The sequence below is a fragment of the Dasypus novemcinctus genome, chromosome 21 (assembly GCF_030445035.2).
Source record: "Dasypus novemcinctus isolate mDasNov1 chromosome 21, mDasNov1.1.hap2, whole genome shotgun sequence".
NCBI lineage: Eukaryota > Metazoa > Chordata > Mammalia > Cingulata > Dasypodidae > Dasypus > Dasypus novemcinctus.
In genome coordinates this window covers 61,500,209-61,640,405 of record NC_080693.1, presented here as the reverse complement: position 1 = coordinate 61,640,405, position 140,197 = coordinate 61,500,209, and the positions used below count along the sequence as shown (strand labels likewise).

The window sequence follows — 140,197 nt, the reverse complement described above, 5'->3', positions numbered from 1 at the left end:
TTTGCATTTCTCTAATGGCTGATAATGTTAACTGTCTACTCAGGTGCTTTTTTACCATCCTTATCTTCCTTAATGAAGTGACTGTTCAAATTTGTTGCCAATTTTTAATAGGATACCTTGTCTTACTATTGAGTTGTAAAGGGGCTTTATATATTCTATATATAAGTTCTTTCTCTCAGATATGTGTTTTGTAAATATTTTCTCCCAAGCTGTGGCTCCTCTTGTCACTTTCATTCTCTTAAAAGTATTTTTGAAGAATATACATTTTAAATTTTTATTAACTCTAATTTAGCTTTTTTTCTTATACAGTTTGTGCTTTTTTGGTGTCTTATCTAGTAAATCTTTGTCTAATCCAAGGTTACAAAGATTTTTCTCCTATATTTTCTTCAGAATTTATATAGCTGTATAGCTCTTTGTCCCAATAATATAATTTATATTATAACACCTTTTTAGGGATAACTGACCTACAAGAGTTGATTTTGACATATGTGTACAGCTTGAAGCATCATCAAAATAAAAATGACATATCCATCACCTTAAAAGTGTACTCAAATCACTTTTTAATTCCTCCCTCCAGCCCCTCTTTGTGCCTCGCATTCCTCATGAAACCACAGATCTGCTTTCCATTACTGTAAATTGGTTTGTGTTTTCTAGAATTTTACATAATTCCTCTTTTTTTTGACTGACTTTTTTTACTCAGCATGACTTTTGGAAGTCATCCGTGTGGTTGTGTGAATCAATAGTTCATTTATTTTTATTGCTGAATAGTATTCCATTGTATAGATATACCAAACTTCATCTGTTTACCTGTTGATAGGCATTTGGGTTGTTTCCAGTTCTTGTCTATTACAAATAAAGTTTCTATGAACCTTTCTCTCAGGTAAATACCCAGAAGTGGAATGGCTAGATCACATGGTAGGAGTATGTTTGACTTTTTAAGAAACTGTCAAACTATTTTCCAAAGAGGTTGTACCATTTTACATCCCCATTGGCAGTATATAAGCTCCATTTTCTTAATTTTAGATAATCTAATAGGTGTAGAATTGTATCACATTGTAACTAATTTGCAACTCCCTAAAAGATTGATGGTTTTGAGCATCTTTTCATGTGCTTACTTGCCAATTTTTGTCTTCAAATCTTTTGCCTATGTTTTAATTTGAGTTTTTTTTAAGATTTATTTTTTATTTATTTCTCTCCCCTTCTCCCACCCCCCGTTGTCTGCTCTCTTGTGTCCATTTGCTGTGTGTTCTTCTGTGTCTGCTTGCATTCTCGGTGGCACAAGGAATCTATGCCTCTTTTTGTTGCATCATCTTGCTGTGTCAGCTCTCTGTGTGTGGCGCCACTCCTGAGCGGGCTGCGCTTTTTTTTTTCATGCAGGGCGGCTCAGTGTGGGGCACACTCCTTGAGCGTGGGGCTCCCCTATGTGGGGGACACCCCTGCATGGCACAGCACTCCTTGAGCACTGCAGTGCCGCGCATGGGCCAGCTCACCACATGGGCCAGAAGGCCCTAGGTTCAAACCCAGGACCTCCTATATGGTAGACGGATGCTCTATCAGTTGAGCCACATCCGCTTCCCAATAATTGTTTTATTAAGAATATGTTCAAACCATTCTAAGGTTCACAGGATGGAGGAATAGAGTATGGATTAGAGTGGACTTACTGATATTCTATTCATGAACTATTGTGATTAGTAATCGAAGAAAATATGGCATTGGTGTGGAGAAAGTGGCCATGGTGGCTGCTGGGGGTAAGGAGTGGGAGGAAGAGATGTGATGTGGGGGCGTTTTCGGGACTTGGAGTTGTCTTGGGTGGTGCTACAGGGACAGTTACCAGACATTGTATGTCCTCCCATGGCCCACTGGGTGGACTGTGGGAGAGTGTGGGCTATGATGTGGACCATTGACCATGAGGTGCAGCGGTGCTCAGAGATGTATTCACCAAGTGCAATGAATGTCTCATGATGATGGAGGAGGTTGTTGTTATGGGGGGAGGAGTGGGGGTGACCCTCACCCCCACTCTTCCCCCCATAACAACAAAGACAAAAAAAAAAAAGAATATGTTCACAGTTCAATCAGAATACAGTGAAATAGGTAGTGTGATAGCTTGGAGGTATGTACCCCAGAAAAACATGTTCTTAATCTTAATTATTCCAGTGGGTAACCCATTGTAAATGGGTTCTTTTGATACCTCAATTAGGGCCCAACTGTGACAGGATGGGTCTTAATCCTAGTGGAGGCCTTACATAGAGAGGGCCACAGAGAGAGAAGCCACAGGGAGCAGCCAGAAGTTGCAAGTTAATGGAACTCAGAAGAGAAAGGAGAAGAGACTCCTTTGTGCCTTGCTATGTGACGGAAAAGCCAAAGAACCCCAACAATCTAGGCAGCCAGCCCCAGAATATCACAGTTCCAGGGAGAAAGCATCACCTTGCTGAAGCTTTGATTTTGAACCTCTTCTAGTCACAAAATCATGAGCCAATAAATTCCCATTGTTTAACTAAAAAAACAAACAAAAACAAAAAACAAACAACTGGGTCCTTGCCCCAGTTATTATTATTATTATCTTTTTTTTAAAGGTACATAAATCACACAAAATGTTACATTAAAAAATATAAGAGGGGGGAAGCGGACTTGGTCCAGTGGTTAGGGCGTCTGTCTACCACATGGGAGGTCCGCGGTTCAAACCCCAGGCCTCCTTGACCCGTGCGGAGCTGGCCCACGTGCAGTGCTGATGTGCACAAGGAGTGCCATGCCATGCAGAGGTGTCCCCGTGCAGGGGAGCACCACGCGCAAGGAGTGTATCCCGTAAGGAGAGCTGCCCTGCGTGAAAGAAAGTGCAGCCTTCCTAGGAATGGTGCCACACACACAGAGAGATGACACCACAAGATGATGCAACAAAAAGAGACACAAATTCCCATGCCGCTGACAACAACAGAAGTGGACAAAGAAGACGACGCAGCAAATAGACACAGAGAACAGACAACTGGGGTGGGGGGGGAAGGGGAGAAAAATAAATAAATCTTTAAAATATTTACATATAAGAGGTTCCCATATACCCCACTCCCCACACACACACCCACTCTTCCCACATCAACAGCTTCTTTCAGTAGTGTGGTACACTTACTGCATTTGATGAATACATTTTGGAGCACTACTACACCATGTGGATTATAGTTTACATTGTTGTTTACACTCTCTCCCTGTCCATTCAGTGGGTTAAGACAGGATATATAATGTTCTGCACCTGTCCCTGCAATATCATTAAGGACAACTCCAAGTCCTGAAAATGCCACCATATCACACCCCTTTTTCCTTCTCCCTACCTTCAGCAACTCCTGTGGTCACTGTCTCCATAACAATGATACTATTTTTTCCATTGCTAGAGTCACAATAATTCTATAGTAGAATACCAGTAAGTCCACTCTAATCCATAATTTATTCCTCCATCCTGAGGACACTGGGATGGCGATGCCTACACCACCTCTAAATTGAGAGGGGGCTTAGATCCCACATGACTGATGGATGGGATTCTCTTGCTTGCAATTGTAGACTCTCTTGGTTCCTTGGTGTGGTATTTGACCATCTCACCTCTTTTTTAGCTGACCTGGGTAAGTCCAATGAACTGTAGAGTAGGTGTACTCTGCTGAGGCTCAGGGCCCATGGCACATGGACAGTCCAGAGAGTCAAGTCTCCTGTTTGCCCCAATGTTTACTGTTCTTCTATATGCTTGTTAGGGACTCTGCTGGCCAGAAACAGACTGCACAATTTCAGGTTTGTGGGCTTTTTTGCTCAGGCTGTTCCCTCTTTCCAGAATGACCTCCCCATCTCTACTCCCTTCTTGAACCAACCTCTTCTCCTGCTCCACCCCAGTCATACTCATCATTCCCTTCTCAGAACTCCCATAGAACCTTATGTTAATAAACACTTATTGAATAAACGAATGAATGACATGACATGACATAACATGACTCTTTCCATTGCAAGTGTCATAAAATCACCTCAAACTGGCTTTAGCAAGAACAAATAAACAACAAAAACCTCAAAGCTGAGAAGAAATGTAGAGGTTATGAATGTAGATGAAAAAGTCTCTGGTAGTAGATCTAGGAGTGGTTGGATCCAGGTTCTGATGTAATATCACCTATCTCCTATCTTCTTTTTCTTCTGTTTGTTTTCTTAATAGAAACTCCCCATGTGGTAGAAAAGATGGCCTTCAGTAGCTGAAGGCTTGTGGCCTAACAGCTGAGCAACCCCAGTGAAGAGAGTTTCTTTCCAGAGTCTTCTTTCCAGACTCTCCAACATACATGATACCCATTGCCCTGATATGTCACATGTCCAAATCACTGTGCCTCTGACCAAATCTAGATCACATGACCTCTCCTAGAACCCATCTGAAATGTAGAATTGGAAGTGAAGAAGGGCTGATTTCCCAAAGGAATATTGGGTTGCTGTTATCAATAGAAAGGGGAGAGGATGATGGACAAACAGAACAACAGATGTTCTTTCCAAATGATCTGTTTGTGATGCTCTGCTAAGCAACTAGAGACTAAAAAGGCAATCAGCTCTAGTCTTTTTTTTTAAAGATTTATTTTATTTATTTATTCCTCCCCACCTTGCTGCCTGGGCTCGCTATCTGCTCTCTGTGTCCATTCGCTGCGCATTCTTCTGTGTCTGCTTGTCTTCTCTTCTTGTCTTCTCCTTAGGAGACACCAGGAACCAATCCTGGGACCTTCCAACATGGGAGAGAGGCAATCGCTTGAGCTGCCTCAGCTCCCTGGTGTGTTGTGTCTCTCATTGTCTTTCCTCTGTGTCTCTTTTTTTTGTTGTTGTTGCTTCATCTTGTTGTGCCAACTCTCCATGTGGGCCAGCTCGCCTTCACCAGGAGGCCCTGAGAATAAAACCCTGGACCTCCCCATGGTAGATGGGAGCCCAATCGTTTGAGCCACATCCACTTCCCCAGATCAAGTCTTGATTTTAGAGTTTGCAGTTAGTGGGAGAGGCAGCTGTTCAAAATAGCACAGAGATGATTATAAAACTGAAAGCAAAGTGCAATGGGATTATGGTAGAGAGAGGTTAATCCTGCTTGAAGAATAGGAGAAAACTTCAAGGAGAAAGGGGCTTTTGAATTGCAATTCTGGCGGCGGACTTGGCCCAGTGGTTTGGGCATCCGTCTACCACATGGGAGGTCCACAGTTCAAACCCTGGGCCTCCTTGACCCGTGTGGAGCTGGCCCATGTGCTGTGCTGATGCATGCAAGGAGTGCCCTGCCACGCTGGGGTGTCCCCTGCGTAGGGGAGCCCCACGCGCAAGGAGTGCTCCCCTCAAGGAGAGATGCCCAGCATGAAAGAAAGCTCAGCCTGCCCAGGAATGGTGCCGCCTACATGGGGAGCTGACACAACAAGATGACGCAACAAAAAGAAACACAGATTCCCATGCCGCTGACAACAACAGAAGCGGACAAAGAAGACGCAGCAAATAGACACAGAGAACAGACAACTGGGGTGGGGGTGGGGGAAGAGGAGAGAAATAAATAAATAAGAAATAAGAATTGCAATTGTAAACAAAGGTAGAATTTCAATAGATGTTGCTTAAGGATAGAGGCAGTATTTTATTCCATTTTTGTGTCACCAGAGTCTAACAGTGTCTCAAATACAATTGTATTGGTTAATATTATTTACTTAAAAATATAAGAGAAGGAGATTGGCTGGTTTAAATGGGACCTTATATTGGAAGGCTGCTGAGATAGCCCATGGAACCCAAGGAGATGCTAAGCAGCCAAGCTAGGGAGAGTGGGAATCAGGGGGTCTCCAGGGACTTCGGCAGAGTGAGTTTACAGGCCACCCTCTCTAAAGTGCAAATATTAATTCAACTTAGCTCTAAGGTCTCCCAGGCTCTGTGCCTCTCAGTTTCAAATTCTGGCAGAGAGAATCTGATTAGGCCAGTTAACATCATCAATTTACTCATTGATGGTCAGGAAGGCAGGATCATAAAAACTATTTGATTTAATACTCCCCCTTTTGATCAAAGTCTTTCTTCAAATGCATCAAGGATTAACACTTGGTAATAATCCCTCTGTGCCAGGGAAGCTTATCCTTGGGAGTCATGTTCCATGCCAGGGGTAGGGGGCAAAGGTAATGTGTTGATTTACAGAGTTTGGCTTAGAGAGAGGTCACATTTGGGTAACAAGGAAGTTTTCAGGAGGCAACTCTTAGGCATTAATTATAATTCAGCTTAGTTTCATTGTTATGGAAATAAGGTCCGTAAGTATAACCATTAAGATCCAGGGTTGGCTTATTAGCCTGTTTTCCTTCATTAGGCAAGCCTTATGTATTCCATAGCTTTTGACCATCTGTTTTCATCAGCCAAAGGAGTGCTGATGTAAAGTACCATCAGCACTCCTTTGGCTATACTCTGTAAAGTATCTGTTAGTACTCTGTAAAGTACTCTGTTAGCTGTACTCTGTAAACACTACTTTGTTAGTGTTTATAAAGGGTGTTTATTTGGGGTAGAAGCTAAAGAGTCCAACTCAAGGTACCATAAGAGGTACTTGCTCACCCAAAGTCTGTTGCCCTGTGTTGACACAAGTTGGTGGGTGATGTCTGGAAGGGTGAAGCCTTTCTTCTTCCTCTTAAGGCTCCATGGTCCCAGCTCTGTGGTCCCAGCGTCTTCCAATCTCAACTGTAGGCTGGTATAAGGCTCATCTCTCTTCCTCTGGGCCTTGTTTCTTTCTGGGCTTAGCTGCTCTGGTCTCTTCACAAAGTCAACTGTAAACTATCAGGCTCATCTATCTTCCCCGTGCCGCAGGATCCTCAGTGTATCTTTTCTGTGTACTCCGGTGTCTCTACTTCCATAGAAGACTCTGTTTTATCAGTCTACCAAGGGGGGCAGGGACTCAGACCTCCATGCCCTAATCAAAATTTTTTTCTCTCCCTCCCCCACCATTGTCGGCTCTCTGTGTCCATTCGTTGCGTGTTCTTCTGTGTCTGCTTGCATTCTTGTCAGCAGCACCGGGAATCTGTGTCTCTTTTTGTTGCATTATCTTGCTGCATCAGCTCTCTGTGTGCACTGTGCCATTCCTGGGTGGGCTGTGCTTTTTTTGTGTGGGGTGGCTCTACTTGCAGGGTGCACTCCTTGCACATGGGGCACCCCTATATGGGGGGCACCTCTGTGTGGCATGGCACTACTTGCACGTGGCAGCACTGCACATGGGCCAGCTCACCATATGGGCCAGGAGGCCCTGGGTATCAAACCCTGTACTTCCTATATGGTAGGCAGATGCTCTATCAGTTGAGCCACATCTGCTTCCCTAAAATTTTTTAATTTTAAGGAGGTCCCATTTATTTTTTCTTTCATCGACTGTTCCTTGGGTATAAAGTTTATGAAACCATTACCTACCACAAGGTCTTGAAGATGTTTCCCTACATTCTCTTCTAGAAACTTTATGGTCCTGATTCTTATATTTAGGTCTTTGATCCATCTTAAATTAATTTTTGTATAAAGTATGAGATGGGAGTCCTCTTTCATTATTTTGGATATGGCTATCCAGTCCTTCCAGCACCATTTGTTGAAAAGACTATTCTGTCCCAGTTGAGTTGACTAGGCAGCTTTGTCAAATACCAGTTGGCTGTAGATGTGCAGGTCTATTTCTGAACTCTCAATTTGATTCCATTGGTCAATATGTCTAGCCCTGTGCCACTACCATACTGTTTTGACAACTTTGTAATACTCTTTAAAGTTAAGTGGTGTGAGTCCTCCAACTTCATTCTTCCTTCTTTAAGCTGTTTTTAGCTATTCAGAGTCCATTACCTTTCCAAATATATTTGATAATTGGCTTTCATTTCTGCAAAAAAAGGTGATGGGATTTTTGGGGGACTGCACTGAATCTATAAATCAATTTGGGTAGAATTGACATCTTAACAATGTTTAGTTTTCCAATCCATGAACATGGAATGTCCTTCCATTTATTTAGATCTGCTCTGATTTCTTTTAGCAATGTTGTGTGGTTTTCTGTGTGCAAGTCCTTTACATCCTTAGATAAATTTATTTCTAGATATTTGATTCTTTTAGTTGCTATTGTAAATGGATTTTTTCTCAACTTCCTCCTCAGCTTGTCCACTACTAGTGTATAGAAATGTTACTGATTTTTGCATGTTGATTTTATATCCTGCCACTTTGCTGAACTCATTTATTAGCTCTAGTATCTTTGTTATAGATTTTATGGGATGTTCTATATATAGGATCAGGTCATTTGCAATAGTGAAAGTTTTACTTCTTCCTTTCCAATTTGGATGTCTTTTATTTCTTTTTCTTGCCTAATTGCTTTAGCAAGAACTTCTAACACAATGTTGAGTAAGTGACAGTGGGCATCCTTATCTTGTTCCAGATCTTAGAGGGAAAGCCTTCAGTCTTACATCATTGAATGTGATGTTAGTCATGTGTTTTTCATATATGCCCTGTATAATATTGACAAAGATTCTTTCTATTCCTATCTTTGGAAGTGTTTTGATCAAGAAAGGATGCTGGATTTTGTCAAACACCTTTTCTTCATTGATAGAAATGATCGTGTGATTTTTCTCCTTTAATTTGTTAATGTGTTGTATTATATTAATAGATTTTCCTGTGTTGAACCACCCTTGCATACTTGGAATAAAACCCACTTGATCATAGTATATAATTTGTTTAATGTATTCTATTTGCCAGTTTGTTTTTTTGAGGATTTTTGCATTTAAATTCATTAGTGAGATTGGTCTATAATTTTCTTTTCTTGTAACATCTTTATCTGGTTTTGGTATTAGGGTGATGTTGGCTTCATAAAATGAGTCAACTAATGTTCTCCCTTTTCAATTTTTTGGAAGAGTTTGAACAAGATTGGATATTATTTCTTTTTGTGATGCTTCTTGGGATGCTTGGTAGAATTCACCTGTGAAGTTATCTGGTCCTAGACTTATTTGGGAGGTTTTGGATGACTGATTCAATCATTTATTTATTTATTTGTTTGTTTCTCTCCCCTTCTCCGTCCCCAGTTGTCTGCTCTCTGTGTCCATTCACTATGTGTTCTTCTGTGTCCGCTTCTATTCTTGTCAGCGGCACCCAGAATCTGTATCTTTTTTTGTTGCATCATCTTGCTGTGTCAGCTTTCTGTGTATGCAGTACCATTCCTGGGCAGCTGCACTTTTTTCACACTGGGCAGCTGTCCTTAGAGGGCGCGCTCCTTGTGCATAGAGCTCCCCTACACGTGCGTGGCATGGGACTCCTTGTGCACATCAGCACTGCAAGTGGGTCAGCTCATCACGTGGGTCAGAAGGCCCTGGATTTGAACCTTGGACTCCCCATGTGGTCAAAGGATGCCCTATCCATTGGACCAGATCCTCTTCCCCTGATTCAGTCTTTTTACTTGTGATTAGTCTATTGAAGTCTTCTATTTCTTCTAGAGTCAGTGTAGGTTGTGTGTTTCTAGGAACTTACCACTTCATCTAAGATGTCTAATTTATTGGCATACAGTAGTTTATACTATCCTCTTATGATACTTTTTATTTCTGTGGGGTCAGTGGTGGGTCCCTTATCTCATTTCTGATTTTATTTGCAACTTCTGTTTTTTTTTCTTTTTTGTCAGTAGAGCTAAGAGTTTGTCAATTTTATTAATCTTCTCAAAGAACAAACATTTGGTTTTGTTAATTCTCTCTGCTGTTTTTTTTTCTTTTAATTCTCAATTTCATTTTTTTCTGCTCTAATCCCTGGTGTTAATTGTTTTTGAAATGCTTGGTAGAATTCACCTGTGAATCTATCTGCTCCTGGACTTTTCTTTGTTAGTAGATTTTTGGTGACAGATTCAATCTTTTAAAATGTGATTGGTTTGTTGAGTTCTTGTATTTCTTGTAGCATCAGTGTAGGTAGTTTGTGCATTTCTAGGAATTTGTCTATTTCATCTAGGTTGTCTAGCTGGTTGGCATATAGTTTCTTATAATATCCTCTTATGATCCTTTTTATTTCTGTGGGGTCAGTCATAACTTCCCCCTTTCATTTCTGATTGTTTTTGCTTCTCTCTTTTTTTCTTTGTTAGTCTAGCTAAGGGTTTGCCAATTTTATTGATCTCAAAGAACCAGTTTTTGGTTTTGTTGATTTCTTTTTATTATTTTTTTGTTCTTAATTTCATTTATTTCTGCTCTTATCTTTATTATTTCTTTCCTTCTGCTTGCTCTGGGATTTATTTGCTGTTCTTTTTCTAGTTTCACCAGTTGTTCAGTTAAATCTTTGAGTTTGGCTCTTTCTTCTTTTTTAATACAAGGGTTAGGGTTAGGGTTAAGGTTTAGAGCTATAAATTTCCCCTCTCACAACTACCTTCACTGTATCCCATATATTTTGATAAGTTGTGATCTCATTTTCATTTTTCTCTATATATTTACTGATTTTACTTGCAAATTCTTCTTTGACCCACTGATTATTTGGTAGTGTATTGTTAGCCTCCACACATTTATTAATTTACCTCTTTCCTGTCTATTATTGATTTCCAGTTTCATTCCATTGTGATCTGAGAGGGTGCTTTTTATAATTTCAATCTTTTTAGTTTATTGAGAGCTGCATTATGTCCTAACATGTGGTCTATCCTGGAGAAAGATCCAGGGGCACTTGAGAAGAATGTATAGCCTGCTGAGTTTGGGCGCAACATTCTGTGTGTCTGTTATGTCTAACTTGTTTATCCTATTGTTCAAGTTCTGTTTCCACAATTGTTGAACTTCTGTCACGTTGCTCTATCTAGTGATGTGAAGGGTGTTTTGAGTTCTCCAATGCTTATTGTAGAGCTGTCTATTTTTCCCTTCAGTTTTGCCAGAGTTTGCATCATGTATTTTGGGGCATCCTGCTTAGGTGCATAGATATTTATGACTGTTGTATCTTCCTGGTGGACTGTCCCTTTTATTAATATATAATGACCTTCCATATCTCTTATAACTTTTTGCATTTAAAGTCAGTTTTGTCTGACATTAGTATAGCTACCCCTGTTCTCTTCTGATTACTATTTGTGTGGAATATCTTTTTCCAACCTTTCACTTCCAGCCAGTTGATATCCCTGGGTCAAATGTGAATTTCTTGTGAGCAGCATATGAATGGTTCATGTTTTCTTTATCCATTCTGTCAGCCTATATATATATATTTTAAAGATTCATTTATTTATTTCTCCCCCCTCCCTCCATTGTCTGCTCTCTGTGTCCATTTGCTGTGTGTTCTTCTGTATCTGCTTGTATCTCATTAGGCAGCTCTGGGAACTGATCCTGGGACCTTCTGAAGTGGGAGAGAAGTGATCATTCTCTTGCCCACCTCAGCTCCCTGATCTGCTGCATCTCTTATTGTCTATCTTCTGTGTCTCTTTTTGTTGCATCATCTTGCTGCACCAGCTGTCCACGTGGGCCGGCACTCCTGTGCATGGCAGCACTCCATGCAGGTCAGCACTCTGCATGGGCCAGCTTGCTACATGGGCCAGGTTGCCTTCACCAGGAGGCCCTGGGTATCAAGCCCTGGGCCTACTACATGGTAGATGGGAGTCCAATTGCTTGAGCCACATCCACTTCCCAGCCTGTATCTTTTGATTGGGGAATTTAATCCACTCATGTTCAATGATATTTCTGTAAGTGCATTATTTACTTCCACCATTTTATTCTTTGGTTTTCATATGTCATATCATATTTTTAACTGTCTTTTTACTCTTTTGCTTATCTTTACTGATATTCTTTCTTCTATACTCTCCTCCAACCCTCTCCTGTCTTTTTATTTCAGGCTCTAAGGATTCCTTTAATATTTCCTGCAAAGGTGGACTCTTTTCTATGAACTCTCTTAGTTTCTGTTTGTCAATAATTTATACTCACTTTCATATTTGAAGGACAATTTTGCTGGATAAAAAATTCTTGGCTGGCATTTTTTCTCTTTCAGGATCCTAATTGTATCATACCACTGTCTTCTTGCTTCCATGGTTTCTGAAGAGAAATCTGTGCTAAGTTTTAGTAGGCATCCCTTGTGTGTGACTGTTTGTTTTTCCCTTGTTGCTCTGAGAATTTTCTCTTTATCTTTGACATTTGACATTCTGAGTATTAAGTGTCTTTGAGTAGGTATATATTTGGGTTTGTTCTGATTAGAATACCGTGACCTTCTTGGACATGTAAGTTCATTTCTATCATGACAGTTGGGAAATTTCCAGCTATTATTTCCTCAAATACTCTTTTTAAAAAATTAATTAATTAGTTTCTCTCCCCTTGCCCTCCTCCCCCCCCCCCCCCCCCCCATTGTCTGCTCTCTCTGTCCATTCGCTGTGTGCTCCTATGTGACCACTTCCATCCTTATCAGCAGCACCGGGAATCTGTGTCTCCCCCTGCCACATCATGCTGTTGTGTCAGCTCTCTTTGTGTGCAGTGCCATTCTTGGACAGGCTGCACTTTCTTTTGCATTGGGCGACTTTCCTTATGGGGTGCACTCCTTGTGCATGGGCCTCCCCTACATGGGGGACACCCCCGCATGACAGGGCACTCCCTGAGCACATCAGCACTGCACATGGGCCAGCTCCACACAGATCAAGGAGGCCTGGGGTTTGAACCATGGACCTCCCATGTGGCAGGCAGATGCCCTATCCATTGGGCTAAGTCCGCTTCCCCTCAAATACTCTTTCTGCCCCTTTTCCCTTCTCTTCTCCTTCTGGCACTTCCATGACACTTCCCTCTATTACTTTTCTATTTAGGTTTTCAAATTCTTCTTTGTGCTCACTCAATGTCTTCCTGATGTCATTTATCTCTTTAGCCATATTGTTTTTCAACTCATTAATCTGATTTTGGAAATTTGTGTACATCTCATTCTTTGTCTCAAATCCTGCATCTGCTCTTGGGCTTTTGGTATACTCCTTTTCTTGGGCCATGTCTTCCATTTTCTTAGTATGATCATAAATTTTGCTGATGTCCAGGCATCTGTTTAGGATGGAAGTTTACTCAGATGCTCAATTTCTCTCTCTTTCATAGGAATGTAGTGGCAGGAGGTTGTGTGTTACTGCTGCTCTTTGATTCTTGGTTTGACCTGAATCATTAGGATTGTCTCTGTTAGTTGTGCAAAACTGGGCTCTAGACCCAGAATGGGTTGCAGACTGACTTCTATTAGGCACCTGACAAGGGAGGCTATACAGGCCAGAAAAAGCCGCTCTTATTTAGTTTAAATGTTCTCATGTGCACTTCCTTGGTCTGCCAGCAGATGACGGACTTTGGCAGCTCTCAGTTCAATGCTTGGTCCAAGTGTGTGTTTGCTGCAACATGTGATAGAGGTCGCTGCCTGGATGCTAAGAGCCTTGTAATTCAAACTTCCTCAGAAACAGTCCTCTAGTCTTTAACGCTAGCTGCCTACCTTTTCCTGGGTAGGAAATAATTCCATTCCTACATTCTCAACAATCAGTCCTGGTTAACTGGTTAATTGAGAGGGAGATTGGGAGGGTCAGATCTCTTTAGTCCTGAGCTGGCTCCACCCAGCCTGAAAAATTTCAAGGGACACAGCAGACCAAATTTGTGGGTCAAAAGCTAAATTAGTCTTAGGCTGTGTCCCTTACTCTCTCCTTTCCTGGGGTGGTGGGTCCCTGGAGTGCCTTTTGTCTGTAGCTGGTGTAGAGGCCTGAGAATTCTAAAATGTCTTTATTGTGCAGGAGGGTGCTAGCAGTAGCAGCCGTGGCTTTTAACTCATGGTTTTGCTGTCGTGAGTCTTTTTCTTTGTCCTTCTCTCTTCTTGGTGGTGTCCTGCCTTTGCCTGGTGTCCTAAACCCTAGAAGATTTTTTCCAGGCTGTTTCAGCCAGTCCTCCAACTATTTTTCTGGGAGAGACGAGAGTCCTGTGTTTTTCTAGTCTACCATCTTCCCAGAAGTCTAGTCTATTTTGTCCAATATTAGTATAGCTCTTTTTTGATTGTTATTTGCGTGGAATATCTTTCAGCCTATTTGTGTCACTGGGTCTAAGGCATGTCTCTTGTAGACAGCATGTAGATAGAGCTTTTTTTTTTTTAATCCATTCTGCCTATCTATGTCTCTTAATTGAGGAATTTAATCTATTAACATTCAATGTTATTATTATCAGGGCAGTACTTCAACCATTTTATCCTTAGACTTTTATATGCCATATTTTATTTTTTTCTCTTTTTACCCTTTTAGTTACCCTTCCTAATGATCTTCATTCCTACACTCTCATCCAACCCTCTCTCTGCTGCCTTTTCCTTTCATTCTGCAGAATTCACTTTAGTATTTCTTATAGGATAGGCCTCTTGTTGATGAATTCTCTCGGTTCCTGTTTATCTGTGAATATTTTAATCTTTCCCTTATTTTTGAAGGACAGTTTTGGTGGATACAGACTTCTTGACTGGCAGTTTTTCTCTTTCAGTACCTTAAATCTGTCATACAGCTGCCTTCTTGCTTCCGTGTTTTCTGATAGAAATCAGCACTGAATCTTATCAAGCAATCCTTGTATGTGATGGATGACTGTTCTCTTGCTGCTTTCAGGATTCTCTCTTTATCTTTGGCATTTGACAATCTTATTACTACATGTCTTAGAGTATTTCTGTTAGGATTCATTCTGTTGGAGTATGCTGTGCTTTCTGGACATGTACATCCATGTCCCTCGTAAGAGTTGGGAAATTTTTGGCCATTATTTCCTCAAACACTCCTTTTGCCTCTTGTCCCTCTGGAACACCCATAATGCATATGTTTGTGCACTTCGTGCTGTCATTTAGTTCCCTGAAATCTTGTCATTTTTTTTCTAAATTTATCTATATCTGTTCTTCTGTGTGATTTCAGATGTCCTAACTTTTAATTCTCTAATTCTTTCTTTTGCCTGTTCAATTCTGCTGTTTTATGATTCTAGTGTATTTTTAATCTCTTCTATTATGCCTTTCATTACCATAAGATTATTATTTTTCTACGTATATTTTCAGTTTCTTCTGTATGTTCACTCAGTATTTTTGGGGGGGTGGGGTACCAGGGTCAGTGATTGAACCCAGGACTGTGTAAGTTGGAAGCCTGGTACTCAACCACTGAGTCACATTGTCTTCCCTGTGTTGGTTGTTTTTTTCATTTGTTTGCTTGTTATTTGTCTTTGTTTTAGGAAGCACCAGGAACTGAACCCAAGACCTCACATGTGGGAGGCAGCACTCAACTGCTTGAGCCACATCTGCTCCTTCTGATATCTTATTCTTCTTTTTTTTGAAAGATTTATTTATTTATTTCTCCCCCCTTCCCCCCACCCCAGTTGTCTGTTCTCTGTGTCTATTTGCTGTGTCTTCTTTGTCCACTTCTGTTGTTGTCAGCGGCTCTGGAATCTGTGTTTCTTTTTGTTGCATCATCTTGTTGTGTCAGCTCTCCGTGTGTGTGGCACTATTCCTGGGCAGGCTGCACTTTCTTTTGCTCTGGGTGGCTCTCCTTAGGGGGCACACTCCTTGCACGTGGGTCTCCCCTATGCGGGGGACACCCCTGCATGGCAGGGCACTCCTTGTGCACATCAGCGCTGCACGTGGGCCAGCTCCACACGGGGTCAAGGAGGCCTGGGGTTTGAACCGTGGACCTCACATGTGGTAGACGGATGCCCTAACCACTGGGCTAAGTCCATCACCCCTGATATCTTCTTAATAGCCTTTATTTCTTCCCTCATCTCCTTGAATTGGTTTAGGATATTTGTATGGACATATTTAATTAGTTGTTCCAAACTCTGCATCTTCTCTGACTTAATAGTTTGTTCTTTCGGTTGAGCCATATCTTCCAGTTTCTTAGTAAGGCTTGCAATTTTTTCTTGGTGTCTAGGAATCTGCTTATCTCAATGAGTTTACTCTGATGGTCAGTCTAGGATTTTATTGCTGTTTATTCTGATGGTCAGTCTAGGATTTTATTGCTGTTTGGCTGTTTGACCCTTGTTTCAGCTTACTCTAATTCTTTAGAATTGCCTGTGATTAACTGATCAAAACCAGACCAGGGACCCACAAAGGGGGCACAGACCAGTTCTAAAAAGCCAGTTCCTCTGGGATAGCCTCTCTCAATCTCCCCATCCTATTCCTTCCTTGATCTTGTACCATAGTTCCCTGGCCCCTGGAATCCATTCTCCACTGTCTGGCTGCCCCTATACCCTCCTGTGCCCCCCTTACTCCTGGCAAGACCTCTCTTGCAGGCCACCCATGCCACTCCCCCACTGTTCCCCCTGCAAACTCTGAGGCTGCCCACACCGGTCTCCTGTGTCACTGTCCCACTTCTCCCCCTTGACTGGCTGAGCCACCCTCACAGGCCTTTCCACATTGCTCACACACTGCTCCCCCTGCAACAGGCAGGCTGCCCTTGCAGGCCACTTATGTCACACCCCCCACTGCTTCCTCTATGCCAGCAAGTCTGCCTGTCTTCCTGCTGCTCCTGGAGGACAAGCACACTCAGCCACTTTCTACTCTGCCATCTTGAATCTTACCACCTCTCCATCACTTTTGAATGTTTGCTGGATGTAAAATTCTTGATTGGCAGTTTTTTGCTTTCAAATAGTGTCCCCATGGTTTCTGATGAGAAATTGGCCCTTAATCTTGTTGAGACTCCCTTATAGGTGACACATTACTTGTGGCCTTTAGAATTCTCTTTTTACCTTTGGCATTCAACAGTATAATTATAATGTGTTTTAGTGTGGATCTACTTGTGTTTATACTATTTGGAGTTCATTATGCCTTTGGATATGTATATTCATTTGTTTTGTTAAATTTTGGAAGTTTTTAGCTCTCATTTCTTTGAATATTTTCTCTTTTCCTTTCTCTCTTTCTTCTCCTGGGATTCCCCCAATGTGTTTATTGGTATGCTTGCTGGTTTCCCACAGTTTCTTCAGGCTCTATTTACTTTTCCTTTTTTTTTTTAAGATTTATTGATTTATTTCCCCTCCCTTCTCCTCCTCCTGCTCCGCTCTTTTTGATGTCCATGTTGTCTTTTCTTCTTGTTTTCTCTCCTCTAGGATTCACCGGGATTCTATCCTGGAGACCTCTGAAGGGGAGAGAGGCTCCCTGTCAATTGCGCCACCTCAGTTCCTGGTTTCTACTGCACTTCACCTTGATTCTCCCCTTGTCTCTCTTTTGATGCATCATCATCTTGCTGAGTGACTCACTTGCAGAGGGCACTGGCTCACCATGTGGGCATTCACACAGGCACTGGCTTGCCATGTGGGCACACTTTTTCTTATTCTTTTTCACCAGGAGGCCCCAGGGATTGAACCCAGGTCATACCATATGGTAGGTGAAAGCCCTATCACTTGAGCCACACCTGCTTACCCACTTTTCTTCATTCTTTCTTCTCTCTGCTTTTAGATTGGGTGATTTCAGTTTCAATTGTCTTATCTTCAAGTTCACTGATTCTTCTGCCAGTTCCAATCTGCTCTTGAATCCCTCTGGGGAATTTTAAATTTCTTTTATTGTGGTCTTCATCTCTATTTGGTTCCTTTTCATAATTTCTATCTCTCTATGTTATTCTACTTGTGTTTATCTATCATTTTCCTGATTTCCTTTAGCTTTGTCTGTGTTTTCCTTCAGTTTTCAGGCATATTTAGGACCATTTTTTTGAAAGTTCTTTGTCTGGTATGTCCCATGTCTAGTCCTTCTTGTTGACAGTTTCTAATATTTTAGTATTCTCCTTTGCCTGGGCCATCACTTCCTGTTTCTTTGTATGTTTGTAATCTTTTGTTGAAAACTGGACATTTTGATATTTTGATGTTATTGCTGGAACTTAGACTTTTAGACATCTTTTCCTTAAGCCTATATCTAGCTGTTGTTATGACAGAGCTTTCCTTAAGTGCCGGGTGCTAACAAAAAATAAAAACTAAAAAAGGGAAGTAAATCACCTTTTTTAGTCTTTACAGATTGGTCTGTATGAACCCTTTCCATCAGAGCTTATCCATACAATTATTTTAGAGAATATCTCAAGGACAAAACATAGGGGCTGTATTGACCCCTTCTGTGCATGTGTGTTTTCTTGGGCATGTGTGTATGGCCCTAGGAATTCCCCAGTTAACACAGATATAAATGTCCCCTCTTGTCTAGAAAAGCATTTCCTCACAGTCTTGTATATCTTACACTCAGCAATCCCCTGCTCCAGGCAGCCACTTGACCTTCTCCCACATTATTCTGTATGAGTGCTCTGTGAACTGCCTTCTACATGCAGGGCAAGTTCTGGGACAGCAAGACCCTCAAGCCACCACCAGACAGATTGGGCCAGACATAAATGCTCCCAGTATGTGTACAAGAACTGGGACCACAAATCCAAACTGGAAGTGCCAAGCCAGTGAGGGGTGGGTGTGGGGTCATCTAGGGCACCATGAGATCCTACCTCTTTTAAAAAGCAGCCTTGGGAAGCGGATGTGGCTTAACCGATAGAGCATCTGTCTACCATATGGAGGGTCCAGGGTTCGATCCCCAGGGCCTCCTGACCTGTGTGGTAAGCTGGCCCATGCGCAGTTCTGCCACGTGCAAGGAATGCCATGCCACGCAGGGGCGCCCCTGTGAAGGGGTGCCCCACATGCAAGGAGTGCACCCCACATGGAGAGCCACCCTGTGTGAAAAAAAGCACAGCCCACCCAGGAGTGGCGCCGCACACACAGAGAGCTGATGCAGCAAGATGACACAACAAAAAAGAGATGCAATTTCCCAGTGCCACTGGATAATGCAAACAGACGCAGAACATACACGCATGGACACAGACCAGACAATGGGGGGAAGAGGAGAGAAATAAATGTTTTTAAAAAAGTAGTCTTTTTCTTAATGCTCATCCTGTTACTGAAGTCCTTTAACTGTTCCCTGGAGCTTTGAGAAGGATGTTTCTGCCAGTTCTTGCTGGTGGTTCAAGTCTTCTGTGGGGGGATAGAGGCCTGAAGTATCTCACTCTGCCATCTTGATCATCTTTCTAGCCTATAGTTCTTGAGTCTCTCTGAAATGATTAGTAGAAACCTCTTCTGGTTATTTATTACTGTGTAACAAACCGTCCCAAAATTTAATGGCTTAAAACAATGACAATATTTTTTTTGTTTGTGAATCTGTAATCTGGATAGGACTTGGAGAGAATAAATCATCTCTGCTCCACTTGACCTTAGTTGGGGTGGCTCAAAAGCTGGGAACTGGAGTCATCTGGAAGCTTGCTCATTCGTAGTTGATGCTTGCTGTCAGCTAGGCTTTCATTGGTCTGTTGTGCAAAACACACTCATCTGGCCTCTACATATAGCTTGGAATTCCTCACAACATGGTGGCTGGGTTCCAAGGGTGAGTGTCTTGAGAATGAGAGTTGGATGGAAGCTGTATCACCTTTTATGACCTAGCTTCAGAGTCAGGCAGCATCTCTTCCACTGCAATTTATTTGTTAGAAGTGAGTCACCAAGGGAGGGGAATTAGACTTTCCCTATAGGTGGAATAATTGTCAAAGAATTTGCAGACATGTTTATAAACCACCATAAGCTCAGTGAACTACTGCACTCTGCTTTTATTCAGAGGTGGAGGTAGGGGACCTTCACCTTTCCCCCTCCTTCAGACTCTTCCTTGGGAATCCAACAGGAAGGTTAGGTTTAAAGATATAGTGAAGGGGGAAACGGACTTTGGCCCAGTGGTTAGGGCGTCCGTCTACCATATGGGAGGTCCGCGGTTCAAACCCCGGGCCTCCTTGACCCGTGTGGAGCTGGCCATGCGCAGTGCTGATGCGCGCAAGGAGTGCCCTGCCACGCAGGGGTGTCCCCCGCGTGGGGGAGCCCCACGCGCAAGGAGTGTGCCCATGAGGAAAGCTGCCCAGCGTGAAAAGAAAGAGCAGCCTGCCCAGGAATGGCGCCGCCCACACTTCCCGTGCCGCTGACGACAACAGAAGCGGACAAAGAAACAAGACGCAGCAAACAGACACCAAGAACAGACAACCAGGGGAGGGGGGAAATTAAATAAAATAAATAAATCTTTAAAAAAAAAAAAAAGATATAGTGAAGGGAGAAAAGCTATTCAGACTCTTGAATTAGACATACTTGGATTTAAATCCTGGTTCTGCCATTTACCAGCTCTATATTCTTGTGTAAATCACTTGAACTTGGGTAAGGTCATTTTATTCCTCTGTAAAATTATAGTATCCTCTTCATGGGGTTATTGTAAGGATTAAATGAGTTAATAGATGTGTTACATGAGTGAATATATGCTTAGAGTAGTGACTAGTACATAGTTAACGCTCCATAAATGTTAGCTATTGTTCAAAAATATTTATTAATATTTAATTAACTCAGTATTAGGTGAGCTCTGTGCTGGCTGCTAGGTACTGGGATTATGAACGGGAGCATTATAGAGTTCAAGCATCCAGGAACCTAGCGCTTAGGGAGGGATATTATCTACCATGTTTGCAGAGAACATAGGCTTGGGAGTCAGCCAGTTCTGATTCTTAGAAAATTCTGAGTTTGCCCCTTGTTTCTAGTTGAGTGGCCTTGGACCAGTCTTTAATTTTCTAAGCCTTAGTTTTCTCAGTTGTAAAATGAGAAATATAATAGTACCCACATCACATTTTGTGAGGATCAAATAAGATAATCTACGAAAAATGCTTAGCACAGTTCATGAAATGTATTATTTACTTCATAAATGTTAATTATTCATTTTTTTTACTGGAAGTAGGTTAGTAAATGGCTACATTACAGTCCAAGGAATACTACATCAGATGTGGCAACAACCTGCTGAGGAAGTCCAGCAGAGAAATAGATTAATTTTGCAAGAGAGCATCTAGGAAAGCCTAGAGGAAGTAATGTTGGATGGGGCCTTGAAGGATGAGTAAGACTTTTTCAGGTAGGGAATGATGACAGGGGACGTTTTTCCAGGTAGAGGAAATATTACTTGCAAAGGCATGGAGTTTCAGAAGGTGCTTACTTGGATAAAGGTAATAAGTCCACTGAGGGAGCTTAGGGTATGTGGAATGGAGGAGATGAGGATGGAAAAGGGGGTTTAGGCTACACTAAAATGTCTATTCAGGGAAAACGAACTTTGGCCCAGTGGTTAGGGCGTCCGTCTACCACATGGGAGGTCTGCGGTTCAAACCCCGGGCCTCCTTGACCCGTGTGGAGCTGGCCCATGCGCAGTGCTGATGCGCGCAAGGAGTGCTGTGCTACACAGGGGTGTCCCTCACGTAGGGGAGCCCCACGCGCAAGGAGTGCACCCATAAGAAGAGCCGCCCAGCGCGAAGGAGGGAGCAGCCTGCCGAGGAATGGCGCCGCCCACACTTCCCGTGCCGCTGACAACAGAAGCGGACAGAGAAACAAGACGCAGCAAAAAGACACAGAAAAACAGACAACCGGGGGAGGGGAGGGGAATTAAATAAAATAAAAATAAATCTTTAAAAATAAAATAAAATGTCTATTCATTTTCAAAAAGGAAAATAACAAGTGTTGACAAGGATGCAGAGACATAGGAACTCTGGTGCATTGATGGTGGGAATGTAAAATGGTGTAGTCACTGTAGAAAAGTTTGGCAGTTCCTCGGAAAGTTAAACTTAAACACCAAGAATTGCCAGCAACTACCAGAAGCTAGAAGAAGAGGCATGGAACAGATTCTCCCTCAGAGCCTTTGCAAGGAACCAATCTTACTGACACCTTGATTTTAGACTTCTGGCCTCCAGAACTGTGAGAGAATAAATTTCTGCTGTTTTTAGTCAAAAAAAAAAAAAAAAAAATTAAAACATAGAATTACACGTGACCTGGCAATCCCACTTCTAGGTACATTCCTCAAAGAATTGAAAGCAGGAAGTAGGTCAGAGATCTGTATACTAATGCTCATAGAATAACCAAGAAAGTGGAAGCAACCCAAGTGTCCATCAACAGATGAACAGATAAGCAAAATGTGGCCTACACATGTGTATTAGTCAGTCAAGGGGTGCTGATGCAAAATACCAGAAATTGGTTGGTTTTTATAAAGGGTATTTATTTGGGGTAGGAACTTACAGGCCACAGAACATAAGTTACTTCCCTCACCAAAGTCTATTGTCACATGTTGGAGCAAGATGGCTGCTGACGTCTGCCAGGGTTCAGGCTTCCTGGGTTTCTCCAGTCCAGGGTCTTGCTTCTCTCTGGGTTCAGGGTTCCTCTGTTCCCAGTTCTTGCTTCTTCCTGGGCTCAGGTTTCCCCATTCCCTGGGGCTTGCTTCTCTTTCCTCTGTGAGCTTACTTCCTGGGGCTCCAGCTTAAGACTTTAGTATCAAAATTCAAACATCAAAAACCCTCAGCTCGGGAAGTGGACTTGGCCCAGTGGATAGGGTATCCGTCTACCACATGGGAGGTCCGCGGTTCAAACCCCGGGCCTTGTTGACCCATGTGGAGCTGGCCCATGCGCAGTGCTGATGCGCTCAAGGAGTGCCCTGCCATGCAGGGGTGCCCCCTGCGTAGGGGAACCCCATGCGCAAGGAGCACACCCTGTAAGGAGAGCCTCCCAGCACGAAAGAAAGTTCAGCCTGTCCAGGAATGGCGCCGCACACATGGAGAGTTGACGCAGCAAGATGACACAACAAAAAGAAACACAGATTGCCATGCTGCTGACAACAACAGAAGTGGACAAAAAAGAAGAACAAGCAGCAAATGGACACAGAGAACAGACAACTGGGGCGGGGCAGGGCAGGGGAGAAAAATAAATAAAATAAATCTTAAAAAACAAACCCTCAACTCTGTCCTTTACCATGTCTTTTTTTTTTTAGATTTATTTTTTATTTATTTCTCTTCCCCTCCCCCCACGTATGTTCTCTGTGTCCATCCGCTGCGTGTTCTTGTCCGCTTCTGTTGTTGTCAGCTGGAGGGAATCCACGTCTCTTTGTTGCTGCGTCATCTTGTGCGTCAGCTCTCCGTGTGTGCGGCGCCATTCCTGGGCAGGCTGCTTCCTCTTTCACGCTGGGCGGCTCTCCCTATGGGGCGCGCTCCTTGTGCGTGGGGCTCCCCTAGCCAGGGGACACCCCTGTGTGGCACGGCACTCCCTGCATGTGTGGGCAAGCTCCACATGGGTCAACGAGGCCCAGGGTTTGAACCGCAGACCCCCCATGTGGCAGACGGACACCCTATCCACTGGGCCAAGTCCGCCTCCTACCATGTCTTTTATCACCGTTGGTGGGTGGGGACTCAACACCCTAGTAATGTGACCCAATCAAAGCCCTAATCATAACTTAATCATGCCCAGGTACAGACCAGGTTACAAACATATTCCAGTATCTATTTTTGGAATTCATAATAATATCTAATTGCTACACTCCACCGTCTGAATTCCAAAAAGACATTACAATATTCAAAAAAAACTTAAATCAGTAACAATGCAAGTAGTAAACCATATCAAAATCAATGTAAAGAAATACAATTTGTCTTGGGGCAAAGTGTTGTCTGCTATAGACTTCTGAAACTTACAAAACAATTTATCTGTTTCCAATACACAAATGGACAGACAAAGGATAAACATTTTCATTACAATAAGGAGAAATTTGGAGGGAAACATGAGTCAAGGGTCCTCTACAGTTCAGTAAACCTGCAGGGCATTCCCCATTCGATGTCAAAGTCTGAGAGTCATTATTAAGATGATGGTTTCTTCTCCTTGGTGCCTTTCCACAGGCTTGCCCAATGGTCATTTTCTTTGTTCCACCCTCATCAAGCATCTGGGTGTTGACCAAGCTCCAGATTTCAACCTCCAAGAGTGTTGGGGTGATTGCCACACCTTTCCCAATCTTTGGGTTAGAGTCTTAATCCTCCTACTACAATGATGTGAGGACAACATTCACCCTAACATTTGGCATACAGGCTCAACCCACTCAGAGCAATGAGTTGACCACTTGGCCTTCCCTAATCCAGGGGGGATAGGTCTACCCCTCTCAGACCTGTGGGTGCTGACCTTAACTGCCATAATCCTTGGGGAATGTGCTCCACCCTCTCTTTACCCTGGGGTGGCAAAACTCTCCCAGAACATTGAGTGGGAACATTCACCCTCTTCAATGCTGGTGCAAACTCACCCAATCTGTACAATGGGTGGGGTTCCTCCCTTGGCCCAAAGTGATGTCTTAATTCCAGAGCTCAGCTTCCATGGTTTTCCTCTTAAAGCTGTTTCTCCTTCAATCTCTCCTTTCCATGTCTCTTTTAGTCCAAGCTGACAGTGGTTTTGTTCACACAGTTCTCTCAAAAAACTTGTTGGTTTAGCATGCAAGAAGCAGGGGTCCAAACCCTCAGACAATAAGACTTTCCACATGTCTTTCCAAGATAACTACATCTTCAATCCTGATTTGTAAGTTCCAAGTTTATTTGAGTCCTCCAATAGGACGCTTTCATCTGGGAGCTTGATTTCCAGAGGCTTGGAATTTCCAGATTCAGTTTCTGTTTTCTTTGTGCCTGACAGTTCAGTCCTCAGTATATCTCCCTCACCTAGCATTTTGCTATAAGTTGCAAGCAGAAGCCAAGCCACGTTCACCAGGTTTACTTTGGAAATTTCTTCAGCTAAATGCCCAGGCTTGCCATTTTCAAATTCTGCCTTCCATAAAACACCAGGAGTTAATCTTGCTGAATTCTCTGCAATTTTAAAACATGGATCGCCTTTCCTTTAGTTTTCTTTTCTTTTTAAAAAAAATTTTTTTACAAGATTTATTTTATATATTTCTCTCCCCTTCCCCTCTGTCATCTGCTCTCTGTGTCCATTCCCTGTGTGTTCTTCTGCATCCACTTTTATTATTAGGTGGCATTGGGAAACTGTGTCTCTTTTTTGTTGTGTCATCTTGCTGTGTCATCTCTCCATGTGTGCAGCACTACTCCTGGGCAGGCTGTGCTTTTTCCATGCGGGGTGGCTGTCCTTGTGGGGTGTGCTCCTTGCATGTGGGACGCCCCTATGCCAGGGTGCCCCTGCGTGGCAGGGCACCTCTTGCCTGCTGCAGCACTGCACATGGGTCAACTTACCACATGGATCAGGAGGCCCTGGGGATCAAACCCTGGACCCTCCATATGGTAGATGGACTCTCTATCAGTTGAGCCACATCCACTTCCCTCTCTGTTTTCAACAATAGTTTCATCATGTACTTCTTTTTTTTTTTAAGATTTATTTTTTATTTATTTCTCTCCCCTTCCCTGCCCCCCACCCCTAGTTGTCTGCTCTCTGTGTCCATTCACTGTGTGCTCCTCTGTGTCCACTTGTGTCAGCAGCACCTGGAATCTGTGTCTCATTTTGTTATGTCGTCTTGCTCTGTCAGTTCTCTGTGTGTGAGGTGACATTTCTGGGCAGGCTGCACTTTTTTTTTTGCACTGAGCAGCTCTCCTTACAAGGCACACTCCTTGCGCATGGGGCTACCCCTACGTGGCACAGCACTCCTTGCATGCATCAGCACTGTGCATGGGCCAGCTTGTCACATGGGTCAGGAGGCCCTGGGTTTGAACCTTGGACCTCCCATATGGTAGGTGGACATCGCAGCCGTTGGGCCAAATCCACTTCCCATCATGTACTTCTAAAGCATCATAAAAAGTCTCTTCGGCATCCATATTCCCATCAACAGTCTCTTCAAAGTAATTTAGGCTTTTTCCATCAAGCATCTCACAATTCCTCCAAAAAATACTGCTTACCCATTTATAAAATCCTTCCACCATTTTGGTAATTGCAAAAGTACTTCCCCACTCTTTTGTACCAAATTCTGTATTAGTCAGTCAAAGGGATGCTAATGCAAAGTACCAGAAATTGGTCGGTTTTAATAAAAGGTGTTTATTTGGGTTAGGAGCTTACAGATACCAGGCCATAAAGCATAAGTTATTTCCCTCACCAAAGTCTATTGTCAAGTATTGAAGCAGATGGCTGCTGACATCTGCCAGGGTTCAGGCTTCCTGGGTTCCTCCCATCCAGGGTTTGCTTCTTCCTGGACTCAGTTCCTCTCTTCCTGGGGCTTGCTTCTCTTCTCTCTGTGAGCTTACTTCCTGGGGCTCCAGCTTAAGGCTTCAGCATCAGCTTCCAACTTCAAAGTTCAAACGTCAAATATCCTCAGCTCTGTCCTTTGCCGTGTCTTTTATCTTAGGTCCCCATGACGTGGCCCAATGAAAGCCCTCATCACAACTTAATCACACCCAGGTACAGACCAGATTACAAATATAATCCAATATCTATTTTTGGAATTCATAACCATATCAAACTGCTACAACATGCAATGGAATATTATTCAGCCGCAAAAAGAAGTAAAGTGCTGGTACATGCTACAACGTGGATGAACTTTGAAGACAGCAAGTTGAATGAAATCCAGACACAAAAGGACAAATATCATACCATCTCATTTATATGAAATAACTGGAATCCGCAAATTCATAGAGATAAAAAGTAGATTACAGTGTACTGGGGGTAGAGGTTGGGGTGAGCAATGGGGAGTTAATGCTTAATGGGTACAGAGTTTCTGTTTGGGGTAATGGAAAAATTTTGGTATTGGATGGTGGTGATGGTAGCACAACACTGTGAATGTCATTACCCCCATTGAATTACATATTTGAATGTCATTAAAATAGGAAATGTTATTTTATATATATATATAACCACAATAAAAACTTTTTTTAAAAATTAACTAATCAAATTTAAAAAGGGGTGTGAGGAGGTGTATTGCCAGCCAAAGGGGTGCTGATGCAAAATACCAGAAATCTGTTGGCTTTTATAAAGGGTATTTATTTGGGGGTAGGAGCTTACAGATAACAGGCCATAAAGCATAAGTTACTTCCTTCACCATAGTCTATTGCCATGTGTTGGGGCAAGATGGCTGCCAACATCTACTAAGAAGAGTTCAGGTTTCTTGGGTTCCTCTCTTCCACAGGCTCCATTTCTCTCTGGGCTGTGCCCTCTCCACAAGGCCAGCTGTAGACTATGAGATGAATGGCTCTGTCTCTCTCTCCCGGGCTTCTGTCATGTCTAAGGAGCCACCTCTATTCCTCTGTGTTATTCTCCTGTGTGTTCACTTCCCCAAGGCCCAGCTCAAAATTCCCAACTCCATCCTTTGTAGAGTCTTTTTTTTTCCTAAAGATTTATTTTGTATTTCTCTCCCCTTCCCCCCCCCCCCCCCCCCCAGTTATCTGCTCTCTGTGTCCATTTGCTGTGTGTTCTTCTGTGACCGCTTCTATCCTTATCAGCAGCACTGGGAATCTGTGTTTATTTTTGTTGAGTCATCTTGTGTCATCTCTCCATGTGTGTGGCGCCATTCTTGGGCAGGCTTCACTTTCTTTCATGCTGGCCAGCTCTCCTTACGGGGTGCACTCCTTGTGCATGGGGCTCCCCTACACAGGGGACACCCCTGCATAGCAGGGCACTCCTTGTGCGCGTCAGCACTGCTCATGGGCCAGCTCCACACGGGTCAAGGAGACCTGGGGTTTGAACTACGGACCTCCCATGTGGTAGGTGGACGCCCTATCCATTGCGCCAAGTCCATTTCCCTGTAGTGTCTTTTATCTGTGATTTCCCACCCACCAAGGGGCGGGGATTATACTCAATGCCCTACTGACATGACCCAATCAAAGTCCTAATCATAGTTTAATCGATTAAAAATGGTACCTCTGACAGACCACTTTACAAATATAATCCAATAACTGTTTTTGGAATTCAAAAGCAATATCAAACTGCTACAGGAAGCTAGGCCAGACTCTGCAGGATTTTGTGAGTCAAGCAAAGAGGGAGCATTGATTGAGTTCCTACCACATGCCCAGCTGTTAGATGCTCAATATTTTTCATTTAGTATGGATTTTATCCTATAAGTAATAGAGAACAATAGAATTTTTTAAGCAAGCCATAACATTACTGGAGATGTTTTTAAATTTTATAATTTTATAAATTTATAAAATTTATAATTTTAGGATGATGTCCCTGGCAGTCAGGCAAAAGACAAGTTGGAGTGAGGAGAGACTAGACTATTCAGGAGGCCATAGCGTTGGCCCAAGAGAGAAAAATTGCTTTAACCAATAAGGCTTCGGTGAGGGCTTCAGTCAGAGGCTGAACAAGAGAGAGGGTCTGTAGGTCAAGGCAGGGACGGATTTTGTGTGTGAGGTGGGATGGTGAAGGAAGCAAAGGTCAGCTGCTGAGGGAGCAGCAGAGAGGAGCAGGGTTTGAGTGGCTGGGTAAAGTTATGGGATTTGGAGTCCAAAACCTGGCTCTAAACCATGTGGTTTACTGCTGAGTATCTCTGTGAGGATGCCATGCTGCCTTTGCCTTAGTTTCCTATCAGTGAGTAATACGGCAGCTCCTGTTTGCCATCCATGATTGTTGTGAAAAAGAAAAAAGTGTGAAAATGTTTTGTAAACAGTAAATCACTTAACAAATCTTAGACACTATGTTATTAGAGAGGTAGTCAAGTGCATGGGATAGCACAGCTAAGGCAGAGTTTAGCTGAAGTAGAAGGGGAGGGATATCTGTCCCAGTGTGTAGATAAGATAAACAGAACAAGGAACACAAATACACACTCACAAAATTCAGATAATACAGCAATTTCTACACTGGGCTGGGTGTTTAAGGCAATGGGAGACTCTCAATCCTACCACCAATGATCCTATCAGTTGTCCTATAGATACTTTCATCTCTTATTTGGATAGAAAGTAATCCAAGTAGCCAAGGAAGCCTGTGAATTTGTGAGTAAAAGCTCATGCTATATTTTTCTGGAGTCAGAATTCAGTCTCCACAATAGTCTCCACAGACTCTCAGAAGGGTCTATGACACCTCCCCCCACCACCCTGCCCCCAAAAGGTTGAGTCATTGATTTTCTCACCAGAAATGAATAATAATAGTAACTGGTGAGATAAGGGGAGGAAGAGATATTCATTTTTCACTTTCAGCCTTTCTGAACTGTTTGAATTTTCTAACCATGAGCATGTATTAGTTTCATTTTTTAAAAAACAACCTGTTATTAGGTGGGATTTTTTTTTTTGTTTTTTGTTTTAAGATACAAAAAAACAAAAAAAGATATTAGGGTTTGTTATCTGGGTGGTAAGATAATGGGAACTTTTTAGATTTCATCTTTGTTCCTGTTAGTATTAAACAAACACAAATATTATTTTTTTAAAAGCCTGATAGTGAAACAAAACAAAAAATCACTGTTATGTAAACTTCATCCTTTATTATGTTAAGCAAAATGTCTATACTTCTTATAAATTATTGGCTCCACTTCAGTAAAATCTGCAGACGAAGAGGAGGTAAAGAAGGAAAAAAGCAGGCAATTTCAAGTATCTCAACTCAGACACCCCAAAATGTCCAATACTGTGTATACGGGTGAACCTTCATTTATACTGTCTTGTGCATTCTCATGTACTGGCCAACAGGCAAGTCGTTGACGTTTGATTCTTGACGCGACAGAGCGGAGGACAGGGTAAATCCACTACCGTCTCCCCACGTACTCTAGCAATTACTCTATTTCCACGTCATGTTTCCGGGTGTGTGTCCCGACTCACGCAGAAATTGAGATTTAAAGCAGGTAGGAGTCACCCATGTTCTTTTTGTCCCCAAAAACCCAATTCAGGAGTTGGGTCCCCTGAAGATCTGGCGATACCTGGGGGTTGTCTAACTGGCTGATTCCCACGTGTTAAGAGGCTCCCAATCTCGACCCCCACGTGGCGCTACCGGCCGGGAACGAGCAAACGGGTAGGGAGGAGTTGCATCAGGGGTATTTAAAGGGTCTTGACGTCACACACTGCCAGGAACTCAGCTGAGTTTTCAGCAGGACATTCCGGTCATCTTCCCTCCCTCCCTGCGGGCTTCGGTGCCGAAGGCCTGCGTTCTTCTCCGGTTGCTGCGGAGGGAGGAGCACGACGCTTTCCGGAACAGCCAACGCAGGGGCGTCGCCAGCCTTCTCTTGCCTCCGCCCTTTCCCCCAGTGGCTCTTCTCATTGGCCAGTGGGTGTGGCTTCGGGTGCACAGCGCGCGCTGTGGGTCCTCGTGTGGCCCCGAAAGTGGGCGGTCCGTGAATTATACATAAAGGCGTGTCTAGGCCGGGTTGGAGCTGGGCGGGGATTGGCTGGAAGGGCTGTAATTCATCCGTTTCCGGAGCTGCGGCGGCGTAGACTAGGAGGGGGAGCCTAGGGTTCCGACGTCGCGGCGGAGGGACCCAGACGAACCGGTTCGGTGAGAAGCACTGAGCTTCGGTGCTCTGTCTCCGCGCCCGCTAGGAGAGGCCGTGGCCGGAGGGAGGCCCGCGCACGCACGCCGGTCCGAGCGCAGCCGCTGCCGTCGGGCCTCAGCCCGAGAAACAGGTGAAGGGAGTGAAGGGCGCGGCCGCCTCCCCGGGCGGCCCCCAGGCCTGGCGCACCCCGGCAGGCGCCGGAGGGGGTGGGAGCCTCTGGGGGCTTTTGGGTGGGCGTTTGATGGAAACCTCAGTGGGGCGGCTATACGACTACTCCCAGAAACAACAGGAGCGGGCCTCTGAAGGCACAGGGGGCGCTGGAAGGAAGATTTTCGTTCCTGCGAGAAGGGGGAGAAGCCGAGGGAGAGTGAGAATGAGCCGAGGGGGTGGACTATGGGGCGAGGACACCCTGGAGGGAGGGGTAGTCCCCCGATTTCCTGCTCCTTGGGGCTCTGGGCACGTTCTGGCCTCAGGAGCGACTGTCAGGCGGGCGATTACTGGAGGGGGACGCGTGGGCAGGGGTCCGGCGGCTCCCAGCAGAGCCACTTTCTCGGCCTGGTCGGGTTCCCGCACCTTTAGGAGCCAGCTTTGCCCCTCTGGAGGGAGAAATAGCTGTCTGCCCCTAAGAAATTCACGGGCTGATTGGTTGTGGTAGATTATTGCATAAGAATTAAGTTTCCTGTAGGGAAATTGACAGACTTGTGCTCTCTAAATTTCCTCGCGTCTTTTTCTAATTGAAGTTGGGCTTTCCTCCTCCCCCCACTCCCTTTCCAGAAGCAAAAAAAAAAAAAAAATAAAGCCCCAGTCAGTTCAGCTCTAGAGAAGAATAAACCTGTTTTCTCCTTGACATTGTTCTTTTGTAAACACCTGGTAAACTCAGCCAGAAGATAAATAATTGAGCCATTGCGCTTACTGGATTGTGGTGTTGCTTAATTGCATAGGACAGAATGAACCAACAGAGTGGGAGTTTTCTGTCTCAGAGCCAAGATCTTGGGTAAACGCAGAAGAGAGGGAAACAGGCAGGCCTTGGTAAAGCCATATGTGCAAACTTTACCTGTGTTGGTGGGTGTGGTTGCATTTCAGTTATCAGAATTAATAACATCACCCAAGTTTTTTCCATGTTTAGTGTACATCACTCTTCTTTCAAGTAGGTGTGTTTGTTGACACAATCAGTGGTTAGTCACTTTTTCTAATTAAAAATGTATGTAGTGTGTACCTGCTGGTTTTTATTGTGTGTGTGTATATTCTGTGCCTAGGTTATAACTTTTTGGCCTGGCTGCACTAGTAAAGCATTAGTTTGAATAAATCAAAACAGTAAATCATCTCAATATGTGGATTTAGACTGCATTATTGCATTGATTTAGCACATTTTCTCTTTTATTTTTATTAAATATGTCTGTGTTCCTTGAGTCAACACATTTATTTCCTTATTACATGAGCCAGACTGGAAAACTAGGGGAATTTTTGTTCCGACATTTGCACGAGATGGGGCAAAGAAGTCTGGAGTAACAATTTTTTAAAAATTGCTAAAGATGTTGGAGAATTGATTGTAGTCTCTTTGTTAGCTGACCCATCACAGAGAACTGTTAGCAAATTTGTGAATCTTTTGTTTTTATATATAGTTCTTTTGGGAAGAAGTACCACTTAGAATTACCCTTACAAAGGACTTGTAAGGTAGTTGTTCATAAAACATTAACCCCATTTGGAGATGAGGAAATTGGGGGCTAAAGGAACAGGACACTTGCCCAAGGGAGCAGAGTGCTATATAGTAGTAAATATAGTATCTTCTGTATATTTTGTATTCTTTTCGCTATCCGTATTTATGTATTAATTAGGCCTTGATTTAAAGTGAGTGTAGGCCCTGTTTGAGAAAAATGTCAGTGAAATTCTGATGAAAGTTTGGGCAGTGAAATACCTGTGAGACATCAAGGAAGACAAAAATTGATTGAATAAACTGGTGCAAAAAGAAGTACAGATAGAGCTTACTTAAGTTATCTATCTCTTTAATTGCTATGTCTAACTTGGGAAATAGGTGTTTTTAGTAGGGATAATTTATGAAAAGAGATATCTACTTAAGAAAATTTGCAGGTGAAGGGCACCTAAATGTTACTTGAACCAGAGTGCTTTGTGGCTTGAGCACTTGTAGTTTGTCTCCAGGAAGTTGTTTTCTCCTTGCCTATGAATGTCTTGACATTCAGATATGAGATGATATAGAGATGGTGACCATCCTTTTAGATATCTCAGTCCAGCACCTTTTTAGCATTTCCTTTTCTAAGAGGTGGCATACAGATCAATAAACAAATATTTTAGTATTTGCAACTTTGTGCAAGTTGCTGTGAAGAACATGCAGTCTACTGGGGGAGACTTGATAAGGGGTTTAACCTCTAGTGCAACTATTGTCATCAAAGGGATGGTAAGAAATTTACCTAAGCCTGTGCTGGCCAACAAGTTAGCCATTATATATATATATATAAGAATATTTAGTACAGATATAGAACATTTCTCTTATGAGACAGTTTTACTGGACAGCACCTGATTAAATGCTACAGGTCTTAAGAGAAAAGGAATTCTTAATAAAGGAGTGATTTGAATAGGTGTAAAGAATTCGGGGTGAGATAGTATGGGAATATATAGCATGAACACAATCCTGGTAGATCAGGAAAATTAAGTAGGGGAGGAAAAGGGCCTACTTAGAAAATTTCTTGAATGCAAGACCAAGAAATTTCAGTTCTGTCCTTTTTTAGGGGGAGCCTTTAAAGGTTTTTGAGACCCGGTACTAGTGTTTATTTATGTGGAGTTCCTACTGTGTGTCAGACATTTGCCTGACAAAGTAAATGAAATCAGTGCACACGGCCTCTGCCCTAGGAGATTGTCACTTGACGTTGACCTTACAAAATGGACCAGCATGCAAAGAGAGGTGTCCTGACTTATCAGACTTAGTACTTTGGGTGAAAAAAAAGCATAGTGTGCTTAAGTGCAGAAATGTGTCAATGTGGACGTGGGGCTGGGGGGAATGACAGGGTAATCGTTCAAGGCTCAGGTTCTGGAGGCCAACAGATCTGGGATTGGATTCTGTTTATATCACTTCCTGGTCAGAATCTGAGCTCAAGTTTCCTTATCTGCAAGGGATAAGGATGATAGTATCTTGTTATCATTATTTTGTAGGATTGTTGAAAATTAAATGAGATAATGCATGTTAAATGCTTAGCATAGTGCCTGGTACAAGGTAAGAGCTCCATAAATTTAAGTTCTTATAAAATGTTCAAGAAAAGAGATTAAATCTTTTCCAAGGTGAGAGAAGAGGCTATAAAATCACAGAGGTGGAGATACCTGAGTGGAGTTTTGTAGCTTAAACAGAAATTCTCCCCACAAAGGTGAGTGGTCAACAGTTGCATTCAAGACCAAGGGAACATGAATGCACGGAGGCTTGAATCGCATATGTTCAGAGAGCTAAGCTTAGACCTCATATTTTATGGACATAGAAACTGAGTCCCAGAAAAATTGAAGCCACTTGCCCAAGGTCTAAGCTTAGCTCCCTGAAAAGACAACTACCCTATATAATGCATATAAAGTACTTTGCACAGGGCCTGACAGATGGCTAACATCCAACTACTAAGTCAGGCAAGTCAGGCACAATAGCCATTACTGACCCAGAGGAAAAAACGAGTACTTGGGAGATGCTAGCCTCATAGGAAGAAAAAACAAAAAACTAAATGGATAGGGACCAGGGGGATTTACATTGTGTTGGAGGAGATGGAGGCCATTCCTGTGAAAGGAATAGGCAAAGCAACCCATAAATCCCTGTTTACACAGATGCCCTTGTGACAAGTCTCTTCACATCTTCCAGATTATGTGCTTACAGTCCATTTATTTTAAGTCATATTCAACACATTAAATATTTATCATCACTTAGGAATTTGAACAGTCCCTTGGAGTTCTTCACAACTCAAAAAGTGCAGACATATTGAAGGTTTGAGAAGTAGAGCGATCTAGGTTGAGTGTCTCAGGAAGAGGCCTACAGGAGTCAGGAAAGGAAAGTGGGATAGCATCCAGTTTGGGGATGAGGAGGTATCTCACATGGAGTGAATGATTTGAACGAAGCTTGGAGGTGATTTGCTGTGCCCTACTCTGATGAATTGGAAGTGCCATCACATTTGTGTGTGTGTGTGTACATGAGTGTGTTTTAATTGAAGGAGTAGAGCTGGTTTTCTTTTCCTGTAACTTTCTAATGTGTATTTGGAATAGTTCAGTGGTTAAAAAACACCACTCAGCTTCTCCGTTAATCAGGTTCTCTCATTCTCTCATTCTCACTCTCCTGTTTTGGATTGGAGAAGGCTAGAAGAAAAGGCCTCCCAGTTATTTCTTGGCTGTAAGTGGGGCAGGAAGAAACCAACAGCTTGAAAGAGAAAGTAAACTTTCTGGTAAATAAATGGCTTCCCTGTTGAGGAGGAGTGCAAATTATTAGGGGGATGTTTGGGTAGTTTTTGTAAAGGCTATTTCTGAAAACTCACTTGGATTAGTAAAGGTAAGCCCAGTTTAGGAAAACCCTGCCCTGTCTGGTGTTAACCACCTGGTTTCCCGCTTTGTTGATTAATTTTATTAGTTTGTGGTATCCTGACTTCTCATTCTTGTTATGAGAATTGGAGGATTTGAGTCTGAACTTGAGCACCTGCTTAGATGAAAGTTTCCTAAAATGCTTATGTTTTTCCCATCTTTGCTAATGTTAATTTTGTTTTGCTTTTAGTAAACTCTATTTTTCTGGCAGAGTATTAGACTTTTTCCTTAGTTCTCTGCTTTTCCCTGCCCCCAACCATCCAAATGTAATTCTCAAAACCTCAAAAACCAGATGTTAGCTGTGTAATTACCTCTCCTATAAACCAGTTGAAGTATGGTATTACATCAAGTTAGCATTAAAATAGTCACTTTGAATTTTTTTCTACTTGTGGTTTAGACACAATAAATATTTAATCTCAGACTGACTTTCCCTGACAAATCAGTTTTGTATTTGGGCCTTTTTCTTATCAGTATGTTTAGGGAAAGCAAATTTATTGAAACATTAACCTAAATAAAATATAATTCAAATGGTAATACTCTTGCTCTTATGCCTAGAGGCAGGTGGAATAATTGAAGCATTCTGAAGCCAAGTGTCAAGACTTATTCTTAATTCTATGTTTGTTTGTTTTTTAAATTCCATGTGTTTCTGCCCCTTTCCATTAGAATGAGTAAATGAGAGTGAACTGTCCTACTTTAAGGTCCTAATCACTATACTGAAGAATCCTAGTTTCATGGGACCATTCTGACTTTCCTCTTTCTGTAGAAGTATCTGAGGTATCCTGGATGAGAAGTGCCCCATATACTACTGGGGGATTCCATGAATTTCTATCCTCAGTTTACCCAAAGCTCTAACATGAGAGTATTGTTCCTTGATATCCAGTAAGAGAGAATAAGACTGGGGATGGGAAATAGAGAAGACCCATACAGTTTCTATTAAACTACTGCCCTTTTCCTAGAAAAGATCAGTGGTAGCCTTAACCATAGATTTGCAGCAAGAGTATGTCAAAGATTAGTCCTTCAATTCTAAACTCCAGTTGTCTTTATTGTAAAAGCAATATTTTAGAAAAAATCAAAATTAAAATTAATCTGTATGAAAGAGTATACAGTAAAGAGAAAGTTAGTCTTCTTTCCACCTTATCCTCTGAAATTTCTTTCTTGGGGACAGTTACCTAGTTCTTATTTATCTTTTCAGAGTTATTTCATGTGCAGTCATGCAAACATATTCTTTTTTTCCCTTCCACAAATAGTAGCAAATTATACACATAACTCTATGTCTTGTTTTTTGTCACTTTATGTTAGAGAACATTCCATGTGAAAATGTGCAGATTGGCCTCACTTTTTTTAAAAAAAAAAAGATGTATTATTTATTTATTTATTTCTCCTTACACCCTGGGTGTTTGCACTTGTTTTATCTGTTGTCTTCTTTGTTTCTTTAGTAGGCACCAGGAACCGAACCTGGGACCTCCGATGTGGAAGGGAAGTGCCTAATCGCTTGAGCCACCTCCATTCCCTGCTTTGTTGCGTCTCTCATTATGTTTTTTTCTTCTTGTGTCTCTTGTTGGCATCATCTTGTTGCATCAGCTCGCCATATCTGCCTGTTGTGTCAGCTTGCTGTCTTGCTCTTCATCTTTAGGAGGTAGGTAATGGGAACCTCTACTCCCTGCTTTGTTGTGTCTCTCATTATGTTAGCTTGTTGTGTCATCTTGCTGCACTGCCTGTCACACCAGCTTGACTGTCTTCTTTAGGAAGTACCAGGAACCAAAACGACCTCTCATGGTCGGCAGGAGCTCAATTGCTTGAGCCACATCCGTTTCCCTGGCCTCACTTTGCAGATCTGCATAGCAGTATTCCAGGCTATGAATGTCATAATTTATTTAATCTCCTAATGATAGACATAGACTGCAGAATCTAAAAGCAGGACTCGATGTTCATTAAATATTCTTGTATTTGTCTTTGAGCATATATGAATAAATATGTATTTTTAATATTTTAGTCATAGTATATATACTATTTGGAAATGTGGCTTTTCAGTTACCAGAGTGTCAATTAACTTAAACATTAATTCTGGGGTGAAGTCTAGCTGCCTCATTAAATAAAATTTTGGTGTTTCTGTGATTTGGGAAGTCCGGAATGTGGACTTCCCTGCCCCTCCCACATTAATTTTTATTTTATTTTATTTTATTTTTTTGAGGTACCAGAGGTCAGGGATTGAACACAGGACCTCATATGTGGGAAGCTGGTGCTCAACCATTGAGCCACATTGGGCTTCCCTGAGTTGGTTTTTTTATTTGTTTTGCTTGTTGTTTGTTTTTGTTTTTTCAGGAAGTACTTGGAACCTAACCTGGGACTTCTCATGTGGGAGGTGGGAGCTTAAACACTTGAGCCACATCTATGCCCTCCCGTCCATTTTTTTTTTTTTTTAAGATATTTTTTATTTATTTCTCCACCGCCCTCCCCCCCAGTTGTCTGCTCTCTGTGTCCATTCACTGTGTGTTCTTCTGTGACCGCTCATGTCCTTTCAGCGGCACTGGGAATCTGTTTCTTTTTGTTGTGTCAGCTCTCCGTGTGTGCGGCGCCATTCTTGGGCAGTCTGCACTTTCTTTCATGCTGGGTGGCTCTGCTTACGGGGCGCACTCCTTGCACATGGGGCTCCCTATGTGGGGACACCCCTGCGTGGCATGGCGCTCCTTGTGTGCATCAGCACTGCGCATGGGCCAGCTGCACACGGGTCAAGGAGGCCTGGGGTTTGAACCACGGACCTCCCATGTGGTAGACGGACGCCCTATCCATTGGGCCAAGTCCGCTTCCCCTCTCCGTTATTTTTCAAAGCTTGCTATGCATACCCCTATGATGCCATGGCTCAGCCTTTATCCAGCTCAACCATTCCATCCCCAAAACACACAAAAAAGTGTTTTTGTGCAAGATTGGTTGCACCTTTAGCAAGTGGAGGAGGGATTTGTTTTTGTTTTGTGTTGTTCCCATGCATGGGTTGCTTATTGATATTTCTGTTTGAATTGTCTATGGCAGCAATTCAGAGGGCTGTCCATTGGCCCCTGGGGTCCCCTTTCAGGTGGTCTCCATGATCAAAACTATTTTCGTAATGATGTTATTTGCATATTTTACTTTGCTCTCATTTGCACTTATACTAGTAGTCATTATATTCTTCATAGCTGTGTTCTCACAGGGGAAAATGAGTTTCACTTAAAAATGTCCTTGATGAAACAGTAACACTATTAATTTCATTAATTTTGACCCTTGACTAAAGGACTATCTTTTTAGTAGTCTCTGTGTTAAAATGGGAGTCATACAAAGCATTTCTGCTATATACCAAAATATGATGGTTATCTTAAGGAAACACACTTACGGAATTGTGGAATTGTTTGTTGTGATCTCAGACTAGTTACTTTTTCCATAAAATACCATTTTTTACTTGAAAGAATGACTGACTGACAAACTGGGGTATTGGCAGATACTTTCTCAAAAACGAAAGAAAGGAAATTGTCAGTTCAAGGAAAACAACTGACAGTATTTGTTGCCAATGATAACATTTGAGCTTTTTAGGTAAAATTAGAATTTTAGTAAACTATCCATCACTGTGAGCTTGGCAGCTTCCCAGTACTAATGAATGTAATTTTCCTGAAGTTACTGAATGTGACTTTTTGATAGCGTATAAAATGAAGTGTCCCAACTTTTGGAAGGTCTGCATATCTCTGAACCAGTGTTTTCCAAATGACTAATGGATGATATTACAAAATTGTGCATGGGAAAATGCTCTATTCACAATGCAAGATAGGGAAGCGGATGTGGCTCAACTGATAGAGCGTCTCCCTACCATATGGGAGGGTCCAGGGTTTGAGACCCAGGGCCTCCTGACCTGTACGGTAAGCTGGCCTACGCGCAGAACTGCCGCGTGCAAGGAGTGCTGTGCCACTCTGGGGCGCCCCCACAAGGTTGTGCCCTGCAAGGAGAGTTGCCCGGCACAAAAAAAGTGCAGCCTGCCCAGGAGTGGCGCCGCACACATGGAGAGCTGACGCAGCAAGATGATGCAACAAAAAAAAGAGACGCAGTTTCCCTATGCTGCTGAGGGTGCAAGCGGACCCAGAAGAACACACAGTGAATGGACAGAGAGCAGACAAGGTGGGGGGGGGCAGGTGCAGGGGGAGAGAAATAAATAAAAATAAATCTTTAAAAAAAAAAACAATGCAAGATAGATGAATGGATTTTAATGTAGCTGAGTATGAAGAGTTTATTATGTTTTTCCTATTCCACGTCACAAAGTAATCTTTAAGAAGCTACCACTTGCTAGTTTCAGTGTAATATTAAAGAATATTAAAATATCTGAAAAGACTATTAAGATACTCCCTTTTTCCAGTTACATATCAAATACAATTATATATCAGTACAAATACAACTACATACAAAATTTCCTCATATACTTTAATCAAAACAACATGTAATAGATTGAGAAGCAGGTGTGAGACTCTAGTTGTCTTCTGTTAAGCCAGATGTTAGAGAAATTTGTAAAACTATAAAAAGTATCACTGTTTTCACTAAACTAAACATTTTTTGTTTTGGAAAATATAGTTATTTTCATTAATAAATAATATGTTAACCTGTAATGGGTTTATTATTTTTAATGAATTAAATATTTTAAATTTTTGTTTTAATTTTTTTTTAACAAATCAGTTTTATTGATACACATTCGTAAAGCATACAGTTCATGCAAAGTGTATAATCAGTGGTATTTGGTATAATCACATAGTTGTGCATTCATCACTTGAATCATGAGAACATTTTCATTATTAAAATAATAAAAAACAAAAGACAAGAAAATTCTTTACCTCTCAATCTCTCTATGCTTCCCCTGCTGTACATAGCTGCTATTTCTGGCTGTTTAAATTTTTATTACAGTAAATATTGATATAATCTTCATAAATAAATGTTTGATGTCCTCAATTTTTAAAAGTATAGAGAGCGTCAACCTCTGGGAAAGATGGTGGAGTTGGGACCTCCAGGACTCAGTCCTTCCACCAAAACAACTTTTTTTTTTTTAATTTCTATTTTAATTTTAAAGAAGCTTTAGATTATACAAAACATCTAATAAGTAGGCAGAAACTAAAACAACTATTTTGAAACTCCAGAGGCCCAAAGAATACTGTACAGCATCCAGGGAAGAGAGAAAAGAAAGGGTTGATTAATTACAGCAAAAAAAACCAGTAAATTGCTCTCTGTGTGACAGCTATTAGCACCTATCTCCCATTCTTGCAACAGGCCACTATGGGGTCCAGTCCCTGGCTAGCTTACTGGTGACAGAAAGCGACAAAAAAATCGTCTTCTTCAAGAACTCAGTGGGCATGACTGATAACTGATCAAGGCTTTTTTTTTTTTTTTTTAAGATTTATTTATTTTACTCCCCCACCCCCGAGATGAGATGGCTCCCTCATCTGTCTTCTTGCTGTCTGCTCACTCTGTCTGCTTGTCTCTAGGAAGCACTGGGAATTGAACCTGGGACCTCCCATGTGGGAGGTGAGAGGTGAGTGCCCAACTGCCTGAGCCACATTTGCTCCCCATTGACTGTGGCATCTGCTGGCTGTAGTGTCTGCTCCTTGTGGTGTCGGCTCATTGTGATGGTTGCAGTGTCTGCTAGTTGCAGCGTCTGTTCCACTTCTTTAGGAGGCACCAGGAGCTGAACCTGGGGCTTCCACGTGGGCTTAACTGATTGAGCTACATCTCCCTGATCAAGGCTTTTGATTAGCAAATTTGTATCACTGTGGGCCCTGCTCTGAGGGCAGCTGTTGTTTCAATCCTACCTGGACAAAGGCTGCAGCAGACTTTGTTTCAACCTTGCCCCTGACAGAAAGGGTGTCAGCCATTTTTTCAGTTTTTCCTGAACAGCGGCTGTGGTAGACATTGTTTTAAACTCTTTTCAGGCAGTAGAGATTAAAACTTGCAGCATTTCTTCAGGGCTGTGGGGGTTTGCTGAAGGGCTGCATTTCCTGGGCAGGCCAGGAAAGCTCAACTTTGGAAGCTTTTGGCTTCCTCCCCAGGGTGCTTTGGAGCCAGTCTGTGCCCCCTTCATGGGTTCCTGGCCTGTTTTGGCTGGAAAAGACAAGATTGACGGGAAAATCCTTTTCAGGGTGACCTTCCTCCCAGAATTTAGGCAAAAGTAGCTAGAGAAATTGAAAGAAGTTTAAAAAAGTATATAGGTAGACAATCTGGGACAAAGACCTCCTGGCTTCAAACACTCAGGAGAGGGACCTACTAATCTAAATATCTTAGCGTGATTTTCTCCTGGAGTGTTTGTTTAAAAAAGAAAAACAAAAATTGCTGTGGTTCCATATCAGAGTTCAATTTAGTAGATCTGGGGTCATTTTAACAGGCATGTCAGGTATTTTGTTGCAGATGGCCCTTGGTCCTTAGTTTAGGAAATGCTGCTCCAGAAGGACCATAGGCTATAAAGTCGTCTTCAGATTAGTGAAGTCACATACATGGAGTTTAGAAATCACTTTTTTGGAGATAAAGACTCAACTAGAAAAGTCATCAATTTCAACATCAGTAAATAAGAGAAAATACTTTTGGGATTTCTCTTTATTCTGCTTACTTTTTTTAGTGTTCATGCACCTGAGTATTAATCAAGGATGGGTATGACTATTTAAAGAATCATGACTTTACCAAATTAATGTTCATTAGTTTTACTGGTTTTATTGATTTGAATATCTGTGAGCATTTTAAAATAGCTTCCGAATTCTTGGATTAATTTCTAGAGACAATTCTGATAACGAATCGTCTTTAAATTCTGTAAGAAGTGGTGAAGTTAACTTGTATTTATTATATGCAACCTAAATAAAGCTCTCATTTTCCTTCTTATAATTATTTGTATAACAAAATCAAAGAAAATTTACTTGTCGGACATCTTACAGTAAAGACTTGAAACCAGATAATTTGACTCCTCGAGCTTGGGAGTTTGAGGACTCCAAGTCTGTGTTCTAACTCTACTGTTATCTGTGTGACCTTGGTAATTTAACATTTCTGTCCTTATCTGTAAAATGGGAATAAAATCTTTTTGAGGAGGTTGTTACATTATTTTGGCCATGTATTAGTCAGGGTTCTCTAGGGAAACAGAATCAACAGGAGATATCTGTAAATAGTATGAGATTTTATAAAATTCTCCAACTTGACTGTGGGAATGCACAAGTCCAGATTCCGCAGGCAGGCTACAAACCAGGGGCTCCAATGAAAGGCCAAGGTCCTTGATGATTTCCCAGGAGACATTGGCTTTCCAAAGATGAGCTGGGAAATTCTGAATGCTGAAATCACTTCCCCTTTTAAGGCATTCAGCTGATTGAATAAATCATCACTCATCACTCATTGTTGACAGCCATGTCCCTGGTTGATTGTAGATATAATCAACCCTCTATGCAGTAAACTCACTGATGACTAAAGTCCATAAATGTCCTTGTATTACAGTTAGCCCAGTGCTCCCTGAGCCAAACAACTGAGCACAATTACCTGGCCAACTTGACACATTAGCCTAACCATCGTTCTCTTTGGCCAAGTGATTGATTGGAAAATCCAATGTGAATTAATGCTTCAGGTCATGTTCTGTTTGGAAATAATTTTTAGAACTTAGGTCATGGGCTACCCCAGCACAAGCTGGAATAATGTTTTTTTTCCTAAACACTTCATTATTTTCTTTCTAAAGCAAGGCTACCACTTCACTCATTCTATTTTATTGAAATTTCACCTTTTCTTAACCTTATGTGAGAGCTAATAGATGAGATTAGCTGTTCTCTGGAGAGTGCTTGCTTACATCATGCAAAACTGATGTTTTATGAGGTCACTTATTTTTCAAAGTATATACGTTTTGATAAGGCTTATAGAAAACTTGTCTCATTGGTGAGCTAGTTCATATTCTTGAATATAAACTATAATTCAATTTTTAAAAATGTTTTTTCTCTCAAATTTTTTTAAACTGGCATAAAATTTGTAGAACTCAAACTCATGTAGACAAACATTGGGATGCTTGTGGTTAGTGCAGTAGGGACAAGGAAATGAAGTACTTGCCTTTTCCTGCTCATAGCTTAATTTTCAAACTCTACTGTGTTTAGATAAGACTGACCAGAGGGCCTCAGTCCAGAGTCCAGGCTTAGATACTCTTCTTTATGTTCAGAGTCATATGCTCTCTAGAGTAATTTCTCTGCCTTTGTATATAGTATGCTGGACTGGAGCATCGGTTCCTCCTTAAGACCTGAATATTTCCAAGCCTAGGTGGATTGGAATAGCGGAGGAATACTGAAGATTTCTAAATCTTTTGAGAGAGGAGAATCACTATTTCCAAATGTCACTTGTTTGTTTTTTTTTTTAATCAGATTAAGGGTCCAAGTGGGAAGGGGCTTTTCCAGGGGGTACTGAGATCCTCCAAGGCAGTCAATCCTAGGAAGAAAAGAATTAATGTCCTTCAGAGGGGTTAACATCATGGATTTGTCTTGGGATTCCGGAACATTAACCTAGTTGAAGGAAGGGGAGGGAATGGTGGACTGGACTGTTACTGCTATCTCTGTATTATCTTCAGTGGACACCACCATTTGTTACCATTTTGCTCACTGTTCCAGTGGTATTAGGTACAGTTAAACACTATTTTCTTGAAACACTCTCGTCTCGACTTTTATAACAATATATTCCATTGGCTTCTCTGACAGCACATTACCTTGGTTTTCCTTCAGTCTCTCTGGTCCTTCCCAGTTTCCTTTCCTAGTTCATCCTCTAACTGAACTTGAATGTTGTAACTGTAAGTCTCCTAAAAGAATTTCTAAGCACAGCCTGCCTATTTCCAGGTTTGAATTTATACTTTCTTTTTTGTCCAGGAAACTCCAAACTGAGATTTTAACATACAAAGCTCTGTTTTTCCTTTAGGATTCAGAACAAATAGTTACTTCCTCAGAGAAACCTTCTCCAATCATCTCTCTAAAGTATGCTAACCTAACCCAGTCACTATCACTTTTACTGCTTTTATGATAAGTGGTAATTATCTTCCTAGTTTACTCATCTGTCTTGCTGCATCTCAACAGGAGCAGAGACCTGTTCACTCCTATATCCTGCCCTTGATTCCAGGCTGAGAATTTTTATTTTTTGAATGAATAATTGTTAATGAGTTGATTAAGGAGTTTCCTTCTGAGGAAAGGTAAAATGTTACCAAAATTCTGTTTTATTTTGGTACTAAGCACTTTCCTTTAAAAATAATTTATTTTAATTTTTATTCAGGTAACATGCAAATAATTTAAAAATCAAAGAGTACTCAAAAACGTATATTGAAAATAGCAGTGTTCTGTCCCATCCCTCCTCACCTCCAAGAATTGCTTCCCAGAAGCAGCCACTTTCAAAACTTTTAGCTTTTTCTTCTGGTATTTTCTTCCATGCTTCTAAGTAATCTGCTTATACTACTATTTTTGATATTTTGATAAATCACATTTTAGATACCTGATAGCTATTATGATTGAAATTTACTTTTTTCAGCAGTGCTGTTTCCTCCCATATCTCGTAATATAATTGCCGTCTTTTGTTAAACCATTAATCAGAGCATCTTAATTTGGCTAAATAAAAATTGTTCACTGATAAGCCAAGTACTATGTTATGATTATGTTTCCTTTCACATGTAAATATTTGTTTTTTTTCCTGAAATAAATACATATATTGTTATTCATTTATAGATATAAATATATTTAGTTTGTTTATTTTTTTTTAATAAACTATTTCAACTTCAAAAATAACAGACAAAAGGCAGTTTAACAAATTATGGAAGCATTACTTTTTAAAAATCCTGTTTTTTTAAAACACATTAATCTTTTTTTTTTTTAAGATTTTTTTTTTATTTTTTAAAAATTTATTTCTCCCTCCCCCTCCATTCCATTCTCTGTGTCCATTCACTGTGTGTTCTTCTGGTGTCTGCTTATATTCTCACTGGGCAGCTCCGGGAACCGATCCTGGTACCTTCCAGAGTGGGAGAGAGGTGATTATTCTCTTGCGCCACCTTAGCTTCCTGATCTGCTGCTCTCTTATTCTCTCTCCTTTGTGTCTCTTTTTGTTGCATCATCTTGCTGTGCGAGCTCTCCGCGTGGGCCAGCACTCCTGCGTGGTGCTGCACTCCTGCACAGGGCAGCCCTCCGTGCAGGCCATCATTCCGTGCAGGCCAGCACTCTGTGTGGGCCAGCTCACCACATGTGCCAGCATGCCTTCACCAGGGCATCGAATCCCGGACCTCCTATATGGTAGACGGGAGCCCAATTGCTTGAGCCACATCCACTTTCCAACATTTATTTAATCCTAGAAACAAACTCAATTGTATCTCCAGTGTTCTGAAAGATGTTTAGTTTTCTTATACCTATTTCTCCTTTTCCCCAAATGTTCCAGCAAGTCTTTCAGATGCCTGGCAATTTACTTCAAAAGCTTTAAACACATTTGGTAATCTATCACTTTCACTAATTTCTTGGTGACTTTTCTCCCCCCAAGCCCCAGTCCTCTTGCTATCTGGGTCTCTTTCACCACTGTCATGTTGGATTTCCTTTTTCCTAGATTCCATGTCTTCCTCTTTCTGCCCTCACTCTTTTGTTTGTTGAAGTACATATTCTAATAACACTATCAAGAAAAGGTGCATGGGAAGTAAATTTTTTGAATCATTGTATATCTGAAAGATCTTTATTCTCTCTTTGCACTTGAACAATCCATTTAGGTAGATATTGAATCTAGGTAGAAAATCATTTTTTCATAATTGGCTTCAAATCCTTTAGTGTTCGTGTTGAAAGTCTGATGCTGTTCTGATTTCTGATTCTCTTTAAGAGACCTGCTGCTTTCTCTGGAAATTGGTATAGCTTCTTTTTTCACTGAAATTTCAGAGATGTTCCTTAGTGTGGGTTTAATTATTTTTTTCATTGCACTGGATAGTAGGTGGGTCCCTTTCAGTCTGGAAAGAGAAATAATTCTCCTCCTCCTTTTTTTTTTTTTTTTTAATATTTAACTTTTCCCCTTCTTCCCCCCCCCCCCCCTGCTGTTTTTTTGCTGTCTGTGTCCATTCACTGTGTGATCTTCTATATCTGTTTCTCTTTTTGTCTTCTCTTCTTTCTCCTTTAGGATTTACCTCTAGGATTCGATCCTGGGCACCTCTGATGTGGGGAGAGTTTCCCTGTCATCTGGGCCACCTCAGTTCCTGGTTTCTGCTGCGCTTCACCTTGACTCTTCCTTCATCTCTCTTGTGTTGCATCATCATCTTGTTGTGTAACTCACTTATGCGGGCACTGGATCACTGTGCAAGCACTTGGCTCACTGCACTCGCCTCGCCACGCAGGCATTCATGCAGGCACTCGACTTGCCATGCAGGCACTCACGCGGGCATTTGGCTTGCCACACAGGCATTTGGCTTGCCATGTGGGCACTGGCTCACTGCACAGGCATGCTTTCTCTTTTTCTTCTTAAAGATTTATTTTATTTCTCACCCCTTCCCCTGCCCTGTTGTCTGCTCTCTTGTGTCCATTCGCTGTGTGTTCTTCTGTGTCCGCTTGCATTCTTGGCGGCACTGGAAATCTGTGTCTCTTTTTTATTGCGTCAGTCTCTGTGTGTGCAGTGCCACTCCTGGGCAGGCTGCACTTTTTTTGCATGGGGTGTCTGTCCTTGCGCGTGAGGCTTCCCTATGTGGGGGACACCCCTGTGTGGCATGGTACTCCTTGTGTGCAGCAGCACTCTGTGTCGGCCAGCTCACCATATGGGCCAGGAGGCCTCAGGTTTGAACCCTGGACCTCCTATATGGTAGGTGGACCCTCTTATCAGTTGAGCCACATCTGCTTCCCTTTTTTTTTTTTTTTTTTTTTATTTCTCCCCCCTCTTCCTGTTCCCTCCCATTGTCTGTTCTCTGTATCCATTTGCTGTGTGTTCTTCTATGTCTGCTTATATTCTCATTAGGCAGTTCCAGGAACCGATCCTGGGACCTTCCAGAGTGGGACAGAGGCAATTACTCTCTTGCATCACCTCAGCTCCCTTGCTTTGCTACATCTTCTTATTCTCTCCCCTTTGTTTCCATGTGGGCCAGCTCGCTGTGTGGGCTAGCTTGCCCTCACCAGGAGGCCCTGGGAATCAAACCCTGGACCTCCTATATGGTAGATGGGAGCCCAGTTGGTTGCGCCACATCCGTTGCCCTCTTTTTCTTTTTTACCAGGAGGCCCCAGGGATCGAACCCAGGTCCTCCCATATGGTAGTAGGAAGCCCTATCACTTGAGCCACATCCACTTCCCTTCTTTTTTTTTTTTTTTGATATGTCCTTTCTTACTATATTCTCCTCTGTTTTTCTGTGAATTCTCTTAGCTGCTGGATTTCCTGGACCGATCATCTAAGTCTCCCCACCCCTCCTTATTTATCTTTTTTTTTTTGTTGTGGGTTACATTCTGAGAGATGTCCTTGGCTCTTTCTTTCAACCTGTCTATTTAATTTCAGGTCCTGGCCATCATATTCAGTTTCAAGAACTCTTTTCCTAATTGCCATTTTTAACTTTATCTTCATTTTTATCCTATTTCTATTTAGAGGTTATGATTTATCCCTCTGAGGGTATTATTTATAGTGTTGAGGAGTTTTCCCTGATTCCTGTGTTCCTGTTTTCTTGAATTTGTCATTTATGTTGGAAGTCCTGTGTGCTTGCTGGTTTTGTTGTATGTTGGGCTTCACTGTAGGGTGATTGGAGGAGACTGTGGCTGCCAGGAGTCTGGTTGCTGAATGGGTTTGTATATATTTGGTTTATATTAGAATAATCTCCATGTTTGGAAGACTCTCTTGTCCTCAGCTGTTCATGCTGTCTCTTACAATATCTGGCTGTGCAGGATGGAGGAGGGGATCTGGGGACTCTCAGGGCTCCTTAAACAGGTTTTATAACCATTCCTCCTGTTTTCAGCCAGATTATTTGTCCCTGCCTTCAGCCATACCTAGTATCTCCAAGTTTGAGGTTTTGGTTTTAAACAGCAAGATTCAGCATACCTCACTGGAAGTTCCTTCTGTGGGCATTGGCATTTCAGTTTTCTTAGCTGTGCTAAAGCAGTTACTATCACTTCACTTTGTGGGTTCCAGAATTTTATTGATATCTTTTGTCTGCTCTCTTCTCTTTTTCCATTCTTTGTTCATTGTAGGTTTATACTTATCTTCCATTTTAGTAGGTTTTTTTGGGAGAAAGCAAGGACACAAGCATGGGTCATGTTTAACCAAAGGCTCTGTATCATATTCTCTTAAGCATTCCTGGGTTTGCACATGCTGTTCCCTGTACTTGGACTATCTCTTCCTTTTCTTGAATCCTCTTTGGAATTATACCATCTCTCCTGTAGAACCACTATGCCTTTTAAAATGTATATTGTCTAGTGTTCGCAATGATCCTTTTTTTCATGTCATTATCTGGTTATATGTCTGTCTCTCAAAATAATATCTTCCTTGATTGTAGAGACCCTTGCTATACAATCTTGGGAGCACTATTCATCTTGTTATCTTGGGATTGTGTTTTTAGGGGTATTCCCTTGAGTTGTGCATTCCTCTTGCCCTGTTAGGGACTATAAAATATCCATCTCTAATGTCCCTCAGGGCCTACTAAAACATTTGCTAAAGAGGCACTCAGATGTTCGATAAACCAGTGAAACTTCTCCACATGGCCTCTTTATGATGCAAATGTGATAGGTTGGCTAAGCAATCTTTCAGAAATGGTATATTTTGCTTCTGTGCATTTTAACCTAGGGAGGCCACAGTTATGTGATAAACTTTTTTAACCCCCGCCCCCCCCATACTTCAAGAGAATAACACAGGTATGATCCTATTTATTTATTTATTTTGCCTAGATAGGTGATTTTCTCTTTGTAGTCAAGTCTCTCCCCCCTCCCCAATAATAATTTTCCACTTGTAAAGTTGAAGCCTTGATCTACTTCTGACCTCTTCTATTATGGTGAAAACAACCCTAAGTCAGAAGGCTGGATATTAGATGTTTTTCCTGATGCTAACACTACCTACGTGTCTATTTCCATGTCTATAAAATCATGGGGTTGAATTTTACGTATTTTAAGAGTTATTTTTAAAAAAACAAAACTAACAGTGCTTTTTGTTACTGGATTGGAGCCCAAGTTTTTTTTAGGGTAAATAAAAGCATTGGAAAGCAGGCGGGAGAGGTACTGTTCAAAGAGAGTTACTAATGACTATAAGTTGGGTCTTAGACCTTTCACTTTGTGAATATCTCAAAATAAACTTAATCGTCCACATGGCATTGTGTTGTATGAGATGCCTCATTTTAGTTTTGACATGTCAATATTTAGTTATGATCTAATTTCTTAGAATCTCAAATACCACTTATAAGCATATCATGAAATGTCCTCTTTTATTTGACAATGGGGTACAAAAGTCTCATTATGCAGTTTAAGAAGAATCTACTATATCACAGTTTAGCTTTACAAGAAAAGCCTTACATTTGAAATTATTTTCTTTTGAGGCTTAGATTTTAATATGGATTCTTCCACTGGGCAACTTTGTGTTTGCTTTGCCAGTTAGAGTAAATTTGCATGAATTATTACACCAATTAGCTCATGTTCAAAGAAAGCCATTTCATGGTGTTATATGAAGTTATTTGGCTTCTAAAGGTACTTCAGTCTTCTCTATGCTAAACATATGTTGCAAATTTTTAAAACTTTATTCAATTTTCATTTATTTATTCAACCAATATTTGAGCATCCCCTAGGTGCTGGAAAAGTACCAGTGAACAGAAGAAAGTCTTTGTCCTTATGGGTCTTACATCCCTAGCAGGGTGGTAGCGGACAGAGATAAACAAAAAAGAAATATATATGGGAGGGTGGTGAGTACAGTGAAGAAAATCAGGAGGGAGATGTGCCATTTTAGATAAAGTGGTATGCCGAGCTCTGAACGAAGTGTGGGAGTGAGCCATGTAGAAATCTAGGGAAAGAGCTTTCTAGGCAGAGAGAATTACAAAGGCCTGAGCAGGAATGGGCATGGTGTGTTCCAGGAGCAGAAAGAAGACAGATGTGAGGCAAGGTGAGAGCAGCAGCAGGGAGGTCAGAGAGGCATCCATGGGCAAAATAGAGATGGTGGGCAATGGTGTGAGTTTGGATTTTATTTTTATTTTATTTTGTTTTTTAAGAGGCCTTTGAACAGAGGACTGAATTTTGAAAGGATCTGTATTGAGGAGAATGGTCTGTGGGAGACAAGAGCAAAAGCATGAACAAGACCTGTTAGGAACTGAGTACAGCAGTCTCAGTGAGAAATGTTCGTGGTTTGGGTTAAGGTGGTAGTAGGGGAGGTGGTGAGAAGTCCTCAGATTCCAGATATATCTGAAGGTAGAGCCAGTAGGATTTGCTAATGGTTTGAATGTGAGGGGAAATAGGGAGGAGGAGGGAAAGAAAGAGGGTGGGAGAGGAGAGTCAAGCTTTATTCCAAGATTTTCAGCCTGAGCACCTAAAAGAATGAAGTTGTGTTTTGCCAAGATGGGGAAAATTAGTAGAAAAGCTGGCTAGGAGAGGTTTTTAACTAAGGGGTTAGTTTTGGATACACTAAGTTTGACATGCCTGTTAGACATCCAGTTGGAGATAATGATAGGCAGTTGGACATAGGAGTCTAGAGCACATGGGAGAAATGGGACTGGAGATGTAAATTTGAGAATTATGGATGTGTAGATGTTATTTTGAAGGAGTGGGACGGGGTTAATCATCTGGAAAGTAAGTGCATAGAGAAAAGAAGAGGTTTACCATTAGAATAGTTTTAACAGCAAGCTTTTTCCTTAAAAACTGCAATTTATTTGCAGATGGAAATTGGAAATTGGAAGTGATTATTTCATTTTATTTTTTAAAATTTATTTATTTATTTTTCTCCCCTCCCCGGGTTGTCAGTTCTCTGTGTCTATTTGCTGCATCTTCTTTGTCTGCTTCTGTTGTCAGCGGCACGGGAATCTGTGTCTTTTTTAGTTGCATCATCTTGCTGCGTCAGTTCTCCCTGTGTGCGGTGCCATTCCTGGGCAGGCTGCGCTTTCTTTCGCGCTGGGCGGCTCTCCTTACGGGGCGCACTTCTTGCGCGTGGGGCTCCCCTACGCGGGGGACACCCCTGCGTGGCTCGGCACTCCTTGCGTGCATCAGCACTGCCCATGGGCCAGCGCCTCATGGGTCAAGGAGGCCCAGGGTTTGAACCGTGGACCTCCCATGTGGTAGACGAACACCCTAACCACTGGGCCAAGTTCGCCGCCAAAAAGTGATTACTTTAAATCACTGTATTAGTAAAAACACTTATCTTTTTTTTTAAGATTTATTTTTTATTTATTTTTCTCCCCTTCCTCCCCACCCCCAGTTGTCTGCTTTCTATGTCCATTTGCTGTGTGTTCTTCTGTGCCCGCTTGTATTGTTATCAGCGACACTGGGAAACTGCATCCCTTTTTTGTTGTGTCATCTTGCTGTGTCACCTCTCCATGTGTGCGGCACCAGTCCTGGGCAGGCTGCACTTTTTTCGTGTGGAGCGGCTCTCACGGGGCGCACTCATTGTGCATGTGGCTTCCTTATGTGGGGGACACCCCTGCATGGCATGGCACACCTTGTGCACATCAGTACTGTACGTGGGCCAGCTCATCACATGGGTCAGGAGGCCCTGGGTTTGAACCCTGGACCTTTCATGTGGTAAGCGGATGCTCTATCAGCTGAGCCAAATCTGCATCCCCCATTTATCTTTTGCTGGGTAATAAATCACCCCAAACATAGTGTCATAAAGCAAGAAGCGTTTTATTATGCTCACAGATTCGGTGGGCAGGAATTCAGATAGGCACAGCAAGGATGGCTTGTCTTAGCTCCAAGATGTCTGGGGTCTCAGCTGGGAAGACTTGAATATCTCGAGGCAGTAAGTATTTGGAGATTTCTTCATTCACATCTGACGCTTGGACTGGAGTGAGTCAAAGGCTGATTTCAGCTGGGACTATAGAACAAGTGACTACATGTCACCTGTCTTTCTAACTTGGGCTTCCCACACAATAGTGTCTGGGTTCTGGAAAATGAACCTTCCTGGAGAACCAGGCATAGCTTTGGAAATTGCAAAGTGACTCTTCTGCCTTACTTTATTGGTAAACCATGGTCTTAATCAGATTCAAGGGGAGGGGACAAATATCCCTCCTCTCAGTAGCAGGAGTATCAAAGAATTTGGGGCCTTGTTTCAGAACCCCTACAAATGTCCTTTGAATTTAAGGTTCTACCTAAACCCATAGTTACTTTGAAGGAAGGTGTTCTAATAGAGAATACATGGATATAGATGTTCAGCCTCAAATACACATTTCTCCTTGCTAAGTGACCAGCATTTCCTTTTTTTAAAAAAAAAAAAAATTTATTTCTCCTCACCCCCTCATTGTTTTGCACTTGCTGTGTCTGTCTGTTGTACGCTCATCTTCCTTTTTTTTTAAAGGAGTCACCAGGAACTGAACCTGGGACCTCCCCATGTGGGAGGGAGGTGCCTAATCACTTGAGCCACCTCCGCTCCCTGCTGATTGTGTCTCTCATTTTGTTTTCTTGTTGTGTCTCTTTGTTGCATCATCTTATTGCATCAGCTCGCTGCACCAGCCTGTTGCATTGGTTGCTGTCTTGCTAGCCTTCTTTAGGAGGCACTGGGAACTGAACTGGAACCTCCCATGTTGTAGGCGGTAGCTCAGTTGCTTAAGCCACATCTACTTCCCTTTAATATCTTTTTCTTTTAAAAAAATTTTTTTTTAAATTTCTTTCGCCTTCCCCCCCCCCCCCCCCCCCCCCCCCGTTGTCTGCTCTCTATATCCATTCGCTGTGTGTTCCCTGTCCATTTGCATTCTTGTCAGCAGCACTGGGAATCTGTGTCTCTTTGTTGCATCATCTTGCCGCGTCAGCTCTCCGCGTGTGCAGTGCCACTCCTGGGCAGGCTGTGCTTTTTTTTCACGTGGGGTGGCTCTCCTTGTGAGGTGCACTCCTTGCGTGTGGGGCTCCCCTACACCCCTGTGTGCCACGGCACTCCTTGCTCGTGGCAGCACTGTGTGTGGGCCAGTTCACCATACGGGTCAGGAGGCCTGCCCTGGGTTTGAACCCTGGACCTTGCATGTGGTAGGTGGGTGCTCTATCAGTTGAGCCAAATCCACTTCCCTAATATCTCTTATAGGGAAAATGACCTGAATACATTTCAGAAACTGTTCTTCTCTCCAGTAGGCAGTGAGCTATATAGCTGTATTATAGGTTTGTGACTTAGAGTCAGAAATTTAGAAATTTTGTCTAGTATCTGTGCAAGTTCCTGTTCCCAGTTCGAAGTAGAATTGCTGGGTGATGTGGTAATTCTATGTTAAACTTTTTGAGGAACCACCAAATTGTTTTCCACAGCAGGTACTCCATTTTACATTCCCAGGTTCCTCCCAGCATTTGTAGCTTATTGGAAGAATGCTTTGCTAGATAACCAATCATATAGGGTAGAGCTGATCTTGTTTTTCTAGCGGCAGTTGCCATATTGATGGCATGCTTTTCTGTATCATGGCTATCAGTCTGTTAGTAGAAACTTCTGCATTAGGGGCATCATATTTATATGTGCATGAAAATGACAGAGAAGGAAAATATAAAGGAAATGTTCATTTGGCATCATAAATTGAAAGTCATCTTGAGGCTGCAGAGAGGAGGTAGAAGTGGCTGAATTTGGTCCAGTAGACAAGTAACCTTTAGACAAGGTTAAAGATTTTGGATTGGGCAATGAAAAGTTAATGTAGGCGGCGGACTTGGCGCAGTGGTTAGGGCGTCTGTCTACCACATGGGAGGTCTGCGGTTCAAACCCTGGGCCTCCTTTACCCATGTGGAGCTGGCCCATGCGTGGTGCTCATGCGCGCAAGGAGTGCTGTGCCACTCAGGGGTGTCCCCACATAGGGAGCCCCACGCGCAAGCAGTGCACCCCATAAGGAGAGCTGCTCAGCACAAAAGAAAGTGTAGCCTGCCCAGGAATGGTGCCGCACACACGGAGAGATGACACAACAACAACAAAAAAAGAAACACAGATTCCCGTGCCACTGACAACAACAGAAGCAGACAAAGAAGACACAGCAAATAGACACAGAGAACAGACAACCGGGGTGGAGTGGGGGGGAGGGGAGATAAATAAATAAATAAATCTTTTTTAAAAAAGAAAAGGTTAATGTGTGGATTTTTTTGTTTTATTTTTTTAAAGGAGGTACTGGGGCTTGAACCCAGGACCTCATACACGGGAAGCAGGCACTCAAACCACTGAGCTACACTGAGCTACACTTGCTCCCCTAATGTATGTTTTTGAGCTAGGGGAGTGCTGTGATTTTACTCTTATTGAAAGGTCACTGAATGATCATTCTTTTTTTTTTTTTTTTTTTTTAAGATTTATTTTATTTCTCTCCCCTTCCTCCCTGTTGTCTATTCTCTGTGTCCATTTGCTTTGTGTTCTTCTGTGTCTGCTTGCATTCTTGTCATGCGGCACTGGGAAACTGTGTTGCTTTTTTTTTTGTTGCATCATCTTGCTGTGACAGCTCTCCATGCGGCCCCACTCCTGGGCAGGCTGCACTTTTTTTGCACGGGGCAGCTCTCCTTATGGGGCACACTCCTTGTGCGTGGGGTTCCCCTACGCGGGGGACACTCCTGAGTGGCACTGCACTCCTTGCACATGGCAGCATTGTGCGTGGGCCAGCTTACCACACGGGTCAGGAGGCCCTGGGTATCAAACCCTGGACCTCCTATGTGGTAGGTGGATGCTCTGTCAATTGAGCCAAATCAGCTTCCTGAAGGATCATTCTTGAATTTTTCGAACAGCAAAACTGAGAGTTGGTCTACTCATCAGAATGCTCTCCTACTGGGTGCTGTACTTTCACCTGGAAGAAAATGGTTCACTCAGTTTACTTGTAATTCATACCAGTGGTTTATTCATTCGATATGAATTTTTTTGAGCACCATTTTTTGCTCAAAATCACTATGCTTAGGTGATGGGAGGGGAGGAGGGGCACATCGTGGTGAGGGGAAGCTGAGGCTCTTGCTGGCCGCAGGCAGCTTGCAGTCCAGCATAGTGATTACAAGGAAGTTAAGGCACTGCGGTTGGGCCCCAAGTGAGAGTGATGGTGATAGAAGAAAGGCATACACAAGGGCCTGAGGAAGACAGGAGCTCCGTGTTTTGAGGAACTGAATGAAGAGCAGAGTGAGTGCCTGAAGCTCAGCCAACAAGCTGGTGCCAGGTGAGGTGAGAGACAGCACCAGCCTTTCCATGTACCTGCTTACTATGGACCAGCTGTGTTCTAAATGCTTCGTATATATTAACTCATTTAATCCTTATGATAGCCCTGTGAGTTAAGTACTGTTTTCTCCCCTTTTTATAGGAGGAAACTGAGGAAAGAGGCTACATAACTGACGTGAGGTCATAATACATGTCTAAGGTATCTAAGTGGTGGAGCCAGGGTTCAAATCCAGGCAATTTGGCTCCTGGTCCATTCTCTAAGCACAGCACTATTCGGCCCTAATATTAGATATTTTGTTTTTAGCTGAAGAATAATGCAAAATCATGGATGGGTTTTAAGTAGGGGAGTGTCAAGATCAAATTTATCCCTTGGAAAAGTCTCTAGCTGCAGTGTAGGAAATAGACTGGAGAGAAGCAAGCCGATGTGGAGAGACAGCTAAAAGGCTCATACAAGTCCAGGTGTTTTTGGCTCTGAGGTTTCTGGCTGATATTCTTTCCCCTTTGACAGCTGGAGTGTAAATCCTGGGCCCTTTTTGGCTAAATAGCAGCTTACTTTTACTATAGCATTTATTCTTGGATTCCCACCAACCTTAACGTCTTGAGGGAATGCTGTGACATTTCTCAGGGTGACCATCTAACCTCCATTTGAATACGAAATGCAGCAGGATCCTGGAAAGTTGTCTCTTACTCTTTATCTGATTACTTTCAGCATTCAACCAGTCAATAAGCCCTGTCACATCTACCTCTTTAAAAATATCTGGAAGATATTTACTTCAAAACATCCCTAATGCTGCCACCCAAGTTCTGCCACCATCTCTCACCTTGATTATTGCAGCCTGAGGGGTCTTTCCAAAATGTAAATTAAATTGTTAATTATCTGCTTAAGATTTTTCAGATTTCTGCATTGTCCTTGGAAAAAAGTTCTAATTTCTTAGTGAGGCTGAGGAGAGCATTTCTTCTGAGTTTTGCTCCCCCTGACCACTCCAGCTTCATCTTGCACCACAGTCTCCTCATTCAGTCTCTGCAGTATTCTGAGTTATTACAACTGCCTGGAGTCTTTCCTGGAGATTGTTAGTCAGACCTGGTAGGGACCAGCAGCTAGCTTTATAGAGTTGCGCAGGTGGTTCTGTTGTACATCAGAGTTGAGCTGTGATCCAGCTGCACATTAGAATCATCTGAGGAACTTTCAAATATGGAAACCTGGTTCCCCTGCTCAGAGGTTCCAGTTTAGCATCTGATTTGGTTCCCAGGAATGACTAATTAAAAAAAAAAAAATCTGTCCTCATAGTTCTAATCTGCAGCCAGGGTGGGAAAACTCTGCATATAGAGGGGATTACTCCAGAGGGCAGAATTCAGGAGTAGATTTTATACTCTTATGAGCAGATCTTCAAGAATTTAGAGTCACTCCTTTGTAATATATCTTTTCCTCCTAACCCCATTTCCTGCACCCGAAGTCTTCTCCCTCCTGGACAAGATGCTGAAGTTCTTGGACTCTTAACACCCTGATCATCCTTTCCTGGATGTGTTTGTTCTTTTAAGTGCTTCATTTAAATTTTGATATATACAATTAGAATAGTATTCTAGAAGTAGGCCAGCTACAGCAGGCCTAATAAATCCTTTAATTTGAACATTACATGGTTGACTCATGGGTTACTTTAAAATCAGTGAAATGTAGTTGGTTCATCTAAGCATTTCTCTGAAACTGGATTATTTGGATTAAATTAGATTGGATTAGGATCTCAGATCCATGCTTTTACTACCTGTGTGACCTTGGGTAGGCCACTCAGCCTCTCTTTGCCTCAGTTTCCTCTGAAAAATGGGGATAAAAATAATATCTATCAAAAAAAAAGAAAAACTAAATAAACAAAAAACACAAAGATTAGTGTCTGTCTCATAGGGTTGTCATGGGGATATGAGTAAATAAATATATGTCGAGTGCCTGAGAAAACAGTGTCTGGCAACACAATAAGTGCTATGTAAATACCAGCTATAATCAATATTTACTTGGCCCAGTTAACCAAGGTTCTTATTTCTCATCTTGTTCTTTCTTTTTGAGTATCATTAGTATTTTTACCTTTAGTCTCTTTAGGACATGGAGCTATCCTTAGGTGAAATATATGTGGAGCTCTTTGATTGGGACACCACTTAACCCTTCCAGCCTCCCCTTATACAAATAACCCAAATCACAGAATTACTAAATCTCTCCCTCAGGAAATGATAAAAAGACCCATTAAACTGCTGGCCTTTTATTTGTTTTGTTGTTGTCATTGTTTGTTTGTTTTTTGTTTTTTATTTATATTTAATTTATGTTTTCTTCTGCAGGCATTTTACATAGCAGGGAAAGCTGACTAAGCAATTATCACTCAAAACCTAGCTAATCTGATAAATTAATCTGTGTTTCACTGCCTCCCAGGGCATTGAGGAAATATTGCTGATTGGTGTCACACAGAGAAAGAACAGTACAGCAGCACTGTGCAGGAGGGGTGCTGTAAGCCCCTTTACTTCTTTTAACACTTCAAAGGAGAAATAGTTCTCAGTTTTACTAAAGAGGAAGCCAGTTCAGCAGTCAAGTAACTTTCCCCAAAACAAAGAGCTGATAAATGGTAGGCAAGATAAACCTCCAGGCCATCTGCTCTTCAGGCTTTCATCTGAAATAGTTGTGAGCAAATATGGTGCCTATCCCAAATGGAGAATGTGTCATTTTAAAAAATTACTTAACGCTATTAGATTTGAGATAATGAAAGGTGTTGGCAATTCACACTTCTCAAAATCTTTTCGTAAAATTAGCTGGGTGAGCACTAGATCTTGGGTAGTTCTTTTGGTTTTGTTTTTTAAATCCTGATTGTCCTTTCATGGATTAGAACACTAGGTTTTCCTTCCTTTTACAGTTCACATTTCTAGTAGTCTCTGCCTTTTACAATTGCTGTAAATTTGCAATGGGAAAAAAATGTACCTGGCTAACAAAAGTGGAATAGTAGATTTTTTGAAATGGGGTGCTCCTGTCATTAAAAACTGTTCTTTCCCTCACTTCTCTGAGCACTGCTTCCCACTAATTAGCACAACTTTCATATATTCAAATTTTATTCATATTACTAGGGATCTACAATTCTTAAATGTCAGTGCCTTTTTTCACAAGGAAAAGTTGGTTTCTGACTTTAAAGTATATCTTATTAGTAAGAATATAGTTGAAAATTAAAATGATTTGTTTCAGATTGAGCACTCGAGGTTACTATTCTCTCTTTTTGGGCAGTCAAAACTGGATTTATAGTAGACTTCTTATTGAAAAGGCAGATCTTACCAAAAAGGCAGATATCTAATCTTACCTCTTTTAACGGTAATAGTTGGATTTGTAAGCAAATGTTTAGTAAATGTGCTTGTTTTGAATTATAATTTTATTTTTATTTTTTATTTTTAGAAGGTACTGAGGATTGAACCTGGGAACTCGTACATGTAAAATAGGCCTCAGTCACAGAGCTATACCTGCTCCCCTGAATTATAATTTAAATTATCTTTTTTTTTTTGAAATTCCAAAGTCTTAAAGTTTAGAGTAATTATAAATGTGGCCTCCCATCCATTATGCCTTTCATCCTACAGTGAAAATTTCATGAAATTTCCGTGTCTTTCTCTAGCATTAATTGCCTTCTCTTATTTTTTTTGCATTTTTTTCACTTCCCCATCTACTTGAAGGAGTTTGCAGCTACCTTAGATTATTTTTGGAATGTGGTGTGATGAGGATAAATAAGTTGGAACTTGCAAATATAAATAAATTCTGTGTCCCTCAATGAGATTATCAGGATTATATTACAAACATTAATAGAAACCAAAGAGATGTTTTGTGGGATTTAGGCAAAATCTTATTTTCATAGAAAAATGTTTACTATATGATAAGCTTTAAAAGAGAATATAAAACTGTAAAAATACTGTGATTCCAGCTGTTTAAAAAAGAACTAAAATATATATACACATCCTGAAAAAGATTAAAAGGAATTACATCAACATGTCCATTATAGTTATGGACAGTGAGATAATGAGATATGGGTGATTTTATTGTCTTTTTTCTTTTCTGTATTTTTTCTGATATTCCACAGTGAACATTATTAATTTTAAAATTAAAAATAAATCTCAAAAGGCCTTTTTTTCTATAGAAAATAGTACAAGTCATTTTCTATGTTACTTTATACTTTGGTTGCCTTAGTCACTGGGCCTTTCCCAACAACAAAGAAGAGCTTATTGTAGGCAACAGATAAATATCTATTTAAAAATATAGGAACTTCTTATATAGAGTGTGGATAACACCCAAAGAAAAAGCTTTGAGTGTTTTCTTTGCAATATTGTTAAAAAATTATCTTTAGATCATTTTCTGTTCTTCTCCTTGGCCTCCCTTCACCTCTATCAGAAATCCATTCCCATATACCAGGTCCTAGATTCAATCCCCGGTACCTCCAAAAATATAAAATAAAAATTCAAGCAGAGCGGGTGTAGCTCAGTGGTTGACTACCTGCTTTGCGTTGCATGTACAAGGTGCTGGGTTCAATCCCCAGTACGTCCAAAAAAAAAAAAAAAAGGATAAGAAATATGTCTTAATGTATAAAATAGTTTTATGAAATGTTGTCATGAATCTCTTTTTTAAGTGGTCCTGGCTTGTATTTCTCAACATAATCCCTTGGTTTCTTTAGATTGAAGTGTATAAATGAGAAATGTGACTTTGGACAAACTTTTTTAGTGATCTTTACAGTAATAAGTTCCACATTAGACAGTTATTTGTTTGTTTTGTCTCGTAACTTTTTGTTGGTAGGTTATCCCCTAGGAGTTGAGAAATTCCCGTTTTGTAAAGTCCAGAAAGTCTCTGATGACTTGCTGTTTCATTTTCATTTTTCTTTTCTCTTCCGTTATAGAAAACAGATAAGATGACACTTATCTTTCCTTTATATGCTATTGTTCTAATTTGCTAGGATGCTGAAAGCAATATACCAGAAGTGGGTTGGCTTTTGCAATGGGAATTTTTTAGCTTACAAGCTTATAGTTCTGAGGGTGTGAAAATATCCAAATCAAGATATCATCAAGATGATACCTTCTTCCTGAAGACCAGCTGCCTGAGATCTTGGACTCAACTGTCACATGGCAAGGCACATGGCAGGGTGTGCTGGTCTCTCCCTTCTCTTATGAATTTTGTTGCTTCTAGCTTCTTGCTTCCCTGTCTTTCTCTCTGTCTAAATTTCATTCTCTTATAAAGTATTCCATTAAGAGGAATAAGACCTACCCTGAATAAGGTCGGTCACATCTTAACTTAAGATCCTACTCACCAAAAGATCCTACTTACAATGGGCCCACACCCACAGGAATGGATTAATTTAAGAACAGACTTTTCTGGGGTACATATAGCTTCACACCATCACAGCTATCATCTACTATATGTTAACATAATTGTCCATTACAAAATTGCAACAAAGCTGTTCGGCAATGATTTTCTTAGACACTTTGGCTAGTGATCACTTAAGGATTTTCTGTTCTTATGTAGAACATTTGGTCTGATTTGTTCTGTGGCTACTGTTAATTAAATATGGTTTGTGGCTAAGTGGTCTGTAAGGAGATCATTATTTGCTTATGTTCTCCTTGAAAATACAATCTACTTTTTGGGTTTAATTTATAATGGTTTTTTGTTGTTGTTTCTTCCATGTAGGATCATTATTACAGTGTTACCTATGGGGATTAGGCCAAGAAGTAGAACATAAATTCCATTATTTTTGAGGCATTAATTTTATGGGGAAAAATGTACTAGATGCATTCTGGTTTAAGAAATAGCACAGCTATCATACTATCTACTATGATAGTAGGATAGTGCTGCCTTGGATTGTTAACATAAAAATTGAGTAGAGTGGGGCCGTTTTCTTATTCAGTGTAAAAGTCTGCTTGAAGTACCTATGCTTTCCTGACTGTAACTAATTGATACTATCTTCATAGTGGGGGATTTTGTGTCTGCCTCCCTTCCCTCCTCCTCCTGCCCCAAAAAACAGAAGAGAGAACTGTAACATAGTCCTTTCATGTCATATCAGGAAACCTGATCCTAAACCACTATAGAAAATTAAAATTTCTTACCTTGAGAACAGGAGAAGACTCTGGGTTTTTCATTGGTTTGCTGAATCATTTTTATGGATGGACCAGTGTGTAATTAGGTGCTTCTTCATACCTTCTCTGGGAAATAAATCAAGAACTGTAGTTAATAACATGTGTTTGAGTATATTGAATCTTTCCCGAAATGTTCTTATTACCCCAGAGAACCATTTCAGTTTACTGTGTTCTGAACATAATTTAGTCTTTAGCTATTACTTGTAGGTGTTTTGAGAACTTCTTGTGACGACCCAAGCTGAAGAAAGAGAACTAAAAGAAGGTGATTAACCAGTTTGGTTTCTCATACTTGAGCGTTTCACCTGAGTATTCATGAACCTGAGGACAGCTTGTATCCGTGTTATTTTGCTTCCCTTCTTTCCCATCCCAGACTAAAAAATTTAAAAATTAAACCCACAGCAAATATCATACTCCACAGTAAAAGACTGAAAGTATCCCCTCTGAGATCAGGAAGAAGACAGAATGCCCACTTTCACCTCTGCTATTTAACATTGTACTGGAAATTCTAGCCAGAGCAAATGGGGCTAGGGGTGAATAAAAGGCATCCAAATTGGAAAGGAAGAAATAAAACTTTGCTTGTTTGCAAATGATATGATCCTATATATAGAAAATCCTGGAAAATACACTGCGTAACAGAGTTATTAGAGGAATTCAGCAAAATGTCAGGTTACAAGATCAACAGGTAAAAATCAGTAGTGTTTTATACACTAGGAATAAACAATCTGAAAAGGAGATCAAGAAAAAAATTTCCATTTACAATAGTAACTAGGAGAATCAAATATCTAGAAATAAATTGAAATAAGGCTATAAAGGACTTATACATGGAAAACTGTAAAACATTATTGAAAAAAATTAAAGAAGACCTAAATAAATGGAAAGGCATTCCTTGTTCATGGATTGGAAAACTCAATATTGTTTTGTTTTGTTTTTTAAAGATTTATTTCTCCCCGCCCTGTTCCCCTGTTGTCTGCTCTCTGTGTCCATTTGCTGTGTGTTCTTCTGTGTCTGCTTATATTCTCATTAGGCGACTCTGGGAGCTAATCCTGGGACCTTCCAGATTGGAAGAGAGGCGATTACTCTCTTGCGCCACCTGCTACGTCTTCTTATTTTCTCTTCTCTGTGTCTCTTTTTGCGTCATATTGCTGCACCAGTTCTCAGCATCAGCTGGCATTCCTGCATGGGGCAGCATTCTGTGTGAGCTGGCATTCCACATGAGCTCACCCTCCGCATGAGCTGGCCCTCCCTGTGGGCCAGCTTGCCCTCACCAGGTGGCCCTGGGCATTGAACCCTGAACCTCCTATATGGTAGACAGAAGCCCAATTGGTTGAGCCACGTCCATTTCCCTCAATATTGTGAAGATGTCAGTACTACCCAAAGTGATTTAGTTTTGAAGCAATTCTAATCAAAATTCCAACAGCCTTCTTTGCAGAAATGGAGAAGCCGATCTTCAAATTCATATAGATGGACAAGGGGCCATGAATAGCCAAAACCATCTTGAAACAAAAAGAATGAAATTGGAGGACTCACAGTTCCTGATTTTCAAACTTATTACAAAGTTACAGTAATCAAAACAGTATGCTACTGGTACATGGACAGACATATAAGCCAATGAAAAAGAATTGTGATTTCAGAATTAAACCCTCATATCTGTGGACAATTAATTTTTGACAAGGGTGCCAAATCTATTTATTGGGGAAAGAATGGTCTCTTCAACAAGTGGTACTGGGAAAACTTGATATCCATATGCAAAAGAGTGAAGATGTCCCTTACTTCACAGCATAAACAAAAATTAACTCAAAATGGATCAAAGACCTTAAAATAAGAACTGTAACTATAAATTCCTACAAGAAATTTAGGGGAGCATCTTCAAGACCTTGTATTAAGTAGTGAATTCTTAAACTTTACACCAAATGCATGAGCAATAAAGAAAAGTAGATAAATTATACTTCATCAAAATAAAAAAACATGTGCATCAAAGGACATTATCAAGAAAGTTAAAGGACAACCTACCCAGTGAGAAAATATATTTTGGAACCAAAATGTCAAGAATATACAAAAACCCCTATAAAGATGTATATAAAGAATTCTGACAACTCAATCACAAAAAGATACCCGAGTATAAACATTTCTCCAAAGAAGATACACATATGGCCAATAAGCACATGATAAGTAGCTCAATATCATTAGCCACTAGGGAAATGTGAATCAGAACCACAGTGAGATACCACTACAATGGCTGTTATTTGAAAAGTAAAAAATAAAATTTGTCAAGGATGTGGAGAAATAGGAACCCTCATTCATTGTGGATGGTAAGGTAAAATAGTTCAACTGCTGTGGAAAACAGTTGAGTGGTTCCTCAGATAGTTAAGTTTAAAATTACCATATGACCTGGCAATCCTGCTTCTAGGTATATACCCATAAGAATTGAAAGCAGGGACTTGAAAAGATTCTTGCACACAATTATCACAGCAGTATTATTATTAACAGTTGCAAAGATGGAAGCAATCCATGTCATTAACAGATAAATGGATAGCTAAAATATGGTATTTTCATACAATGGGATATTACTCAACTGTAAAAAGGAATGAAGTTTTGATACATACTACAACATGGATGAACCTTGAGGACAACATGCTGAGTGAAATAACCCAGATACAAGGACTAATATTGTATGATCATTTATATGATATGAAATAACTAGAATGTGCAAATTCATAGTGTCAGAATTAGATACAAGTTACCAGGGGCAAGGTGGGAAATGAGGAGTTAATGCTTAATGGGTATAGAATATCTACTTGGGGTGATCAAAAAGTTTTGGTAATGGATGGTGATGATGTTAGCACAACATGTGAATGTAATTAACACCACTGAATTTTGTATTTGAAAACTGTTAAAATGGGAAATTTTGTGTTATATATTCATGTCTGTGTTACCACAATAAAAATGGGGGGCGGGGATTCAAACCATAGAACAGCACAACACAAGAGTGAACTGACTGTAAACTATGGACTTCAGTTAATAATATAATAATATTGGTTCATCAATTATATAAAAAAAGGGAAGCGGACTTGGCCCAATGGATAGGGCGTCCGCCTACCACATGAGAGGTCTGCGGTTCAAACCCCCAGGCCTCCTTGACCCATGTGGAGCTGGCCCATGCACAGTGCTGATGCGTGCAAGGAGTGCCGTGCCACGCAGGGGTGTCGCCCGCATAGGGGAGCCCCACACCTAAGGAGTGCGCCCCATAAGGAGAGCCTCCCGGTGCGAAAGAAAGTGCAGCCTGCCCAGGAATGGCGCCACACACGCGGAGAGCTGACACAACAAGATGATGCAACAAAAAGCAACACAGTTTCCCGGTGCCACTTACAAGGATAGAAGCAGTCACAGAAGAACATACAGTGAATGGACACAGAAAACAGACAATGGAGGGGGACTTGGGGGGAGGAGAGAAATAAATAAAATATAAATCTTTTTAAAAAAATTATATCAAAGGTACCACACTAATATAAAATGCTGATAATAGGGGGAAACTGTGTGTAAGGTGGGGGAGGGTATATAAGAACTGTACTTTCTGCATGATTTTTCTGTAAACCTACAACTGCTCTAATAAAAAGGAAGAAAAGTTGCTTTTCATTGAGAGAGAATTGCGGACAGATCCTTGATTATGCTTTAAATCTGTGGTCTTAGAATTAGCTTTCTGTCCTCAACATCCACAGTCCACATTTTTCTGAGTTCAGGTTTACTCGGTTCACTTTAAAGGGAATGTAGGATGGAAAGAAAGGAACTGAAATTCGTTGAACATCTATTATGTGCTTGGCACTCAGCTGGGTGCTTTAGAAATACTATCTCAATAGTCATAAGGAGTGGGAACCATGATCTCGATTTCATAGATGAGGAAATGGAGATCTAGAAGTTAACTAATTGCTCCCAACTTCATACAAGCTGTAGTAGATTTCAGCACTTGGCACCATGCCTACCTACTCATCTCTGATTAGAAGAAGCTGGGATGTGGTTCCACATCCAGAGATTGTGACTGTGTATACATCATTCTAAATTGTGAGAAACATGCAGGATCCCTTCCAAAGCATCTCTTTTACCCTACTCACAGACCTGACACCTGTGTTGGGTAAATAGGGCATTTCTGGATTGTTACCCCTACTGGGGCTCATGGTGACTGTATGGGCAATTTGGTTTACAGTTGGGACCCTGTTTCCAGCAGGATGGCACAATGGAATCAGCTGCAGCAGCTCGACACACGGTATCTGGAGCAGCTTCATCAGTTGTACAGTGACAGCTTCCCAATGGAGTTACGGCAGTTTCTGGCCCCTTGGATTGAGAGTCAAGATTGGTAAGTCCTGCATGAGAAATTCTCCAAGTTTAGATTTTGGTTTGAGTCAAAAGACATTATTTGCTTTAGCTTCACACTTAGCTATTTCGTTAAAAAAAAAAAAAAAACCAAACTTATCAGTATAGGTGATAGGTGAGAGAGATCAGGAAATAAGGAGGTTCTCTTAGTCTTATAAAAACATTTTCTGTATTAGAAGGGCATATAGGCAGCTGTCTCAGCACATTTTGCTTAGTAATAGCTTTTTTTATTTTTTAAAAAGGTATTTATTTCTCTCCCTTTCCTCCCCCCTACCCCTCGTCTGCTTTGTGTCCATTTGCTGTGTGTTTTTCTGTGTTCACTTGGATTCTTATCAGGAAGCACTGGGAATCTGTGTCTCTTTTTGTTGCATCATCTTGCTGCATCAGCTGTGTGTGTGTGGCGCCACTCCTGGGCAGACTGCACTTGTTTTCACTCGGGGCAACTTTCCTTACAGAGCGCACTCCTTGCACGTGGGGCTCCCCTACGCAGGGGACACCCCTGCATGGCACAGCATTCTTTGCGTGCATCAGCACTGTGCGTGGGCCAGCTCACCGCATGGGTCAGGAGGCCCTGGGTTTGAACCCTGGACCTCCTATATGGTAGGCAGATGCTCTATCACTTGAGCCAAATCCGCTTCCCTGGTAATAATTTTGAAGGTTGATTTCGGTTTCATTCACGTGCTGAAATATTTTTGATCTGAGTGAGAATTCTGTCATAGGTAGAAATTTGGGTCCACACTTGTGATTCCCCTTTAATTAAAGGAGACAGAGGGTAAGGGGAATAAACTTTGGCCATAGAGTCTTAGTTTTCTGGCTGCTAAAACAAATATCATACAGTGGGTTGGCTTAAACAACAAGAATTTATTGGCTTGTGGTTTTGAGGCTAGGAGACATTCCAAAATTGAGGCATCAGCAAGGCGATGCTTTGTAGACTGTGGGATTCTGGGGCTGGCTGCTGGGAGTCCGTGGTCCTTGGCTTTTCTGTACAGTGTCAGTGCACGTGGCAATATCTTTCTTTCTCCTCTGGGTTCTGTTGACTTCCAGCTTCTTTCATGACTTTTTCTTCCTATGTCCAAATTTCATTCTGCTTATAAAGGACTACAGGAATCCAGATTAAAGCCCAATCTGAATCTTTTGGACTACACTTTAACTGAAGTAACGTCTTCAAAAGGTCTTATTTGCTATGGGTCCACACCCAAGAGAATGCAAACCAAAACCAAGAACATGTCTAACCTGGGTTACACAATTCAATCCACTACACTAGAAGAGATAATGACACAGTAATCAAACAGTTCTTTCCTTCACTGAATGACATCAGGTTCACCTGCAAATTTTGGTTTGATTATGTCCTATGTTATTATGACCTAGTTTTTTCCTGAATCCACACCCTTATTTGGTGAGGGAACAGAGAGGTATTCAGAGATGCTGGAAATAAGATATCCCAGCCTGGGATTGCTTATTTGCTATTAATTGACTGCAGAGTTGACTGTGAATTTAAAGCAAACAGTAGGTCTATCCACTTTACTCAAATATTTTATATGTACAGACTATGATAGTGATTAATATCTGTGTAATTGTTAAGATTATTAAATTGGTGGTATTTATTGTTGCTGAGTAAGAAGAGTCTAAAATAAGTGCATTGTAACACCAGGTTTGCCTTGATCCCTTGCTCTTTTTCCTCGTTTTTTTTTTTTTTTTGAGGTATTGGGCATTGAACCCAGGACCTTGTATGTGGGAAGCTGGCGCTCAACCACTGAGCCACATTGCTTTCCTGAATTGGTTTTTTCATTTGTTTTGCTCTTTGTTTGTTTGTTTTTTCCAGGAAGCACCAGGAACCAAACCCAAGACTTCCCTTGTAGGAGGTGGGAGCTCAACCCCTTGAGCCACATCTGCTCCCTCCTCCTTCTTAATGATTTATATGTCTTTGTATATGTGGGTTTCAGAATCATTCTTCTTTGTTCTTCCTTTTCCTAGGGCATATGCTGCCAGCAAGGAATCACATGCCACTTTGGTGTTTCATAATCTCTTGGGCGAGATTGACCAGCAGTATAGCCGCTTCCTACAAGAGTCAAATGTTCTCTATCAGCACAATCTGCGAAGAATCAAGCAGTTTCTTCAGGTATGATGAGAAACTGAGTAGGAGGAGAAACTGAACTTGCAGTTAGAGTTTTATCTTTCTTTCCTGAAAGTATTTCTTTTGTCCTTTGGCTAAGTAATGAGAACAGAACCTATCTTGTACTATAAATCAAAGGAGAAGCAATTAACCCTTCATCAAATCTCTTTCTACTACCCATGAGCATCCTATCTGAAATTCAGAGGCCACCTTTTCTTTTCACAGTAGAAGTAACAAGACAATTGTAACTAGATTCCCTATAGGGAAATGAAGCTTACTTTTAAATGTTACAGGTTGGACCATAACTGTATACTCTTTGACAAAGTCAGTTGTCAGTATACCCTATAATACCAGGATTACATACTGATAAAGACTCAGGTGAATGTGCCTTCTCCCAAAGAAATAACATAGCTCATCATAACCTCTCATTTTTCTTCTCTTCTCCCCTTCATTCCCCACTGATTTCAGCCAGACTCTAATGCCTATGCTGTATTGTTTCATGTAGTAAATAATGCTTTCCTCATCTTGTGAAAATGAGATGAAGGAAGTACTTATTTAAGCTGTTGTCTTCAGTATGGTCTACATCTCCATATTCTGCCTCTGTTTTTCATTCTCTTTCTCTCCTGCCTATAGAGCAGATACCTTGAGAAACCAATGGAAATTGCCCGAATTGTGGCCCGGTGCCTGTGGGAAGAGTCCCGCCTCCTCCAAACTGCAGCCACTGCAGCCCAGGTGAGACCTGGAAAGAAACAAAGCACTGTTGAAGATATGCTTTCTTTCTCATGTACAAAGATGCAGTTGCTCCTGTACAGTCATTAGGATGCAGATTATCTCCAGGATAGAATGGATGGGGCAGTGGTTTTTTTTTTTTGTTTTTTTTTTTTTATCCAATGACAATAACTTAATTTTTTCCCTGAATATATGACGCAGTTTCCTTTTTTTTTTTTTTTTTTTTAAAGATTTATTTTTATTTTATTTTAATTGCCCCCCCTCCCCTGGTTGTCAGTTCTTGGTGTCTATTTGCTGCGTCTCGTTTCTTTGTCCGCTTCTGTTGTCGTCAGCGGCACGGGAAGTGTGGGTGGCGCCATTCCTGGGCAGGCTGCACCTTCTTTTCACGCTGGGCGGCTCTCCTCACGGGCGCACTCCTTGCGCATGGGGCTCCCCCACGCGGGGGACACCCTTGCGTGGCACGGCACTCCTTGCGCGCATCAGCACTGCGCATGGGCCAGCTCCACATGGGTCAAGGAGGCCCGGGGTTTGAACCGCGGACCTCCCATATGGTAGACGGACGCCCTAACCACTGGGCCAAAGTCCGTTTCCCCAGTTTCCTTTTTATTTATTTATTTTTAAATTTATAACATTAAGGAAAAGCACAAGGAAGAATCTTAGGGAGCATATGTGGCTCAAGTGGTTGAGACCTGCTTCCCACATGGGAGATCCTGGGTTCGGTTTCTGGTACCTCCTAAAAAAAACGAAAATAAACAACAAGCAAAACAAATGAAAAAACCAGCTCAGGGGAGCCAATGTGGCTCAGTGGTTGAGTGCTGGCTTTCCACATGCAAGGTTTCGGGTTCAATATCCAGCCCCAGTACCTCAAAAAAAAAAAAGAATGTTAAAAAAAAATCTGAAATTCCACTCATACCCCTTCTTAGTTTTCTCCATATGGGATAATATTTATATTATATATCATATATTAATGTTATAATATATATTATAGTCTGATATATGTTCTTTTTTTTTTTTTTTAAAGATTTATTTTTTATTTATTTAATTCCCCTCCCCTCCCCCAGTTGTCTGTTTTTTTTTTTTTTCTGTGTCTTTTTGCTGCGTCTTGTTTCTTTGTCCGCTTCTGTTGTCGTCAGCGGCACGGGAAGTGTGGGCGGCGCCATTCCTCGGCAGGCTGCTCCCTCCTTCGCGCTGGGCGGCTCTCCTTATGGGTGCACTCCTTTCGCGTGGGGCTCCCCTACGTGGGGGACACCCCTGCGTGGCAGGGCACTCCTTGCGCGCATCAGCACTGCGCATGGGCCAGCTCCACACGGGTCAAGGAGGCCCGGGGCTTGAACCGCGGACCTCCCATGTGGTAGACGGAAGCCCTAACCACTGGGCCAAAGTCCGTTTCCCTGATATATGTTCTTTACTACCCTCCTCCCAGCTCATATAAACACATAAAAGGAAAAAAAAGTGTGTTTGTGTATCACACTTAAGGGAGTTTTACATCTTTGTATCTTACTTTTTTTTTTTTCATAATATTACGTCATGTAAATTCTTCTAAGCCAAGTAAAACTTAACTCATTCTCTTTATTTGCTGCAATTCATTTATTCTCCCTTTGATGGCCATTCACTTCAGTTTTTTTTTTACCACACTGCTGCAATAAAACTCCCTATGTATCTTTTATATACCTGTGCTTTTATTTCTCTGGGATAGATGTGTAGGAATGGAATTGTTGGGTCAAAGGGTTATATATATTCCTAATTGTATAGTTATCTCCAGATGTCTTTTCTCAAAGGCTGTAATAATTCGCAGTTTCATCAGAAGGAAATGATAATACAGTATTCTCCTTGGGAGCCACCTTGAAGATAATTTGGGGTTGAATCATTTAGGTTCATAATTCATTTCCCTTTTATGATTAAGTTTGAGACACGCAATAGAGATAGAGATGCAGTTTGCTTAGGAAGTAGAGTTACTGTGACACTAAGTGGCTCTGCCCATTGAGGGAACTGGCCCCATCATTTATATTGGTAGATGACAGATATATCTATCTAATATTTATAACAGCTAAAACATATCTATTATATGTGTGTGGGTGGGTATATTATCTTTACATTTTCATATCCTGTTATGTACCAGTCATTATGACCCCTGCTTTAGAGGAGGTTGTGGTTTGGTTGAGACAAAAAGTCAAACAACTTTACAATGCAATAAAACAGAAATTATTAACATATTTTTAAAAAGAAGGAAAAAACTTAGATCAGTAGTCATAAAAATGCATTGAAAAAAATCTTTTAAAAAAAAATTTCACACCTCCTCCCAACCCCCCCCCCCAAATAAAGCCAACTGGCCTGGATGACTTAAAAGTTGTACTCTAATGAACTGTCATGATACATATTATTCCAATATTATTTAAACTCTTCCACAGTATAGGGGAAAAAAAGATAGTTTCCAGCTTATTTTAAGAGGTTGCTATTATCAAAACCTTAAAAAGACAATATAAATAAAGAAAATGGTTGGGATATTTGCATCATGCATAGTCTGGAGAGTTTATATTCTAGGAATGCAAAGATAGTTTAACATTAGGAATTCTGTTAATGTAATTCATTAAATTAGTAAGTTCAAGAAGAAAATCATACTTTTTGTTAGATAACAAAATTCAGTCTCTGTTCAAGATAAAAAAATAAGGGACTTTCTTAATATGATAAAAACATGGTGTTCAGTGGTAAAACACTCTAGTATTCTCATTAAAGACAGTTGTAAGGATGCCTCCTACCACCCATAGTTTTTTTGGTGGTTTTTTTTAGGAGGTACTGGGGATCAAACCTGGAACCTCGTACGTGGAAAGCAGGTGCTCAACTGCTTGAGCTACATCAGTTTCTCTCCCCCATACTTTTTTTTTTTTTTTTTTTTAAGATTTATTTATTTATTTAATTTCCCCCCTCCCCCGGTTGTCTGTTCTTGGTGTCTCTTTGCTGTGTCTTGTTTCTTTGTCCGCTTCTGTTGTCAGCAGCACGGGAAGTGTGGGTGGCGCCATTCCTGGACAGGCTGCTCTTTCTTTTCACGCTGGGCGGCTTTCCTCACGGGCGTACTCCTTGCGCGTGGGGCTCCCCCAAGCGGGGGACACCCTTGTGTGGCACGGCACTCCTTGCGCGCATCAGCACTGCACATGGTCAGCTCCACACGGGTCAAGGAGGCCCGGGGTTTGAACCGCGGACCTCCCATATGGTAGACGGACGCCCTAACCACTGGGCCAAAGTCCGTTTCCCTCCCCCATACTTTTTTAAGGAGAAAGAAATAGGGGTAACATGTAAGAAATGTCATTGATTATATTGTCTATGCTAGTCTGGTTAATGAAGTTAGCTGTCAGTCTAATATATGTTGCTATGAAAATTTTTTAAAATATTTTTTTAGTTAAAGATATTCTTTTTTATTTATTTTTATTTTTTCCCTTTTTTATTATCTTTTTTTTTTAAGATACATAAATCACACAAAACATTCTTTTTTAATATGTAATGTAATGGGGTATTATTTGGAGAAAGTTTTAACTAGGTGAAACATGACATGAAGAACATAATCTATTACCTATAGACTATATAGTCTTATGCATCTTTTCAGAGCATATAATTAAAGTTAATCCTACTAAATCTCACATTGCATTTTAAAGAATAATTTATCAGTTTACCTTTTGCTTTGTACTAATTTATAAATTGTGGAGAATATTTTATAGAAATAGAGATGGGAAACGGTGCACTAATCAAGTTACTGGTCATTTATTTTACTAATTAAAAACATATTGGGGGAGCAGATATAGCAGAAGATAACCTAGTCAGGGGCCATGTCATGAAGGTGTTTTTTAGTTAGTCATGCTTAACACCTAGGCTTTGGAAGAGCAGTTATTTTTTTTTTTAAATTTATTTATTCCCTCACCCTCCTTGTTTGTGCTTGCTGTTTGCTCTCTGTGTACTCTCTGTGTCTGCTTGTCTCCTCTTTGGGAGGCACCAGGAACCAAACCTGGGACCTCCCATGTGAGATAGAGGCGCTTAATTACTTGAGCCACCTCCACTCCCTAAGAGCAGTTATTTTACCACAAAGGCCCTAGGGCCAGATTGTCTGGGTTTGAACCCCAACTCTGTCGCTTGCTGTATAACCTTGGGCAAACTATTACCTTCTCTATTACTCCAGTGATAATACTACCTACTTCATAGGATTAATTCTTATTGTATAAAATGCTTAGACAGTACCTGTCACTTAAATGTGAAGTAAATGTTAATTGCTTTCTGTTGCTGCTGCTGTTGTCTTTGTCCTCATCATCATCATCATCACTACTGTAGGAAATGGAGACCTATTGAAGAAATTATAGCAGGAAACTGATATGCTCAAATGTGGGCAAGGGGTTAGATAATAGATAGCACTCACTGTCTGAGTTTCTAGACACAGGGAAGTTGGTAAAGAGCCACTTGCCCATGCATGGGTAGAGATTTCTGTTGTGGAGAAACTTTATTTTTCATGCTATGCTATGAGATAAAAATATTTAAAATGGCAATTTGGATAGAGTCTCATACTTAAATATAGGAGACAGGAAAGCAGGAGGTCAAGGATGTTTTTGGTTATATAGAGCAGGGGTTGGCAAACTATGGCCCACAACCCAAAATAGCCTGCCACTTTTTTTAAAAAGTATATAATATATATATGTAAAAGTCGTGAACTTACAGAACAGTCATGCACAATGTATAGAATTGCCACACATCATCCTTCCACCAATACCTTACATTGTTGTAGAACATTTACATATTATGAAAGAACATGATCAGACTATTACCACTATGGTCCATAGCATACACTTGGTATCTTTTTTCCATACAACCCTTATTATTAATACTGTGTATTAGTATTGAACATTTGTTATAGTTCAGGAGAGAACACTTTCATATTTGTACTAACCATAGTCCATCTTCCACCATATGGTTCACTATGTTGTAAAGTCCTTAGGCATTCTATCCACATTGTCCACTCAGCTGCTCTCACTTTCATTAGAGTTGTGCAGTCATTGCCCCAGTAAACCTTTCAACATTTTCCTTAGTCCAATAGAAAAAATCCTATACCCCCTTGTTATTGATTGTTAGTGTTGATATGGTACCTTCTTTCACACTAATGCAAGAATGTTAACAATATTGCTGTTAACTGTAGGCCATAAGTTACACTTTTGTATTTTTCCTGTGCATCGCTATGGTCTTACCACCTTGTAATAGTGACATACATTTGTTCTAGTTCATAGAAGAACATTGTTTTATTTGTACTTTTAACCACAATCCCAGTTACCTCTGGGTTCAATGTTACTCAGTCCCTAGATTATTCTCTAGCTTTCTTTCAACTGGCATTTATATCTCTAGACCACCCCTTGAGCCACAATTCTGTTTATAAACCAGCCATGTTAGTTTTACTTATTATAATGTGTTACCATCAATTCCATCCATTTTCACACTTTTCCAGTCAAGCTAATTGAAAATTCTGCATACGTTAAGCATCAGTATCCCTTCTCAGTCCTTATCCTATCTCCTAGTAACCTATAGTCTAAGTTTTAACTCCTTATGTTTATTCTCTGCATTTAGTTCATATTTGTGAGAGCATACAATATTTGTCCTTGTGTGTCTGGCTTATTTCACTTAGCATTATGTCCTCAGGTTTCATCCATGTTATTATATGTGTCCCAGTTTCATCTCTTCTTAAAGCAGCATAGTATTCCATTGTATATTTCTACCACATTTTGTTTACCTATTCATTGGTTGGTGAATACTTAGGTTGTTTCCATCTTTTGCCTGCCATTTATTTCTGCAAATAAAGTTTTATTGGAACATAGCCACATTCTTTCATTTATGTATTGTCTGTGGCTGCTTTCGCTCTGCATTGGCAGGGCTGAGTTGTGACAGAGACTGTGGTTCTCAAAATCTAAAATATTTACTATCTGGCTTTTACAGAAAGTTTGCCAACTCCTCATACAGAGTTACAAGTTGGATATTTGAGGCCTCCACTCCAGACTTTATGGTCACTTTCTCATTTACAGCATCTGGCATATTCTTAAGTATTTACTTTGGGTAAAGCACTAGGAGACCAGAAGATGAATAGATGTAATCTTGTTACCAAGGGACTCTTAGTCCCATTGGGATTATTGGTAAACACTCAAAGTGAGAGCAACACAGGAGGATGTGAGTAGTTTAGCCTAGGGAAGTTGAATAAGATTCAAATGTGAACTGACTTTGAAAGTGAATAAGTTCAGGTTTACTTGGGCAGAAGAGCGTGCCAGGCTAAGGAACAGTTTATGGGGAAGTAAAGTATGAAAACATGCTATCTGTGGGGAAGAGTGGTTAGTTTGGGTTGACCAAAGCACAGGGAGGGAAGGTTTTAATTGTTTTCAGATTATGTGAAACATCTTTCCATGCCAGACCAAGACATATATATCTGGAAGCAGTGGTGAGCCAGTAAAGTTTTTAAGATATTGGAGATGTGTTTTGTAGACGATGATCATATCTCTTTTCCCCTTTAAGTTCTGTACCAATTAATAAATAGACATGGAAGTTGAGTATAGATGCAAATATCAGCTGTACTATTGGTAAAGCTAAACTGGAAAGGCTAGTTTGGATGAGTTACCCATAAGAGCTCTCTAATACCTGCTCCCCGGGTTAGACCTTGGGATGGAGAGATTAGGTCTGCAGAGCAGCACTTCCCAGTCATTCATATGGAAATTCAGAGACCATAGACTAACATCTATTGAACACAGAGAGATGGCCTTTTAGAAACCAGGCCCTAGCTCCAGTTCCATGTTTGCCCCAAGAGTAGGAGGAGGGAAACACCAGTTTTTCAGAGATACATTCTGGAAAGACCTATTCTATATGTGCACAGTCCTCATACCATTCTGACCACTCAGATGAGTCGCTCTCCCTATAGGGAAAGTACATAGGAATGGAGGTCGCCTTCCCCAAACTTGGTATTCTGTGGGCTTGGATAGGGATCATGGGAAAGGCAGAGAATGTGTCCTCTAAAACTGGCATGTTTTACACCTGTTTTGGAGACTTTGTTGGTGTAGAGAACAGATTGAAGTAAGAGAAGTTAGAGACAAAGACATCCACAGTTGAGGCCTGAACTGATCCAAAGAGCTGTAGAGATTGATTTTAGAGAATGAAGTCATGAGAATTTGGTGAGGATGCAGTCAAAGATGACTGAGGATTTCTAGCATGAAAAACTGGGTATATGATGTCTTTTCTGGGCTCTGTTCTGTTCCATTGACTATAAGTGTATCCTCATGCCAACACCATACTGTCTTGATCACTGCAACTCTTCCATGGTCTCTTTTGTCAAAGAAGTGCTATAACTTTACTTTGATGAAACTTATCACTTTAAAATTTTTCGTTATTTGACTTTATCAAGGTATCCCCCTCCCCAACCAAGATAATATCTTTTGCTATGGAATTTCATTCCTGGGATGTGAAGATTTTTTTACTATCCTACAGAAATGTATTACCATATTTAATTAGGTATCCAATATCTGCTGTCATAAATTGTTCTGATGTTAGAAATTATTTACGTACTTACTAGAATGACAGCTCTTTCAACGTGGGGACCACATCTTAGCTCAACATGTGGTCTCCCAGTGCATTACATAGTCTGCATAGAGTGGGTCTGTAATATGTCTGTAGGTAAGAAGCCACCAACACAGGTAAAATTATGTGACAGCTTCCCTGGCACCACAGTTGACAGCACCAGAAACTTACTGCTACTTAACTGCCAATTATAGTGCCTGGCCTTGCTACTTCTGTTTTCCTTCCCTTCATGCTGGCAGCAGCGTTTCACAGCAAACAGGAAGGGTAGGTGGGGTGGAGTGGAGACTGGATAGAGGTACTTTTCTCCCCACATCTCGTGTTCATGTGTGTGTGGATTCATTGTTTTTGGTAGCAAGGAGGCCAGGCCAACCACCCCACAGCTGCTGTGGTGACGGAGAAGCAGCAGATGTTGGAGCAGCACCTGCAGGATGTTCGGAAGAGAGTACAGGTGAAGTGAAGCCCCTCCTCTTGGGCAGGAGGCCTTTTCTTGGGAATATTGGGGGAGGTTTATGGCTTTGTTTTAATTTTCAGAAATTTTCTTTTCCCTTTGCCGAGGGAAATCTTTTTTTACTTCAATAATTTTTGTTTGTTTTAAACAGGATCTAGAACAGAAAATGAAAGTGGTAGAGAATCTCCAGGATGACTTTGATTTCAACTATAAAACCCTCAAGAGTCAAGGAGGCAAGTGAATATTAGAGACATTAAAATCTTCAGTAGAAAGTGAGTTTGTGTTACTTGGGTTTGAGAACTTGTTTGTCTTGACTCTGTTCAGACTTCGGAGGGCGGGGGGGCAGAGGCTCCTGGTGCTTAAGGGAATCTAGTTACTCAGGACAGCAATATTCCCAGAGCTTGAGGAGTTTTTCCTTCCTTCACAGACATGCAGGATCTGAATGGAAACAACCAGTCAGTGACCCGGCAGAAGATGCAGCAGCTAGAACAGATGCTTACTGCCCTAGACCAGATGCGAAGGGTAAGAGCATCGTGTACTTCCCCTTCAGGTCACCCTCATGTGGGTGATGGACAACGGCATCTCGTGACAGAACTTGCTTGGTGTCTGATAAGTTCTTTCTTTGGAATTGACTGAAGAATGTGGTTAATGACACTCTGAGGAAGTGTTTTCTCACCTTGTTTTGGTTTCCAATTAGAGCATCGTGAGCGAGTTGGCGGGGCTTTTGTCCGCTATGGAGTATGTACAGAAAACTCTCACAGATGAAGAGCTGGCGGACTGGAAGAGGAGGCAACAGATTGCTTGCATTGGAGGCCCTCCCAACATCTGCCTAGATCGTCTAGAAAACTGGTAAAAGACAAAGTAGAAGCCTTTTATTTCCTTCCAGAAAGTGGGGCTAAAATGTGATAACTACAGGTCCTTTTTAATTGTACCTATATCTCAAAAGCGGGGACTTTTACATACTTAAATTTAGTCCAAAAGTTAAAGCTTTTAGTTTATTTGAACACATTTTTAATAAAATATCTGTGTTACTATATTTTAAATATATTTATTGAATAATTTAAATATAGCATTCAATTTCACTGTATTTAGACTAAATTTTTAAATTTAGTTATTTTAGTAATCTAAATAATACATGCTCTTTGTGGAGGAAAAGAGTTCAAATACAGAAAATTAATATAGAGAGGAAAAACCTTTAAAATCTATAATCATTCAGAGGTACATACAGTTGAAGTTTTGGTGAACCTCGTTCTAGACATCTGTCATTTTATATATATGTATTCATTTATTTACACACAGACACACATAAAGGTATAAATCTATATGTTTTACATCAGTAGAATCTTCTGTAATGTGCTCTTTTACTTTCATTCACCTAGCAAATCTTTATTGAGTACCCTTAACATGCAAGGCCCAATATTGAACATGTTGTGCCAGCTTAAACTATGAGAAACTTAAAGTGAAGGGGAGCCCAGATACATGGAGCATGAAATTGGAAACTTAGGACAACTCTACACGAGAATAGCTGTTCATATCTTGACTTACCCAGAGTTTTTATACTGAAAAAAATGTTTAAATATTTCTTTATCAGGGAACCAAAAAAGCTTAAGTTCTGGCAATGAGAGGGTATAATTCCTAGAAAGGAAATAGTCAGAAATCCATGCAGCTGTCCTATTCTCCCACTCCTTTCACTTCCTTTCTTTGAGGTCTTTGAGTCTTTGTTAAACTAATGGTTGACCATCAAAGAGACACAAATACTCTCTTTAGGAATAGGCCTTTGTTTCCCTGTCTACTTTTTCCTCTGTGCATGCTATCAGCATTTTGAAACACAATTTCCTGTCCTTTGATCCAGTGAAGATTGGCATTGAAAAGACTCATGGAGATCAAGCAGTTCAACCCCTTCTGTCTTCCAGGGGGACACTAAGGCCCATAATGGTGAAGGGACCTGGCCAGGCTTGCAGATAGTGAGTGGCAAAACTGGCTTAAAGCCCTTCTTCTGGGACTGTGCAATCTCTTATGTTTCCCCAGTCCTCACATTTTGGTACATGAACAAGTTGGGATGAAGAAAGTGAGTGCCAAATTCCACATTTCATGTTCTCCATATCTGGGCTCCATATCACTTTCCAATGATTACTTGCCAGTAATGCCTCCTAGTAGTATAACTTTGATCCTCCTCCTTCTCTGCCCAGCCCCCCTCTTTGAAATTTGAAATTATAGGAAGGGCTTATAAAAAAAGACAAATGCCCATTTCTTAGGTTAGAGGATATTGGGTGGTATTTATACCTATGGTATTCCCTTCTCCTTCTCCAGCTCACCTGCTACACTCACTTAAGTAACTGATTATTTTATTGGCAGGATAACCTCATTAGCAGAATCTCAACTTCAGACCCGCCAACAAATAAAGAAACTAGAGGAGTTACAGCAAAAAGTTTCCTACAAAGGGGACCCCATTGTTCAGCACCGGCCAATGCTGGAGGAGAGAATTGTGGAGCTGTTTAGAAACTTAATGAAAAGGTTATTTAAAATCCTTGTCTCTTTCCTCGTCTAATAAAAGATTCTATTCTTAAATGAAAGATTGACTCACTTCAGAGGAGCAGGACATGGCAGCAGTCTGTGACCTGCTGTCCTCTTTCCCTTTCAGTGCCTTTGTGGTTGAGCGGCAGCCCTGCATGCCCATGCATCCCGACCGGCCCCTAGTCATCAAGACTGGTGTCCAGTTCACTACGAAAGTCAGGTGGGCAATGGCACATACACTTTTGGTAGATATTTTATTCAGGGTGGAGGCAGAATTGGTGGCCATGTTTGTTCTTTTCAGGCATCACGGGTGGTACTATTGTGGGTATAGAATTTGTTGGCCTAAGAACATTTGATCCTGGTGTCAAAAACCAAAGAGGAGTAATTTTTTTGAGGTTATCTAAACATGGTTTTATGATTCTGGGCCTAAAGTCTTAAGCCACAGCTTCACCTTCTGCCCTCCAAGTGAGGCAAAATGATCTCTATTCGTTGAGTCTACTTTTTCTTAAGGATTTTAAAGGAAAGAGGAAGGCTTAGTATTAGAGATGCTAAGAGAACACATGGCAGGTGGCCAGTGGGTCTGTGGGGTGAAGTGTTGCTTTCACACTCAAGTTAGAACAGGTATGTTGAGATTTTACCCCTCTACAATGAAGTATCCTCCCTCAGAACCTTAGTATGGTATTGGGTTTCAAGTTTAATAGAAAGAATATGAGTTGCAGAACATGTATTCCCAAAAGATTTCTCATGAAATGGCTTTTATTATCCATTTGTGAATGTCTCACAACTTTGTTCAAGGTCTTAGTTCTCACTATTCATTACCTCTTGGTCCAAAGGGGTGATGCTTAATTTAAGATTAATAATGGCATTGGCTGGAGGAGGAATTTGTGATGGTGATTTATTCAATTCCTAGAAATGAACAGCTGTGAATTTTGTATTTCTTCAACTAGAGGTTGCTGAGGAGCCTAGTGACTTCTTTAACTAGATGTATTTTTTTTCCCTTTGCTGAGAAATTTTTTTCTTTTTTTTGAAACAGGTTGTTGGTCAAATTCCCTGAGTTAAATTATCAGCTTAAAATTAAAGTATGCATTGACAAGTAAGTACTCCTAACTATATAGCTCTTATTTGATTTTCCAAATGAGAAGTTTGAAAGACATTATTTTTTCCATTTTGTCAACCTATATCTTTTGATTGGGGTGTTTATAATCCATTCACATTAAATATTATTACAGTAAATTCATTATTTACTTCCATCATTTTATTCTTTGGTTTTCATGTGTCCTATTATATCTTCTGTCTTTTTACTCTTTTGGTTATCCTTTCTGCTGTTCTTCTATACTCTTCTCCAAGCCTCTGTCTCCTGTCTTTATCTCTTAGGCTCTAAGGCTTCCTTTAGTATTTCCTACAAAGGTGGAATCCTTTTTCAAACCTTCTTAGTTTCTGTTTGTGAATATTTTATACTCACCTTCATATTTGAAGGACAGTTTTTCTGGATAAAGAATTCTCGACTGGCAGTTTTTTCTCTTTCATTATCCTAATTGTATCATACCATTGTCTTCTTGCCTCATGGTTTCTGATGAGAAATCCTCACTAAGTCTTACTGGGCATGCCTTGTATGTGATGGTCTGCTTCACCCTTGTTGCTCTCAGAATTTTCTCTTTTATCTTTGACATTTTTCATTCTAAATAGTATGTGTCTTAAAATAAGTTGTTCTCATTTCTATTGATTGGAGTATGCTGTCCTTCTTGAACATGTAAGTTCATTTATTTTGTGAGAGTTGGGAAAAATTTCAGCTGTTATTTCCTCAAAAACTCTTCTGCCCCCTTTTCCCTTCTCTTCTCCTGAAACTCCCAGACACCTATATTGTTGCATTTTGTGTTATGGTTCAACTCCCTGAACCCTTGCTTAATTTTTTCCATTCTTTTCTCTCTTCCATTTCAGCTGTTCTGTCTTCAGTATCACTTATTCTTTCTTCTATAATTTTGAGCCTGCTGTTGTTTGCCTCTAATGTGTTTTTTATCTCACCTATTGTGTCTTTCATTCCCATGAGCTCTGTCACTTTTCTATTCAGGACTTCAAATTCTTTGTCCTCACTCATGTCTTCTTGAAGTTGTTTATTTCTTTAGCCATATCTGTCAACTCGTTAATTTGATGTTGGAAATTTGTGTGCATCTCATTAATTAGTCATCTCAAATCCTGCCTCTCTTCTGGGGCTTTGATATATTCCTTTTCTTGAGCTAGGGCTTCCATTTTCTTAATATGACTTGCAATTTTTGCTGCTGTCTAGGCATCTTATTAGGATGATACTTTACTCAGCTGCTTAATTTTTCTCTTTTATTGGTGAGAGGTTATGTGTTTCTGCTGCTGTTTGACTCTTGGTTTGACCTGGATCATTAGAATTATAGTTGCTCAAAAGTGGACTTTGGACCCAGTAATGATTTGCAGATCTGCATCCTAAATCCTTGGGGAGGGAGGCTATAAAGGCAGGAAAAAAGCCTTTCTTACTTATTTTGAGTTTTCTCATGTGCACTTCCTTGGTCTGCCAACAGATGGCACTCTTTGGCAGACCTCTCAGTTCAGTGCCTTGACAGAGTGTGTTTGCTGCAACACAGACCACCAAATCAGTGTGATAGAGGTTCCTGCCTGAAGGCTAAGTAAACCTTATAATTCAAACTTTTTCTGAGGTAGTTCTCCAACCTTTGCTGGCAGCCCCCTCCCTTTTCTGGGGTAGGAAATAATTCCCCTCTATGTCCTCAACAGTCAGTCCCAGCTAGTAGAGAAGGAGATTGGGAGGGTTGGATTGCTTTAGTCCCAAATCTCTTTAGTCCTTTGCCAGCTCCCAAGGCCGACAATGGCCTGGCCTCGCCTGGCCTGGAAGGGCTCCTGGGACACAGCAGACCAAATGTGTGGGTCAAAACTGAGTTAGCCTTAGCCTGTGTCTCTCTCCCCTTTCCTGGGGCGGTGGATACCTGGAGCCCCCTTTGTCTGTAGCCAGCTCAGAGGCCTGAGAGTTCTAAAGTGTCTTTAGTGTGCTGGAGGGTGCTGGCAGTAGCAGCCACTGGTTTCAACTCACCGTTTTGCTGTCATGATTCCCCTCTTTGTCCCTCTTTCTTCTGGGTGGTGTCCAGCTTTTTCCAGGCCATTTCAGCCTGTCCTGTAGTTGTTTTCTGGAAGAGAAGAAAGTCCTGTGTATTTATAGTCTCCCCTCTTCCTGGAAGTCTTGACAGACATTATTTGAATTTAGAGACTTTATCTCCATTCAGGGATCTTCATTTTGTGAGCATAGGTTTTCAATGTGCTGTCATTTATGTGCCTGAACAAAGCCATAAGCTAGTGGTACAGATTTGAATTGAAATTGCTATTGTGACCTTCAGTGCCTCTTTTTCTTTATTTAGTTTTGCATTGTAAATGTAATTTATGCACATTATATAAAACAGAATATTTGGAAAATATGGATTTTTAATTTTTTCATAACTGCCATTTACCACCAGAGTTAACTTTTTTTTTTTTTTTAATTTTACCTAATTTTCTTAATGGGTATGCATACTTTTTGCTATCTTACATAAATTGGGTTTTCCAGGTTTAGAGCTCTGGAAGCCACTTATTTCCTCTAAGGCATGGGGCTTATGATTTTAAACTGCTCAGAGGTACTCTCTGGATTTCCTTGGTTATAACTGTGTAATCATTCTATTTCTGCTTTCCATGGACAATCAGTGTAGTCAAAACTTATATAGTGCATCCTCCCATAAAACTTACGTCTACTTATGTTTGGCTTCTTGTTTGTTTTTGTTTTTTAAAGATTTATTTATTTCTCTCCCCTTTTCCCCTCCACGCCCCAGTTGTCTGTTCTCTGTGTCCGTTCCCTGCGTGTTCTTATTTTTGTCCGCTTCTGTTGTTGTCAGCAGCATGGGAATCTGTGTTTCTTTTTGTTGCATCATCTTGCTGTGTCAACTCTCCGTGTGTGTGCGACACCATTCCTGGTCAGGCTGCCCTTTCTTTCGCACTGGGTGGCTCTCCTTATGGGGCGCACTCCTTGCGCGGGGGGCTCCCCTGCGCAGGGACACCCCTGCGTGGTAGGGCACTCCCTGCGCGCATCAGCACTGCACATGGGCCAGCTCCACACGGGTCAAGGAGGCCCGGGGTTTGAACCGCAGACCTCCCCTGTGGTAGACAGACGCCCTATCCACTGGGCCAAGTCCGCTTCCTGATAGTAAATTTTTAAATAAAAATAATAGGGGTTAGTGTGGTTAGCTGCCCTGACAGATATTAAAATGTATCACAACATTTCAGTTACTAAAATAACGTTACTAGGGCAGGAGTAAACTGATCATTAAAATAAAAAGTCCAGAAATGGACCTCAAGTTGATATAAGAAATTAATATATGTTCAAATTATATTTCAAATCAATGAAGAAAAGGTGAATTAGTAAGTGGTTTTGGGACAACTTGGATTTAGGGGTTTGAATTTTTAAAAATACTTTTGTTTAAAACATGTAAATGTATTTGGAGTCCATTGGAATAAACTCCACATGTTTAAAAAAATATATCTTTAAAGCATAAGTGGGGAAACAGATGTGGCTCAGGCAGTTGAGTGCCCACCTCCCACATGAGAGGTCCTGGGTTCAGTTTCCGGTGCCTCCTAAAGAAGGAAAAAAGAGACAATGTGCAGAGAACGAGAGAAGATGAGGGAGCCATGGGAGGGAGGGGGAGGGATATATATAATGGCAAAATGGCACAACCACTTTGAAAAACTGTTTTGCAGTTTATTAAAAAGTTAAGCATGTACCTATCCTATGACCCAGCTATTTCACTTCTATGTATTAACTCACAAGAAGTGAAAGCATATGTCCACACAAAGAGTTGTACTCAAATGTCCATTAATAGGTGAATGTCCATTAACAGGTGAATAGATAGGTAAATTATGGTATATCCAGTCAATGAAATACTACTCATCAATAAAAAGAAATGAACTATTGATATATGCAAATACATGGATGGTCTTAATATAATTGTCATGAGTGAAAGAATCTAGACAAAAAATGGATACGTAACTTTGTTTCCATTTATATGAAATTCTAGACATGCACATGAATCTGTAGTAATAGAAAGCATATCGGGGGTTACCTGGGGATAGGGGTGGAGTGGTGTGGGATGTGGGATTGGGAAAAAGATTATAAGTGGGCTGAGGAAACTTTTGGGGGTGATGGATACGTTCATTATCTTGGCTATGCTGATGGTTTCACAGGTGTGGATAGTATCTGTATGTATATCAGACTTTATCAAATAATACATTTTATTATTTGTTATATCTCAAAGCTGCAATACAAAAAACTGATGTTAAGGGAAAAAAGAAGAAAATCTAGACATGAGGGAGAACTTCCTGATAATGAGTTCTATTATGTTCTGAAATGTGGTATATAAAAAATGTTTTCTGAATGATCAATTTTAATCTGTAAACCCACATAGAATATAATATTTTAAGCAGTTCTTAATTCTAAAAGCACAGTTAAGTATATAGCAGAGTTCTGAGAAGGACTTTTTAAACATCTCCCAAAATAGTAAGGAAAGCCAGAAATGTGGCTATATGAAAAGCTATTTTATTCCAAAACATAGACTTAAAAGAGAGTGAACAATCTGGGAAAAATATTTCTAGCTATATTCAATAGGTTGCTCTGAGTTGTGTGTAACAGTAGACCTGTATAGAAAACCCAGTGTGATTTAAATAATAAGGAAATTTCCAACGCAGAGTAACTGGAAATGCAGAGTTGGGACATGTTGCAATGATGAGATCAATGACTCATTGATGTCATCAAGGACCCAGGATCTTCTGCCTCTCTTCACTGCCATCATCAGCATCACCTGCTCTGTAAAAAGTTCCCCTCTGGGTTGAAACATGGTTGCTTGTAGCAGTTAAGGCTACATTCTTCCTTGCTCTTGTTCAGCAGAAGATGTGGAATATAAATGCAGCCTGGAATATAATTCCTCCCATTCAATCTGTTTGAGACAATATAGGTCCTGTCCTCACCCACACAACTGGCAGGCTGTGTTCTCATGGACTTAAATGGTCAGAATGCCCTGGGGCTGGGGCTGGGGCTGGGGCTGGGGCTGGGGCTGGGGCTGGGGCTGGGGCTAGGGCTAGGGCTAGGCAGGTAGGCACCCAACTGTGTCCACTACATAAGCAGATACAGGGTTTTATTTCACATGTAAAATGTCATTGAATAGGTTAAAGAAATTTCTGGGAGCACAATGGTTTTCCCATCAGTAAATAATAGGTAGTCAGAATAGGCTTTTCTCCCCACTCTTTGTGTTGTACAGTTCTATGACAGTAAGCTTTTGAAGAAATATGTTACCTTTTTTATTAACAATTTGTGTTCTTAACAGAGACTCTGGTGATGTTGCGGCTCTCAGAGGGTAAGTTCATCCTAGAAGCTTCCTTTGGTTCTGTTTAAAACAGTCTAACTTTATTCTCTGGCCACTCAGTAACCTCTGTGGTTGGTTTTTCTCCTGTGATTTAGATCCCGGAAATTTAACATTCTGGGCACAAACACAAAAGTGATGAACATGGAAGAGTCCAACAATGGCAGCCTCTCTGCAGAATTCAAACACTTGGTACGTAGGAGAAGCCTAGACTTCCCTTTATGAAGGGAAAATGCATTGTGAGTGGTAAGGGCAGAAGCTTATGACAGAGGTGCTTTTTGTTTTTCTTACAGACCCTGAGGGAGCAAAGGTGTGGAAATGGGGGTCGTGCCAATTGTGATGTAAGTTTTGTTGGGGGTGAAAACCACCTGGGAGGGTTTTCTTTGAGGGAGAGAGAAGAGCATCCTCCTTACTGCGTAGAATTGCCTGCTATTTCTGATCTAGAGATTCAGAAAAGTTCCCCATGGACCAAGTGACATGATGAGAAATCTCATATACCTTGGAATTCTCTGACTCAGAGCATTTTCTTGCTTGTCCCGGGAGTTAGTTCATCACTAAGGAAAGTCCCTTGTTGGGTAGGTAGCCACACCCATTTGGTAGAAAAGAAGCTTCCCGCCTTGCCTGGGGCTTTCCAAATTCCCTTCCCAACTTCTACCAGCAAGGGCACACTGTTTGGATCCATTTTTGGTGCCCTCTTTGTCTCACTGAGGTGGGATAAAAGGTGTAAATGTACACATCTTTTTGAAAAATGTTTAACTCAACTGAAGAGCAAAACTTCTCTTGTTCTTTATCCCCCTCATTTCTACTCTGCCTCACTGGTTCAGATTATTGAATTCTTAGTGAAGAAGTGAGTGAATCACTCTCCTGAACTCACGAGTAAGAAGAGGGATCATAGAGTGGAGGCAGTTTTGGTCAGGGAAACACTTTTTTTATTAGGTAAATGTGACTGTGATTAAAAACTAGTTTTCAGTCTTTTTAAAAACTTTTGACACTCTTCTTTCTTATGTTTGTATGCTTTCTATCCCCAGAGCCTTTTTTTCCTTCTCTAAAATATGGCAGACCTTTTTTTTAAAGATTTATTTTTATTTATTTATTCACACACACCCCCTTGTTGTTTGTGCTCACTATCTGCTCTCTTTTTTTTTTTTAATTTTTTTTTAATTTTTAAAGATTTATTTATTTATTTCTCTCCCTTTCTCTCCCCACCCCCTCCGCCCCAGTTGTCTGTTCTCTGTGTCTATTTGCTGCGTGTTCTTTGTCCACTTCTGTTGTTATCAGCGGCACGGAAATCTGTGTTTCTTTTTGTTGTTGTTGTTGCTGCTGTCATCTTGTTTTGTGTCAGCTCTCCGTGTGTGCGGTGCCATTCCTGGGCAGGCTGAACTTTCTTTCACGCTGGGTGGCCCTCCTTACGGAGTACACTCTTTGCAGGTGGGGCACCCCTGCGTGGTGACACCTGTGTGGCGATACCCCTACGTGGCACGGCCGGCACTCCTTGCACGCATCAGCAGTGTGCATGGGCCAGCTCCACACGGGTCAAGGAGGCCCAGGGTTTGAACCGTGGACCTCCCATGTGGTAGACGGACGCCCTAACCACTGGGCCAAATCCTCTTCCCTCTCTTTTTTTTTAAAGATCTATTTTTTAAAATTTCTTCTCCCCCCTCCCCATTCCCCCTGTTGTCTGCTCTCTATGTCCATTCACTGTGTTCTTCTGTGTCTGCTAGTATTCTCATTAGGCGCTCCAGGAACTGATCCTGGGACCTTCCGGAGCTGGAGAGAGGCTATTACTCTCTTGCGCCACCTCAACTCCCTGTTCTGCTATGTCTTCTTATTTTCTGTCCCCTCTGTCTCTTGTTTCATCATCTTGCTGTGTCACCTCTCTGTGTCGGCCAGCACTCCTGTGCAGGGTGGCATTCCGCATGGGCTGGCACTTCACGTGGGCCAGCTTGCTGCATGGACCAGCTTGCCCTCACCAGGAGGCCCTCGCATCGAACCCTGGACCTCCTATGTGGTAGATAGGAGCCCAGTTAGTTGAGCCCCATCTGTTTCCCTGTCTGCTCTCTTTGTCTGTTCTTTGTCTGCTTGTCTTCTTTTTAGGAGGCACCAGGCACCAAACCTGGGACCTCCCATTTAAGAGTGAGGTGCCCAGTGACGTGAGCCCCCATCTGCTCCCCAGACCTTTTAAAAAAAAATAAACAACAATTAGAACAAAACTTGACAGCAATGAAAAGTGAGGTAGTTTCTATGGATTGATATAGGAAAGTGAATGTAGCATATTTGTTTAGAAAAAAGTGAAATACAGAATAATTTGAGTAGTATGTTAGTATTTTTGTTTTAAAAATACACTGCAAACTGTTTTATGTATATTCATGTAAGCATTAAAAAATTCTTGGCTACCAACCAAGCAGTGCTTACATATCAGTGCTGTTGTTGGTATTTGAATCTACTCTGTACTATCTCTGTAATATTTGCACTTTAAATGGAACATGTGTTACTTTCAGAAAAAAAGTATTTAAAAATGAATTGGGTGGAGCGGACTTGGCCCAATGGATAGGACGTCTGCCTACCACATGGGAGGTCCACGGTTCAAACCCCGGACCTCCTTGACCCATGTGGAGCTGGCCCATGCACAGTGCTGATGCACGCAAGGAGTGCCCTGCCACGCAGGGGTGTCCCCTATGTAGGGGAGCCCCATGTGCAAGAAGTGCGCCCTGTAAGGAGAGCCGCCCAGCGCAAAAGAAAGTGCAGCCTGCGAAAAAATGGCAAAGTACACATGGAGAGCTGACACAACAAGATGATGCAACAAAAAGAAACACAGGCGCCAGACTTGGCCCAGTGGTTAGGGTGTCTGTCTACACATGGGAGGTCCGTGGTTCAAACCCTGGGCCTCCTTGACCCGTGTGGAACTGGCCCATGCGCATTGCTTATGTGCACAAGGAGTGCAGTGCCACACAGGGGTGTCCCCCATGTAGGGGAGCACAAGGCGTGCACCTCATAAGGAGAGCCACCCAGTGCGAAAAAAAGTGCAGCCTGCCAAGGAATGGCGCTGCACACATGTAGAGCTGACACAACAAGATGACGCAACCAAAAGAAACACAGATTCCCGTGCCGCTAACAACAGAAGCAGACAAAGAAGACGCAGCAAATAGACACAGAGAACAGCAACTGGGGTCGGGCAGAAGGGGAGAGAAATAAGTAATAAGTAAGTAAGTAATAAATAAATAAATAAATAAAACACACACACACACACACACACACACACAGATTGCCGGTGCTGCTGATAAGGATAGAAGCGGTCACAGAAGAACACACAGCGAATGGACACAGAGAGCAGACAACTGGGGTGGGGGGGAGAAATAAATAAATCTTAAAAAAAAGAAGAATTGTGGGGGAAGCACGTGTGGCTCAAGCAAGTGGGCTCCCAACTACCATACAGGAAGTCCAGGGCTTGATACCAAGGGCCTCCTGGTGAAGGCAAACTGGCCCACGCAGAGTGCTGGCCCACATGGAGTGCTGCCCTGCACAGGAGTGCCAGCCAACACTGAGAGCTGATGCAGCAAAATGATGCAACAAAAAGAGAAATAGCAGAGAGACAGTAAGAGATGTAGCAGAATGGGGAGCTGAGGTGGTGTAAGAGAATGATTACCTCTCTCCCACTCCAGAAGGTCCCAGGATCAGTTCCCAGAGCCGCCTAGTGAGAATACAGGTAGACACAGAAGAACACATAGTGAATGGACACAGAAAGCAGACAATAGAGGGAGGGGGGAGAAATAAATAAATCCTTAAAATATATATATATGAATTGTGGGAAGTGGGTGTGGCTCAAGCAGTTGAGCACCTGCTTCCCACACAGGAGGTCCTGGATTCAGTTCCCAGTGCTTCCAAAAAAAACGAAAAACCAATTCAGGGGAACCAGTGTGGCTCAGTGTTTGAGCCCCAGGTTCAATCCCAAGCCCCAGTACCTAAAAAAAAAAAAAATTGTGGGGAGTGGATGTAGCTCAAATGGCTGAGTGCCTGCTTCCCATGTATGAGGTTCTGGGTTCAATTTCTGGTACCTCCTAAAAACAAACAAATGGGAAAAAAATAAAAGAACAACTCTCATCAGGGGGCGGATTTAGCTCAGTAGTTAAGCACTTGCTTCCCATGTACAAGGTCCTGGGTTCAATCCCCAATACTTCCTTAAAAAATAATTTTAAAGGGGAGATAGAACTGTTTCTGGGAATCAATTGATAGCTCTTGTTCAAAATAAGGTCATTGTACTGCTGGTAGGAGTTGCTTTAGAAAACAATTTCACATTATAAAAATGAACATATATACACTTTCTGGGGTTATGTAGCCTATAACCCAGCAGTGCCACTTCCAGGACTGTACAGTAGAGAAATCTTTGCACGTGACAAGCATATTTGTGAGCTCTAAATACAACCCCAGTAAATACCCTTCAACACTAGAGTAGATAAATGATTTGTGATACAGTCATCATACAATGGAATACTCATCATACAGTGGAGTTTTAAAAATGAATAAATTGTGTATATACACACAACCACCTGGATACATTTTATATCAAGTAAAAAGTCAGAGAAGAATACACAGTATGATACCATAAGTGTAAGATTCACAAATACCCAAAACTTAGACAATATGTACATTGTTCAGAGATATAAATATAGTTTCGAACAAACAAAAAACAACTATAAAGGTAGAAAATGGTAATCCCAAAAGACAAAATCGTGGTCACTTCTGAGGGAGGAGGGAAAGGGAGAATAGAAGATGAGGTTAAGGGTCAGAGCACTGGAGAGTTAGTATTGACAAGAGCTGTGATGCGAGTTGCGTCCTGGGTGGCTCTTCCCTGGCAGCCTGGTAAAGTGCCCTTCTTACTCTTGTGAGGCGGTGCCATGTCATGTTCCTCAGCTGTTGCTCTTAGGACCTAATGCCATTCTCTGAGGCAGAGATTCTTTCTTGTTATCTTAGGCCTCCCTGATTGTGACTGAGGAGCTGCACCTGATCACCTTTGAGACAGAGGTGTATCACCAAGGCCTCAAGATTGACCTGGAGGTGAGTTCTGCAATAGAATCGAGGTCAAGTTGCTTGAGTGTTTAAAAGATCTATATTCAGGTTTAAGCAAACTTGAATGAAAATCTATTTAAAAATTGCTTGTGGGTGATTTTTACAAGATTTCAGTAAAATAGTCTTTAAATAGCCATTTAAAATATATATATATAGAAAATCATGGCATTTAAATGTTCTTTGCCCAACTTTCTTGATTTTTAAATTAAGGTATACCTGAAAAATCAGGCATAAGTCTTTTATTCCTGGGACCTTTCTGTTTAATTGGAATATATAGCTTTCCCGTCTAAGTTTTATAAATGGGACTGTGTGAGAAAGTCAGATTTTACAAATTAATGGTTACAGTCAGACAGTAACCCAAGTCCCATAGGTCGCTCTTGGGCATTCTTTCCACTCTGGGTGGAGAGCTGCTCAGTCACATGCCTCCTTTAATTTTCCACGTGTGATCCGGGTGAAAAGATTTTTTGAAACTGTTAGAGTCCCTCTGCCTCCCTAACTCATTCCCCACTTATTCCACAGACCCACTCCTTGCCGGTTGTGGTGATTTCCAACATTTGCCAGATGCCCAATGCCTGGGCTTCCATCCTGTGGTATAACATGCTGACCAACAACCCCAAGGTTAGTGCCCCATCCTGTATAAAACGGCACTCTCTGGTGACTTCTCGCAGCTTGGTGGATGTTGCGGGTACCTAGTGCAGGTCATTAAGTACCACCCTGTCATCTAAATTAGCACATGTATTGTGTTGTTGTTGTTTTTTTCAATAGAACGTCAACTTTTTCACCAAGCCCCCCATTGGAACCTGGGATCAAGTAGCTGAGGTGCTGAGCTGGCAGTTCTCCTCCACTACAAAGCGAGGGCTGAGCATTGAGCAGCTGACTACGCTGGCAGAAAAGCTCTTAGGTCAGCGTTTTACCTCTTCTTCTCCCTGCCCTCCTCATAACAGGAATCTGCCCATGGGGCTCTTCACTCAAGAAATTTTTACTGAGCATCTACTTGGAGCAAGGCACTGTGCTGATGCCAGAAAATGAAGCCACTGGGGTGGGGAATTAGGACTAGGAGGAAGTTTGCATCCTGGTGACCCATTTTGTGAGGTGGGAGGCAGATTTATTTTTTCTCTTAGAGTCTGTCTCCCTCACCCTTCCAGGGTACTATTTCATCTAACCTTAGGGAGATATTTTAAGTGCATGTTAGAAAGCAAAGCTAAAGGCTTGGCATTCCCTGTTTCTTCAATAAATTGTAGGCTTGTTTTTACTTTTGTCCCTGGAAAAAAATTCTAGAGAATACTTTATGTGCTACCTGGATTATAGGTAGCTATGTCCTGTGTTCCTGCCAAATGCACAAACGTGTGTTGCTTGTTTGAAGTACACCTCATGAGGCTTGGAAGAACAGGGGACACTGGGATTTGCTGGATTCTCCACCACCTCTGCTGCGCAAAAAGCAGCTCGAGTGGGTCCAAATGATGGGGTTGGGTGTGTATATGTGTGTGTGTACAGGTATGACAACACTCAAATACATGAAAGCCAGTGGTTTCATGACCCAGTATGAAACAAATATGTGTGTGTTGTTTTATTTTAAGAAATAAGGTCTTGATTCAAAGCTGAAAGTTATACTACATTTTTTCTCCCCCTTCAGGACCTGGTGTGAACTATTCAGGGTGTCAGATCACATGGGCTAAATTTTGCAAAGTAAGCAAACTTGTTAAATCCTTGTGGCTACCTCTTGGGAGCGGGAGAGTGCTTACCTGTGTGGTTACCTTGGGGAGGGGGGCAGGGTGCTGGACCTGAAGGTCTTGAACTCTCATTCCAACAGGCAGGAGAAAAGGCTGGGGTGGTGGTACACCTGACTTTCCCATTATTCTTTTCTCCAGGAAAACATGGCTGGCAAGGGTTTCTCGTTCTGGGTCTGGCTGGACAATATTATTGACCTTGTGAAAAAGTACATCCTGGCCCTTTGGAATGAAGGGTGAGTTGAAAGGCGTCTGTCTGGCAGAGAGTGCACAGGTACAGCCAAGTCACTGTGCTCTTTCAGCAAGCCAGTGGCAAGGAATACCCTCGTAACCCAAATGTTATTACCCCTCTCTGGTTCCAGGTACATAATGGGCTTCATCAGTAAGGAGAGGGAGCGGGCCATTTTGAGCACCAAGCCCCCAGGCACCTTCCTGCTAAGATTCAGTGAAAGCAGCAAAGAAGGAGGAGTCACCTTCACATGGGTAGAGAAGGACATCAGTGGTAAGCTTGGCCCTCACCCACCCCATCTGGTGGCCGTTGCTGTTTCTGCCATAGCTGCTGCTGGTTTCAGGCACCTACTGCCCTCTAGTGAGCAGAGGTGGCCTTGGGCTCTCCTGTCTTACTTAGCCTTAGAAAACACGTTCGGGTAACTTTTTCTTGTCTCTAAATTTCTTCCCACTGAAAGATTTGTTTGCCAGTTTTGTTTTGCTTGCTCCAGTGGCTGATATTTACCTAGAAATTTGTGATTTAAATTTTTTTCTTCATCCCTTTTTTTTTTTACCTTAATACATCTTATGCAAGTAGTTATGCAAGTTTATTGCCTATGACTCAATTGAATTGCTGCTTCAGAAGCCAGCCTAGTATTTCCACTATGCCTGGCCACTGGGCAGAATATTGAAGGTCTCAAGCTTTGAGTTGGCATAAGTCTTCACCTCTCGAGGAAGGTTAATTAGGTAATGTTTCCTCTGAGATTACTAGCCAAAGGTGCCATTATCTTTTCTTCCCATATCTCATGACAGGTAAGACCCAGATCCAGTCTGTAGAACCATATACCAAGCAGCAGCTGAACAACATGTCATTTGCTGAAATCATCATGGGCTATAAGATCATGGATGCCACCAACATCCTGGTGTCTCCACTGGTCTATCTCTACCCCGACATTCCTAAGGAGGAGGCATTCGGAAAGTATTGTCGGCCAGAGAGCCAGGAGCACCCTGAAGCTGACCCAGGTAGTCGTTGATTTTCCACATCTCAGGCAGCTAATTCTTGGGAAAAGTAGGAAATTACAGGATCCTTGGAGGATAGACAGGTAATGTCTGAAAACCGTGGGGGATCTTTATTCCTCTTTATAGGAAAGAACTTTGTATAGTGTGTGCTTTCGAGGGTGGCTGATGGGACTAAAGAGAGGAGAGGCGTCAGAGTCGCCAGATTCTGCTCCACAGGGAGCACACCTATCTAAAGGAGGCAGCAGCACACACCTCATGCAAGACACATAGAACACTGTGGGGAGTGAGGACAGGATTTTTTTTCTTTTAAGATTTATTTTATTCTTTAGTAAGAGGATGCTTAGAAGCACAGTGCTTCTTACATAGTAGATGCTAGAAGGTTTGAGACTTAAACCTCAGTCTAGAATACTTCCTTTTCCCCATTACTAAACAATGTAAACTGTGTCAAGTGGAAAGAATAAAGACTTTTTGGAAGAAATGATAGCAGCATTGGTTTAACAGCAGAGTAGGGGAGATAAGTACTATCTCAAGGAAGACAATAACAGGTGGGGAGGCATGTAGTTGGTATTTAGAATGTGCAGCTATTAAGGCTACGGTGTTTTTTAATGTGCAAAAGCATGTGTATTTGTATGAGTTCTGTAAAAATTATTTTATTTTGAACCTGAAGTTTCTAACACTGCTCACCAGCATGGAGGGGTCAGAGCCCCCAGTCTGTTCCTAGCCAGTGTTTGCTGCTTTGACTCTGTGGGTTCTCTGTTCAGATCCTAATAAGGAATCTGTGATTTGCCAATTTTGTTTTTTTATTAGTAACTTGCCTTCATTGTAGATCTCTAATGGTGAGCTCTTTAAAGTGATCTTTTGAGGTTAGCTTCTATGCCCCAGTTTTTTAAAAAACTATTTTTGTATTAATGAGACACATGTACACGTGTGCATGCACATGCATGTGCACACACCAGCCTCCCTTCCACTGTTTCATAAAAAGTCCCTCTGAGCAGTTTCTTGGGGTGGGGAAGAATGGGGCTTGGAAGAGAGAATTTGAGCTCACTGGAAATCAGCTTTCCTTTTTTTGTTCATGATGTATAAGAGTTTAAGTCTCATTTCCTGTCTGCTACTTATCTCTCTTTCCACATTGGGCTTCAGTTGGGAGATCTGTTTATCAGCCCTTGTCACACTGCTCTTTGTTCCTTCTGCAGAGGACATCTAGGTCCAAGTGCAGGTCCTTGGACTAATTTTGCTTTCAAGATCCAAGCTCCCAATCTGAAGCTCAATCCTCTGTTACCATCACCCTGGCCTACTGTGACCGGGAGGCCAGGTCCTTTCCTGCCTGGAGACATCAGTGCTTCCTCAAGGGCAGGACGCTAATCACGAGGGAAAAACATCCTTGAGTGATTTGGCTGCTCACGGAGGGTGTGCTGAGGGGCTCATTGTGATTGTGGGGGTGAGTCAGGGAATAGTCAGAGGGCCGTGCTGGGCTGTGTGTGCGTCCCTCTCTTGAGTGGGAGGCAGCAGGGAGAAGGGTCCCTAACTGCTTCCTCTCTACTTCCATGGCGAGAGTGTTATTTTATGAGTCTCTTTCAGAGATAGATTATCTTCCCATGATTCACAGTTCTTTCCTTCATCTCTATTGGAAGCCCACACAGTATTTCCTGATGGTTTTAGGGAGGGATTATGGGCCACTTACAAATTAGATAAATTACATTTACAACCTTGTTTGGTGTCACATGTAAGTCAGTTTTTAGTCTTGCTTCTCTCTTCCACCATTCCGTCTCAGGTGGAAGTTATTTTTTTTTTTCATTTACCTTGATTCACTGAGGGGAATGAAATGCTTTTCTTTCTAGAGCGTCAGCTGCCTTCAGGTCTGAGCCAAAATGGTTGGATTTATAAGACACCAGAACCCTGCCTCAGTATCTCCTTTGAACTCTGCACTGTGTTAATCTTTATTTCTTGGCCAAAAATAACCTCAGCTGGCATTCTTAGAGCCCCTTTACAGTTCCTTTTCTCTAAATTTCTTTGTACTTTCTGATCCCTCAGTTTCTCTATAAGCCCTGAGCTTTCTAACTGTGCTTCTCTCGACCTGCCCCACCCATACCAGATTTCTTGCCAGTGTCTCCAAGGATCCTTGACCTCTGGGTGTGAGGGTTTAACATCTAAAATTCACTTTTTCTGATCCTCATGTTTTTAACTGTAGAATAAGAATTATAAATGGCAGGGATCATAGAGAATCACACTTCCCTCCTTCCCTCTCTTACCTTATACATGAGAGAGAAAGTACATTGCCTTAGGTCTCTTAACTGTTGAGGACATAAATGAGCCCAAGTCTCCGTCTTCCAGTCCTGAGATAATTGTGTACTACATGACGAAGACATGTTCCTAGCATGTAGAGATGCTTTTTGTTTGATATATTTATCCAACTGAGAAGTTACCATAGTGGCAGATTAGTGCTGGTAGGAATAGAAGGTATAACTCAGCATTGAAACCACAAACTTAGCAGTCTCCATGTTCTTTTAAAGGTTCTGTGGTGTTGGTGTCTGAGCTGGACACTGTGCCAAGACTGCACAGGCTTGGTTCCTACATGCAGGGAAGTTATCTAAGAGATGCAACCATGCCACACATAGGCCGTTAAACGTTTACATAATCTAGGGACAGAATGAACACAAGGTTGGCGTTAGTCTAGGCTTAGGTAGGATGAGGAGATGCCAACAAGTCTCTGTCGTTCAAGAAAACTTTATGGGAGGAATTGAATTTCAAAGCTGTGAGTGCCTGGGACATCAAGTAGTCTACAATGAGGAGAGGGCAACACAGAAGGTGAGAGGTGGAGGTCTCAAAAAATCTCTGCTTAAGCATATAGTGAATTTCGAGTTAGCCTACATGAGGTAGACAGCTTCCTCCTGCCATATCCTCAGAGTGGGGTCACAATCAGTAAACCCCAGTTTTCTTCTTTCCAGGTGCTGCCCCATACCTGAAAACCAAGTTTATCTGTGTGACACCGTAAGTGGCTTCCCTTCCCAATTTTGCCTTCATTTCTAACATCCTCAGTTATTCCCCTGGGAATAGAACTCTGGGTGAGAGTTATCCTGTGAAGGGTTGGAAATCCCTGGGCTGTGTTTAGTATTCAAAGCGACCTTGTGTGTTTAAAAAGCTTGAGCTTTTATTTTTCTGTTGGATACCAGAGTTTGATGGCTTGTGTGTGTGTGTTCTGTTCTTTTTTTATCTCCATTGTGTCTTGTCAACCCGGCCCTTTCCCCTCCTGCTGCTCCCCATTTCCTACAGAACGACCTGCAGCAATACCATTGACCTGCCGATGTCCCCCCGCACTTTAGATTCATTGATGCAGTTTGGAAATAATGGTGAAGGTGCTGAACCCTCAGCAGGAGGGCAGTTTGGTGAGTATTTGTTTGACAGACTTTGTCCCTAGAAGAGAAGTCAGTTCCTTTGTGTGATGCTCACTAGTGCAGAGCCCAGAGCTGGGCACACAGATTGTTGGGAGGAGGCGCTCAAGCAGTACTTTCCAACAGAAACAGAATGTACACCCCACGTGTAATCGTCAATTTTCTAGTAGCCACACTTAAAATAACAGTAGACGGAAACAGAGGTTAATTTAATAATATATTTTATTTAGCCCAATGACACCAAAATATCATTTCAACATGTAAAAAAGAAATTAACAAGGTATTTTTACATTCTTTATACTAAGTCTTTGAAAATCACATCTCGATTTGGACTAGCCACATTTCAAGTGCTCAGCAGCCACATGTGACTCAAGTCCATTTTGGACAGGGCAACCTTAGAGCTTTTTTAAAATAGAGAGCTGCGTTAGGGTAGGAGGGGGACTGAGCTCCTCCAGAGGGCAAGTTCCTGTGGGAGGAAAGGAAATCTGAAAGACCTGATCCTGTCTGTGCCTTTAGGGGCAGGAGACTGGATAGCAGTGTGACCTGAACCTCTGTGCTCCGAATAGCTAGGGGGGTGTTCTCTGCAGCTGCAAGGCTCAGGCATTGAACTGGCTTTCTCTGTCTTTTCCTCCAGAGTCCCTCACGTTTGACATGGACTTGACCTCGGAGTGCGCTACCTCCCCCATGTGAGGCACGGAGAACATAAGCTGCAGAGAGATGTGACTGAGGCACCTACCTTTCTACCACCCCTTAAGCAGCCAAACTCCAGATCATCTGATACTCCTAACTTTGTGGTTCCAGATTTTTTTACCTCCCACTTTTGCTGTCTTGGGCAATCTGGGTACTTTTAAAAATAGAAAAATGAGTGAATGTAGGTGATGTGCTTTTATCTAAATGCAAATATATTCTCTGAGACTGCATTCAGGGGGTGTGGAAGGAGTGGCAAGAAAGAGAAAAAGGAAATGTCTTATATTTTCTGTTGTTCCCCTGCCCTCCTTTCTCAGCAGCTTTTTATTTTTTTCCACTAGACAAGTGCCTCCTGGTGCCAGCGGCATCCCTCTGCCTGTTTCTGTAAACTAATGCCACAGGCTGCCTCTAGCTAAATACTCATGGCATTGCACTTTTAACCTTGCTAACATCCAGATTGAAAATAGGGCTGTCAAAACCCCTAAGTTTCTTTTTGAATTAAAATTAAAATTAAAAAAAAGGGGGGGGGGGCAAAAGAAAAAAACTGTATTGGCATAGCCTTTTCTGTATTTAAGAATACTCAGTTGATAGCCTCCCTGGTGCTTTAAGCATTCTTTCTTCAAGCTGATAATTTATATAAATCCTGAAATGAACTTCAGATGAAACTCTTAAAAGACATCTGAAGTTGTGGCTTGGCCTTTGATTTTAAAACAAGATTTAAGGAGAACCTCAATATTGTAGGTGTTTTTTGTTTTGTTTTTTTTTATAAACAAGATTTTTCTTTACTCCTTTAATACCTTGACCTATATAGTGGGTAAGGCGAGGCAGAGGAATGCTTAAAACCTTTACTCCCGGATTTAGCTCCTGTTTCAGAGCCTGAGTTGTTTCTGTGGGTGCCTTCTAAGGGCTGGGATGATTCCTCCCTCCTTTCCCCGGGTCCACCTGGCCCTCCCAGCAGTCTGTTTCCTGGGTCTAATGGTCCCACCTCCTGTTTGCTCTGGGCGCCTCATCTCAGGACCTCATGAAATGAGAGGGAGAGAATTACAGATTAAATAGGACTCAGACTATGGGGCTCCAGCAAAGTGTTTAGTTGAGCTCAGGGAATATGGTTCTTGCCCCGCTTTCCTGTTAATTTCCAGCAGCACCTTAATCACTTCTTCACTCGGTTAACCCAGAGACAAAGGCTTACTGATAACCATGAGGTCTCTTCCTTGTTTGAGGGTGTGCATTCCCTGGCCTCCCTCCAAGGCTGATGATTTGTCTCACCATTGGGGCCCCATGTATGAAGCAGAACAACTAGAGTGCCTGGACCTCTTATGGCCTTCTGTTTCTGCCCACCTGCCATTGGCCAGTCAACGTGTGTCTGCTGTATATTTTGGAATACTTACTAGTGTTCTGGGTGGTCTCTGGACGTTTGGGCCACTCTGTCCCAGAATTATGGCTGGATTTTAGTGGCCTAAAGCTGTCTTGTCTCAGTTGGTCCGAGCTTCTTTGGAATCCTCTTCAGTATATGCAAATTAATTAGCCAGTTTCTGAATTAAGGGGATGACAACTTTTTCTCCAAGACAAAGATAGAGTCACTCTTGGCCATTCCTATCCTCCTGCCTAGAAACAGCTGATGTATAGTACAAAGCTCTCCCTTCTTCAGTTTATTTTGAGGTAATAAGCTTAACTGGGAGAATATTTAGGAAGGTGAGACTTGAGCTTACCATTGGGTTTAAGTCATAGGGACCTTGGGAAAGGATGTCTTTCTTATTCTCTGAAGCAGATCCTTTAAAGTTCATGACTTTAGGTAGCATGTGTTTCTGTTCTTAACGCTGATTATAGCCCAAGTTTTGAGAGGAGCTGAGACTTGTTATGCCCCCTCTCTGAAAGGACAGAGTCCTCCAGAACCTACTTACCTACTTTCCACTGTTGTCCTCCCGTCCCCCATCCAGTCGCTTAACCCATCTATACAGTGGTTTTTAAGCTGCTGTCCTGGCCACTGCAAATTCCAATGTATACTTCATACTGTAAAAATTTATATTATTGTTTGTTTTTGTATATTGCTGTATCTACTTTAACTCCCAGAAATAAAAGTTATATAGGAACTGTCTGATAACTAGCGGCTCTGTCCATGCCTGGGGGAGGTTTCGATCTCCCCTAACAAATAGGTTGAACCCTCTCAAAGAGCCTTGAGAGGAAGTGGTTGTCCTGACTCCTGGGCTGAGGATGTGAGCGCCCTCCCGCCCCCTGGGCACTGAGCCCTCTGGCATCCTCTGTTCATCCACAGCTTGGAGGTGCGGGGGGGGGGGGGGTCTTACTCCACTGGCAGAGTAGAGACCTCCTTCCTCCCTCGTGTAGCCTCTGCAAACTGCTGTGTCCCGGTTGGGGTCAGATAAGCCACATAAGAGGGACTGGGTGTAGATACTCCCGCCCCACCCCCCAGGGCCTCCCCTTTATCACTTTCTCTTCAGTTCACTCAGTGGGGACAACAACTCAACACTTAGCTGGCTGGTGCTGCCGGCCCCTGGCGATAATTCAGGGAACGCTGGTACGTCGGCACCAGAGCGCGCTCTGCTCTCCCCCACCCCCTCCAGTCGCCTGGAGTACCTGGAGACTGGGGCGCGGTGCTGGAGATAGGAGCCGCCTCCCCCCGCAGAGATGGAACAGGAGATTAGGGCGTCCCACGCTGGCTGGCGGCTGCCTGCTTTCCCTCCCCACCTACCCTACCCTGCCAGCCCCGCTCCGGGCCCCAGCGCCTTTGTGCCTTTGGGCTGGCTGCCGGTCCCTGCCCCTCTTCCCCTCGCTTTGAACTCTGAAGAAAGCACGTCAGCAGGTACTTGCTCTCCCAACCGCTCCTTTCCCGCAGGGGAGCTCGTGTTCCTGCGCCTCAGGCCCCAGTGACTGCGCCTCCACCAGCTGCCCACGAGTGTGGCTGCTGGGGAGAGCTGGTCTCTCCGCCCCAACGTCCCTCGGTCTCAGGCCAGAATTTGAAAACACAGTGGCAGTGGGATGGTGCCACCTGCTGGTCTCTGGGAAGAAGCGAGGGGAGGATGGGACTGGAGCTGCAGCCCTCACGCAGCCCCCAGCCCAGGAAGGGTGGGACTCCCACGGTCCGGCCCTCAGCTGCCAACTTCACTCCGTAGCCGCAGCTGAGCAGCAGCAAGCGCCACGCTCCTTCCCACCCCGTGCCACCCCCACCACCGTTTCTCCTCACCTTTTCCCAAGACCTCGAGTCCCTTGCTTTCTCGGGATTGTATGCCCCCTAACCTAGTTCTTTTCAGCCTTCCAAGCAGCACTGACAGTGGTCCAAGAGCGCTCAGCACCTTTAAAACTCCAGGAGAGGGGGCAGAGTTGTAGCCTCAGGCTAAAAATTACAGCACCGGCCACGGAGCAGGGAAGGAACCAGTGATTCCCACCTCCTAGGGACACCACCTCCTAGGGACACCACCGCCAGCTCCCCAAACCAGGAGTAGTACTGGCAGATTTATGAAAAAATATTTTATTCAAAAACAGTTTTAGTTTTACACAAATGTGTGGTGTATGTACAAAGTTCAAAAGCATCCCTCTTCTAGTGCCACCTTCCTTCAGAGGAGCTTAAACACGGGCCTCCTGTTCTTTCACATCCGGCAGCCTTGGCTGCTGGTCATGAGGGAGGAGCACGTGGCGCCGTGAGCAGGACCAACCCGAACCACAGCCAGTTATACAACCATGGCAAGGCCTATTCCAGGTCCCACCTCCCAGCGGAGTTCAAACGAGATCAGCGTTTACCCCTCACTCCCGATTTCACAGGCACATGGCAGGTGGCTGATTTTTTGCTTGTCTTGCTACAGCAGGTTTTTTTCCTGGTGTGGGAGTCAACTCTGCAAGTCCCAGGCCCTGTTGACCACATCGTAGACCAGTCCTTTCCCCTCTCACCCACCTCTCCTCGAAGAGAGGCAGGGAAGGAAGGCGGGGGCTGGGTGGAAGGGAGGGGGCCAGGGTGGAAAGAGGGTAGGAAATGTGGGCAACGGCCTCAAAGGCTGGAGGTCCAAGCCCCTCCCAGCTCCCACCCTTCCTCAAGACCAAGAAATCCCACACTCAGAGCAGCTCTGATGGCCAAATCATCCCACCTCTATGGTGTGAAAGGCATGACCACGGCCCAAACTCAGTTCACAAAGTCTGGGGTCCTTGGTCATTAGAGTATAAAACGTTACTCAGAAAATGAACCCCATCCTCCCTCCTGAGAGAAAGGCCCAAGAGACCAACACGTGAGAAGAGATGCACGTCTGTATTTGTACACTCACACACACACATACTTGGGAGGGCAAAGCTGCTTACTCATGAGTAAAACTTGAGCTTAAGGTTGCTGCCTTTCCCCTTCTTGGATAATTTCATCCAAATAGCTGCTGAGCAGGAAAGGTGCCTGCACTGAGCACCTGCAACAAGAGAAGCTCAATCTCTTCCTCAACAGACACAGACCCGGCGGGCTCTTAGAAAGCCTTGACTAAAGAAGGAGGTTGCCACAGCTGCAGCCACACACCCACGACTGCAAAGGAGAGGCAGGCACGCCTCGTGCACAAACTCCCATACGCACAGGCACGCGGAAACACGCTGCCTGCAAAGGCATCCGTATGCACAGAAATACTGAAATCCCAGTTCATGTCAATCCTTCACGTTGAATATTGTTTCCAAAGAGAAGTGTGGGGTTCAGACGTTCACGACAGCGAGCCCCTGGCTGAGGTGAAGAGGCCAGCAGGGGGGGAGAGGCGGGGGTCAAGACTGTCCATCGGTCGGCGTAAGAGCTCCTCCACGTGCCTCGCTACGTCCATGGTCTCATCCAGGTCGAAGTCTCCATCCTGGTCGAGGACAGGATCCGGGCTGGGAATGAGAGGGGATGTCAGAGGCCTCAACACCCTGGCCCACTCCCCACTCAAACCAGCATCTCACGGGCGTAGAACTCGTTCTGGTTGGAGCCTCCACCCCAAGTTGTACTAATAGTCAGCCACTGCCCATTGGAAACACCCCAGTTCTCATCTCATCTCTCGCTACCTCACTGAGTGATCTTAGAGAATTCACTTCCCCCGCATCTTGTCCTCCAAACACAAAGGGGGTTGTGTCCCCAAGCTGTGGCCACCTGCCATGCTCTTCCATGAAATCACGGGGCCATTCCTTGAGCACCTACAACAGGCTGGGCCTGAACACATTTCTGTCACAGCCACTGTGAGGAAGGTATTTCCCCACTTTATAGAAAAGGAACCTGAAGTTCTGCCATGTTAGGACACCTACTCAGGGCCATCAAGTTGGTAGGTCGTGGTCAGGGTTGAAAGCCCAGTCTTTGTGACTTGCGTGCCTGCGGCTGTCCCACTGCAACTTTGCTGCCCCTGGACAAATAAAGTCCCGCCCAGCCCACCCACATGCAGAAGGGACAGGAGCAATGGATAACCCATCCTCACTTACTCTGAACGCCCCCCATGAACAGCTGGCAGGCAGCTAGGCTGAGGAAGGCCTCGCCCATTTTCCCAAGGACACAAAGCTAGTCAGCACCAGGGCCAGGACCTGGATTCTGCTCTAACTGCGAAGCAATGCTCTGAGCATTTCGCTGGCTCAGTTTCTCCCTGGCAACTGGGTACATGCAAGAGCCCGCGCCTAGGCTGTGGTCTCAGACCTAGATGAGCTCTGCATTCCCTTGGCCCTAGTCATCTGGGGTCCAGCGGAGGCCAAGTCCCCAGTTCCTCCCCAGCAGACCCCACGAGAACACCACCTACTTCTGTGGGTATATGTTATAATGGGCCTGGGGGCACACAGCTGGAGATGGGGCCTGGTCCATGTATGTGGCGCTGCCCCCCGCAGAGTCTGCAGATGCGTTCACAAACCTGTGGAGGGAGCAGAACACAGCCTCAGCTGCCACGGAGGGCCTGACTTAGGCAGGGGGCAGAGAGGGGCCTCCTGATGTCTTTTTTGGGGTATAGAAGGACAAGTGCCCCTCTTGGCTCTGGGAGGTTCCACAGACATCACAACCAAGCCCAGTGCCCTCCCTAGAACTGAGCCAGGTTTCCAGGGGAACGCAGGGCATGGGAAGGGGAGGGGCAGCAGTGCCGGGAGAGGAGAGCCAGGGGAGGAGGAAATAGGCAGCAGGAGAACCAGATCTGGGCCCTGGACACTTACTCAGGAACCACTTGCTTGATCTGTGGCTTCACGTATCCGTCACCTGCCTTAGCTGCCAAGGGGAGAAGCGTGGTGGAGATGAGAACCAAGGTCCCCGGAAGCCCTCACATGAGGTAGGAGCCTCCCGCGCAGTCTGCCTCCTGCCCAAATCACCTTGAGGTCTTGGTGTGGGTGAGAGTCCCACGGACTCCCAAGAAACACTTGCTGGTAGACGTAGCCTAGGGTCCCCAAGACCCCGGCTTCCGTCCCAGCCTTCTCCTGGTGCCTGTTACCGTCTCTCTCCCGGCCCGCACCCCGCCAAGGAAACAAACTCAGCAAGAAGCAAATCCAGCCGATGGATTTGGGGCGAGCTGAAAAGGGAAAACCTGTCCATTTTGCTTCCCATGCTCCACTTGGAAGAAGGTCTGAGGGTGGGGAGTTGGGCGTTATCTGTGGGTTTGAACGATGCCGGCTCCTCCCTGCAGCACAGCTGCTCCTCCTCCAAGGGTGAGAACCCACTCGGCTTTTAGAGAGCTGAATCGGGGTCTCTCTCTCCCGCTCCCCTATCATGAGCCCTGAAATCCTCTTGACATGCTTTCCATCATGCCCTGGACCAAAACCCACAGGGGAAATGGCCCCTGGGCTCTTCTTGGGGAGCCCCCTTACCCAGCCCCAAGGGCTCTGTGTCTGGGCTGGGGAAGGGCCTGGGGACAGCCCAGGGCATCAGGGGGCAGAACGCACCGAGGACAGGTGTGTAGTATTTGGAGAAGACTTCATCCTTCGGGCGGTCAGGAAACACATAGATCAGATAGTTGAGGTCCCCCAGCCGGTCGGCCAGGGACCGGATGGAGAAATCCCGCGTGGTGAATGGCTTCAGGTTCCACAAGTTGCGATCAGCTGTGGAGAAGACAATCTCATTCCCACAACCCCCTGCCATCAGGAGGAGGAGCTGAGATGTGGGGTTTTAAGGCAGACTTGCAGAGAAACCCAGGCTTTTGCTAGCTTGCACCACATCCCACCCCTGTGATTCTTGGCATAGGGTAAGGAAACAGCGGCAGGAACATTCTACCTACCAAACCAGGTGACCAGATACCAACAAGGCTGGTTCATGGCAGAGAAGGGAAAGCAAGAAACTGCTGGAGGACTCACCCAGAAATTGGGGAGCCATGGGACCAGGGATTTTAGGTTCTCCAAAATGGAAAATGAAAGGGAATGCATCTCTGAGCTACACTCCTTCCACACTCAGCTCACTTCCCAGTTTCCTTCTTAGGACGTTCTTAGGATACAGGCCTGATGGAGAGTGGGGAGCAAGGAAATGGAAGACAGAGCTACTGGGGCTGGAAGGCACTCACGAGAGTCAAATTTCCAGGCAATGGTGATGCCCCCGATTTCTGAGTCGCTAAAGCGCAACAAGAAGGTCCCGTCGGGCTTGTTGATGAGCAGGTCATGTGCCTGTTGCTTATTCACAAAACCTAGGATGGCCCTGGGAGACGGAGCATCCAGAGTCACTGCTGGGCCAGTAACTACTCTAGCCCACAGCCCATGGCCAGTCTCCCAACCTCCAGGCCCCCTACTCCTCACCCGTCATTCCAATGGGGCTTGTGATGTTTCTTCAGCACCTCCATTACCCCGTCGAACCACTGCCAGAAGGTGTAGTTCCAGCCCGGCAAGTTCTCCTGAGAGCCCCCCAGGAAACCCCAAGTCAGGGCTTGTGCCCCCATTGCACAGGTAATCCAGGTGCCAGCCCATGTCCTCCTGTCCTCACCCCTGCTGGCCCTCACACTCCAGCAGGCCATGAAGTGACAGCCTCTAACCCAGATCCAGACCATGGAGAGTAAACTTGCCTCATGCATCTAAAACACAGAGGCCCAAGCAGCTCCACGGGGAGGGGTAGGAGGTGCAAAGAATCATCAGTGCAGGATGGGACCTCCAAAGCCATTCCTGCCCAGACTCATTTTTAAGATGGGGAAACTGAGGCACAGAGAAGGGAAGAGGCCTGACAAATTGGTTTACAAATCTAGGACAAGAATCCAGGGACCCTGACTCCCAGCTTGGTATTCTTTCCACCACCCCTTGTGGCAGTTTGAAGCTTTTGTGAACCCCAGTAAATCCTGTTCTTAAAGCAAATCCATTCCTGCATATGTAAACTTGTTGCCTTTTGATTAAATTACTTCAGTTAAGGGTCTTTGATTAGATTGCATGACCCAGGATAGGCCTTAACCCTGTTACTGGAGTCCTTTCTAAAGAGAGGAATCAAAAGCTGCAGACACAGAAAGAAGGCCGCCGCCAAGACAGAGAGGAACCCAGAAGCTGAGCGAGACGACCCCAGGAACCAGCAGTCAAGAGGAAGCCACTTTAGACAGAAGCTGAAAGGCCCGGAGGAGAGTGGTGAGACCATCTGATGCCCCCGTTATGCCCTGCCATGTGCCCGATCGGCCACAGCTGCAGCTCAGGGAAAAGGATCTCCTGATGGAAGTTGGACACTTCCATCGCCTCAGATCTACAAGCTTTTAACCTAACAAATTCCCACGGTAAACCCATTTCTGGTACACTGCTCTCAGCAGCTTTTAGCGAATGAAAACACCTCCCCGCTCTGGTTCTCCCAGTTGAGCACAATTCCTTGAGGCCCCTGGCTGCCTTCCTTGGGAGTAGGAGCCCATCTCTCCCGATTATAGAGAGAGGGTGGTTGGGGCAGGGAGGGTGGGCAGCTGGCGCTGTCTGTGAGGTGGGGGGGGGGGGTGACAGGAAGCTGCTGGTCCCGGCATGCAGCTGGCCGCACGCTCCTCACCCTGTTGAACTGGGACCAGGACACAGACATGCTGCTGTAGTCCTCGAGGTGGCTGCTGCTGCTGTTGAACAGCTTCTGCGCCAGGAACACCAGGTTCTCCTTGGTCAGGCCCCGGCTGCTCTGCACTTCTGCCTTGAATTTCATGTTGAGCGCTTCACACAGCTGCGGCCACAGCACCTTGTCGGGCACGGCAAATGGCACCCTGCCCTGAGGGAGAAGAAGGAAAAGAAGGCAGATTGAGGGGGCTGGAAACATACACACACACCAGGGACACAGATACCAAGAGACAGAGGGACCGAGAAAGAGCCGGAAAAGGAGACACACAAAGGGGACGGAAACGCAGGGGGATGGGGCAAGAAGGGCGGGCATGCAGGATAGAGACCCAGTCCAGGAGACGGGGGACAGGGATCAGGGACCCAAACCATAAGCCGAAGGCCGAGCTGACAGACCTAGGAGACCCCAGGCAGAGCCCTGAGGACATCCCCGAGGATGGGGAGCTCACCGTCAGCTGCCCTTCTCACCTCGGCTCTGCTCTGGTCCTGGGGTGGGGAAGGACCATTCAGCAGGTGACAAGGGGCTGGGGCTGACCCTGAGGAGAGGACTGGGGACCAGGGGGCCAGCGTGGGGTCCCATAAGAACTCACCGGCTCAGCAAAGGCATTGTCCCACAACACAGTGGCAGTGGCATTGTGGTCCTGGCTGCCGTGAACGATGACAACCACAGGAAGGGACAGGGTCTGTGGGAGTGAGAGTAGTGACAGATGAGGAGGAGTGGCCGCCATCTTGTCCTCTGCTTCAGGCAAGACTCATACCTCCCCCATGACCCCAACTATCAGCCCAAACCAAAGCAAAGAAAAAAACATAACAGGTTTCTTCTGGATAGCTGTCCATATTTTGTGAGCTGGTACCAGATTTTACCCTAGCAGCCAGGTACGAGCAGAGCTGAAACAGGTTTACTGCTGGCCTCACAGGGACCTGCTCTGAGACCTGTGTGAGGATTCAGAACTCCCCAAGTTTCCCAAACCAGCCACGGGGCCTCCCACAGAGGAGCCTGCAGGGGAGAGGAAAGCAGGGGCCTCACCTTCACCTGGAACACAAGCTCATTGCTGCCAACACTGAACTGAGACTCAAACAGGACCGTGAACTTCTCCTCGGTCACAGACTCAGCGCCCCGCCGGTCAGCGCGCTTGATCCTCTTTAACGACTGTGGGGTGGGAGGTCACAGGAGGACGGAGGACAGGAATTCGGGGGCTGGTTACAAGGACTTAGCTCTGGGAAGACCCTCCCTCCCAGGGGCCGGGTCCTGTCCTCACCATGTTCCTGAAGTGGGCGCTGAGGGTGCCTGTGGCCTGGTGATACTCCATCACGCAGCAGTTGTTCAAGATCTCCCCGCTGTAATCGCTGCAGAGCACAGGGAGCCTAGCTCCACAGGGACCCACGGTCTGGGGTCTTCGTTCCAGAAAGCCCCTACCCTCACTCCCTAGGAATGTTTCTCCATATCTGTTTTGGGCTTACTGTCTTCTCCATCCACCTGAGAGTACTCAAAGCCAGGTCTCAACAGGTGCCATCTGGATGCCCCATTAAGTTAAAAATTCATTATTGAGATTGCTTTTAGTGAACTTAAAATAAAGCATGACCATGGCCTGTAAGGTCCCTCAGGACCTAGCCCCTGCCTGCTGAGGCACCTCACTCAGGCCACGGAACCCAGGCCGGCCTCTCCTGATCGCTGGACGTGCTAAACATGGCTCCTGCCTCAGGGGTTTGTGCTTGCTCTTCCCCCACCCAGGCCCACCCACCACCTACCTGCCACCTGACACATCCAGATGCCATGATATCACCCTGTTTCCACTTTCTTTCTAGGGTCTATCACTTTGTGAGACTGCTTTACTTTTTTTAATGTACTATTGTCCACCTCCCCAGCTAAAATGTAACCTGTGAAAGAGCATGAACCTTGCTTGACTTCTCCACCGTTCTATCCCCAGTTCACATGGTAGGCACTCAATGAACATTTTTATTTTTGATGTACCGGGGACCAGGGATTGAACCCGGGACTGACCTCCTATGTGGGAAGCTGGCGCTCAACCACTGAGCCACACCCACCCCCTCAATAAACATTTTTAATTGGATGACAACGAAGGGAGACCAAGGCTCCCACTTCACTCACTCACTCTCATTCATTCATTCACTGCACACTCCATGGCTCTATGGGTGGCATGGCCTGCCCTGACCCTTGAACCCCACACAGGCCATTCTAGGCACCTGCAGGATATGGCTCACCCAATTCTCTCTGCCTGAAAAAGTCCTCCCTCCCCACCCCTTCCACTAGCAATCTGCGAGTGGTCCTGAAGCGTGAGGCTGAGCGATAATTTCTTCACCACCCGCCACCATCCACTTCCCAGTGCCCTATATGTCTCCCTTGTCCCACAGCTACACTAGTCCACTGCCTGCTGCCTTCCCTGCTAGGCAGCTGGTTAGATGAGACACAGCCAAGTTGTATCTGCATCAGATTGTATCCCCAGAGCTCAACACAGACACCGGAGCATGGCAGCAGCACAATGCTGCTGGCCTACTAAGTGCCAGGCCCAGCAGACACAAGACAAAGCTCTAAGCAGAGGAGCGTCCGTCTTGTGTCCCCAGGCAGGGAGACTGAACAAGGGAGACAAAAGGGGGTGAGAGCGGAACCTGGAAGATGTGGTAGTGAGAGGGCATGGCACACGCACTTGCGGGTGTTCTCGTTCTTGAGCAGAGACTTGGCCTGCTGCTCACTGATGATCGTGGCCTTCACCTGGGGAGGGTTCATGTGCACGTTCAGCTTCCCGCCCACCAGCAGGCGCACCGTGGCCGCAAACTTGGTCTGGGTCTTCAGGACCTGAGGCGGCTGCTTCTCGATGATGAAAGTGCTGCAGGGGACACAGGGGACCAGAAGACACGAGACGCCGGCTCAGGGGAAGGCTCTAGGTCCCTGTGCCTGGGAGGCCGCCTGGCAAGGGCTCAGCGGGAGAAGGAAGAGCACAGGGGCAGCCTCTGTTCCCAGGGAGGCTGCTGAGAGTCGGGGGTGAGGTCACAGCAGGGGCGGGGGACTGAGAGGAACCTCTCGGCAGCCGGCATGTGCTGCAGGGGTCAAGGCAGCCTGTGTGACATCCACCAACGGCAAGGGGCAAGGGCAGCGACAAGCAGCCACAGCAACCAGAGACAGAAGGACGGCGGCGCGCGAGCTCCCCTCCAGGAAAGCACTGGCTGCCGCCCACGTGCCACCCACCACGGGCGCTGGCCGTGACCTCTGGGCCTGCCCAAGAGGCAGCAATCACCTGGTCACCAGGGCTGAGATGATGTCTGTGATGGTGGCGTTGACCTCAGCCAGCATCTCCTCCACTGGGCCAGGGATGGGCAGCTGCTGGCACAGGTGCTCAGCTCTGCGGATCTGCTGCCGGTTCTGCCAGATGATCTCGGCCAACTTCTCACACCTGCACAGGAGCCCCAAGGCCAAAAGGAAGGACAATGGCTTCACACCCCCACTGATAAGAGGCTCCCAGCCTGGGGAGAACACCCAGGACCCAGCCCCCCCACAGCCTGGCGAGGCCTGGTCCAGCAAGGCGTTGCGCTCTAGCCACCACACCGATCCCGTGGTGCAGAGCACAGCTGCCCTACCTTACAGAAGCACAGAGACAGGCGGTGCGAGGCTCAGGAGAGCCCACAGCTCCAGGGTCACTGCACACTCGGCCCTGCCCACACCCAGGCAGGGACAACCTTCCTGGGAGAGGTGGCACAGAGTGGAGCTACCAAGGTCTGTAGCACGACCCAGACGGCCGGGGGAAGAAGAGTTGCTACGAGCCTGAGGGAGCCGCTGACTCGCAAAGGCAGGAGGCAGAGGAGCAGCTGGCAGCCCACCCCGAGTCCCTGCCCGCCCCCTCCTCCCTCCTCTCAGCGTGCCCGCCCCCACGCCCAGTACCAGGACTGCAGCACGTCCAGGCTGCCTTCGGGGGGCCCTCCGTTGCCCGCCAGCTGCTGCCGCCGCTTCCACTGAATCAGTTCGTCGTCCAGGATGATGGTCTGCTGCTTCCGCAGCAGCTGCAGGGTCTTCTGGTGCTTCTCGGCCAGCTCCTGCAGGGAGGAGGGGACAGCAGCCCTTCTGGGCTCCCAGACAGCAACCCTGCAGGGCCTCGCCTAGCCACGCAGGGGTGCGGGGCCAGGCCCAGCCACGGGCCTTTCCCTCCCCACCTGCTCTGTCCCACATGCCCCCCACGGGAAAGCGGCTTCTGGTTCCTGCTCTCCTGGCTCCGGCCCTCTCCTTGGCTCCACCCAAGGCCTCTGGTCCCCCACCTAGCTCAGGAAGTGCACTGCCACGCCTGGAAGGAGAAGGACGCAAGACCCACTCACCACGCGGTACTGCTGCAGTGTCTGGGCCTCGCGCTGCAGCCAGGCCTCCAGGGACACCTGCTTCTGCTGGAGGGCCGTCTCCCGGCTCAGACGCTCCTGAGGGCTCAGCTGGGCCAGCTGGGCAAACTGAGCTGGAGGAGGGGACAGCAGCCACGTGTTCTCCCAGCGGCCAGCAGGAAGCCCAGGGACCCACACTCACCTGCTCTGGAAGCAAGACCCTCAAGGGGACAGGATCCCCACCAGGGGCAAGGCTGGGTCTCTGAGTCAAGGGGGCCTGGGATGAAAGGGCTCCCTCAAAAGGCAGCCTCTGTGCTCAGCAACCGGCCTCCTGGGTCTGAGCTCCCCTCTGGGGCCTGGCTGGGGGGGTGGACTGAGGGGGTTCCTGCGCTGAGGACCTCTGGGGCTGTGGTCCTCCTCACCCCCCACCCCCAGCTGCCTGCCCAGTCCTCCCCACATGGGGTCTGGCTTGGGAGTGTGCCCTTGCCGCTGACGAGCTGGGCCAACGTGGGCAAATCGCTTTACCTTCTATTGCCCCAGTTTCCCCACTGTTAAAACGGGGAGAATAGTGGCACCTGCCCTGGTGAGATTGAAGAAGCGATGATATGGAAAATGCTCAAGACACTGCCTGGCACGCAGTAAGTGCTAGGTGAGAGCTACTCCTGATCTGCTGCCAGGTCACAGGACAGGCGAAAGGGGGGCGGGGGGCAGCTGCTCAGCCCACCCCTCACACAGCACGTTCCCTGGGAAGGCGCCTGCCCCCAGGCATGTCCCATCTCCTGAGCACAGCAGTTTCTCCTCTGGGATGAATGAGTTTCCCTAGGCTGGGAGGTGCCTCACATGTTTGTCCAGCTTGGGTCACAGTGAACTCAGTCGACCAACAGAGAGCAAGCAAGAGAGAGCGTGTGAGAGAGAGAGAGAGAGAGACAGAGAGAGAGAGACAGAGAGAGAGAGAGAGAGAGACAGAGACAGAGAGAGACAGAGAGAGAGAGAGAGAGAGAGAGAGAGAGAGAGCGCGAGAGCGAGCACCCAGAGTCCACTGGGCACACAAACCCAGCAAGGTTCTCCTAGAACAGCAATTGACAACGGCTGGAAAGAGCAGGTTAGCAGGTGGAGGAGGGCGGAGATGGCATCTCTCTTCACCAGCTGTTAGGAATTCTCAATTCTCATCAAAGGCAGGAAGAGGGATTAAGTGAGGCCCTAGTGTTTTCCTCAGATAATCTTTAATGAAATACTTACGATATATGGAAGGTAGAAAGAATAACACGACAGCTGTGTATCAGAAGCCCAGCTTAAGAAATCAGACATTTCCACAGTGAAAGCCACTGAACACCCACTCCTGCGTGCAAGCCTATCCCTCTCTGAGATAACCTTAACCTAAGTGCTGGCAGTATAAGACCCTTCCAATCACGTTTCTGAAATTTCCAGTATCCTCACTCGGGCCGAGTCAAGCAGACGAGAGTTGGCATGTCTGGTGGAGCTCCTGGCTGCCCTCTGAGGGCCATGTCAGCCTGACCTAGTCCCTGACCAAAGAACACAGAAGCTGGGACAGACGAAAGCAGCTCTAGACAGCCAGGAAAAGCCCAGAGAACTAGAAGGGAGCTTAGAAGTGCGGCACTGAGCAGCAAGAGCACTATCCAGACAGAACACTCAGGGTAGTCTGGACAGGGCAGGTGTGGTGATCCCATCTGTGTTTCTGATGAACTTGATAAATGAGACTGAACTGACATTGCATGATGCTACAAACCCAAAGCAGAAGTCAAACCCAAACCATAAACAGAAATCAGAAAACTCAGTATAGGAACATAAATATTATCAATCAGGCAAAAGGCTTAGTAGAAATAATGGCCTGAAATCTCTAGTTTCCACTCTAGGAAGGGGCCGTCTTTCCCTGGGTCAGACTGGGATGAAGTCAGATGGGAGGAAGACATGCTAGAATCATCCCAGCAACATTTATTCAACTTGTGCTATGACTCAGGTTATGCACTAGGCCTCGGGGTGCAGAAACATGGACACGGCAAGGCTAGGAAAAGAGCTTCAATAGTTACATTAAGGGAAACAGATGTGGCTCAAACAATTGGGCTCCTGTCTACCATATAGGAGGTCCAACATTCGATGCCCTGGGCCTCCTGATGAGGGGAAGCTGGCTCACACAGCGTGCCAGCCCACGCAGAATGCCACCCTGCACAGGAGTGCCGCTCTGCGTGGGAGTGCCACCCAGCGCAGGAAAGTTACTCCACGCATGAGTGCCAGCTGACGGTAAGAGTTAGAGCGGCAGATGATGCAACAAGAGACACAGAGGAGAGAAAATAAGAAGACGTAGCAGAACAGGGAGTTGTGGTGGCACAAAAGAGTAATCGCCTCTCTCCCACTCTGGAAGGTCCCGGGATCGGTTCCTGGAGCCGCCTAATGAGAATACAAGCAGACACAGAAGAACACACAGCAAATGGACACAGAGAGCAGACAATGGGAGGAATGGAGTGTGGAGGGGGGAGAAATAAATAAACCTTAAAAAAAAAAAATTTACAAAATATTTAAATAACCCTACCCAAAAAAAAAAAAGGCAGGAAAAGAGGAACAAAAAAAGAGAAGGGGCAAAATAAATAAATAGTAAAATGGTAGACCTCAATATAATTAAATAATTATATTAAATGTTAATGATCTGAACAACTCAATGAAAAGAAGAGATTGTCAGAGTGAATACAAAGCAAGATTCAACTATACACTGTCTATCAGGGACAAATCTACATTTTTAAAAAGCATGGATGCAGGCATAGTATGCAAACCATATGCATAAGAAGACTGGAGTGGGAAGTAGATGTGGCTCAACTGATAGAGCATCTGCCTACCATATGGAAGGGTCCAGGGTTCGATACCCAGGGCCTCCTGACCCGTGTGGTAAGCTGGCCCACGCACAGAGCTGTCATGCGCAAGGAGTGCAGTGCCATGAAGGGTGTGCCCCCGCCAGGAGTGTGCTCTGCAAGGAGAGCCACCCTGTGTGATAAAAGCAAAGCCTGTCCAAGAGTGGTACCGCACACACAGAGAGCTGATGCAGCAAGATGATGTAACAAAAAAGAGACAACAGTCTCCCTGTGTTACTGAGGGTGCAAGCAGACACAGAAGAACACACAGCAAAGTCAACAAAGAGAGCAGAAAATGGGGGGAAGGGGAGAGAAATAAATAAAATAAATCTTTAAAAAAAAAAAGACTGGAGTAATTATATTAGTATCTGATAAAGTAGACTTCACAACAAAGAGTATTACCAGAGATAGAGATACCTCACAATAAGTAAGGTGTTGATCAGAAAGATATAAATAATCATCAATGCGTATGCATAATAATGAAGCTTCCAAATACATCAAGGATATAATAATTGGAGAAGCATACAATTCCACAATGATTAAATTTCGATACCTCTCTTTCAGCAACTGATAGAATGACTAGACTAAAAAGTGATAAAAGACATAGATAATCCATGGTTCTCCAAGTGTGTACCAGGGATCTCTGGTAGTTTTTGAGACATTTATAAGGAGTTTTCAAATTCAAAACTATTTTTATAGATTTGCAATATATTTTCTTTCTTTACTTTTAATCTCTTACAAGTGAAGAGCAGAGTTTTCCAGCAGCTACATGATATGTGACATCACCACAGACTGAAACCAGATGCCAGCTGCCTATTAAAGAGACTTGCAAAATTGTAAAGCACTACCACTCCATCCACTAAATTTTGTTTTGGAAAATATGGTGCTTTTTTTTTTTAACTATACCTTTTATGGTATCATTATTGAGTTTATTATTTTAAAATGGTATAACTGTAGAATATACATTCTTATCAAGTACACATGATATGTTCACCAAGATAGAGGGTATATTGGGCTATAAAACAAGTCTCTAGATTTAAAAGGATTGAGAGCACACAAAGTATGTTCTCTAACCATAATGGGACTCAATAATAAGACAATATTGAAATCAATAACAACCCAACATGTAGAAAAAAATATTTTGAAATTAACAGCACACTTCTAAATAATGTATGGGTAAAAGAATTAATCAAAAGAGAAATTAGAAAATATTCCAAACTAAATGGTAATGCATATATCCTATATCAAATTCATGGGCTGCAGCTAAGGCAGTACCCGGAGGGGAATTTGTACCTTTGAAAAAATATATATATATTCAAAAAGAAGAAAGGTCTAAAATCAATAACCTAAGATTCTACCTTAAGAAGCCTAGAAAAAGAAGAGCAAAGGAAAAGGTACCTTGATACTTCCTGTTCTCACTAGGATGGGACAGCCTGTCTCTGGGGTCAGTGTGGAGTGACTGCTTGAGGTGGAGGAAGGTGGGCTATGGCTTGATGCTCCTCAAATTGTACCTAGGGCTAATTCCTTCTGGAAAGTCCATTTTTATCGCCCCCCACTCCCTTATCATGGCAGCCACTGGCAAACTACAGACCTAGGAGATAAGGGAATTTCCCGCATCACCCCCTCCCCCCCCGCCCCATCGTCCCTCTGTGGGGGTTAAGGAGCACTCCTGGAGTTCTAGCTTTCCCCAGGTTGGTTCAACCAGGGAACTCCCAATCCAAGTCCATAGTATTGGGGAATACTATTCATTCATTCATTTGTTCATTCATTTATTTATTCATTCATTCATTCCAATTTAGGGAGACTATTAGTAAAGGGATTTTATGACATATCTCTAGTTGAGATCCAGCTCTGCAAGTTACAAGCAACCTAGAACAAGTTACTGGCTCTGAACTTCAGTTTTACCTTCTGCAAAATAGAGATAATACAACTAAATACCTACTTCAGAGTTATTGTGAGGGTTGAATTGGATGATGCATGCAAAGGGCGAAGCACAGAGCATGGGCCATGGCAGGGGCTCCATGGCTGCGAGTCACTACTCCTACCAGGCTTTGGGCAAGGTACTGGGGGGATGCAGACAGACCAAGCCCCTGCCCTGGAGGAATCACTCCCATCCTCAAAACTCACCCTGCTCACACCGCACCGGCCTCACCTTGGATCCTCAGGCTCTCTTGATACTGGATGATGAAGTACTCTTGAGTCTGCTGCAGCTTCTTCAGTTCATTCTCCGTGTCCTGTGTGACCAGTCGCAGCTCCTCAAATGTCTGGTTGATCTGAAGGTGTTTCTGGGACATGGCATCAGCCAGGCTCCCAACTGGAGAACTACCCTGGAGACAGATTGGGTGGAGGTAACAAGCAGAACCGAGCTGGGCGGTGAGGACGGGAATAAACTCCTACCTCAGGGGACCTCAATACTAAAGACCCCAAACCCCAAATCTAAAGTAAGAAGGAAGGGTCATCTGAGTCAGAAGGATGACTGTTTGCCAGAATTGGGGTGGAGGAGGGAAGGGAGGAAGAGAAACAGGTGAGCCGTCAGTCTAGGGCACCTTCATAAAGCACAGTAGAAATGCCTATTTCTGACCTGCCTTCACCAGAGATATCGCAAACAGGGTCCATCTAATCCCCCTCAGGAGAGACCAGAACAACACGTTCCAGGTGTCACTTGGGTTTTCCTACTAATAATGATGATCCCTCACTCCACATTCATTCATTGACCCAAAACCAAGGACTATGATAGGTGCTGAGATATGGTTTTCTTGTGACTCAGTAGTCTGCTTCCACCAGAGAAGAGGTCAAACCTCATGGGCATCCTGAAGACCAAAAATGAAGTAATGGGGGAGGCATCACCAAGGCCTCTGTGGATCCAGCCATTTAAGGAACCTGGTCTGATCCATTCCTTCAACCCCTGACACAGAAGGGGCAAGGACTTCTCAATGAACTACTGTCAGAATAAAATCCAAACTCCTTACCATGGCCTCCACTGGCCTCGCTGATAGCCTCTCCTACTTCCTCCCCCAACACCACTGCTCCCCAAGCCACACCAGCTACTTTCTGTGCCTTGAACACACAAACATGTTCCTGCCTCAGGACCTTGGCATTAGTTAGCTCCATCAGTCTGGAACTTTCTGGGACCAAATCTTCCTGAGGCTGGCACTTTAACTTTTCTGATGGACCAAGACATCAAAAAGTGTCTTGTTCTTGTGTTTGTTCACTTGTTTCTTATCTGTCTCCCTGCTCTAGGATGTGAGCTCCCCAAGTTCAAGGTCCTTGTCTGTTCTGTTCGCCACAGAATCCCCAGGGTCTAGAACATCAGAGATGTTAAAGAACAATGTGATGGCAGGGAGAAGGAAGGACCCCCCCCACCCCACCCAAGTGTAACGACACCTCTGCGGTAGACGTGTATTTCTCAATTGGGGCTGAACTCATCTGTTCTTATACAGGTAGCTCTGTGATTGTAACAAGTTAAGGGACCCAAGGGTTGCCATCTTGGGAGAGACCACCCTTTGTGATCTGCCTCCACTTCTTTTCTAGCTTTCTCTGCTGGGAACCCCCCTTCCATTTGGCTCCCTCCTCCCCAGTTACACTGAACTACTTGCAAGTCTTCAAATGCCTTCACATATGCTATTGTTACTTTTGCCTAAAAAAACCATCCCTCCTCTCTCCCTCCCTTTTCTCCCCACTTTTTGCAGTTCAGATACACCTTTTTTCCCTTTTCTCAAGATACCTTCCTCTCCTAGCCTACCTACCCCAATCCAAGTTTGATACTTTTCCCATACATCCCTCCATAGCACTCAGTTCACCTTGAGAGAATCTATCATTGTCTGAATTCCTTTTAGGTGGGAACGAGGTCTTTTATCTTTATTTTCTCTTGTTCTAGAACAGCATCAGACACACTGTAGAATCTCGATAAATGTTTATTGAAAGAACTATAAAATTCTTGAAATCAGTGTCCATAATAGTAAATAACAACAAATACTACCAGTGCTCTAGGCACTATTCTAAGGCCATTACCTGTTATATCACATTAAGTTCTGCAGATAATATAGCATTTGCACCAATGTCCAGGCAGAGATGTTCAAGGCCTTTATGATTTCAGAACTTAGGAGATGAGCCCCAGTCCTCGCTCCCCCGGCCTTACTTCTCTGCGTCTGCCTGTGTTAGTTCTTCCGACACAGACACCGCCAGAGTACATTTCTTATTTTGGTCCCAGCCCCATTTGTTGAATGACAAATCTTTCCCCTGATTACGTGTAATGTCACCTCTGACACAGATCAAGTTTCGAGGTGTGTGTGTGGGGGGGGGCATGTGCGTTTTAAGGCTCCCTTTTCTGTTCCATTGGTCTGTTCGTCATTTCTGACCAATAACGTATCTCATTTAATCCTTGCAATCACCCCATTTTACAAATGAAGAAAGAGAGGCTCAGAGAGGTTAAGTAATTTGCCCAAATTACACGGCTAATACATGGTAGAGCCGGGGATCCTTGCATCTAATACTGCCTCTCAGTCTTGCCTATCTCTTTTATTTCTTTGGTGTGCCCCTCATGCACACACTTTATATAAATGCAGTTGTGCCCAGAGAGAAAGGCATGTGGATGGACTTTCCAACTCCTCCCCCATACTCAGGGACTACTCACGTTGTTGGCTTCTCGGACCAGCCTCTGTTCATTGTACAGAATGTGCCGGATGCAGCGGACGAGCTCCATGGGGCAACGGTCATATGTGTTCTGAAAGAATTCAACAGCAGCCACCAGTGGCCACTCTGTTCTAGCCATGCCCTTCCTTTCTTCTCCTCCAGCCCCTGCCTTCGCCTTCCCAGGGAAGCCACATGAACTATCACCAGACACCTCTAGTCTCTCCTTGACTCGACTTTCCTTCCTGGGTCTTCCTATTTGGCTTGCAGTGATCAGAAACCCACAGTGTACAAAGCATTTCCAATCTACCATCTCCTTTGACTCTTTAGCACAGAAACCCTATGATATAAGCAGAGTTATTATCCCCTTCTCACAGAGGAGAAAACTGATGCTCAGAGAAGATAAGTGCTTGCCCAGAGGCAAATGAGTGAGCCTGACTCAAGGCTGAAACTCAGGGCATCTGGTGCCAAGGTCAAGGTCCTTTCCACCATACCCCTGCCCCTGGGTTCCTGTTTTTTCCTGTTTCCTCCCTCTACAGGAATAGGCTTTTTATTTCCCTGGCACCCTGCTGCTGCTATTTCAGAAGGGCTCTCTCAAAAATACAACTGAGTTCCAATAAATGCTTGACTGCTATTACCACCCACACCCCTTTCCAGCGTCCACAAAAACTCCCTCTCTTTCCCCATATTCCTGCCACCATGTGAGGGAGAAGTTCCATCTTACATTAAAACCTTAATTCAAGGGTCCTTTATCTGGCTCTTACCTCTAAGACAACTCTGCTCCTCTCTTACCCCAGTTCTGTGGCTTTCCCTCGTTTAAAAGAGACCCAAGAGTGATGTCTGGCTGCTTCATCCCCTTATTTCTAGAAACTGTCATCTTCCATCCTCCAACAGAGGAATCCTGACTCAGGCTACCTCAGTCCCTTCTGTCGTCATTTACACCCTGATCTGTCCACAGTGCTATTTCACACATCCCCCTTCTCTTGGCTATTTCACACCTCGCCCCTCTCCACTCTTTGCTTTGTAATATGTTCAAGGAACCTGACAGGTCTGACTTAGAAAGAGGGGGTGGGGGAAATTGAAGAACAGAAAAGTTGCCGATAAGTTCAGGGTCACATGGTGAGTCAGTGGCCAAGCCAGGGGAAAAAACCCAAGGGTTCTGATGCTGGAAAGAGAAGGCGGACGCTGCTGCCCTGAGAAGGCCCAGAGTTCACACGCACCTGGAGCTGCGTGGCATAGTGCCCCAGCTTGATCTTCAGCAAAAACCCATCTTCCCCCACTTGGTGCTCCGCCTTCTTCTGCAGCTCCTGCACCAGGCCCTCCAGGAGCTGGGTGGCCTGGGCTCGGTCCTGGGGATTGTCCAGGTCGACGGCATCCCTTGGGGCAAGGCGGGAGAAAGAAGCTTATTACTGCACCTTCTTGGGCAAAGAGGTGGGGTGTCAAAAAGGACACGGAAACCCCAGGCTTGTGACTCAGGCTGCTCCAGGGCCCACAAGCCTCGTTCCTGGCAGTTCCAGATGCCTCAGAGCCTAGAAACATCCCCTCTCCCCTCACGGGCCCCCATTTCCCTGTTCCCCTTTCCCAAGGACACCACCCCTTCCGCACAGAGAAGGACAGGCAGGATCAGATTCACACTAAACCGCAGAGAGCAGACCCAGCGGCCCAGGAGCCTGGCTGGTCGGCACTGGCAGAGCGAGGCAGAAGGCAGGGGGCGCCTACCACGGTTGGCTCTCGATCCACTGCGCCAAGTAGTGCCGCACCTCGATGGGGAAGTGCTGGCCATACAGCACCTGCATCTGGCGTAGAGCATCTCCCTGCAGCTGCTGGGCCTGGATCCAGCCCGCCATGTCCGTGCACCTCAGAAAAGGGCTCCTCCCTTGCCACAGACACGCTTTCCTGTGCGGGAAAGAAAGCTGGCGAGGAGGGGAAGGGAGGCTTTCCCCTTCAACAAGGAACCTGCTGAGGCTTGGGGAGGGGCTCTCGAGCGTCAGGTGCCTCCCCCTCTTCCTCTCCCCTCCCCCCACCGGGGCTTCCCCGGGAAGGGGACGGGGGAGGGGGACAGTAAGAAACTGAAAGAGAAACTCTGCAGCAGGCCCACGAGTCTTCTGGGGAGGGCTGCAAGAATCCCCCCACCCCACACCGCCTCGGACCTTCAGTGCCAATTTCTAGAAAAGCCGGACATTCCGGCCCAAAGTTAGGGCAGCGCCAGCTACGGTTCCCCCTCGACGGCTCTGTCCCCGCGGGCACGTGGCTGGAGTTGTTCAGGAGGGTGCGAGGGTGGGGGGCACTGACGCTTCACCCCTCGGCTGCGCCTCCCAGCTGTGCCCCGGCTTCTCCTCCCGTCCAGCTCGACAGCGCCCCCTCCCCACGGCGGGCGACAACGGCGCCCACCCTCGACCCCCTTCCTCCATCCCCGGCCCGAGGTGCGCGCAGCGCCCGAACTCCCTCTCGATCGCGGCGACCGTGCCGCGTCCCCGGCCGTCGGGCCCCGGGGTCGCCTGGCGCGAGGGCCGGGGCGGCAGGCGAGCGCCCCCTCTCCGCGCGTGCCGCCCGGGGCGCGCGGCGCGGCCACGCACCTGGTCAGGGCCGAGCCGTCCGGCGGCGGGGCCGGCTGTCCGCCCCGCGGCTCTCGCTCCCGGCGCGGCCTCCCGGCGGCGGCGGCGGCTGTTACTACAGGAAGGAGCCGAGCGCAGCGATTTCCTCCCCAAAGGTCAGCTGCCTGCGATAGACCATACACAGCGCGCGAGCGCTCGCCAACACCCTTCCCTGCCTCCGCCCTCGGTCGCTGGCGGCTCCGAGTGCGCAGCGGCGGCCGCGGCCGGAGCCCCGGGCGGCGAGGCGGGGCGGCGCGGGCGTGGGGGCTGCCCCGACGGCCGGGTCCCGCCGGAGCCCCAGCCAGTCAGCTCTCCTCGCCTGCGGCCCCGCGGGAGCGTCCCGAGACGGTGGCGGGCGAGACGCGCAGGACAAGCCGTGGGGGCGGCGGGAGGTGGCGGCACCGGGGAACCCCAGGCTCTGGAAATCCCAAACCAGCGCCTCCGTTTTATCTGTGAAAAGGGAGGAGGGAAAGGTTGGCCTAGCCGAGGTGCCTCCCAGCTCTGGCGTTTGTCGTCTTTTGAGTCTAGGTTTTCAAAGTGTGTATAGGGTGTATGTGTGAACGCGTGTATTGGAGGCAAAGCTTTGGGGGACCTCAGAGACAAAGCCAGCGCGCGGGGAAGGACTGGGGATTCCAGAGAAGCCGAGCTCGCCACCACTTCGCCCCTCCGTCGACTCACCCGCTGTAGTGGGAAGAGGAGAGAATCTTAATAGCCCTCTGTTTCAACCCCTCTGCAATTCTGCAGATAAGAAATTGAAGTCCAGAGAGGGGAAGGGACTTGCCCAGGGCGGCCCAGCGCAGAGCTAGCCCCAGATCCCAGAGAATGAGCCGGACACGGGTTCCACCCCTCCATTCACCCCAGCGCTCACACCTGAGGCGGCTCCTGCCTTTAGAAAGCTCCAGGGAGGAGCCGTGTTGAGCCCCACCCACGTCCTCACCGCACCCATAGGCCTGGCCCCAGCCGCTGAGGCCCTCCAGAAGAGCCTCAGTCACAGTCCCCCTCCTAGAGTACCCCCTCCCCAGGGCCCGCTGTGTTGGGTAAGACTGCAGCCTTCCATCCCCTTTGCCCAGCTTTCCTCTCCTCTGGGCCTCCCCACCGCCTGGCAGCACCAAGGGAGGGGCCAGCCTGGCTGCCCACTCACAGCCCAGCCCGACCAAGACAGCATGTCCTGGGGGGGGAAGGTGGCATTCTCATCTGCCTCCCTCCCTAATTCCTTCTCGGATCTGCCCTTTTCTCTCCATTCGCTGTTTCCCTCTGCCTTCTTGCCTTTCCCTGATCCCATCACTACTTCCCCCACTCCCACTCTACTTCAGAGAAAAACCGCAGAAGCTGGAATGTCTGGGTCCCGCCCCACCCCCTCCATGTGTGGTCATAGTGTCTTAGTTTGGCAAGGTCACGAGGAAAGGAATTGAAAACTGGAAGGGGGTGCGTGGAGAATTGGGGAAACCTTGCTCTGCAGATGTTTCACCCGGGAGCCCTAAGGAGAAGGAGGTGGAGGAGTCGCAACCCCTCTGCCCCACTTCTCCCTGTCCCCTGTGCGACGGATTTGGCATTGGAGATTTGGACAGAGAAGGGGTCACTTGGAATGAGAGCCAAGTGTCAGAGTTGAAAGCGACCATAAGATGATTTTACAAATGGGGAAACAGAGGCTGGGAAGGGGAAGTGACTTGGCCAATGTCACACAGCTTATTGGTGGCGGTGGCAGATCCAAACCCATGGCCGACTCAGCGGCACCTGTGCCCTCCAACCAGCCCACTCACTTTGGGCAAGTGGGTATGTCGATTGTAGAAGCTGGGTCTGGAGGGCAGAGACATCTCCCTTGCTATGTACTCATTCCTGCTCCGGGCACCTGGGAGAGGGTGGTGTGAGGGGCCCTGTCGCCCACTTCTCCAGGCAGCTGCCTCCCCAGACTCCTCCCCCAGGGCCTGCATGGGCTGCTGCCCCAGCTGGTAGCCCCACCCAGCTAACATCTGGCTTGGCTTGGCCTGGCGTGGCATGGCGAGGTTAGGGCGTGGATAGTCCCGATCCTAAAAAAAACTGGAACTGAGGAGCCAGCGAGCAAAATGGGAGGGATTAGGGGTTGGCCTAAAAGGGTGTGCCCCAGTGCCTTCAGAGCCCTCACATGCCCCTCCTATCTCCCACCCCGTGACCTGGTGTGTCCAGTGGCTGACCTCCGGCTTGCTCCACTCTTGGGCTTTCTGTCTCTAAGGCCTTGAACCCCAGTGTTCTTCATTGCATGTTCCCCCTCTTTGCTTTGATTCTTTCTCTCTCTCCCTAGGTCTGTCTGGGTTTCTCTCCAGTTCTTTGGGCCTCTGTTCTCACCTTGAGAGAGTGTCAGATTTGGGTTGGGGGCAGAGGTAACTGTGGTTGTGGCCCTGGAAAACACAACTACCCGGAAATGTCAAATTTGGGGTTTCATTTTGCTTTCAGTACCCTGGTTTGGTCTCTGCTATTTCCCACCACAAAGCACCTGGTGGTTTTAGGGGCTCAGGCTATAGAGGAAAAAACTGAGGCCTAGGGGATAGGGTTCAGGAAGAGCATAAACTGCCTAGGGTGTGGACAGAGTTGGGGTCCCAAGCTGGCCTCCTTGTCCCTAACTGCCACTATTCCCCATTAAAAATTTTTGTAGGAATATTTTCCCCCAAATTTTTGTTAAGAATATTTCATTAGGAACGCTAATCCCCGATCTAGTCTGTAGCTATCACACTAGACACCTATCCTGAACTGAATTGTGGTACAGTCATGCACAAACGTTTATACTCAACCCATCTTTATAACAACCTTGGAGGTAGGGCCAGAATTGTCCCTTTGGTTAATCCAGCACAGAGATCTGTCCAAAGCTGTCTGACTAGTAAGCGTGCAGCTGGCCCCAGGATCCAAGTTGCCAGGCCCTGTGGGCAGGGTCTCAGTACAACCATCCTTCCTCCTCCAACCCCAGCAGACACCGCTGAGTGGGGACGTCTCCTCTGGCTGCGCTAGCCCAGAACTGTTCTGTGGTGCAAAGCGTGGCGCCCCATCCCCACCCCACTTGCTCCTACTCTGTTGAAGAGAGGCAGTGACCTGGGCTTGTGTGGAGGGCGGTTCAAGCTTATGAAGGGAAGAATTTTCCCAGGTCCCCTTTCTGCTTTGTCCTTGGAGACCAGATTAGCCAAGAGGCCCTGCTGAGGCCCCCACTCTAGGGGGAACAGATTGAGATCACCTTGACAAGACCATCCCGAGGGGTGAGGGCACTGGTACAGAGATGCCTTTGTTTCCTCTGCTCGGGTCCCTTCCAGGAGAGTTCCTGTTGCATGGGAGCCAGAGGGGAGGTGGGGTGGAGGTGAAGGGCCTTCCCAGGAAAACTAGAGGCATTCCAGGAAGCAGCCTGGCAGCCCAGCAAAGGGGGAAGAGCCGAAACCCTTAGGCTCTTAAACAACCTGCTTCACCCCTACCTCGCCTCGGCTTCCCTCGTCCACTTCCGCGGCAGCCTCCATTCCAAAGCCTCAGTAGGTGCCACAGGCCCATTCTCAGCACACACCTTCCTCTGAGACGCCTCGCCCTGGCACCTGCCCTTCGAAAGGAATCCCCACTCCTGTCTCTGAAGAAAGATCAGGGCCTAGGCGGGGAGGTATGTGTGCATGGAGAGGAATTCTGCAGGGATTTGGGGGAGGGGATGGGGCTGCTGGGCCCCCGGTGATGACCGTTCTCCTTTCTTGCCTCTGTCCCCGGCCACCCCCACACCACCACCCCTGCTAGTTCTTCAGAGAAACCAGTTTACTGCGAAAGTCACCAAGAGAACACAAGGCCACCCCGCCTGAGGCATACTGACTAGCCTCCACTTCTGGGAACAGAGGGAGGAGAGGGGTGCCCGACTGGACAGGGTGGGGGCGTCCTGCCTTTCTCTGCCCAGCCGCCCTGGGGCAGAGGCTTGCAGACCCCCTCCTCTCTGGGCAAGGAGTGTCTATGCACAGCAACCACCCAGCAGCCCAGTGAGGTGGGCAGGGGGGTCCTCCGCCTCACAGGCCTAGGCCCCGGAGCCTGCTGAGAGAAGGCGGGAGGTCCGCTGAGTGGAATTGGCTGCCGTCCTGGGCAGCTGGGGTCGGTCTGGCTTCTCATCCTCACCCACGATGGCTATCGCGGCCTTCTTCCCACTGAGAGCGTTTCTCCTCCTTCTAGCCCAACAAGACGCCTTTTGTGCTGTGGCCAGCCTGCTTCCTGACCTCAAGCCCCTGAGGGTTGTGTGGCAGAGGGCTGCGCAGCTCCTTCCCTGCCAACCCCGCTCCCACCCCACTCTCCCCTTTCCTTTGTTATGACTGGAGGGGATTCCTCTCCCTCCCCATCCCTCATTGTTCCCGGTTTCTTAATTGCTCAGACCCACCCCCATCTTCCCCCGCCTGATCTACTGCTCTACTCCTCAAAAAAGGACTCCCTGACCCCAGGAGAAAGTGGGGGGTATGAAGTCCAGATGAAGGGGTCAGTGCCCCATCCCCTCATTTCTGGCTACTGGCCTGGTCTTTATTGGCTCCTGAGTTCAGCCCTGAACATGGCCTTTCCTTCACTCCCTGCGTCAGCTGTGGGTGCCCCCAACTCCAAGCCTTTGCCCCCTCCATTCCTCCTACCTGGAATGCTGTTCCTCATTGGGCCTCCAGAGGAAATCCTCCTCATCGTTCATATAATCACTGTGGTGCAGAGGAAAACATAGAGGCTTTCTAGTCCTAAGGACGTGGTGTAAACCCTGGTCTTGCCTTGTGACCTTGAGCCAGTGAGTTCGCCTCCCTGAGCTGAGCATCCTCATCTGTAAAAGGACAGGACCTCTCTCCCAGGATTGCTGCTAAGACTCAGTCACGGTGCCCAGCACATAGTAGGGGCTCAGGGACCTGGGCTAGCAGAGTCAGGCATTTTCCTCTCTGCCCCTCAGTCCTACCGGTATTGCAGGCCTCTTTTAGGGCTCTAACTAGTTGCCTAAAGGGCTGTTTCCCACGGCTTTGTTCATAATAGATGCTTCATAAATATTTGTCAGATCAATGAATGTCCTGAAAATAGCACAGGGATTCCCCAAGCTCTGACAGTTGGGCGGTTCCCTCACACACACCCGGACCCCCAGTACCCAGAAGGCCCTCCCCTCTGCTGCCCTGGCCTTGGCCTGCTCCAGACCTACTGACCGTGGTGGCTGCAGTAGCAGTCGCTGCCTCATCCTGGCCTGGCCCTGAGCTGACTTTTGAGTTGTTAACCTGCCGAGCCGGCCAGCAAGATACCTGGCAGGGTGGCACGCTGCTCCTGCCTCTGTGTCAGCCCTGCCCTCCGTGGATAAAGCAGCATTGCCCCAGGTCTTTGGGTGGCACGAGCACGGTGGCCCTGTCCCAGAAGGCACCCCTTGCAGTCTGTCTGGAAAGGAGCCCAGACAGGTAAGGCACACAGGAACAAGACGGAGAGCATGTGGGAACCGACGGGTAGTGAGTCTTGCAAGGAACCACATGGCCATCGTTTATGCGCCCTCCTCTCAAAGCTCCCTCCTGGCCCAGGAAGCTGGCTGGGGTTGGGCTGAGGGCAAGAAATGGAGGAAATGCTCATTTATCAAGTGCCTTCCACAAGCCAGGCACTTAGTTGCTTTCACAAATTCTATTTTTCTACTTTTTCCTTTAAAAGCTTTTCATTTTACTAATGTTTAATAGGTAGTACATGTACATGGTACAAAATTCAAAGAAAGACATGAAAGGATATGTGGTGAAAAGTTGTCTCTCCCCTTTCTTGTTGCCTAGATCCCCTCTGCAGGGGCACCCACCATTACTGAGATCTCATGGTGCTCCCAGAAAGAGTCTCTGCATTTATCAACACACACACACCTTACCTCCCAACTTTGATTTACACATGAGAGGCCCCCCAGAGAAGTCAAGCATTTTGACCAAGGTCTCCCAGATGCTTAGCTGGAACCAGATCTGTCTGTAAAGCTTGGCTCTTCTCACTGCACCCAGGCTGTCAGAAGTAAGCTCCAGCATGGTTGGACACAGCCTCTCCCAAGCCATTGGCTGCAACAAACCTTCATTCTGAGGCCCTGGAGATCTGGGATCTCTGCCTTCCTGCCAGCTGAGTGTCTACTGCCTCCTTCCCATGTCTCCAGGGGCCTGTTCTGAACTAACAAGGAGGAATCATCCCCATAAGGAAGAGGGGAGGTTCCCCCAAGTGCCCTTCCTTGACCGTGTGGCCGTTGATCCCCCAGGCAAACCTGATTCCTAGGATTCAGAGGGTCCGGGGAGGCGAGCCACATGAGCAGAGCATGGTTCTCTGGCTAGAGAGGATCATGGTTGTGGTTTCAATTACATTCCCAGAAAATGGCCTCATGATTTCCCAGTGGCTGGGCAGGGGTGAGGAAGTATGTGCAGTGGGGGAGCTGTTCTCAGTGGTAGTTGTGTGTTTATCCATGTGAGTGAAGGGAAAAGGCTGGAGTCTGTCCCTGTTTGGAGAAGGGCTGTGTTCTCGACTTCCAGGATTTTCCCTTAAGCCTCTTTCTCTCCTGGGTCAGGGCAGGGCAGACTAGGAGATGAGACAGAGGCTCTCTCTCCAGTGGACATCTCTGCACATCCAGGCATCTCTCTGGGACCTTTCTATCTGGGTTTTCTGTGGGGTCTTTGCGGATCCCAGGTTCCTGTTCATTTTCTTTCTCTCTAGGATTCCTTCTGTGTCGTGTCTCAGTCTGCTGTTCTCTCAGTTGAGGGGTATATGCCCCCGAGGCCTACGGGAAGGGGATCTTACTTCATCTGAATTGTGGTGCAGGGAGCGGTAGGTGTTGGACATTCTGTTTTGCTGAGGTAGTCACCCAGAACATTCCGTCCTTGGTGTCTGTGCACACAGCCTGCCAGGTCTAGCTTGGTGCCTAGTGGTCAGAGATATGCTATGCAAGAATACAGAGGCACCAGGTTGCTACTTACCTGTTCCACCCTCCAGGGCATTCAAACTAACACCCCTGCGGCTGGCTGGTGAGGTCAGGAGCAGACAAAACAGCTGGATTGAGTCCCAGACCTTGGCCAGCCCTAGGAAGGGGGGTATAAGTCTTAGGTGATACTTAAAAAACAAGAGTTAGCAGCTATATGGTACTTTACAGTGTTTGAAGCACTTTCCGTGTTTTAACTCATTTAATTCATAAAACGCTATGAGGTAGGTACTATTATTATCACCATATCACAGTGAGGCACTCAAGGCAGAAAACTCGCTTGAGGTCACACGGCTCAAGGAATCATCAGGGAGTACTCCGTACTTTTAATTACTACCCACTCCTCCTAGTTTCCATTTTCACCTATCTAGAATATCTGTTCCACAAATATTATCGGGTGTCTGATCTGGGTTGGGCATGGGGTGGGGGGATTTAAAGGTGAATGGAAGATTGGGTCTGCCCTTGGGGGTAGAGATACATGTAAACAAGAAGCTGCGCTCCAACATGAGCAGTGCCATCACAGAGGCATGAACAATGGGTAGTAGGAAACAGGGCGGCTTAGGTTCATGCTGTCTGGAGCAAATACCAGAAAAGGGCAGGCAGCGAGAGGGCAGAGAGACATTCCAGGCAGAAGGAACAGTATGTGCTCAGAAATGAAGGCATAAAAGAAAGAGAAATGTGGTGTGCCAGAGGCTCAAAACATCAAGGACCCTGACTGTCAGGGGTTGCCACAGAGCTCAGGGCTGGTGCTGCCACCAGCTTCCTGCTCCCGCCTGCCCTCCTGCTGTGGGCTCCAACTCCCGGTGCCCACTCTGGGCAAAGCACTGTGCCGGGTGGGGTGCTGGCCCAGAGTGTGGGATGGGAGCAGTGGCCTGGGTGGGGGAGGACAGACACAAAGCCCTTTGTGGTGGTGTTATTTTGGAGATGAAGGGGAGAGCTGCCAAAGGAGGATTATGGGAGAACGCTGGAACTTGAAGATCTTGGTCTCCAGATAGGAAAATTTGTAGCTGGACAACCTGTAGGAGACTGCAGGGAACGGGCACTCTGTGTATGGTGTGTGTGTGTGATCCTCCCCTTTTTGCATCTGGGTTTCTGAAGACCTGATACGCCTTGCTTTGGCGCTGGCCCTTGGAGGGTTGCCAGGGAAACCGTTGGCCAACTCCAGAGATGTATCCAAAGGGGAGGAGAGTGGGTGACTCAGGCTGCCTCCTCATGCACTGCACCCCCTCCCCTTTACATGGGGGGAAAAAGTCTCCGCGGCCCCCTTGCCCTGGATCCTACAAGGGTGACCCTTCTCTGGACACAGCAGTCCCTCTCTCAGCTGTGCCTGGTGAGGGCTAGCAAGATTCCCCAGGGAGGGAAATGGCCTCAGACGCCCCTTCCACCCAGGGATTTACCCTGGAACAGTGGAGGGATCCCGTTGGCCTGGGCGAATTTAAACTCCTGCTGTGCACTTTCAGGATTTCTGCTCGCCGGGCCTGCTTGGGTGGGAAGGGGTAGGAGCCGGGCTGAGACGCCCTCCAGGGAGCAAACCCGGGATAATTATTGAACGGCCGGCGGTGGACTTCTGACCCCGGCCCTGGAGGGAGGGGACCCGGAACGCGGGCCTGGGCCCCGGGGGAGGGAGGTGGGCGGGCCGCGGAGGGGGGCCAATCAACTCGACCACAGCAGTCCGGCCCGAGCCCTGCTAGTGGTGGTCGACCCTACCCAAACAAAGCAGCATGTGCTCGCGGCCCCCGACGAGTGGGGAGGCGCACAACCGCCGTAAAAAGGAGCAGCGGAGGCGCCGGCCTACCCCAGGGCGCCGCCACCCCAGGGGCGCCGAGGGGGTTCGGGCCCCTCCGGCGCGGCGGTGAAGGTGGCGCGAGACTCCAGAGAGCTCGCGAGCGCGCGCCGGGCGGAACCAGGAAGCGGCGCGCGCCGGCGCGGGGCCCTACTGGGCTGCGGGCGGTGCGCGCGGCCGGGCCTCCGCGCGCGAGAGGCGCGCGCGTCCCCGCGGGCCCCGGCGGGAGAAGAGTCCGCGGCCGGAGCCGTCACCCCGGGCAGGGACCGAGCGCAGGCGACGGAGCGCGGCGGCCCTGCCGAGGGCGGGAGCGAGCGAGCGGGGCCGGAGGCGGCCGCTGGCACCCGAGGGCCGAGCGAGGTAAGGGCTGCGGGGCGAGCCCCCTGCCCGGGGCCCCGGGGCGAGAGGCCGGGAAGCGCGCCCGGGCGGGGCCCCGCGCTGCGGCCGCCGCCGAGACGCCCGGCTGGGCCGCGCTGTCGCCATCGCTGCCGGCGCTGCGGGGCGGCCGCGGAGGATGCGCGCGGGGCCGGGGGGTGCGGCGGCGGCGGTGGGGGGCTGGGGCCGGCTGCAGAGGGGTCCGGGCGATGTGGGGGCGCCAGGGGCGCGCGGAGGCCGCGGCGGGGCGGGAGGTGTGGAGTGTGAAGCCTGCGCGCGCGCGTGCCTGGGTGGGTGTGTGAGCGACCCCCGCCGCACCCCTCAGCGAGGGGGTCTCGCCCGCCTCGCACGTTCGTGTTGTCATTCCGAGCGGACCCTGACGGCTCTTTGCTTTTCCGTTTTTTTCGAAGACGTGTCTGCGCGACCTTCGGGGGTGGGATGAGCCCGGAGGTGCCTTGGGAGGTGGGAGTATTAGCAAAGCTTCCAGGATCTACGGCGTCATATAAGGAGTCGAGACAACAAACACGAACATTTTGATGAGGTTCTGGGGATGCGGATCCCACATCAGGACCGCCAGGCATGGGCTTGTACGTGTGGCAGTGGGATGCGTTATGTTCTTTTTTCTAGCCAGGGAAAAGAATTTTGAAAGTCCTCCTGATGTCAGGGGTGGATTCGGAGGGTCTGGAGGGGTGTCGTTTGTCTTGCAAAAGCTGAAGGAATCTGGCAAGATGGTCAGGTTTATCGAAAGAGGAAAGAACTTGTGTGGAGCAAGAGTCGTTTGCAAACACTTGTAGCCAGCAGTGATGGGAAAGAGAGGCAACGAAAAAGAACCGGTGCCAAGCTTTTAGAAAGACGGGATTAATGAAAACAACCAGAATTTTAAAGGCAAGAAGAAATACCCATTCTCTCTTTCCCAAAGAGCCATGCCCAGCTCTTTTTCTTCTTGTCCCCTATGAGCCCAGTCATACTTTTGTATCAAAAGTGCTCGAAGTGAATTATAGAATGTTAGCCCTGGAAAGGACCTCAGTGATTGCGCAACATTGTTTTATTTTACAAATGAGTAAACTGAGGCCCAGCTAGGTGGAGTAAGTGGCCTGCTCCGTTCACATGGCTGCTTAGTAGTTCAGGAACTGAATTCAGGTGGAGGACTCTCCGATCACTGCTTTTCGCTAAGTACAGTGAAGTAGTAGATCTTCGCCCAAATTCAGTTCCATGCACTGTCTCTGGAATGTCTTCAGGGGAATGCCCCTTCAAAGCGGAGTGTGTCATCAGATATTATACTGGGCTTATGTAATTTTTTTAAGTCTTCAAATGGTGTTTATAGTCTGCTTGTATCTTAGGTTTCTGAGGCATTTGGATGGATGCCTGGGCTGTAATAAGCTTTCAGCTGTTTGTGTCTACATTCTCTTAAATAATTTCATTTTTATTATTCAATTAAAATAATAAACTTGGCCTCTTCTCCCAACGTTCTTTTGTTATTATTAATTTGTTTTTATTATATTTTGTTGATTATATTCATTGGCTGTTGTTCCCAGAAGAGAGTGTATTTTATTTAGGGTGTTTTTCTGTTTTCGTTTTGTAGTACTTTATGAACATTGGATAGTTTCTGATCATTTTAAATGGGGGAAGCCTATAGAGTGACTTTATTTTAGGCTGTGGATTTTTTTTTTTTTTTTTTTTTTACCAGTTTTCGTCTCATGGAAGATCACAAGTTAGAATTGGTAGTGCTAAATGGGAGAAGGGACTGCTGATTTTAAGAACAATTTACTATGTGACAACTTGTGATTCTGTCAGGATTAATAAAACACCACTACACCTTTGATCAAGTAAATGTTATCTAGTAAATTATTTTTTTTCTGTAGTCTCTGAAGGATGAAAAATTTGACACACTTGACAGAGACACAGAGGAGGAATAGAGAGACCTTCTTTTAAGAAAAAGCAAAACATCAAAAAAAGGAGTTGATTTCTATCATCAGCAGTTTGGTTATTGCATAACTTGGAGCTAAACTCTGCACAAAATCTTTGCTATATAACCCAACTAAATAAATTATCCTACTTTTTCACTAATTCTTGTCTCTTCACGATTCCTGTTTCTGCCAAAAGGTTATTAATATGGATTGTGCTAAGAAATTTAAGGTAGATATATTTCTTAAATGGATATTTCATGATATCAAGGGTGAAAAAAGTACTCTCATTGTTTGGAGTGTTACAACATAAATATTTTGGTCAGTACTTCCTATTGTGCCCTGACTTCTCATTTTACCTCCATTTTCTTTCACTCAATTGATTTTGTCTTTTATTTTATTTACATATGCAACAATTTATCAAGTGTAGTAAAAAGTGTCATTATTGCTTTTTTTAGTACTTATGTCAATTTTTTGCAACTTATTGTTGGTATTCAAATTATTTGTGATTTATGTTATGCTTATATTTATGAACATGCTTGTGGTGGTTCATTTGGCTTGTTATTGTATAAGTAAAAAGATGTCGTAAATATGTAAATTACACAGTCAAGATTAGATTGCAAGTTGAATGTAGAATCAAAGGGAGCCTGTCTTCTAATGCTCTACAAATATATATGTACCTCATAAAGTTATTTAGATTATTTCTCCTCTATTAGAATATAGATTACCACATTATTACTACAAAAGAAGCAAAAAAGCACCAAGAATTTTTATTCATTCATTTTGAGCATTTGAAATTTATTCCTTTATTTTTTTAATACTCTTTTAAAGTTATCTCAATTCCAGTTTGCTGGGCTCTTCAGAAGAATATCCTTTTATTATATAATAAAGTATGAAAATACTTTGAATCTGGGACTTCTTAATAAAAATATTGTTTAATACGTTTCTCTGGTAAATCTACAGATTCTCTAATAAAAGATTTTTTTTAAAGTTAGCTGTAGATTTTGGGCTTGCCCTGCAGCTCCTGGTGGCTTCGGAGCCACCATCCAGCTCCGCAGGGCAGCATCACCATTAATCTTACTACCTTGAAAGATGACGGGGAGGTCTCTGAAGAACAGGTTGATCTTAACGTAACTTATGGGAATGGACAGATGTATGTAAATGACTTCCCTGTACATGGTGTGACCCAAATAAGCTGTCAGACTTGAATAGTGAAGAATGAAATTCTGGAAAATTTGGAGGAAAAGGGATATTTTGGAATTGTCAGCATAAGGATTTTAGTTCATGAATGGCCTATGCCATTTGGCTCCAGTTTGCAACATACTGTCATTCAAGAAAAGGTAGTAGAAATTGATGGACAACAAACTCAACAAAAGAATGTGACTCAAATGGATATTTTAGTTAAGAACGATGGAATACTCAGGCATTCAAACTGCACGCTTCCTTTGAAAGAAAGCTTGCTGCACTCTGTTTCCCAAGACAGTGCATTTTGTTTACCCTCCCAACCTCTCCAAAAAGGTAAGAAGTGTCATTTCATCACAGACTACCCTCTAGGGTCTTGTCGGGAATGTGGAGACCACCATGGAGGAGGATGTGCTACCTGGCAAGTTACCCGAAACGCATCTCAGAGCAGAGCTGCCATCCTTGTATAAGGTCATGTGTCAGTGGATGGAACAGCTCAGAAAACGCCTTTGCAGGTTCTGGAGAAGTGTTTCCCCAGTATTCTTTATGATTTTGAACATCATGGTTGTTAGAATTAGAGGAGTAGCTGTGGAAATAACCGTCTTAAAGGTGCTTTTACGGGTTTGTTAATCCTAATAATAATAGAGAAAAGTCTGTGGACAGAGTGAATGTTGTACCTTTGATAGCCATCAACTTACATGCAGATGGCCCTGAGAAAACAGCAGAAACCTTGAGGATAAAACGTATTTAAAATGTTATCTCAAATAATGGACTCTAAATTAGTCTTTTGGCTCTGTTTGCCACTTAAGTATAATTTTCTTTAAACCATTAAGAGCCAGTTTATAAACTACAAAAAGTGCTAAATTCCTAAGACTGCCTAAAAATTGACCTTTAAATCACACATTACAGCTCACCTTATGGGATTACCAAAAAAATAAAAAGATGAGACAAAATACCATGTGCCAATAACTTTTCAAGGTGCTTTTGTTAAAGAAATTATAGCCACTTAATCTCTATAATATATGAGAAAAGCACTTTATAAAATTCTAATTTAAAAGCTCTAGAATTTCACACTTTTTATTCAGTGCAATGCGCCTTTATATTAAGTATATGACTCAGTATAAAAATCACCGTGATTTGGTTGTATCCTGTACTAAGACTGCTTACCTTGAAAACACCAGGATTTAAAAAGAAAAGGAAAAAAAAGTTGTTTCTAAAGTATCACTGTCCCCAAATCTGTGTGGTGTTTAAAGGAAAAAAAAACATTTTTTTTTTTTACTCTGAACTTTGTGAATAGAACTGTTCTAAAATCAGAAGTATTTTTTCCTCTGCAATGTTGGAAACACAACAGTTTTATGCTTGCTTCTGGGAATAAGAAAGTCAAATGTAACAATCTAGTTTCCATTGATTAGACAGTTTTTTGAACATTTAAATTGTAAACATCAGAGTGCATGTGGTTTTTTAAAAATTGCATTCACTCTTAATTATAGTGCCTTTATTTGAAAGAAAAAGTTGACATTGGATGTTATTGATGATCATTTACTATTGAAAACCCAAGCCAGTGTAGATAAGATTTTACATATCCAAATCTATGGTATTTTTAGTAATCAAAAGAAGAGAGTAATTTAATTTATCAGGTGTTAGATTTTGAGTTAGTTGAAAGAGACCCTCATGTTTGGTGGTTTCAGGGTTTTAGATGATGTTTTATAACTTTTGTTAGTTTTGGTCACACCCATGACTTCCTTGGAAGGTATCTTTGAGGTTTGGTTTCCTTTTTTTTTAAATGGTAATATTGGGGTGGGGGTGCTTCCTGTTTGTATTTTCAAAATTATGTCACATGTTAACCTTCTTGTAGTGCCACGTCTTTATTTTAAACATAAAGACCAACATGGGATGCCATAGTAGTTTGTCTTTGCCCCATTGTCCTGGTTTATGTCATCTTTACTGAACTAAAGCTGAATACTCACCTGAGAAGCAAGGCATTCTTGAATCTTTTCCCAACTCTCTTCAAGGTTTAGCAGCCTTGGAAGGCGTCTCAAAACAACAGCACAACCAGCAACGAAGGTTCAGTGAACAGAAAAATGGGCTGCTATCTGTTTCTTTCCAGGTACCTGGAAAACCGCTAAGACAGAGTTGAATCAGTTATATGGGGCCTTGTCAAAGCTTGTCAGAGCTTTAAAGCAGAGTTGCCGTACATTTATGCAGTACAAAAACCTCATGTGTTAGGCAGTGACTATAGCAGTTTTCCTGATCTCAGCTAAAATCCATGTAGAACATCACGGAGAGATTAAATAAGAAGAAGGAGAAATTTAGGGTACGGTGTGGCAATAGCGTTGTGGAGGAATCACCCTTACTCATAAAACTCATCCTTGACGCTGCTGGGTAGTTTTTAAATAATTGGTCACTTTTAATATAAATGTTGGAAAATGAGTTATATAGAGCATTGGGGAGTACATCCTTGCAAGGAATACATATAGTATTGCTTTAGTGATTGAAGCAAGTGGTCTTCTCTAGCCTTTGACTTTATTCCAAGAAGGGTAAGACTTGGAATTAAATTGACATTCAAATATGTTTACAGTTTAGGAGCAGTTTAACTTTCCTAAATTTTCTTGTGAATCACATCACTAAAAGTAGTACTTCATTAGCATACCACCCAGTTAATGCAGAATGCAATTTGCAAATAAGGTTATTACATAAAATATCTTGACCTCCCACCCCCACCCCCGCATATTCAAGAAAGAAGTGATAGTTTGTCACATACAGGATGTTTTCTTCTTTGGTTTTATTTACAGTAATTTTGTCCATTTTACCATGTTTTGATACCATTAGATGAAAAATATATTGATTGATAAAGAACATTTATCTTTTCTACTTGTTGGAAGCTGGCTTGCAAAATCTACTGCAACATTTGCTCTGCATTTACTCTTTATTGCCTTTGGTACTCTGAATAACGTTTTAAAAATTTTTGTAGGTTTCTCTTATGAAGAGCAGTATCTCCATAGTCTATGCACTGCTAGTTTTTTGAGGTGCTTGCGCTGACTCATTTTTTAAATTATACTAAGATATGGAATATGGTTTAAGAGCAGAAATGAGATTCTCAGAAAATATGAAAACTTTCCTTTCTGACTAGTTAGAGAAAGGTTGGGGAAGACAAGGGGAAATACATCAATGAGCTAATCAATTATTGTTTGTTGGGATTAATTTGGTGACTAATATTTTCAATGCTTATTAGGCTAGTAAAAGTGAATTCAGCCTTACCCAGCAATGATAACAGGACATATCCAAATGTTTTCTAATTCTGCTTGTTTTCCCCTGCTAGGGGATTTCTTTTGTGTATGTGTGACTGGGAAATCAAGTCAAAGTTACCAGGAACAGCCACATCCATGATTTGTATTAAAAATCATGATCCGAATGCAAGCAGACACAGAAGAACACACAGTGAATGGACACAGAGCAGACAATGGGGGGGAAGGGGTGAGAAATAAATAAAATAAAATAAAAATAAAAACAAAAAACATGATCTCTATTACCATTCCAGCCTATAAATGCCACTTGTCATGGGTTCACCTGGGAAGATATACTAATTATCTTATATAATAGTTATTATTCCACTCTTTTAAGAAGTAAACAGAAAATTAATTTTAAAAGTACTTAAAATTTTGTCCAAAACTCAAGAGTCTGAAAAAATGCTCCAATGCCTAAAAGTAGAAAAATAATGCTGCACTCTTCCAGTGTGACAACAGACACTGTTTAAAGCTCTTGCCATATTTGAACTCTTGATCCTCAGAGGGGTAGGTATTATCCTTAGATGAAAATGAAGAAAGGACCTCTGAGAAATAGTGACTTGTCCAAGGTCACATTGTGTGTTAGCAATGGCAGGGGTGGATATAAACCCAGGCAGAACTGACTGCAGAGGCTGCCTTCCAAACTGCTGCACTGCGTAGGAGACAAGTAAGTGCAACTTTGCAAAAAGATATTTGGTTTCTTAAATTTCTTTGTGTTCCAAAATAGACTCTTGTGTTGTTGTTGTCTTTAATAGAAAATATTGCATGTTTGAGATTTTTCTTGAAGCTTATGAAGATGATGATAAGCATTTTTCCAAGTAGAGAATATAATCCTGGTGTTAATTGTAGTAAAAACAGAGGAAGTGTTATTTTTATTATAAGTTGTCTTTTACTGTTCTTCCATAAATATTGCTATATATATAATAGGAAAAGAATTATAACTTGTCTCCATGGCCTTTATTTACAAACAAAAGGATCATTTGTGCCAGTGTGGTGGAGTCTGTTACATGCACATCTGTTGACTGAGAACTCTAGTATCTAGGTCATTTTATTTACAACTCTCTTTTGAAAGGATTTATGGTCAAATTTTTGTTTTTTGTTTTTTTTAAGCTTTTAGAACTAATAATTATAGTTTCTGAGGTAGAGAGACTTAAGAATTTTAATTATTTGGGCTAATTTTTAAGGCAACAGAACTATTTATTGTATGTTTAGAGCTCTGTAAAGGTAGTTAAAAACTAGTCTCAGAAATATATACCTTTTCATATCTGATGCTTATTTTTTCTCAGCATTTCTCTCTGAGGGGTGTGTGGGAAAGGTAAATCTTGGAGACCTAACCCTGAAGTGTAGTGATTTAAACTTGAGAGAGCCAGTCAGGGATGAGAAAAACTTTAATTCCCTGCACAGAGAATATGAATTTGGCCAAATAAACAGAGCTTGTTAGCTTCCAGGATTGTCAAACTGTCACCTTTGACCAGGGTTGAGTTTTCTTTGAATGTTGACAGAAGTTACAGTGTCAGTGGAAAAAGCTTGATGTGAAGTATCTATAGCTCAGAATTTCCTTTTTTGTGTCAGTGAGACTTTACAATTAAAAATATTTTTTTCTATGTTTGATGAGCGTAAAAAGCCTCCAGTGGGGTTTTCCGGCCTTTAGGGGAGAGTAAATTAGAAAAGTTTGTGGAAAACTATTTTGTGTTGTCTAAAACTCAATGCCTATAGCTGGTGGCCAATCGTTATGTCTTTGTGAAGTATAGTTTTAAAATCCAACCTGGGGAAATGTTTTAAATAGGCTCCATTCAGAAATGTCATTGTAGCATATGTAAAAATAAACATATGCACTTAATCTGCTAAAGTACTAAAAATTGGAGTTTACCAGCTTTATAGTACAGCATTCTATAAGATACTCATAACTTTAAATATTTGGCAACATGTTTCTCATATACTGTTATCAACATTTTTTTCTTTTTTTTAAAAAGTGTTTTTGAAAATCTTTTGGTCATCATTAAGGTTGGGAAAAGTAGCAAACGAGAGCTACAGAAATATATAGCTCTTTTATAAAATGAAACAATCAGTTTTCCCTGGGGGTTTATGTTTTTAGGATTTGTGATTTCATTCGGGTGGAACGTGAGGGAGAATTATAGGGAGAATTGGACATTGTAGAGTCTTATCCCAAAAGATAGGGGAGGTCTAGTATATAGGATACAACCCCAAGTATCCCTCCTCTTTTTTTTTCTGCTGTTACTGTTTCGATTATGTAGCTATATATGGAAACCCTGAATATAGGCATATTGTAAAGGTAGGAGTTTTTTGTTTCTGTTTTTGTCCTGAGTTTAAATATCAAGTATAAATGCTGATTTCATTGTAATGTATATAGAGATCTGTCTTCTTGCTCAACTGTTAGAGGTATCAAAAGAAAATAGAAAATATATGCCTTCTTAAATTACTTGACTGCAGTTAACATGATGAGTTGGTGAAAAAGCTTGATCTGCTGATTTTGCAATACCATAGCAAAGCACATAGTTAAAGGAATAGGTCCTTAAGTAAATTTAAATTTACTTAAAATTTTGTCCTAAAATGTATTGATTTTTTTGTCCTAAAATGTATTGAAAATGACATGATGAGGTCCAGTTTGGACAAAACATACTATGTTCCATTTAAATAAGAAATGCAAATAAAAACAATGACTTTTTCCCAGTTACCAGATTTACAAAGGTTAAAATATTGGGGAAAAAAAGGGTAGGTTCAGAATGTGTGGAAAATGGGACCTTCATACTCATTGGTCGGAGTGTAAATTGGTACCTTTTTTGGAGAGCAAGCTAGTAGATGTATTGAAAGCATTAAAAATGTGCATGCCCTTTGACTTAGCAGTTCCATTTAGGTGAATTTCTTTCTAGGACATAATCTGAAAAATGCTCAAAGATTTGTTTACAAGGATGTCCCTCACAGTGTCATTTCTAGTAGCAATAAATTGAAAACAACCTCAGTGTCAGTGTTCAGCATTTGAGGATTGATGGACTAAATTGTCTATCTATGCAATGGAATACTACTCAGTCATTTCAAATCATGTTATAAAAGAATATTTAATGATCTAGGTAAAATTCAAAATACATTACTAAATGAAAAAAACAAATTACCAACAACAAAGAAATCACATATAGTTGTCCTTGGGAAAAAACAAACAATAAATATTGAAAAGAAAAGAGTGATTACTTCTGGGATGTGGGATTCTTAATTTTTTTAATGCTTTCTATTATTTTTACCTTTTTTTTCCCTATAATAAACAGGTAACAATGAATAGGGAATAGTTTTTTTAAACAGAAAAAAAGTTACTTTTAAGATAGTTTTGTATATTGATTTATCTTAGAAGGCAAAACCTCTTACTGTTTCACTTAGTGCTTCCTTTTTTTTTTTTTTTTAAGATTTATTTTTTATTTATTTCTCTCCCCTTCCCCGCCCCCCAGTTGTCTGCTCTCTGTGTCCATTTGCTGTGTGTTCTTTTGTGACCACTTCTATCCTTATCAAGGACCCTGGGAATCTGTGTTTCTTTTTGTTGCGTCATCTTGTTGTGTCAGCTCCCCATGTGTGTGCGGCGCCATTCCTGGGCAGGCTGCACTTTCTTTCGCGCTGGGCAGCTCTCCTTACGGGGTGCACTCCTTGCTTGTGGGGCTCCCCTATGCACGGGACACCCCTGCGTGGCAGGGCACTCCTTGCGCACATCAGCACTGTGCATGGGCCAGCTCCACCCACGTCAAGGAGGCCGGGGGTTTGAACCGCGGACTTCCCATGTGGTAGACAGACGCCCTATCCACTGGGCCAAGTCCGCTTCCCAGTGTTTCCTTTTTAGGAGCAGACTGTGATGTTTGTGTTAAATTTTTGGTTAAAAATTTGTGTTATATGACCCTTTTTGTTGAAGAACTGTCTTAAAATCATCTTAATTGTTTTGAAACTTTTCAGAATTAAAATAATTTGAGCTTGGGGAGTGAGTTATTTCCTATTCTTGGTGAAATGCTCCATATTTTTACACAGACATGATGGAGAATTATATTATTTTCTAGTGTATGTACCAATTTCCTTTTGAAGATGTTTGTCAACTTTTGAGAAAAAATTGGCCTACATTATTTTAACTTCTTGCAACCCTGAACAATATTATTTCAATATATTTTTTGCATTTGCTTTT

General features: G+C 44.1%; 3 protein-coding genes and 1 pseudogene across 19 annotated transcripts in view; 3 read left to right on the top strand and 1 right to left on the bottom strand.

The window, feature by feature from the left end:
• Window positions 1-29,940: 29,940 nt before the first annotated feature.
• STAT3 (signal transducer and activator of transcription 3) lies at window positions 29,941-99,336 on the top strand. Of its 15 annotated transcripts, none has more exons than XM_071210664.1 (25): window positions 30,007-30,199; window positions 40,110-40,156; window positions 65,198-65,329; window positions 67,321-67,465; window positions 68,093-68,191; window positions 76,119-76,214; window positions 76,366-76,447; window positions 76,642-76,736; window positions 76,912-77,063; window positions 78,570-78,728; window positions 78,856-78,948; window positions 79,762-79,821; window positions 85,106-85,135; window positions 85,240-85,333; window positions 85,435-85,482; window positions 90,110-90,193; window positions 90,725-90,823; window positions 90,971-91,106; window positions 91,839-91,891; window positions 92,074-92,168; window positions 92,295-92,434; window positions 92,953-93,162; window positions 96,105-96,147; window positions 96,430-96,542; window positions 97,183-99,336. In XM_071210664.1, the coding sequence occupies exons 3-25, from the start codon at window positions 65,202-65,204 to the stop codon at window positions 97,236-97,238; spliced, it is 2,310 nt and encodes a 769-aa protein (XP_071066765.1). In that variant the 5' UTR covers window positions 30,007-30,199; window positions 40,110-40,156; window positions 65,198-65,201; the 3' UTR covers window positions 97,239-99,336. The 15 variants fall into 15 exon arrangements, with proteins under 15 accessions (XP_004472508.1, XP_058140258.1, XP_023438550.1 ...); XM_071210667.1 differs by having other exon boundaries at window positions 92,953-93,165; window positions 96,480-96,542; XM_071210663.1 differs by having other exon boundaries at window positions 92,953-93,165.
• A 1,367-nt stretch (window positions 99,337-100,703) lies between these two features.
• LOC101443775 (signal transducer and activator of transcription 5A) lies at window positions 100,704-120,833 on the bottom strand. 2 transcript variants are annotated; one of them, XM_004472448.5, is made up of 19 exons: window positions 120,571-120,833; window positions 119,714-119,890; window positions 119,215-119,371; window positions 117,999-118,088; window positions 115,518-115,692; window positions 110,508-110,638; window positions 110,080-110,231; window positions 109,439-109,594; window positions 108,851-109,030; window positions 107,444-107,531; window positions 107,212-107,334; window positions 106,775-106,867; window positions 106,132-106,338; window positions 104,925-105,019; window positions 104,696-104,826; window positions 104,085-104,240; window positions 103,365-103,416; window positions 102,965-103,072; window positions 100,704-102,077 (listed from the first exon to the last, which is right to left on the bottom strand). In XM_004472448.5, the coding sequence occupies exons 2-19, from the start codon at window positions 119,839-119,841 to the stop codon at window positions 101,915-101,917; spliced, it is 2,385 nt and encodes a 794-aa protein (XP_004472505.1). In that variant the 5' UTR covers window positions 119,842-119,890; window positions 120,571-120,833; the 3' UTR covers window positions 100,704-101,914. The 2 variants fall into 2 exon arrangements, with proteins under 2 accessions (XP_004472505.1, XP_058140254.1); XM_058284271.2 differs by having other exon boundaries at window positions 107,444-107,549; window positions 120,571-120,677.
• An 8,659-nt stretch (window positions 120,834-129,492) lies between these two features.
• STAT5B (signal transducer and activator of transcription 5B) overlaps window positions 129,493-140,197 on the top strand; it is an 82,764-nt gene continuing 72,059 nt past the window's right edge. The window contains exon 1 of one of the 2 annotated variants that reach the window (XM_058284274.2): window positions 129,493-129,638. The gene's annotated coding sequence lies outside the window, so the exon portion shown is untranslated. The remainder of the gene's footprint in view (window positions 129,639-140,197) is intronic. The other variant, XM_058284272.2, reaches the window with a different exon arrangement.
• Window positions 131,351-136,254, top strand: LOC101419448 (glycoprotein integral membrane protein 1 pseudogene; annotated as a pseudogene).

Coding starts and splice junctions, on each gene's coding strand:
- STAT3 (XM_004472451.4), top strand. CDS start 65,202: ATGGCACAATGGAATCAGCTGCAGCAGCTCGACACACGGTATCTGGAG. Junction 65,330..67,320: donor TGGATTGAGAGTCAAGATTG/GTAAGTCCTGCA, acceptor TCCTTTTCCTAG/GGCATATGCTGCCAGCAAGG. Junction 91,892..92,073: donor CATGGGCTAAATTTTGCAAA/GTAAGCAAACTT, acceptor TCTTTTCTCCAG/GAAAACATGGCTGGCAAGGG.
- LOC101443775 (XM_058284271.2), bottom strand. CDS start 119,841: ATGGCGGGCTGGATCCAGGCCCAGCAGCTGCAGGGAGATGCTCTACGC. Junction 119,372..119,713: donor TGGATCGAGAGCCAACCGTG/GTAGGCGCCCCC, acceptor CCTTGCCCCAAG/GGATGCCGTCGACCTGGACA. Junction 115,693..117,998: donor TGGTCCGAGAAGCCAACAAC/GTGAGTAGTCCC, acceptor ATCTGTCTCCAG/GGTAGTTCTCCAGTTGGGAG.